Here is a 144179-nt window from a genome sequence, read left to right as displayed (position 1 = left end):
TCAATAAATCACAGGTAAGTGTGTCCGTGGCTGGGACCAATGCAGAAAGACTTCAAAGGCACTGGGAAAAAGAGGAACAAAAAGTATGTGAGAGCAGACAATTGAGGGAGGGCTGGACTTTCAGGACTGACTTTGTTGGGGGCCTGGTGGGGATACCTCAGAAGCAGAGCATCCACTCTGTCCATTCAAAGGAGGTGGGAGTCTGCAGAGGTTTGATGATGGTCAGCCCTGTTTCCCACAACATCTGGAGACCGAGTTTCACATCCCCGAGGAGAGGAAGTGTCTGAGAGAATGCACAAGAGAGGGAGGAAGGTCTCCATGCATGCAAGAAAAAGGGGCCTTGTGGATGAAACAAGAAGTGGGAAGAGGAGGGGGAGGAGGGAGGAAGAGAGAGAACAACAGAGGGGAGGACAGAAACAGGGAAGAGAGTGAGGGAGAAGAGTGTGGCCCAGCCCAGGTTGGCCTCTGCATCTACCCAGGTGCAGGTCCCAGGCCCTCCTGTTGATCCTCCCTCCACTGCCTATTGACTCAGCCCTCAGCTTCTTTCACTTGTCTCTTTGGGTCACCAAGTCCTGTCATTAGACCCAGGCTTTGGGATCTGCTTGTGTCTCCACTTTTAGAATCTCCTTTATGTCTTTTTTTCCTTCGTTTTCAGTGATTACCACCCCCTTCCCTCTCCCTTAGCCCCTACCTCCTCACTCATTTTTCTTTCTTCTTCAGACATCTCTGAAGCTTTAAGTTCCCTCCAATTGTATGACTCCAAGAAACCCCGTAAGTCAAGGCTTCTAATGCAGAGGGAATTTTTAAGGGAACTAGGTACAAGATTGAGTTGGTCGTAAATTCAATTCCATGACACCTGTAGTTCCCAACAGGGACAGAGGGCATTCTTATCTGAAGACTGTGATAATACAGGTGGAGAGCAAGCTCTAAAGAAGCAGGCAAGCAGTGTGCCAATAACCAAAGGTTTTGGTTCTGTGAGTTTAGGATGAGGCTTGTCTTGCTCTCTGCATCCTTAAATCCTTGGAGAAGAACAGTTTGAGCAAAGCTGAGAATATACAAGGCATGTAGGAGACAGCACCAGAAGAAATCTTGAGAAATACATCAGTAAGACTGGCTAGAGAAATTGGGACAAAATTTTAGTATTCCTCAAAGGAGAAATTCAGAAGTTGCAATTTGATTGGCCACTGAGAGGATAGAAAAAGAAAGCAGTGGAATTGTGATCCCTACTGTCAGGAAGGAGAAAGATTAGAGGATGATCTCCCTTATTCTTTGTTCTATCATTTCATTCATTTCTCCATTCATCCATCTTTCATTCAACAAATATTTATTGAGGAGCTACTATGTGCCAGGCAATGTAATGGGGGTATCATGGGGAAGGAGGGAGATAGTCCTTGCCTTCATGAAGCCTGTGCTCCTGGAGGGCAATAAACAAATGATGTAAGTACAGTTTGTAATAAGTGCTACAGAGAAACCAAACAGATTAAGGATAGGGAATCACTGGTGTGTGGAAAGCTACCAATATTCCGGCTGGAGTGGTCAGGGCTTCTCCTCTCTGAAGAGGTATAATATTTGAACTGAGACCCTAAGACTGAGAATAACAAATCTCCTGAATGAACATTTCTAAGAAGGAGTTTAAAGGATGGAGAGAGATGAAAGTTTCTAGCAATAATCCAGAGGAAGTTATGAGCTTTGGACTCAGGCCCAACAGTGTGACTCAAGTATCAACAGGCTATTTTGGAGGCAAAATTGAAAATTGAAGAAAATGGAATGAATCCTTTACCTCCTGGCCTGGATCTGCTTGCAGTACTTCCAGCTGGAGTGCCCACTTGGCCACTGCTTTTTACCCAGGAAAAAGACTCTCTTGGAAGTGGGTCGTTACCCATGTGGGTGCCAGCACAGGTATTTAACAGACAGGTTTCATCCTGACTCAGCAGTGACTGCTGTGTGTCTGGCTTCGTTGTGAACATGTTGCTCCTAGGTTCAGACTGTGTTGTAGATACTACCAATCAGGACGCTAGCTAAGCTGAGAACATTATTTTCCCAAATTAGCAAAAAAGAGGCACCAAGAAAGAAAAGCCACTCTCTTTCCTTTTGCCACAAATCTTTATCTTAACCCTCTGCTTCTACTTGTGAAAAGTTGCCAAGGTAAAATTTTACTTCCGTTAATGATTTCAGAGATTCTGGACATTGAATTAGGAACTACCCACATAGTAAAATTCAATATGGCTCAGACTTTCTGGGAACCCTTGAGGATTTCCATTTGATGGATGTTTATGAGAGAGACAAAGGAGGAAGAGAGAAGGATGGAGAAGGGAGATCAGGATCCTACAAAGAGTACAGGATGGAAAGAGAGACAAAGGGAAATGGCAACACAGTTCAAACATGGTATAAAAAGGTGGAGGGAGAAGATTGAGATAGAGCCAAGAATGGAGAGGGCGAGGGAGGCACTGGGCCTGCTGCCATGTGAAGGGGACATTGTGGAGATTAAGATCTCTATCGGTGCTGTGGCGGGAGCGATTACAGTGTATTAGGGTCCTGTCAGTGTTGACAAACACTGCCCCAATTAGGAATTAGTTCCACAAGGCATCAGATAGCAAGGCTGCTGTTGACCTGTAAATGGAGGGGTCTTCCCTTCCCTCTCTCTTATTCAAATAGGTGCAGCTGTTTCCTGGAAGAGCCCTGGAAGGCCAGCTCTCCCAGGCTCCGCCTACAGTAGTCACCAGGGAATGGAAATGAATACCTATCATCTGGTATCCCCCCCAAAATTTTTAACACTAATATTCTGGTAAATATAAGTACTTTCCCTAAGAATGCATGTTCGACAACCATAAGAATTTATTCTCCCCACACTTCATCCAGCATCAGTCTCAAGATCCATCTTTTACCATTATTTCAAGGACACTGTCTGGGGGAGGTGCCCATTTCAGAGCAAACAATCAGTAAGCCATTTATGATTAATCACCAGAGATGAGATCAAGAAGGCAGAGCACATGCTGCAGACTCGTCTCTCTCTCCCCAAATCTATAGAAATGATAGAAAATGGTATAGTTCTTGGGAGGAAAAACCTATACAACCAGAATGGAAAATAAGAGGTATCATTGATGCATCCCAAACTATGGGGAATCCCAGAGACATGAGGCAGATAAAATCAGAAGCAGGAAATGTCTGCAGAAGAGCATTGCTGCAAAGGAGGATGTGGCTGCTGGAGGGCATAACCTACAGGGGCCAGATCCTCAGAACAGGAGGGGCTGCTGGAGTTCTGAGTAAGAGCCTCACCTGGCAGGAGAAATGTCTTCAACTCCCCACCCCTCTCTCTGTCAAAGCAGGTGACAAGCCATAGATTGGGAAGTTGGGCTTTTGCTGGGAGAAGAAGGGCAGACTGTGCCTTAGGAGGTTGGTGCTCCCACAGAGACTATGATGATATTCAGGAATTGAGCTCTCTGGCTCACACAGCCCAGCATGTGTTCCATGCCTCTGCTACAACCTTTGGAGGCAAGCTTTCACTTACAGGCTAAAGGGAATCACAAATACAGACACGAGCACACAAGCAAGATTCATTAAACATTTGAGGAAAGCTGAAACTATGATAGTGAGCCACCAAACTCAACAAGTGGTTGTACTGATGGCAGGAAATTGGGCTAATTGGAAGCAAATATTAGAATAAGGATAATTAAAATCATTACAGAGTCCTATAAGGATTTTGCATCCTAATAATCAAGATTTGGAAATTAAATTTGGAAAGTTTGCTTAGAAAACAGAACAATAATCAGAGAAGACATTAAAAGAAGAATAAAAACAATTACCCATAAAAAGGGCACCAGGTCCAGACAATCTTAAGGATGAGCTTTACAAGCTTTCAAGGAATAGATAATTTTTATGTCATATAAATTGTTCCAAAACATAAGGAAGAAAAAAGAGTTTTGAGAGAAGCTAATTCAATCATTTTATGAAGGAGGCAAACTCAGGCACATAACCTACAAAACAGTGCAAGAAAGCTATTGGCCAATCTCATATATGAATTTAGACACAAAATTCTATTACAAATGCTTTTCCAGTAAGTACCTTGTTATATTACATGTACAATTATGTTCAGGTGTCCAAGATACTGTCAAAAAATTGCAGAAAAATGCGCGTATTTTCCAACTTTGTGTATCCTTGTAAATTTGTAAGTTGCATTCCATTTGCCAGAAGGCTACTCAAACTTTTTTTTTTTTTTAAGATTTTATTTATTCATGAGAGACACAGAGAGAGAGAGAGAGAGACAGAGAGAGAGAGAGAGAGAGACATGGGCAGAGGGAGAAGCCAGCTCCCTGCAGGGAGCCTGATGTGGGACTGGGTCCTAGGACCCTGGGATCAGGCCCTAAGCTGAAGGCAGATGCTCAACCACTGAACCACCCAGGTGCCCAAACTACTCAAACTCTTAATTGAAGTTACATTTGGGGTGTGGAATGGAATATTTGGTAAGGTGAGATAGATGGAAATATTTGTCACTTTATACTTTGTATTCTGTTTGAGCTTTTTCTCTTTTTGCCTGCAAATGTGTTTACTTCTAAATTTTAAAAAGAAAAAAAGGGAAGTACAGTGGTTTTGAATGGTCACTGATCCTAGTCTAATGTCCAGAACCCTCTCCAAGACTTAATGATTCTCTCATTTGTGGGGTCAAGTGTCCCCCTGCTTTGGAGAAAGAGATACGTTTTCTGGGAACCCAAGAAGCAGAGCTTCTTGGAAGAATGAGTGATAACTCCAAGGAGATGTCAGCTCCCTGTGAGGAAGGTTTTTTTGTTTTGTTTTGTTTTGTTTTGTTTTTTAAATAGAGACAACCAGAGATGAAATGGACTTCTGTGTTGGTTGTTGAAACAGTTTTTCCCCCGTTCAGGCAGAGGTTGGATGAGGCCAGCAGGGAGTAGATAGTTTAACCCTGAGGTTCCTGCTTCCTTCCTTAAACCTGATTATGAAGATCTAAAAAAGTAGGTTAATCCTTGTTTTGCCGATTTTGTAAGCTTGAAATTCATCTACATAAATTTTTATACATAGGACTACTCTTAGTGCAATTTAAAGTGCTACGAACCAAAGGTATATTATTTTAGCAAATTAATCAGTAGGAGTTTTAATTTTTCACTTGATCTTAGAAAACGAAGAACTAATTATCAGAAAGTTCTGAAAACTTACAATTTTTAAAAATCATTCCTTTAAAACCCTTACAACAATCTTATGAGGCAAATAGGACGAGTAATATCTCCATTTCAGAGTCCCTTTTTTTTTTTTTTTTTTTTTTTTTTTACCATTTCAGAGTCCTATAGCTAAGCTGCTCGCTCAAGTTCACACAGCCCAGGCCTCGCTGGTTTAGGGAAGAGGATTTCACTCTGGACCCTACTACAGTCTACATTCACGTGCCTTGCATCTTTAAGTCTCAATACAAAAGCTCTGTCCGCAGAATCACTGTCCTTTACAAATGCAATCAGTGGGTGGGATACTCAGCCAAAGAAAATCTGTTTTTGTTTGTCCTTCTCCCTGGGTGAATAGGGAGGGTTGATGCCTACATTTTCTAGGCGTGGGTTTTTGAAACAACAGTTTACTTTGCACTGTAGGACCGGGCCCAGCACAGGAGTATCCACGTCTGCAGGAGGCCAGGCTCTTCTGATCTCCCGCACACCTGGCGGTTTCAGGCAGTTCCCGGGCTGGGCCTTGCCGCCGGCGGATGGATCGTTCATTGGAAGTTGCTAATAGCCTGCGAACTGGCAATAGGAGCCCCTAAACGGTCGAGTGGTCTTATTCGCGAGTTGTTTACGCTACTAGCCTGTGGAATAAACTCTAGGGCCAACTGGCCTCAAGTGAATGACTGACACTACCAGTGCCAGGCCTGAGGGAGCTGCAATTAATGCATTAATCACACGGAGGCCCTGGAGCCCTGCGTGTTAACACAGGGGATTTAGTAGCACTCCACTAAGTTGTTGATGAGGCCTGTGGCGGGATGAAAACCCTTCGAATACAAATGTGACATCCCATGCCCCTTTATTTGTTAGTCAATAATCTGAATAACCCCAGTTTCACAGCTTCTGTGTTGGATTTGCTGTTCCTTTCTCTCCTCCGCTAATCGCCGGCGAGGCGCGATAGGGTAGAGACTTTAACTTTGATTTGAACCCCCCTCCCCCTCCCCCTAAATAAAAGCACAGGTTTTTATCCACATGCGTATATTGCATAGACATCAAAGAAAAAAAAAAGCCTCATGCATTTCCATTAAAGCCGCGCGGACCAGGGGGAGGCACCAAGCTGGGTGCGGGCTTTTGAGGCGGTGGAAATTGATAAGGTTCATCTGCATACAAAAGGCTGAATGGAGAGGCAGCGGGGTGAGCGAGGTCGGACACCCAGATGGATTTTTTAATTCTGGGGAAAATAACACCACGCTCACAAGTGATAACTGAGCCTTTCTTCCCAACTCAGACCAAAATATGATTTCCATTTGTGCATTGGAGGAGAAGAAAATTATACAGAATTTCATTCTGCAGCATAATAAGGCTTCACACTGAATAATGCTACCATAAGGCAGTGTAATTACTGAAGGGCAGAAAATACACTTTCAGTTTATATCTAATCACAATACCACATTGTCTGCTTTGGAAAAAAAAATCGGGTGGGGGTGCAGCGTGTTGCTAGAAGGTGAGCGGGACCCTGGGGCGTATGTTGGTCCAGAGCTTATGAGAGTCCTGAGAAAAGGTGATGATGTGGGTGACTTGGTGGCCTCATCCAAGACCAGGTGCCATCGGGGAGGTATGGGCTTCTTCCTCTGAGGATGTCTAGATGTTTCCACTCTTCTAAAATGGTTTGTTCTGCTCTATACTGACCTATTAAGATCAAGGCTAGGACACAGTGATGAAATAAACAGCGGAGACAGCAGGCACTAAAAGAGAAAGAATCTGTCAAATTATCATCATTGATTGATTGGCCTATTGAAATGACTACAGAAGATTTTACTGTGTTTCTTGTTCGTACTTGATGCACTACAAATTGTTCCTTCCATTCTGCTATCTATTTCTCATCCACTCTCACATAATGTATGTTTATTATAAAATATTTGGAAACAGAGAAGTCTAGTGAGGAAAACCCTCAATTATTCTACTACCCAGAAAAAAAAAAAAAACAACTGTTAATATTTTGGGAAATCTTTCTTTGTGGTGTGTACTTTGTTTTGTTCCATATCTCCCTGGATAATAGAATAGAGTTTCCAAATACATAACCTTTTTGAGCAGTGGATATTAAAAATAATTCTCATGTGAAAGCAGTATATTTTAGGGTTATATTTTAGATACAGTGTAAGAAGCCTTTAGACTTAATAGTCCCTAGCCAAATGGTTCTCAAAAACACATGGGTACAGCGGAATCACCTGGAGAGCTTGTTAAAACACAGATTGCTGGGTCCCACACCCAGTTTCTGAATGTGTAGATATGGGATGGGGCTGAGATTTTACATTGATAACAAGTTCCTAGGTGACCCTCATGCTGGTTTGGATACTACACTGCCTTTGAGTTGTGGAGTGCAGTTGAGATAACCACAAGAAATGCAAGCTCCCAGGACACCTGGAGAAATGCACAGATTTTTTTGGGAGGTCTTGAAGATAGTATTATGTAACAATAAAGCAAATGCATTGAAATAATCTCATTAATAGGGTGGTAGCCAGAATAATCCTCAAATATGTTCATACTCTATCCCCCAGAACTTGTGATTGGCAAGAGAGAATTCGGTTGTAAGTGTAATTAAAATTGTTGGGAGCATCTGGGTGGCTCAATCAGTTGGGCAACCAACTCTTAATTTCAGCTCTGGTCATGATCTTGGAGCCCTGTGTAGGGCTCCCTGCTGGTTGGGGAGTCTTCTGGAGGTTTCTCTCTCTATATTCCTCTGCCCTTCCACACTTGCATGCATTCTCTCTGTCTCTGTCTCTGTCTCTCTCTCTCAAATAAATCTTTAAAAAATAAAGGTGCTAATCAACTGACCTTAGATGGGGAAGTTGTTTTTGATTTTCTGGATGGACCCTGTATAATCACAAGAGTTCATACAAGTGAAAGAGCATAGTCAGTGTCAGAGTCAGAGATATGAGGATATTATGATGGTTTGAAGATGGAGGAAGGAAGCACAAGCCTAGGAATGTAGGTGGTGTCTTGAGATTGGAAAAGACAAGGATATAGATTCTCTTCTAGAATCTCTAGAAGGAATGCAGCCCTCTTGACATAAAGCCTTTTTTTTTCTAAGTAGACTCTAAGCCCAACATGGGGCTTGAACTCACAACCCCAGAATCAAGAGTTGTGTGCTCTACCAACTGAGCCAGCCAGGCACCACCCCTACTACACTTCAGTTTTACCCTAGTAAGACTAATTTAAGACTTAGGACCTCCAAACTATAAGATAATACATTTGTGTTGTTATAACCTACGAAGTTTATGATAATTTGCTATAGCAGTAATGGGAAACTCACAAATAGCTAACCACTTAAACACATAGACACAATGCTATCACACATACACACAATGCTATCACTCATAGTTCCTGTCATTATTTCCTGAGCAACTTTCTTCATTAGTGTGTATTGTTTAGATTCACCTACCACCTGGATCCACCAGACCTGGGGAATCACCATTATCTCATGCCACTTATAAGGGAGGCTCAGAAGGAGTAGGCCAAGCCAGAGACCCAAGATCTGGTGTTCTTGGCCTGGTCCATAGGTGGGTCTGGTTGATGGACACAAAGGCTGGAGCCTCCTCTGTTACCACCAGGAATAAGCAAGTTGTTCATAAGTATTTTCTAAGTGACACAAAGGTTAGTGGCAGAAAATTTCTGCCTGAAGCCTGGTAATTGTAGTGCACATAGTACGTTGAGAAACTTGGGTCAGAGTCTGCAGAGTTTGCCAAGGATTTGGGAAAGGATAAAGTATCATTTATTTTGGTCTTAGAGTCCCCAAGAGACCTTCTCCAGCTTTGGTTATAGCAAATAGACTTAGCAGATGCCATTGATCTATGTGTCTCCTTCTGCCAATACCAATCTTGATTACTGTAACTCTGTAGTAAGTCTTGAAATTGGATAAGGTGATTCTTTTTCACTTTATTTTTCTTTTTCAGAACTATTTTAGCTTTTCTAGTTCCTTTTTTTTTTCCATATGCATTTTAGAATAATCTTGTCTATATCTACAAAAAATCTGGCTGGTATTTTAAAGGGAATTGCATTGAAACTGTATACCATTTGGGGAGAATTGACATCCTTACTATGTTGAATCTTCCAATCTGTGAAGTGAACAGGGTTTGTCTCTCCATTTATTTAAGTCTTTCATCAACATACAAGCCATGTACATATTTTGTTAGATTTGGACTTAAGGATTTCCTTTTATTTTGAGGAAAATAGCTATACCATAATACCCAGTGGGATGTATGAGGAAAAAGCCCAAGACACTTACCAACTCAGGTCCCAAAATACCTACGTTTTTTTCTTTCTCTCCACCTTTCAGAGTCTACTTATATATATATTTATATATATTGTCCTGGGTATTTGTGCTTAGTGAGGGGATCAGGGAAAAGTACATTTACTCCATCTTCCCAGAAATGGAAGTCTTGGTGTATTTTTAATAGTCATGACCAGATAATTAATTCCAATCTCTATGTCATTTCAGCTTTGGTGTCTTGATTTTCTTATTCCATGTAAGTTAAGACTATCCTGGTTCTTTTCTCCATCCTGGAAATTTTAATATTATGTTTTGAGATTCTGCATCCTGTTTAAATCATATGGAGAATGTTGATTTTTTAAAAATATTTTATTCACTTATTCATGAGCAACATAGAGAGGCAGAAACACAGGCAGAGAGGAGAAGAAGGCTACTTATGGGGAGCTTGATGTGGGACTCAATCCCAGGACCCCACGATCACAACCTGAGCCAAAGGCAGATGCTCAACCACTGAGCCACCCAGGTGCCCCAAGTATGTTGATATTTTTGTCTTAATAGACAGTTGACCCTGTTAAGGCTGCAGCTTCAGATCTGCCTTCTATGGGTATGGTTCCAGTGTCAGTCCAAATTACAAAGGCTTTGTTGCACTCCTAATATCTGTTCTCTGTGTGCTATGCAGTGGCCAGTCTGGTATCTGGGTTGGTGATCTATTCTGTAATTCAGTTGTCAAAGTCTAGGTATGCTATTCAGGGTCAAATCAATGTATGCACCACTCATGGGTAAACCCAGGATTTTGTAAATGACTGTAAGGAGTCAATTTTCTGAACTCTTTATGATCTTCCTGATACTTTCTGGCCCTCCAAGCCTCTCCCTTTTTGATCTTGTGGACAAAAAGTTGTGGCTTAATTATTTTTCAGTGATGGTGCCACATCTCAGGTGAAATGTACTGTGTGGAAGAGGAAAAAGTATTAGGATTTTTCCAACTCTTTTAGGAATCTTCCAGTTGGAGAGGAAGGTTACCCTTGGAATTTTTGCTACTCAGTGTTGCCCTTGATGCCACTGCTGCTATTGCTATGAGATAGGTTGATAGTGGGGGCACAAAAGAACATAGAGAAAAAGGAAAAAATGGAGTTTCTCTTGTTCTCTCTGAATTTTAGGGATTCTTTATTTTGTTCTTTGAGCCAGCCATAGATAGATTTTCCTGGAGCTTTCTCTATGTATACCCTGGTGCCCATATCTAGGTTTTGGGCTATGTGGAATTCAGGCTGAAAATAAAAACAAAAATGAAAGCCACTATTGTATGTTTACTTCTAAAAACATTTCATTGTGCTAATGTGAATTATATATCTCCCAGAGAAAAAATTGCAGTTTGCAGCATTGTCCTAAGATGGCTATTTCCCTGGGCCCCCTCTTAGAGGGATAAGAAGTCCCAAGAATCAAGGATGTGTGCCCATCCTTAGCCCACCTCTCTTTCTAGACTATGCTCCAGATATCAGGACCCTGGAATACATCACTCAGTTTGCCCAAGTCTGCTTCCAGAACCTGAAGAAAGGCAACTTTAGCAGATCTTCCACCAGAAAGCAGTTTTCTTACCAGTGTGCCTGAGGCAAAGAGCAGCTGTTTGGAGAGGAGAAGGGAAATAGGATATGGAGGCATAGGTTGGGGTGTATAGGCTTCTTGGCCTGGTGGGATGAGAATGGATATAGACTGGGGACTGTTTCTTTTCACCAGACATGCTCTGGTGTAAACACTGGGTACTCTAGAATTTCTAAATGTGAACCTGGTCTTCCATATAATATGGGGGGTATCTTTGTCAGTGTGGAAGGATAAAAGGATAGAGCATACTTTATTTAACAGTTTATTAGCTTGATTATCATCTTTATATTTAGATATACAATGTCTTTATATACATCTTTATATTTAGATATCTTTATATATATCTATATATATCTTTATATACATCTTTATATTTAGATATCACCTAATTAGAGTGGCCAATTGTCTGGGTTTGCTGAAGACTTTCTCACTTTAGCACTGAATGTCCCATGTCCCAGGAAATAGTTGATCACCTACCCCAGTTCTTGAAAATGTTAGAAGTGCATCTGGTTCTATAAAGCATTTCCTAGATGTAATTTATCTTGAAATCCTTCCCTTTGAACTCCCACGCCAGCCTCAGTAGCATTTGAAATAAACTAGCGTAGAGACAAGTGAAATGTGTCATAGAGAAGCACATCTTAGGGAGAAACATCCTTTCAGTCCATATTTTCCACTGATTGAACATTGGCAAAACTTTCCTACTCAGAGTGTTTAGGGCTATTGTAATTACGTTTTCAGTTAGGAAGTTCATTTTATAACTACATTATAACTAGGAATAGCAAAAATAATCTCACATTTTTATTGAATCCTACAAAGTGCTAAATCCTGTGCTAGGTGTTTTGCATGCATAGCTTCTAATCCTAATAACTCTATGGCGGAGACTTGATCCCAGGATCCTGGGATCACAACCAGAGCCAAAGGCAGATACTCAACCACTGAGCTACCCAGGTGCCCCCAAAAGTGAGATTCTTAAATTGAATCTTGATCTCTAAAGATTCCACACTATGATAGTATACTTAGAAAAATATCAGATCTGACTTTCCAGGGACTAAACCAAGATGAGAAGGAGTGAGTATTTATTATATACTCCAGTTACTCAGAATTACTCCTGCAATTGTGTCAATGAAGGTAGCATACCCTTTATTTTTAAAAATTTCATAGTTAGGGCTTTAGAAAAGTGCCAACGCTTTGAATTTAAGAAAATTTGTTCTCCAAAATCCCAGTTTCTTTTAAACAAATGGTGTCAAAATATAAAAGGCTTGTTATTCAGGCCTTCCTTTATATCTTTCAGTAAAATTATTCAGTTTTATTATATGGGTTCTTATGCAGGTATTATTTTTTGTTGTCACTATAAAAAAGATTTCTGTTATATTTTAAAAAGCAGGGGATTTTAAGCCATATTCCATGGGCCCCTATCATTCTTAGGAGTCTCTTGGAAGAAGGGACAGGAACAAGTAGGCTGGACTCTGGGATCTTCACCCCTGCTTCAGCCAAGCAGTACCATGTTTGTTTACATTTTGAGATTCCAGATAAACTTTTGTTTAAAGTTCTTTGTTGAAAGAACTGTAAGTAAAATGTAACTTTAATTAGTTCTTATTACATATTATACCAGAAAGCTATTGCATTTGAGATATTTATTTTTTAACAGCTTAATTTAGATATAGTTAACATATCATACAATTCTCTCATTTAAAGTGTACAATTCAATGGCTTTTAGTATATTCATAGAGCTATACATTCATCACCACAATGAATTTTAGAATATTTTCGTTATCCAAAAAGAAACCCCACATCTTTTAGCCATTACTCTCCAGTCCTCACATTGTCCTCAGTCCTGGGCAATCACCAATCTACCATTTGCCTTTTTAGATTTGCCTGGTTGCCATTTCATGTAAATAGAATAAAATATATGGTCTTTTGTCTCTGCCTTCTTTTACTTAGCATAATGTTTTAAAAATTCATCCATGCTTAACATGCATCAGTACTGTACTTCATTCCTTTTTCTTACTCAATAATCTATTTATGGATATACCACATTTTATTTGTCAGTTTATCAGTTAATAGACATTTGGGTTATTTCTATTTTTTGGTTATTATGAACAGTGCTGCTATGAACAATTCACGTATAAGTTATTGTGCGGATGTGTGTTTTTATTTCTTTTTGGGTATATGTCTGTAAATGGAATTATTGGATCATATGGAAACTCTATATTTAACCATTTAAGGAACTACCAGATTGTTTTTTGCAAAGCCAGCTGTACCATTTATATTCCTCTTAATAGTATATAAGTTCCAATTTCTCTGATTCTTGTATCTGACTGCTTAGGTAAGCCATCATACTAATTTTAATAGTTTATCACTTTGCTTTTATAGTTGACAGTGATATCAGTTCTAAATAATTTCAAATATTCATGTCTTATTGCATTGGACACAAATTTTATATTAATTTAAAATAATGTTTCTAGAACACCTCATTCTTGTTACTGATTTTGCTAAGATTGCCACTAGGGCACTGGCCCTCAAATTTAGGTACATATTGGAGTCATCTAAGGAGTTAAGAAAAAGAAAAAATGCTAATGACTGGATCTCAGCCTTAGGAAGTCTCATTAGTATGGCTTGGGCATTGGAACTTTTAAAAACCCTCTAGGTGATTCAAATGGGAGGCAAAATTTTAGAACCACTGCTGTAGTGCTCACAGACCTCCGTCATATCATTTGTCTCATTAAACTATAATTATTGATTTCTTTTGTCTATTTAGGATCTTTAGGAGCAGGATTTATGTTTTATTTCACTTTCAGATTTATTTCCCATTGATTTTTTCCTCTAGCACTGATCTTTACATTATTACTCATATCTTTTTTGACACCATATCCTCAATGTCAGTATGGTGCCTGAGAAGTGGTAAGAACTTAATAAAAGGTTCTAAATGAAGATAAGGGTCAAATGAGATCCTTAGTCTAAAGTAGTAGTGATTGCAACAATTTATTTTTAGGGCAAGTCTTGTGGACAGAGTAGAGAGTACTTCTGGGGAAAATCAGACATGAAGAAGTTTGACTTTAATTGTCCTTGGTCTGGTGTGTCTGGTTAGAAAATCATAGGTTTTCTACTGTGTTTCTACCAAAAGTTCATGCCTCTAGTCAGGCATATGTGGTTTATGCCATCTTTAAGTTAAGTAAGACTTGATGTTCTTTTCTCTCCATTTCTTCCACTTTTCAGAAAACAAAGAAAACTCTCTTTTGGTCCAGCATCTATGGGCAATATACATTTAGTTAAAAGAGACTAAGGTTTGGACATTTGGCAGCAAAACAAACAAAACAAAACAAAAAACAACAATGAAAAGCAACTGGTTTTCCTTTTCACGATCAAGGAAAATCAGATGAAAACAGAAGGATTGTTTTTGTCTTGCTCTCTGCTATTCTTTCATTCTTTATAATGAACTGGGCAATACATAGAAAAAGTATTTCAGAATTACATAGACTTTATTTTTTTCTACTTTTCCAAAGTTAGTACAATTATAGTGAAGAAACTACTTTATGTTTAAGATAGAAATTTCGTTAATTAGAAATGCATTCAAGTATAGAAAAGTTCAATTGCAAATATAAAACAAAAATAACTTCTATCTTCTCATCTAATAATAAAGTTGGAGGTGAATGGTTGTTAGCATTTGTTATGCTACTAAATAACCCCACTGGGAACATATCCAAACCTTCCTAGTTTTAGCAAGTTGACTTATTTCCATGCATATTACCTACCTCATAGTAGCAAGGTAGTTGCTGAAGATCAGAGAGTTAGTCTATCTTCAAAGCAGAGAAGGACAAAGAATAGCACCACCAGTATCTGAAGCCCCTTTCCCTCTTTCAAAAATCAGAATACAAAGCTTTTCAAGGGGCATCTGGGTAGCTCAGTCGTTAAGCATCTGCCTTTAGCTCAGGTCATGATGACAGGGTCCTGGATAGGAGACCCATCTTGGGCTTTCTTCTCAGCAGGGAGCCTGTTTCTCCTCCTCCCTCTGTGTGCTGCTCCACCTACTTTTGTGTTCTCTCTCTCTCTTTCTCTGTCAAATCAATCAATCTTTCTTTTCTTTCTTTCTTTCTTTCTTTCTTTCTTTCTTTCTTTCTTTCTTTCTTTCTTTCTTTCTTGGTTCTATTTATTTATTCATGAGAGACACAGAGAGGCAGAGTGAAAGAGGCAGAGACACAGGCAGCGGGAGAGGCAGGCTCCATGCAGGGAGCCTGACACAGGACTGGATCCTGAGACCCTGGGATCACCGCCTGGGCTACGGTGGCGCTAAACCGCTGAGCCACCTGGGCTGCCCTCTTCCCTTCCCTTCCCTTCCCCTTCCCTTCCCTTTCCCTTCCCTTCCCTTCCCTTCCCTTTCCCTTTCCCTTCCCTTCCCTTTCCTTTTTCCTTTCCTTTCCTTTTCCCTTTCCTTTCCTTTCCCTTTCCTTTTTCCTTTCCCTTTCCCTTTTCCTTTCCCTTTCCCTTTCCTTTCCTTTCCTTTCCTTTCCTTTCCTTTCCTTTCCTTTCCTTTCCTTTCCTTCCTTTCCTTTCCTTTCCTTTTCTTTTGGAAAAAAAGCTTTTCAAAAAACTTACAGGAAATTTCATTGTTATTGGTCAGAAATGTGGTACATGGCTAGTCCCATGAACAAGGGAGATTGAAAAATTGAGTATCTCACTTGGGACTGGGAACATAGTTGTCTCAAACCAAGATGAGCTTTATTAGCAAGGAATAATTAGGGAATAAGTATTGAGAAAGCAAATAACAATGCCTAACTCAGGCATTTTTTAGTTAAATATATTTTTTAAAGTTTTCTCTTATTGGTTCTTCTTAGTTTCCAATTTGCTCTTCTCTATCATACTTTTAAAGGTTAATATTCCTTAAATCTTGGTTCTAGCTCCCTTATTTTTCATTTGGTACTCTCCACTTAGGTAATAGCATCCACTCCCATAAACTTGATTACTCTATGACTCATAAATTTATGTCCTCATCCAAGAACTCTCCTATAAGCTCCAGAATTAAATATATGTATTTGTACATTTAAATATATGTATTTAATTAAAAAAATGGGTTGAATAATTATTTGTGTCTGTCTCTACTGATAGGGCTGGTACCATGTCTCTTAATCTCTGCTCTATCTCATTGTCTAGCCCAGTAACTTCTATATTGTGGGTGCTCATAAAATATTTCATAGATGAATGAGGATATTTTCTAAGCTACTGACAATGGGACGCATCCCTAGCCACCTGCTGGTATGGGTGGCATGGCAAATAGTGCAAGTTGATTTCTGCAGGGACCAGTAAGAGTCCTGAGAACTTCAATCATGACACTGGAGATAACTTTTATGGGTCTTTGGATGACCACTCTGTACCATATGGCAAAGAAACCCCTGGAGAAGCAGCTTTCACCATGCTTTTTATGGCCAACTATTCCTTCAATGTTATAATGAAAGTCTAAAAAATAAAAATGTTCACAATGTCTGAGACTAAAATATAGAAACAAGTTATTCTGGAGCTGTGACAGAGCCCATTTTAACTCACAATACTGGATCAAACATAAACTTTCCTTCCCCATGAGAATGGACAAACACAGTCACTAAAGTTATGAAAAGACTTAGAATCACAGAAAAAGGCAATAAGGGCAGAAGTACATTTTGATACTGATTAGAACCAAGATATAGGAGCAAATATAAGAAAATCTTAAATTGTAATGAGGTTAGAGAGAGCATTATGTTTATAAAAAAAAACAATTTGAAATCTTTTTTATATGGGATGCCTAGGTGGCTCAGCAGTTGAGAGTCTGCCTTCAGCTCAGGGCATGATCCGGGTCCAGGGATTGAGTCCTGCATTGGACTCCCTGCAGGGATCCGCCTTCTCCCTCTGTCTGTGTCTCTGCCTCTGTGTTTCTCATGAATAAATACATAAAATCTTTTTTTTTAAAGAAGTATTTTTTATAATTGAAAGTTCTGGTGAAATTTTTAAATTTCAGGAATGAAAATCCCCCCTCAAATATATAGTCAGAAGAAAATACATAAAAAGGAAAATAAAATCATTGGGCTTTTCATTTGAAATCCTAAATACCAGAATAAATCATGAAGAATAGAAAAAAGAAAAAATGGTGTTGGGGAAACTAGATAACCACATGGAAATGAATGAAATTGAGCCACTTTCTGACACCATGCATAAAAACAAACTCAACATAGATTAAAGATATAAATGTAACACCTGAAACCATATCCATTCATCTGTTGAGGGACATAGTGGCTATATGATGGCAAACTGAATTTAAATTAAAAAAAAAAACCACCATAAAACTTCCAAAAGAAAACATAGGCAGTAATCTCTCAGACATTGGTCTTGGCAATGTATTTATGAATGTGTCTCCTCAGGCAAGAGAAACAAAAATAAACTATCGGGACTACACCAAAATAAAAAGCTTGGGCACAGAAAAGCAAACCATCAACCAAACAAAAAGGCAATCTAACTGAATGGGAGAAGATAGTTTTTTTTATATAAATTTATTTTTTATTGGTGTTCAATTTGCCAACATATAGAATAACACCCAGTGCTCATCCCATCAAGTGCCCCCCTCAGTGCCCGTCACCCAGTCACCCCCACCTCCCGCCCACCTCCCCTTCCACCACCCTTAGTTTGTTTCCCAGAGTTAGGAGTCGGGAGAAGATAGTTGTAAATGACATATGTGATAAGGGATTAATATCCAAAATATATAAAGATCTCAACATCAAAAAACCCCACAAACAATCCAATTAAAATATGGGCAGAGGACTTGAATAGACAATTTTCCAAGGAAGACATCCAGATGACTAACAGACATGAAAAGATGCTCAACATCACAGATCATCAGGGAGATGCAAATCAAAACCACAGTGAGATAGCACTTCACATCTGTTGGTATGGCTAGTATCAAAAAAGACAAGAAATAGCAAGTGTTGATAAGCAAATATAGAGAAAAGGGAACTTGTTGTGCACTGTTGATGGGAACAAAAATTGGTGCAACCACTGTGGAAAACAGTAAGGAGGTTCCTCAAAAATTAAAAATAGAGGGGTGCCTGGGTGGCTCAGTCAGTTAAGTGTCTGCCTTTGGCTCAGATCATGATTCCGGGGTCCTGGGATAGAGCCCAATGTCAGGCTCCTTGCTCAGTGGGGAGCTTGCTCCTCCCTCTCCAGCTGTCTACCACTCCCCCTGCTTGTGCTATTTGTCAAACAAACAAATAAATAAATCTTAAATAGAAAATTTAAAAAGAATTAAAAATAGAAATATCATATGATACAGTAATTCCACTACTTGTTCTTTACCCAAATGAAAATGCAAAGATATATACAATACTGTATTTACTGCAGCATTATTTACAATAGCCAAGATGTGAGAGCAACCCAAATGTACATCCATAGATGAATGGATAAAGAAGATGTAGCATATACATGTATATAATGGAATATTACTCAGCCATAAAAAGCATGAGATTTTGCCATTTGCAACAACATGGATGGACTTAAAAGGTATTATTCTAAGTGAAATAAATCAGAAAAAACAAATATGTGATCTCACATATATGTGGAATCTAAAAAACATAAGAACAAACAAGCAAAAAGCAAACAGACTCTTAAATACAGAGAGCAAACTGGTGGTTGCCAGAGGGTAGGTGGGTAGGGATATAGGCAAATGAGTGAAGGGGGTTAAGAGGTACAAACTCACAGAGGTGGAAAGTACAGCATAGGGAATACAGCAAATAATATTGTTATAATGTTGTATGGTAATGGATGGTGATTTCACTTATAGTAAGCATAGAGTAATGTATAGAATTATCAATTCACTATGTTATACATTTGAAACTAATACAACATTGTATGTCAACTGTACTTCAAACTGCACCCCCCAAAATTAGAAAAAAAGGCAAAAATTAATTTTATTCAAAATATGAATTTATATAAACTCCACCAGTTATACGAATTTAACCAGATACACAAACCTGTGATAAGGTTAGTAGAAAAGATAGTTCACATAAATACATGATATTAGGAAATATCACCATCTAAAAAGAGGAGATTAAAAACTTTTAAAGAAAACACCATGTAAAACATGATCCCAATAAAACTTCTGGATAAAATGGATGATTTTCTGGGGAAATAAATAAAAATTGATTCAAAGAAGATGAAAATCTGAGTGGAAGAAATAATAATTTTAAAAACTGTCACAGAATTTTCCAAAATAAGCATGCTAAGTTCAGATGATTTCTTTTTTAAAGATTTATTTATTTATTTGAGAGAGAGAGAGAGAGAGAGAAAGAGAGAACAAGAGGGAGGGGTAGAGGGTGAGAGAATCTGAAACAGACTCTCCTCTGAGTACAGAGCCTGACACAGGGCTCAATCTCATGACCTGAGCCAAAACCAAGAGTTGGATGCTTAACTACTGTGCCACCCAGATGATTTTTTAAAAAAGATTGATTGATTTTAGAAGGAGAGGGAGGGAGAGGGGGTAGGGGCAGAGGGAGAGAATCTTTAAGCACAAGTTTGAGGCTCAAGAACCAATATTTTAGTTAGAGTCTGATGGTGAGAAAAGACTGATGTCCCAGTTCGAGGTAGTCAGCTGAAGTTCTTAGCCAGGGCTGTCTCAACAAAATACCAGAGACTAGGTGAATTAAATAACAAAAAAATTTTCTCACATTTTTAGAAGCTTAAAGTTCAAGATCAAGGTGCCACCATGATCTGTTGCTGGTGAGAGCTCTCTTCCCATCTTATAGACGACCACCTTCTTGCTATGTCTTCAGATGGCAAGGAAGGTAAGAGAGCAAGCTCCATGGTGTTCCTTCTTATAAGGGCACTGATCCCTTTATGAAGGCCCCACCCTAAGAATCTCATCTAAACCTAGTTAACTCCCAAAGGGATCATCTTCCAATACCATCACAATGGAGGTTAGAGCTTCAATTTAGGAATTTGGGGAGGACATAAATGAGTCCATAGCACATCTTAGCTAAGTAGGATTTGCACCAGAAGCATAAAGATGATTCAGGAGTTGGAATATTTTGATTAAATTAATTAAATTAAAAGGTTAAACAGACCATTTCAATTAATGCCAAAGATATGTTAAGATTTATCTGTTTCTTCTATAGGATTATAGGGACTCTTTCTGAAACTAAAAGCATTTTAAGAGTGCAATACTACAGGTAAAAAACAGAAACAAGTGTACTCACTACCATTGCTATTACATTTTTTGGGAATGTTCCAGCCAGAGTAATAAGAAAAGAAAAAGCAAGTGAGCTAGAAAGACAAAAATTGTCATTGTTTGCAGATTATGTAATTATCTAATAGGAAAACCTTACAGGTTATCTAGGATTTATTGAAATACTAAAATTTAGTAAGTGACCATATATAGATAAATGAAAACAAAAATCAATAGCTTTCCTATGCCAATGGTAATCAGAAAATATGAAAAAAATTTCAGTTTGTAATGTAAATAACAATAAAAGTATAAATCACCTAGGAATAAACTTGTAGGAAATATGCAAGACATACGTGAGAACACTTCAGAACTACTGAAGGCATAAAAGGAGATTGTGTTTTTAGAAGGATAAACTCAACTCAGAGATTCTGAGTTACACGTAGTAGCTGTTCTCCAGGATAACACATTTTAAAGTAAACAACCTTACGCAGCTTTTAAGATCTTCTTTTTTCCTTGGTGTTCTGAAATTTCACAAGGAAAGGCCTAGGTGAAATTCTACTTTTCATTCATTTTGCTCAGGGCTGAGTGTGCTCTTTCAGTTTAAAGGTTGTTGCCTCTCCAGTGTTTAGAAATTTTATTCTTTGATAATTTCTTCCCTTATGTTTTCATTTTTGGAGATTCTTATTATTTAGTTGCTGAACCTTGTGGATTATGTTTCACCATGTATAACAGCAACATAATATATGTTACTCATGAATAAATCTAACAAAAGATATATGTAAAATGATAACCTTAGGAGAAGCCATGTGAATGGTAGACCTAGATCTTTTGTATTATTTTTGCTACTTTTCTGTGAATCTAAAATCATTCATTTGGGGAATATAAATAATAGTGAAAGGGAATATAAGGGAAGGGAGAAGAAATGTGTGGGAAATATCAGAAAGGGAGACAGAACATAAAGACTCCTAACTCTGGGAAACGAACTAGGGGTGATGGAAGGGGAGGAGGGCAGGGGGGTGAGGGTGGATGGGTGACGGGCACTGAGGGGGGCACTTGATGGGATGAGTGTTTTTCTGTATGTTGGTAAATTGAACACCAATAAAAAATAAATTTATTATTAAAAAAATAAAATAAATTAAATAAATTAAAAAATAAAAAAATAAAATTATTCCAAAATGGAAAGTTCATTGAAAAAAGATAGCAAGAAAGTATAACACATTGTCGAAAAATACTAAAGGAAGCTGAAACAAAGGGAAAGATAACATCGTATTTATGAACTGGAGGACCCAATAATGTAAACATGTCAGTTTCTCCCCAATTTTCCATAGATTCAGCATAGTTTCAATAAAAATATGAACAGGATTTTTGAAGGAATTTGACAAGCTGATGCATAAATTTATATAGATGAGCAAAGCCCCAAGAGTAGCCATGAGTAGCCAAAACACTCTAAAAGTAGGAGGAGGTAGGACTTGTTTTTCAGATATCAATAATTATTATAAAAGTATTAAGGCAGCCCCGGTGGCTTAGTGGTTTAGTGCCGCCTTCAGCCCAGGGCGTGATCCTGGAGACCTCGGATGGAGTCCCACCTCAGGCTGCCTGCATGGAGCCTGCTTCTCCCTCTGCCCATGTCTATGCCTCTCTCTCTCTCTCTCTCTCTCTCTCTCTCTCTCTCTCTCTCTCTGTCTCTAATAAATAAATAAAGTCTTTAAAAAAAGTATTAAAGTATCTACAATTAAGATAGTGTGGTAATGGTTCAAGGATTGAAAAACAGATTAATGGAACAGAAGATAGGGCCCAGAACTAGACATTTAATTATGTGGAATCTTGATATTGACACATGATAGTAGGTTGACTGGTATACCCTCCAAAATTCATGTTCTACCTAAAACCCTAGAATATGACCTGATTTGGAAATAAGGTCTTTGCAGATACAATTAAAGATCTAGAGAGCTAGGCCCTAACTCTAATACTGGTGCCCTTTCAAGGAGAGGAGACGACAGTGTGAAGTGTGAGATGGAGACAGAGATTGGAGTGATGCATCTACAAGCTAAGGAACACCAAGGATTGTGGGCAACCACCACAAGCTAGGAGAGAGGCAAAGAATGATCTCTTCCACAGAGCCTCTGGGAGGAACCAACCCTGTTGACATCTTGATTTCTGACTTCTGTTTTCCAAAACTGTGAAACAATAGATTTCTGTCATTTTAAGCCACCGAGCGATTAATTTATTAAAGCAGCCCTATTACAAATCAATGGAGAGAGGAGACAGAAATATAACATAAATGGTAAGATATATCTTCACAAAGAATTTGGAGAAAATGGAATTAGATCTCTAAATTACACTATATATATATATATATATATATAGTGTATATATATAATATATTGAAGTCTCTGATGGATTATACTTAACTGTGGTAGCAGAACTTTTAAACATATTTATCAGAAATACAGGAGATGTGTTTTTATCTCAAGATAGAGAAAATGCTAACTAAAAAATTGATAAAGTTGATCATTTTAACTTTGAGAGCCTCTTTTTTATCAAAACACATTATCAATAAAATGAAAAGATTAGCCCCAAACTTGGAAAAGATAGTCACATAGCAAACTATTGACTAAGTGTCATCTTCTAGAATATATAAAGAACTCTTACAAGTTAATAAGATTAGTAAGCTAAAACCTAATAGAAAAATAAGCAAATCATATAAGCCGGATATTATATAGGAAAACATAAATGTTGAATATATTGAAAGATACTCAACTTCATTCAAAGGTATAGAAATGTAAATTAAGATAGTGAAGTATCATTTTACTCCTATTGAAGAGGAAAATATTAGGAATTCTGACCATACTAAGGATCTATATAACTCAGTGGAAAGTTTTATATCCTGCAGAATGTTTATCATTTAAGAAAACAATGTAATGATTTGGTTTTATCATATAAAGTTGCACATTCTTACATGCTATGGCCTAGCAGTTCCACACCTGGGCATAAGAATGTATATTCTAGAGAGATTTTTGCATTCATGCACCAGGAAACAGGCATAAGAATGCTTATAGCATTAGAGATTTTAGTAGCAAAAAAGTGAAACAACCCAAATGTAGACCGACAGGAGAATGAAAGGTAAAATACAGTATATTTTAATGATAATAATGTTATGCAGTAGAAGGAAACAATGAACTATAGTTACATGCAACAAAATTGATAAATCTTCAGACCTAAAACTGAGTGGAAAAAAGTCACAGAAAACAAAGTACAGTACAATAATGATGGTAAATATCCGCATAGCAGTTACTCTGCGTCAGACTCATTCTAAGCATTGTATATGTATTGCTTCATTCAATCGTCATGACAACCCTCTGAAGGTGATATTATTATCTCCATTTTGCAGATGAGGAAGCTGAGTCTCTAAGAAGTAAGCAACTTGTGTGGCTTTACCAGTTTGGAAGTGATAGGGCATGAAATAAATGAGAGTCCTGCCTTTCATCACTGTGCTGCCTCTCAATCTAGCCTTATGTTTATCTATCCCTCCCTACCAACCTGTCAGTATAATGTCATTTTATTAGGTTTAAAGACAAGTAAAACTATTGTTTAAGGATGCATTCATATGTACAAAAAATAAAATTTCAAAAACAAGGTCATAACACAAAATTCACAATTGCATTTAGCTCTGATTGGGAGGTAGGTAGTGGGAGCAGAGCAGGAATAAGCAGACTGGTGATGCTCTGCTGGAGTTGGGCTCACTGGTGTTAATGCGATTATTGTAACTTACATCTTATGTTACACATATTCTTTCATATATGTCAGATGTTATGCAATATAAATTATAAAAATAGTTTCTGTAGACTCTTTCCTCATGCTCTCCATTTCTGTCTTTTGCTTAACTTTACGGATTTCTTTTTCTTTCAGCTATTTTACAGCACTTTTAATTTACACAATCATATTTTTAATTCCCAAGATTTCTTTCTTGTTTCCTAGTTGCTCCTTCATTCTAGCAGCCTAAACTTACTTTGCAGCTGCAGCATCTTCTCGAATCTTTCTAAGGAAATTCACTGGGGGTTTTTAAAAGCCTTCTACTGTTCTCTGAGTTGTTTCTGTTTTCCCTGGACCAGTGATTTGTTATCTTGGTCCTTTCTCATGCAGGCAATTGTTTTCCTCATTGGTCTGCTAGATTTTGGTTATGAATGAAAAATTAGGTGATGAATGAGAGCTATTATGAGTCATCCTTCTTAGGGGCTCTTGCTTAGGGCAGGATCTTGGGATCCTGGGAAGAGGGTCTCTTTTCAAGGACAGGAAAGCTCTTTTCTGAGGCCCTGGGTCTAAACTCTCTTCTCCAGGCAAGCCCAAATCCCAGACCCCAAAAAGAGCATGGACTCCAATTTTCATCTTATTTGTGATTTGTAGAAATTTCCTCTTCTTTCTTTCAAACTTGGCTATGTAATTCAAAGTTATTTTTAACAAAAAAATTTTATATGTCTATCTGTACTTGTGGTGGGGGTTCTTTTATATAAGCTTAATAGACAATCTTGGCAGGAAATCTGCACTGTGATTCCTGTAATCCTTTTCGCAAACACCTCTGCTTGTATGGTATTTAGTCTGTCTCATGCACAAAGAATTTTGGCACACAGTTTTTGAGAACACATCAGAAAAAAGCATGATACCTACCAGATCCTCTAGTTATAAGACACAGAGTTATCTACTTAACCAGAGCTAGTTTTCTCTTCTTATAACAGCAGCCCCTTACTATCTAGAGGTGGCTTGTCTCCCTTTTACTGGCTCCTGGGTCACATCTATATGTTAGTATGTGATTTTATACAAATATCTTTTAAAGTTTAACCAATAAGATTTCCCGACAGGTTGTGTGTGGATTGTGAAAAAAAAAAAAAAAGAGTCGCAATCAAGGAGAACTCCAGTCAGGGAATAATATTATTTCCTGAGATTGGGAATGTTGCTGGGAGAGGTTGGTAAGAAGTCAAGGGCTTGATTTCTGCATTTTAGATAAGAATTTACTATTAGATATCCTAGCAAAGATGTCAAGTAGGCTGGTAGTTATGTAAGTCTGGAGTTTAGAGGAGCAGTTCAGCTGGAGATATATACTCAGGAGTCACTGGCATAGAACTGGTTCTTAAAGTCAGGAGACAGGCTGAAATTACCTTCAAAGGATGTAAGAATAGATAGTGATGAGGACTGAGCTCACACATCCATAATTTTGAGTAAAAAGGGAAGGATCTAGCAAAAGAAAATAAGGAGGGGACGGTGAGAAGAGAGAAGAAACAAGAGATGTGGTATCTCTGAAGCCAAGTGGCAGAAAGTGTCAAATGCCACTGAGAGGTTGAGACCTAAGATTCATTTTGGCCAGGTAGAGATTACTGGTGATATTGACAGCAGCAATTTCAGTGGAGTGGTAAGATAAAAGCATGATTGAAATGAATTCAAGAAAATCTATGTAAAGAACCAATAGAAATAGTGATATAGACAACTTTTTGCGGAATTTACTGTCAAGAGAATTGAGAAATGGGGCAGAAGAGGAGCAGAATGTGGGGTTAAGGAACATAATATAGCATGTATGTCCATTGATAGGGATTTTGAGGTCACTTACAATAAAAACAAGTAAAGTCTTCAAACATCAAAGCAAGAATTTCAAAGAAATTCAAAGCATAGACACATTCTTCATAGTGAAGAGTTAGACAAATTTCCTTTAAATATACAAAGATGCTTTTATCCCACAGTATAATGGAAGTCTTTGCAGGCAGGATGATTATCTACATTCAAAATCCATAGACTTGCAAACTTTTTGACTTGAAAGTTTAGTAAAGTTGTTGGATATAAGATCAATACACACAAATTATTTGTGGTTCTTATTTGTCAGTAACAAAAATACAAAATGGATTTTAAATATTGTAACATCTAAAAATAAAATATAACCTAGAAAATAATTCTGAATTTATGCAACAAAATATGCATAGGGCCTCTGTATAGCATTATCAAATTTACCCAAACGGGTCTAAACAAAAAGACAAATCATGTTCAGTCTATTAATGGAAAGATTTAGTTCTAAAGATGGCATTTGTCCTGAAATTAACGTATTAATTCAATCCAATCAGATAAATACTTCATCAGATGTCTATGTGTGTGTTTGGGTGAAATTCTACAAAACGTCAATAGTTGCCAAGATAATTTTGAAGTGAAGAAAGAACAGAGCAGCTTATCTTGCCCTATTGCAAAGCTATAATAATTAAGATAAGGCAATATTGGCACATGGATGAGCAAATAAATCAATGGAACAGGATAGAAATCCTAGAAATAGTACTGTGTACATATGAAAAATTGATATATGGCAGAAATTGTATTATTATTACAAATATTTTGGGAAATAATCCACTATTTGATTAATAATTATAGTTATCCATGTGGAAAAATAATACATCTCTACCTCATACCATATATAAAAAATAGATGTTGGTTATAAAGCTAAAAGAGAAAAGCAAAAAAAAAAAAATATATATATATATATCTGATAATAGCCTGAACTATTGCTGATAGCCTGAACCTAAAGATAGATAGATAGATGATAGATAGATAGATTTATTTATTTATTTGAGAGGGAGAGAGAGCATTCATGAGTGGGGGAAGGGCAGAGGAAGAGGGAGAGAGAGAGAATCTCAAGCAGACTCCATACTGAGTGCAGAGCCTGATACAGGGCTTGATCTCAAGACCCTAAGATCATGACCTGACCTGAAATCACAATGAGCCACTTGACTAACTGAGCCACCCAAGCACCCCTGCCATACTCAGAATCTAATCATGAGAAAATATCAGATAGTTAAGAGACATTCTATAAAACAGATGACTTATGTACCTAAAAAAAAAAAAGTCAATGTCAGTAAAGATGAATAAAGGGTGCTGAAGTGTTTAAATGAAACTAAATAGACCTAAAATTAAATGTAATATATGATCCTTAACTAGATCATATACCAGAACATTTTTCAAAACTTACAATATTATAAAAACAGATAAAATTTGAATATGACCTATAGATTTTACATCAATGTTAAAATTCCTGATTTTAATAATTATACTGTGGTGATATAAGTGAATGTCTTTGTTCTTGGGAAATATACAGTGAAGTGTTAAAGAAGCATGATATCTGCAATTTTCTTTCAAATGATTTAGAAAAAATATATTAACACATACTAATTAAAGTAATATATAGTGATTAATGTAATTATATGATGTAAATTGTACTTACATAATTAACACAGATAATTATATTACTTTCTACTTAGGGTAATATGTAATATAAAACAATTTGATTATATTAACATACAATAGAGTAATTATATAGAGATAGGAAGAGAATAAGAGAGCACAGGCAACAAAATGTTGATAATTGGTGAATCCAGATGAAAAGCAGCTTTAACTTTTTGAATTATTTGAAAATGTTAAAGTAAATATAGAAAAATGTACTTATAAATCAGCATATCAAATACACAAAACATAAAGAGATTCATCAGTTTGACCATACTAAAATTTTCAAAAGGTGTTAGTATAAGGAAAAAAGACAAGTCACACATTGAGGGAGAGTTGTAAAACTTACAACCAGCTAGGATCAAAAGTATATTAAAAGTTCCAGTAAACTAGCAAGAGAAAACAAACGAGCTTAAGTATATAAAGCAATTCACAGAAAAGGAAAAGCTTAATGGCTATTAGACATGCGTCATTATTCAACCAATTAGGAATCAGGAAAATGAAAATTAAAGTAATTAACGATTTCATACCAGCCAAACAATTAAACCAGACAAAAAATTAAAAAATAGGACCATACCAAATATTAGCAAGGACAGGGAATGTGAATTTTAGAATAGAGCTGGTGGGTATTTGTTATTACTGGTTTTGGACAGCAGTTTGGCAGTACTTTCTAAAGACTGAAGATGCACAAATCCTAAAAATCTAGTCCCCACATTCCCATATTTATATATTAGACAAACATTGAACTCTGTGCTGGGTGTGGATTTTGCTTAAGATTCTCTATCTCTCCCTCTGTATTTATACCTTAGACAAATAGGCACACAGATGCACAAACAACATGTATAAAGAAGTTTATACCTTTTGTAATCATGATATAACAGAAGCAACAAAAATGCCCACAAAAGGAGAATGAATACATAATTGTGGTACGTTCATGTGATGGAATACTATGCTATACTTTTGTTAAAATAATCATAAAAATTACATGAAAAATGCTAACAAAACAATTTATAAATAGTGGCTGCTTATGTAATAGAATTTTTTTATTATATGCTTATCTTTATTACCTAAAGCTTCTAAAATAAACATTTTATAATAAAAAATCAAGTTTTAAAAATAAAATAAAATAAAATGAACAAATCACAGTTGCAACTACAGAGACAAATTAATCTCAGAATTGTAAGTAAAAGGAAAAAAGTCAGTTGCAGAATGATGTCATTTATGTAAGTTTTGAAACAACCAATCAATTCCAGGTATTGTTCATAGATATTGTTATGGGTTGAATTGTGTCTCCCAAAAAGATTTGTTGAAGTGCCAACCTCTGATTCTCAGCCTATGGCCTTATTTGGAAATAGGATTTTGGCAGATATAATTAGTTAAGTTAGGATAAGGTCATTAGGGTGAGCCCTAATCTGATAAGACTGATGTCTTCATAAGAAAAGGCAGAGACAGCAGAAAGAATGCCAAGAAGGCAGAAACTGAATTTAAGCTACTGCAAATCAAGGAACACCTGGGATTACCAGAAGCTGGAAGAGTTGAGGAAAGAGCCTTTGTAAAAGGGATTGGAGGGAGTGTAGCTCTGCCAACACCTTGATTTGGACCTTAAGCCTCCAGAACTGTGAGAATAAAAGTTCTGTTATTTTAAGCCACCAAGTTTATGACACAGGTTTCCTCAACTATGAGAAATTAGAGCATTCCCATGGAACTTTTTGGGAACCAAAAGGGCATAAAGCAAAGGCTACCATTAATTTAAATGGAAAATACTTTGAGCATTTGTGGACACTCAAAATAACCGTTTTTAGGCTTTTCTTATACTTAGGACATATCTTGCTAACAGAGACGCAAAATAAGTGGAGATAAAGCACAGATGCTCACAGATACAGTTTAGAGCCACAGCAGCTTGATGCTGAGATGCTGAGTGTAGTTCCCAGGGAGGGAGGTTGATGGTGTCACTCTGCCTGCTTGGGGTTCACCTTGCCTCTATAATGGCTCATTGCAAAACAAACACTGAGCACTACTTTCTGCTGTAAAAGCTAAGTGCCATAAAAAAGCAGGGGATATCTGTAAAATACGGTGCTATTACAGCAGCACTCAGAAGCTAATACAGATATTTAATGTCTATGAATATAAAGTGAAAAGTGTATATATAGTTACACATGCAAGGGGATAGTGAATACCAAATGCACGATGGTGGTTAGTCCTGGGAAGAGAGGAAAACAAGGAGAGGTTTACAGAAGGCTTTAGCTGTATCTGTAACTTGTGTTCTTTTGAAATATAGCATAATAAGGGATGCCTGAGTAGCTGAGTCATTTAAGCCTCTGACTCTTGATTTCAATTCAGGTCATGATCTCAGGGTTGTGAGACTGAGCTCTGCATCAAGCTCTGTGCTGTGTGTGGAGCTTGCTTAAGATTCTCTCTCCCTCTCCCTCAGCCTCTCCTCCCCCCTCATGCACATGGTCTCTCTCACATAAATAATAAAAATATAGCACAATAAGATTTGATAAATGCTGGTAGAGGGTCTAAGAGGGTTTGTTATAATTTTCTGCATGCATAAAATGATTGGTGATACAGAAAGAAAAGTGTAAATCGTAAGTTATATCAGGTATGTGGGAGAACAGAGTTGGAACACAGTTTGTCCTTGGGTCTATGTATTAGGGATGATGCCCATTTGGGTGGTAACAAGTCTTGGGAGCATGTAGGATAAAGTAGTTATTGGTTGTAGTGGCTTGACACCTAACAGTAGAGTCTGGGCAGTCACAGAAATTAAATGATGTTTGTTACTCTCCAAGACTGACATTGGTTTAAGACATGTGCAGTGCAAGTGTGTGAAGGTAAATCTTTCTCAAAAGAATTATCAGAAATTAATTTTTATTTATTATCTTGAGAGAGCCTGCTTCATTGTTGAGGAGCTCTTCTTAACAATACTTTTAATTGCACAATTCTTTAAAATGTAATCAGAAGCCAGTTAAAATATATTGAGCTGAATTTTTCTTGCCTGCAACTCTACCTATCAGTCCAGATTCTGTTGTGAGCAGCATGGAACAAATCCTCATTTGCCATCACTTGGTTACCCTAGTTCTCCTCTCCTCAACCAGGGTGCTCCTACTCACCCTTTACTTACTATGTATCTCTTATTGCCCTGAAAGTTTTTTTTCTTTCTTTAAAAAAGGACAGTCTATCACCAAGAAGACAAGAGACTATAGAAACTGGTGAGGATGTGGTGAAAAGGGAACACTTACACATTGTTGGTATGAATGTAGATTGGCCCAACCACTATGGAAAACAATACAAAGATTCCTCAAAAAAACTCAAAATACATGGGGCACCAGGGTGGTATAATTGGTTAAGCATCTGACTCTTGGTTTCAGCTCAGGTTGTGATCTCATAAGTTGTGGGATCAAGCCCTGCATCAGGCTCCATGCTTAGCCAAATCTGCTTGGGGTTCTCTCTCCTTGCCCTCTGCCCCTCCACCACTCATACTCATGCTCTTTCTCTCTCAAATAAATAAATAAATCTTAAAAAAATCAAAATACATCTACCATATGATCCAGGAATTCCACTACTGGGATATATCCGAAGGAAATGAAAACAGTATTTCATAGAGATATATACATCCCTGTGTGAGATATATACATCCCTGTGTTTATTGCAGTGTCATTCACAATAGCCAAGATACGGAAGCAACCTAAAATGTCCATAAATGGGCAAATGGATAAAGATGTGGAATATATATATTGATGGAATATTATTCAGCTGGGAGAAAGGAGGACTTCCTGCCATTTATGACAGCGTGGATGGACTTTACGTACATTACACTAAGTGAAATAAGTCAGACAAAGAACCATATGATTCACTTACATGTGAAATCTAAAAAAGCCAAACTTATAGAGTAAAATGGTGGTTATCAGGAGATGGGAGGTGGGGAGATTAGAAAGATGTTGTTTAAAGGTACAAACTTGCAATGAGTGGTAAACAAGGCATAGAGATCTAATGCTCAGTATAATGAATATAGACAACGATATGGTACTGTAATCAAATTTCCTAAGAGACTAGAACCTAATTATTCCAACTACTGAAAAGATAATGGGATAATTATGTACTATGATGGAGGTGCTAAGTAAATGTTACTATAATGATAATCATGTTATATAAGTGTATCAAATTAACATATTGTACACCTTAGATCTATACTATGTTGTGTCAAATATATTCAATAAAATATAAAAACATCCTGGTGATGGATAATGGTGATGATAAAAAAAAAAAAGCCTCTAACTTGGAGATCCATTTTCAAACTGATAAGGCTGTGGATGTGTTTGTACTTTTTCAGCATATAGCTCAGAAGCACAAAGGCTATTCAGCTTATTTCCTGACTTACGGTTGTTTGCCAAGGTGGGGACCTAGGACTCTGAGCTGACAGTGCCATTGTGAAGAGCACTGGCCCTCAAATCACATAGGCTCTGTGGTCTTGGGCAAGTTAGCTGCTGAGATTGTCAATGTCCTCATTTGTAAAGTTGGAATAATTGTTAGCTAATAGAGTTGCTCTGTGGGTACTAAAGTGTCTGGTGTCTAGGAAGACTTCAGTAAATGTTAGCCATTGTTATTTATTTTATTGGCCCCTACTTCCACAAAAGGACATGTTCCTATAACCTTGGCAAGGCCAAGTCCCAAATCTTGGCCATTAACCCAAGTGGAAAGTTCTAGGAAAATTTTCACAAAGAATCTTGGTTTTGACAAATGTATTACTTAATTTCACAATTCAAAACGCCTGTACAGCCCCCAAATTTCTTCCTCATTCCAGCTTTATTGAGAGATAATTGACATTGAACATTACACTAATTTAAGGTGCAACACAATATGTTGATTTGATATACTTATATATTAATATATATAATATATATAAATATATTGCAAATGATGACCACCATAGTGTTAGCTAATACCTCCACCAGCACAGCATTTTCTTATATTGAGTAAAACACTGAAGTAACATGATTTAGTTCTTGTTTCTGTTTCCTTCCTCTAAATTATCTCACCAGCTATCTGTTCTATACACAGATAACAGAAAGGGTATGAACAGTGGGAGAAATGGCTTGCATCTTTTCCTTTCTATGAGACTTTCCTTAGAGGCTTATCTTCCTGTCACCGATTTTGAAAATTTGAAAAAGTCCGAGATCTCGGGGAAAACTGCTCCATTTTACTTTAGGTTTAGTTTTAAATTATTTTTTATAATGAGAAAAATCCAATGTCAGCAGGGTGGCATTGAAATGAGATAGTCTCATATATTGCTGGTGGGAATAAGAATTGGAAGAAACCTTTTGGAGAGCAATTTAATAACATGTGCCAAAAGCCTCAAAAATTTTTTTTATTATTTTTTTTTTTTTTTTTTACCATTCAGCCTGCCAATTTATTTCCAGGAATTCTTCCTAGGGAAAGATAATAAAGCCCTGGGAAAGATCATAAACAAATATATTTACAATAGCTTCATTAATAACCAGGAATTCTAAAAAGAATGTGTGAAAATATGGTAATAGTTCAATTGTTTTATCATCGGATGGACTATTATGCAGCTAATAAAAATGTTTCTGAAGAATATTTAAACATATGAAAACTTCTGATTATAAAATGTCAGGCTAAAAAAGATATAAATTGTATTCAGATAATAGTTTCTGTTGTGTAAAATAATACACAGAGGAATAAAGAGAGGTTAGCAATATAGATTCAAAATTCTCTATAAAGAATGGATAGTTTTAAATTTTCTTCTCTATTATGTATCTTCCAAGTCTTCTTCAATGAGCTTGCATATATTTTGTAATATGAAAATGTCAATATTAAAGAGCATAAAAGAAAACTTTCTTACCCAAACTTAACTTTTTCTGTTTATCAGTATTTTCAATTAGTCAAATAGTGCTAGAAGTCTTTTTTTTTTTTTTTTGGAATATGAATAGATTTCTTTATTAGAATGCTCAGAAGAATGACACACTAACACTGTACTTCTGATGTGATAAATAATACATATATCTGACCCACATTGTGGCAGGAAACAGGAGTAAGGGCTTCTAGGGTTGGTACTAAGTACCCATTGAAGCCATCTCCAATCATCAGAGACGATGTTACCTTAGATTCCAGTATCTCTGCTTTAGCTTCCAGTCAGTCTCCATGACCTGCCCAGACTTCTTCATTCCAGCATCAGTTGACCCTCTTTTTTCTTGCCACTCTGGACTCCTTCAAGACCTAGTTCAAATGGCTCATGTCTAACTCACCCAGGCAGTGCATCTCTTTGGTATGGGGCTGCCCAGCCACCCTCAGGAGCATGGTTGGGGGTTAGAGAAGAAGGGCAATAACATCATCTTACCAAAGCAAATAGCAGGGATATATTAGCAATGACATTTGGACATACACCTAACCACCACACAGGGTGCATGCTTGCTCCTCAAATGATACATAATCTCCTGGGGAGGGAATGATTTTTTTTTTTTGTTTGTTTGTTTGTTTGTTTGTTTGTTTGTTTGTTTTTGAGGGAATGATTTTGTAAGTCAGGCACAAGGGATGCAAAATGCATGATATTGAATTTTGTCATGCCCTACACACAACAGGAAGTTAGCACCTGAGAGCTGGAGCCACATCTCTATCCTGGCTCTCCCTTGCCTCTGAATGGGGTCAACACTCTGCTTCTGCTGTTCTCAGCATTAGTTCAGTTTTCAAAAGGGAGGATAAGATGGCAGAGAGAGAGTAGAATGGGAGATTGGGGGTGGGGCAGGGGAGTAACATATGGATAACAACCTGTAAAACAAAACAAAAGCAATACAAAAATGCAAAAACCAGATTTAGTACTATAACATAACAAGAGAAGGTAGACAGAGACACTGCATGGTAACACAGACAATATGATGCACAACCCCATGGGGGTAGACTCAGTGACAAGTGGAGGAGAGGCCACAGATTGGACTAAGAACCTTTCAGTGACTGCTGAATGGACTGAATCTGCTGCTTCACTACGAGCCTTCTTTGATGGTGACAAAACAGGCAATGACAGGCCTGGAAACCCACAGGCCCACTCCAGAGCCTACATGGAGTGCACAAACACGTAGGACACATTCTTATCCCCAGGAGCTCAGCGTCTGCAGCCATTGCAATGAATTCAGAGATGTCTCTATTAAGGGTTTTGGTGGTTTCCTCGGCTCCTCTCCGAAGCTGCTTACAGTTAAGTGACTGCTAAACAAAGTTCAAAAGTTTCTTGGTGAGGTGGGCGTGTGTGAGGAGGTAGGCCTTAGTCACTGGGTCTGCATTGGCCATCTCCTGCCCCATACTGCAGGGACACAGAAATTACCCTCCCACAGGGAAGCAGGCAGTGGCTAGTGCTAAAAGTCTTTTAACCAGAAATAGCAGTCACCTACCCTTCTTTTCATGCTTCCTTTTCCATTCTGAAAAAAAGCAACCGTTTAAAATTTTTTACATTCTGGTGCACCTGGGTGGATCAGTTGGTTAAGTGTCTGCCTTCTGCTGAGGTCATGTTCCTAGGGTCTTAGGATACAGCCCCACATCAGACTCCCTGTTCAGTGGGAAGCCTGCTTCTCCCTCTCCCTCTGCCCCCTGTTCAAGCTCTCACACTCTGTATATAACTCAGATAAATTAATAAAGAAAATCTTTAAAAATCTTTAAATTTCTAGATTCTTTTTATGGTATTTAGCCCATATATCTACAGATGTTCCTTGCTTCATCACATTTACACATTGAATTTTTATTACAGTAGGTGAAGATTTTAGCATTCTCCTCTATCAATCCCATCACCCTCTCTTTTTCTTCTCTCTACCTGCAGTGTTGTTATAACTGTGAAATTCTCTTCCTTGCTTTGCAAATCAGAGTATTATAATGTATCATATATTGTGGTGTTACAGTGTACTATAGTTTATAGTGTATATGTTTCCTTTCTTATATGACTTCTGGCTTTTCCGGGAATTAACTATTGTCTTTTTTTTTACATTTTGGTTAATTTTCTTTGACTATGGCTATGTTTTCCAACACCCTCCAACTCTCAGTAAGCCACCTCTCAATACAACTTGCCACATGGTAAAAATTCTCAGTTCATCTCTTTGCTCTGAGATATTCCACCTGAAACCCTCTGTTTTCCAGCTTACTATAGATTGAGTTCTAGAATCTCTAGTCCTGTGATATAGCCTGGCAATTTCTATGCTGTTATCATGAATATTCATGATCCTATGTTAGTTATTGTATTTCTAGGATTCCATATATCTATATCTTTTCTTTTCTTCATTTTGTCAGAATATATCCACCAGAGAAAAGGGTCCATGAAAGATAAAAATTTGACACCTTGCATGTGTGTATATTGACTTATTTATTCTAGCTTCACTTTTGATTGATACATAGAATTCAATGTTGAAAACTATATTCATTCAGTTGCTGTTGAAAAGGTTCATGGCTTCTTTTGCTTGATTCTTTGTAAGTAAACTGCTTTTTTGAAAATTCTTTGGGTCTTCTCTATACTTTTATGATAATGTGCCTTGGTAGGGTCTTATTTTATTCACTGGATAAGTGCTGAGCAGGTTCATTCAATTTGAAAATTCACATCCTTCTTAGATACTTTCTGGTATTTAAAAAAATAATTTCCTCTTCAAAATCTTATCTGTTCTATCCTCCTAAAATTCTTTCTATTAGTATGTTGGGACTCTAGGAGAGATTTTCCAATTTTATTTTATTTTCAAATCCATTTTCCCCTCTTATTTTTTGTTATATGTTTTTACCATTTTATTAACTTTTCAATTTTGGCTAATCATATATATAACTTTTAAGAGTTCTTTTATTATGACTATTTTCTAAAATATGTTATTTTTATCTCAGGGGTAGAGTACTTTTTTTAAATTGTGGCCCTTCACTAATGATGTTTCTTCTGTTCCTAGCATTGTCTTCGTTTCCTTCAAGTTCCACATTGTTTTTGTTCCATGCTGTCATGGTAAAATGTTATTATCCATTTATATTTAAGAGTGAGGTTCTAAAATTTTTTTTGAAATTCTGTGTATATGGATAAGGCCTTGCCTTTGGGTAGTTTACTTTCTACAGAGAACAGTCTTTCAGTTTTTGCCTCCATGTATGAGCCTGGCTGATAGCATTCTGGAATTTGGGTGGGAAAAATGTCAGGAGGGTTTCTCTCTTCAGTAGTTTTCAAGTAATCCTCCCTTCTCATTTTCAGTTTGGCATCTCACTCTCTACTTCCTCTGTTCTAACTGAATCAAATCCAGAGTCCTCTTGTTTAATTTTTCTAGAAAAAAAAATACTTTCAGTATATTTTAGGGACTTATAGGGGACTGATCACTTGACTATACTGTGAAGTCATATGAACCTGGAGAGTCAAATTGCTTCTTTTTTTTTTTTAATATTTTTTTCTTTATTTATGATAGTCACACACACACACAGAGAGAGAGGCAGAGACACAGGCAGAGGGAGAAGTAGGCTCCATGCACCGGGAGCCCGACGTGGGATTCGATCCCGGGTTTCCAGGATCGCACCCTGGGCCAAAGGCAGGCACCAAACCACTGTGCCACCCAGGGATCCCCTCAAATTGCTTCTTATATAGACTAAACAATCATTCTATTTTCAGTTGTCTTTCACTCTGTTTCTGAAGTATTTGTTGCTCAACTGAATCTTTCTGGGGTTCTGTGGTTGAACTGGTTTCCTTCTCACTAGTTAATTTCTGCAAGTTAATACATTTACCTTTCTGTTTTTTCTTAGTAATTTATTTTACTTACCTATCTGCTTTCACACTGTCTGTATATTCTACCTCAATCAATGAACAGGAAATTTGCTTGCTTCTTTATTTTTTCTTCTTGGTATTTGGAAGGGATTTTTCAAGCAGGGAGATGTGAAAACACCTTACTGCCACTTTTAAAGATAAGAAAATGGTATCAAAAGGGACATCATGGTGTCTTAAAACAGCTGTGATTAGCTTCTTTTTCTCATGTTTCCTACATTTCAATGGGAGCAATAAAGAACGAGCTAGTTCAGGGCAGAAAGGAAAGAACAGAGCTAAGCTCTGTGTTCCTAAACACAGTGACAATGTGTATCCAGCATCAGACAAAATCCATCTCATGTTTTCCTTCTCATTTTCTAAATCCTCAAATAGAGGAACTTGTATCCTAGGTTTACATGCTCTCTGCAATATGTAACTGATTCTGTTTCAGATGATCCTTGTAAATAAAGAGAATAGGATAAGCAAAGTGATTTTTTGTACCTGAGCTACATTTCTAGATGCCCAAGGGAGCTTGCTTTAAGAGTAGTAAATCCTTGTACAATGTATGGGTGGAATTTTTAGAAAGATTTTTCCTTAAAATATGCCACATTCATGCAGGCATAGAAGAAACACCCAGCAGACATTCTTTTCCATAACAAAATTCCAAACTGGGATTTCTTGTTGGTTCTAAAGCAAAATGTGTTCATTAATAGAATGTGCATTTGTGCCACCTGAGAGAAGAGCTCCCTCAGGCAGATACTTCCCAGTTACTGTCCTGTGTGGATGCCGCAGTCCAGGGTGTCCCATATGAATTTCTCATATGAATATTGAATAGCAGTCTCATATCTGTGTTGGGGGTAGAGATTCTTTTTTCTGAATAATCTTGAAACCATTTATAATATGAGAACAGCAGAACATATTACAGTTACTAAGTACTTTGACATTTATCTGGTACTCAAAACAGACCTAACTGTCTTAATTTACTTCTTATGTTTGTACATGGGATTCTTAGCTCATGTCTCATATTTCTTTCTTTCTACCTTATAAGGTCATCTAGGTATTTTGAAAACTCTGAGTTAAGAGAAAGGGTTACAGATCTTAAATATCTCTAAATGAAACATTTTCACTAATGTCAGTAAACAAAACCCCACATTTCAGCAGCAAAAAGTAAAAAGGAATGAGGCTGGAAAAATTGGGGAAAGGGAAGAGAAATTCCTTTCTTGGGGAAGGAGTTGTTTTGTGCATGGAGTTGGAGAATGACAAAGGAGCGAATGTTTGGCTGATTCACATCCTGGGGCAAGCATTCCTTTCTTCACTCTACTGCATTATATTAAATCATTAAATGCATATGACAGTTCCACAAAGTAGGTATTGGTAATCCCCAAATTGTAGATGAGAAAACTGAGGCTAGCTATTTTAAGTTAACTGCCTATAGTAATTCTAGTAGTAAATAAACCTTCTGTGTAAATAGTAAAAGTAAACAAATAATAATAGCAACAACTGCAGTAAAACTAGTCAAGTTTCTTTAAGACTAATTATCAGGGTTTAGGGGAGCAAAACAGGTAAATTAATGAATACTTGAACTGCTTAGTGCAAGTACTATATTTATACACTACCAAGTACATAGGAATATGGAGATATTGATGTCATTGAGGTCAACAACAAATGTTTTCTTGACTAAATGTCCACTGAATCACAACTTTTAAAAGAAATTTCAAACCCATGTGGTGTTTTTTAAAAATACGTTTATAATTTTATAGCATTAGGATTTTGCTGTCATGGAACAAACTTGAAACCTGACTTGACCTAAGTATCTATAAGTTCCTGTTGCAAAAAGGTGAGAAAAAATATTGGGCCATAATCAGGATATTTGTGTTTAACCCTGGCTCTTGTCTCTAATAACCACACGATTATTATAAAATTGTTTGACCTCCTTGAGTCTTGGCTTTCTTATCTGTATGATGGAGACACTGAAATATGACATCTGTTTCAACTCCTAAACTATTAGAGGGCATCCTTCCTCCTGGAGAACTTTACGTTAGAAAGAGTCTGTGGATGGTAAATTCTTTCTGAAGATGTATTTATTTTGCCCTCACAGTTGAATAATAGTTTGGATAGGTATAGTATTTTGTATTAAAAAATATTTTTCTTCAGAACTTGGATGATACCCATTTATTGTTTCCCTTTATGCAGTATTACTGATGAGAAGTCTGCTTTCAATTTTATTTAACAATTATATAGAATATGCTGTGTGTCAGATGTCGTTCTATGTGCTTTCCGAATATTAGCTCATTTATTCCTTCAGTCACCCTGTCAGGTAGGTATTATTATTATCCAATTTTACAAATGAGGAAAATGAAGAACCAAGAGGATAAATAGCTTATCTGTCATCACACAGTTTGCAAATGGTAGAAGCAAGATTCAAATCTCTGCACTCTAGCTCTCAACTAGTGTGCTCTGTTGGCTCTTTAATTCTTGTTGCTTTGTATATAATGCATTTTATTTTTCCATAAAAGCATTTGGGCTCTTCTCTTTTATTGTGGCATTCTGAAATTTCTCCATGATATTAATAGGCATGTATATGTGCGTGTGTGTGTGTGTGTGTGTGTGTGTTTAATCTTTATTCTACTCAACATTTACTAAGCCCTTTCAATCAGGTAGGCTTATGTTATTTTTTTCAAAAAAATTTTTTTTTGGAAACTTTATATATACATTCATATATTTACTCCCCTACATTCTCTTTATTTTCTGTTCCTGAATTCTTTTAGTCAGATGATGAAACTTTTGGATCTTTTGGCCTTGTCTCATCATTTTGTTTTCATACTCTTACATCTTTATTCATTTCTGTTGCATTCTGGTAACATTCCTCCATTTAAGCTTCTAGTTCATTAATCATCCTCTGCCAAGTACATTTTTCTCTGTAGACCAATTTTTGAACTTCTTCAACAATTTCATTTTTAATATCTATGACCTCTAATTGATTCTTTCACATACATACACAAATGCATATATATGCATATATATATATAGACATACACTAGCACTATACTTTTTCATATATTTTTGAGGAAAGTAATTGAAGTTAGTTTATTGTCTTGCTCTACTAAATTCTATGAATTACGCTTTCTTAGATAACATTTCCTCTATTTGTTGAGGTTACTTCCTCTCATGATGTTGGGTTTCACCAAATGTTCAGTAATTCTTGTTTGAGAACATATTTTTGTATTGAAATAACATGTTAGTAAGATATTTTCTAATAACCATGCTGGAAAAAGTAAGATCACATTAGAAACTGTGAGAGATTTCCTAAAAGATGCAGGGCCCATAAGATTATATTGAAAATGAAACCACAATTCCCAAAATATGTACAGAAGAAAATAGCTACAAAGGCAGGAAAGGTAGGGACTAGGAAGACTCCTCTTGCAGTGGAAGCAAGAGAGATTACAGGAAAAAATAGAAAGATAGCTTTCTTCTCAGGGCTTCTCATGCTTTCTGGAATCTTAGAATGACATTTAATGATGACATCAGCTCTCTGTGATATCTTGCCCTTCAACCTTAGTTCTTGATAATATTTATTGGTTCTTCTCTTCAGAGTTTGTTTCACATCCCTCTTGCTCTTCTTGTTGCTTAGCCTACACCCCTCAGCTCACACCCTCAACGATGTGCATTTCAATATGTGGTAATTCTTAGAGTAGCTGCTGTATAATCAGAGTAAAGATGTAGAAGTGTGTGACAGGGAGAAAAGAGAATGGAGCTGAAACCACAAGACCCAGTTCTTAGTCTCAGGACTGAATTGAATTTTTGTTAGATTTCAAGTTTCTGATTTTTTTTTCTGGCATTGAATGTAATTAATATACTCAGAAGATTAGAGTTTACATAAATTTTATGTTCAGAAATTTTGAAAAAAATGTAATTTTATGTTGTCAAAATTCCCTACGTTATTCTAGCCATATGAGACTTAAAATATATGTTTTACTCAAGTGAAACTTTAATGTCTTTAATCCAACATATATAATGAGATAAATGTAAGTGTGAAATTAGGGAAAAAATGAGCTGTGCATTAAAATTAATTACAGCTTCTTTAGAACTATGTCAGTTAAACTGTCAAATTATCACTGAAGATTAATCACATGAGCTAAAAATTGCTAGAGAAAATTTAGGCATTACAAGTTATGAAGATAATCAAATAATATTCTTTAATGGAAAAAGTCACTCCAACTCCAGATTTTGAATTTAGACTGAACAGATTCAGGTCAAGTCCTCTGAAGGGAATCATGAAAAGAATGAGCTTGGGAAGAATCTGGTAGAGGGGAGAATGCAGAAAGCTGAAGCCTCTTACAAGAGAATCTTCCATTGACTCAATGGAATTTATTTCTGCTTATCTTTCCAGCCTCACACCCATAAGTGAAAGAAGCTTCCCTGGAATGTTATGCCAGGAAACTGTTCTGAAGAGCCCTGGACATAGACTTAGGAGTTGGGATTCTAGTTCTTACTCTCACATGATTGCAGGGGGAGGCTGAAGGCACCCTTATGTCTTGGGACTTATATCACCTTACCTATAGAATGAGAAGACAAAGTCCTATGACTTTTCTTCTGGGCTTGAGGTTCTAGAATTGATTAGCCCAGGATTACCAAACAAAGGCAGACCTAGACATTTTAGAGAATTTAGATAGCTGATTTTCCTGGGCAGCCCTGGTGGCTCAGCAGTTTAGCACCGCCTTTAGCCCAGGGCACGATCCTGGAGACTGGGGATTGAGTCCCACATCAGGCTCCCTGCATGGAGCTTGCTTCTCCCTCTGCCTGTGTCTCTATGTGTGTGGGTGTGTATGTGTGTCTCTCGTGAATAAATAAATCTTTTTTTAAAAAGATATCTGATTTTCCCTTTTAGTTTAAGTGGAGTTAAAAATGAAAGAAGTCAGTATCCCAGATTTCAGAGAAATAAAAATTATTTCAATTCTCCTTCCACAGCTCTGGCAATGTGCTGTCAGATTTCAAATCCCAGATCACTTTTGGCAACCCCTATGAGAGAGGATTAAAAACTTTCCTCTAATCCAACACTGAGGAAGAAGGTAGATTTTAAGCCTTCAACTTTATAAGAAACCCCATCCAAAGTTGATTATATGTAGTGTGGTGTGCTATGTAAAGGGTGAAGGTGATGGTTTGGGTTATAATGATGACTATTCTATCTTTCCAGTGTTTTCAGGCCTCCCTCATGTCTCCACACTGATCATTCTTCTCTGTCTTCTCTAAGACATATCTTTACACATCACCTCACTTCACCTTCATTCAAATCTACCTCCCTTTCTAACAGATCCCAAATTTCTAACAAACATGTTTTGTCAGGATCAAAGGCAAAGACATTTCCATACTAGCCAATCCCCACACAGTGAACTTCATAGTGTATCCAAGTTGTTTAGTTAGAGTGTAGTTCTATAATGAGCATACTGCTGGAGATCTCACTCTTGTGCAAAAGCTCAAGGAGACGGTGAGCTGACAGCTGTATAACTCTTATTGAAATGGCACATTTTATTTTTTTTTTTTTTTTTTTTTTTTTTTTTTTTTTTTTTTTTTTATTGGTGTTCAATTTACTAACATACAGAATAACACCCAGTGCCCGTCACCCATTCACTCCCACCCCCCGCCCTCCTCCCCTTCTACCACCCCTAGTTCGTTTCCCAGAGTTAGCAGTCTTTATGTTCTGTCTCCCTTTCTGATATTTCCCACACATTTCTTCTCCCTTCCCTTGTTTTCCCTTTCACTATTATTTATATTCCCCAAATGTATGAGAACATATAATGTTTGTCCTTCTCCGACTGACTTACTTCACTCAGCATAATACCCTCCAGTTCCATCCACGTTGAAGCAAATGGTGGGTATTTGTCATTTCTAATAGCTGAGTAATATTCCATTGTATACATAAACCACATCTTCTTTATCCATTCATCTTTCGTTGGACACCGAGGCTCCTTCCACAGTTTCGCTATCGTGGCCATTGCTGCTAGAAACATCGGGGTGCAGGTGTCCCAGCGTTTCATTGCATTTGTATCTTTGGGGTAAATCCCCAACAGTGCAATTGCTGGGTCGTAGGGCAGGTATATTTTTAACTGTTTGAGGAACCTCCACACAGTTTTCCACAGTGGCTGCACCAGTTCACATTCCCACCAACAGTGTAAGAGGGTTCCCTTTTCTCCACATCCTCTCCAACATTTGTTGTTTCCTGCCTTGTTAATTTTTCCCATTCTCACTGGTGTGAGGTGGTATCTCATTGTGGTTTTGATTTGTATTTCCCTGATGGCAAGTGATGCAGAGCATTTTCTCATGTGCATGTTGGCCATGTCTATGTCTTCTTCTGTGAGATTTCTGTTCATGTCTTTTGCCCATTTCATGATTGGATTGTTTGTTTCTTTGGTGTTGAGTTTAATAAGTTCTTTATAGATCTTGGAAACTAGCCCTTTATCTGATATGTCATTTGCAAATATCTTCTCCCATTCTGTAGGTTGTCTTTGAGTTTTGTTGACTGTATCCTTTGCTGTGCAAAAGCTTCTTATCTTGATGAAGTCCCAATAGTTCATTTTTGCTTTTGTTTCTTTTGCCTTCGTGGATGTATCTTGCAAGAAGTTACTATGGCCGAGTTCAAAAAGGGTGTTGCCTGTGTTCTTCTCTAGGATTTTGATGGAATCTTGTCTCACATTTAGATCTTTCATCCATTTTGAGTTTATCTTTGTGTATGGTGAAAGAGAGTGGTCTAGTTTCATTCTTCTGCATGTGGATGTCCAATTTTCCCAGCACCATTTATTGAAGAGACTGTCTTTCTTCCAATGGATAGTCTTTCCTCCTTTATCGAATATTAGTTGCCCATAAAGTTCAGGGTCCACTTCTGGATTCTCTATTCTGTTCCACTGATCTATGTGTCTGTTTTTGTGCCAGTACCACACTGTCTTGATGACCACAGCTTTGTAGTACAACCTGAAATCTGGCATTGTGATGCCCCCAGATATGGTTTTCTTTTTTAAAATTCCCCTGGCTATTCGGGGTCTTTTCTGATTCCACACAAATCTTAAAATAATTTGTTCTAACTCTCTGAAGAAAGTCCATGGTATTTTGATAGGGATTGCATTAAACGTGTATATTGCCCTGGGTAACATTGACATTTTCACAATATTAATTCTGCCAATCCATGAGCATGGAATATTTTTCCATCTCTTTGTGTCTTCCTCAATTTCTTTCAGAAGTGTTCTATAGTTTTGAGGGTATAGATCCTTTACATCTTTGGTGAGGTTTATTCCTAGGTATCTTATGCTTTTGGGTGCAATTGTAAATGGGATTGACTCCTTAATTTCTCTTTCTTCAGTCTCATTGTTAGTGTATAGAAATGCCACTGACTTCTGGGCATTGATTTTGTATCCTGCCACGCTACCAAATTGCTGTATGAGTTCTAGCAATCTTGGGGTGGAGACTTTTGGGTTTTCTATGTAGAGTATCATGTCATCGGCGAAGAGGGAGAGTTTGACTTCTTCTTTGCCAATTTGAATGCCTTTAATGTCTTTTTGTTGTCTGATTGCTGAGGCTAGGACTTCCAGTACTATGTTGAATAGCAGTGGTGAGAGTGGACATCCCTGTCTTGTTCCTGATCTTAGGGGAAAGGCTCCCAGTGCTTCCCCATTGAGAATGATATTTGCTGTGGGCTTTTCATAGATGGCTTTTAAGATGTCGAGGAATGTTCCCTCTATCCCTACACTCTGAAGAGTTTTGATCAGGAATGGATGCTGTATTTTGTCAAATGCTTTCTCTGCATCCAATGAGAGGATCATATGGTTCTTGGTTTTTCTCTTGCTGATATGATGAATCACATTGATTGTTTTACGGGTGTTGAACCAGCCTTGTGTCCCAGGGATAAATCCTACTTGGTCAGGGTGAATAATTTTCTTAATGTACTGTTGGATCCTATTGGCCAGTATCTTGTTGAGAATTTTTGCATCCATGTTCATCAGGGATATTGGTCTGTAATTCTCCTTTTTGGCGGGGTCTTTGTCTGGCTTTGGAATTAAGGTGATGCTGGCTTCATAGAACGAATTTGGAAGTACTCCATCTCTTTCTATCTTTCCAAACAGCTTTAGGAGAATAGGTATGGTTTCTTCTTTAAACGTTTGATAAAATTCTCCTGGGAAGCCATCTGGCCCTGGACTCTTGTGTCTTGGGAGGTTTTTGATGACTGCTTCAATTTCCTCCCTGGTTATTGGCCTGTTCAGGTTTTCTATTTCTTCCTGTTCCAGTTTTGGTAGTTTGTGGCTTTCCAGGAATGCGTCCATTTCTTCTAGATTGCCTAATTTATTGGCGTATAGCTGTTCATAATAGGTTTTTAAAATCGTTTGTATTTCCTTGGTGTTGGTAGTGATCTCTCCTTTCTCATTCATGATTTTATTAATTTGAGTCTTCTCTCTCTTCTTTTTAATAAGGCTGGCTAATGGTTTATCTATCTTATTAATTCTTTCAAAGAACCAACTCCTGGTTCTGTTGATCTGTTCCACAGTTCTTCTGGTCTCAATTTCGTTGAGTTCTGCTCGAATCTTTATTAGCTCCCTTCTTCTCTTGGGTGTAGGATCTATTTGCTGTTTTTTCTCTAGCTCCTTTATGTGTAAGGTTAGCTTTTGTATTTGAGTTCTTTCCAGTTTTTGAATGGATGCTTGTATTGCGATGTATTTCCCCCTTAGGACTGCTTTTGCTGCATCCCAAAGATTTTGAACGGTTGTATCTTCATTCTCATTAGTTTCCATGAATCTTTTTAATTCTTCCTTAATTTCCTGGTTGACCCTTTTATCTTTTAGCAGGATGGTCCTTAACCTCCATGTGTTTGAGGTCCTTCCAAACTTCTTGTTGTGATTTAGTTCTAATTTCAAGGCATTATGGTCCGAGAATATGCAGGGGACAATCCCAATCTTTTGGTATCGGTTCAGACCCGATTTGTGACCCAATATGTGGTCTATTCTGGAGAAAGTTCCATGTGCGCTTGAGAAGAATGTGTATTCAGTTGAGTTTGGATGTAAAGTTCTGTAGATATCTGTGAAATCCATCTGGTCCAGTGTATCATTTAAAGCTCTCGTTTCTTTGGAGATGTTTTGCTTAGAAGACCTATCGAGTATAGAAAGAGCTAGATTGAAGTCACCAAGTATAAGTGTATTATTATCTAAGTATTTCTTCACTTTGGTTAATAATTGATTTATATATTTGGCAGCTCCCACATTTGGAGCATATATATTGAGGATTGTTAAGTCCTCTTGTTGAATAGATCCTTTAAGTATGATATAGTGTCCCTCTTCATCTCTCACTACAGTCTTTGGGGTAAATTTTAGTTTATCTGATATAAGGATGGCTACCCCTGCTTTCTTTTGAGGACCATTCGAATGGTAAATGGTTCTCCAACCTTTTATTTTCAGGCTGTAGGTGTCCTTCTGTCTAAAATGAGTCTCTTGTAGACAGCAAATAGATGGGTCCTGCTTTTTTATCCAGTCTGAAACCCTGCGCCTTTTGATGGGGTCATTAAGCCCGTTCACATTCAGAGTTACTATTGAGAGATATGAGTTTAGTGTCATCATGATATCTATTCAGTCTTTGTTTTTGTGGACTGTTCCACTGAACTTCTTCTTAAAGGGGAATTTTAAGAGGCCCCCTTAAAATTTCTTGCAGAGCTGGTTTGGAGGTCACATATTCTTTTAGTTGCTGCCTGTCTTGGAAGCTCTTTATCTCTCCTTCCATTTTGAATGAGAGCCTTGCTGGATAAAGTATTCTTGGTTGCATGTTCTTTTCATTTAGGACCCTGAATATATCCTGCCAGCCCTTTCTGGCCTGCCAGGTCTCTGTGGAGAGGTCTGCTGTTACCCTAATACTCCTCCCCATAAAAGTCAGGGATTTCTTGTCTCTTGCTGCTTTAAGGATCTTCTCCTTATCTTTGGAATTTGCAAGCTTCACAATTAAATGTCGAGGTGTTGAACGGTTTTTATTGATTTTAGGGGGGGATCTCTCTATTTCCTGGATCTGAATGCCTGTTTCCCTTCCCAGATTAGGAAAGTTTTCAGCTAGAATTTGTTCAAATACATATTCTGGCCCTCTGGCCCTTTCGGCGCCCTCGGGAACCCCAATTAAACGTAGGTTTTTCTTCCTCAGGCTGTCGTTTATTTCCCTTAATCTATCTTCATGGTCTTTTAATTGTTTGTCTCTTTTTTCCTCAGTTTCCCTCTTTGCTATCAACTTGTCTTCTAGGTCACTCACTCGTTCTTCCACCTCGTTAACCCTCGTCGTTAGGACTTCTAGTTTGGATTGCATCTCATTCAATTGGTTTTTAATTTCTGCCTGATTAGCTCTAAATTCTGCAGTCATGAAGTCTCTTGAGTCCTTTATACTTTTTTCTAGAGCCACCAGTAGCTGTATAATAGTGCTTCTGAATTGGCTTTCTGACATTGAATTGTAATCCAGATTTTGTAACTCTGTGGGAGAGAGGACTGTTTCTGATTCTTTCTTTTGAGGTGAGGTTTTCCTTCTAGTCATTTTGCTCAGTGCAGAGTGGCCAAAAGCAAGTTGTATTGGGAAAAAGAGAAAAAGAGAGGAGAGAAAGAAGGAAAGAAAAGAGAAAGAGAAAAAAAAAAGGGGGAGGAAAAAGAAAAAAAAACGAAAAAAAAAGAAAAAAAAAAAAAAGAAGAAAAAGAGAAAGAAAAAGAAAGGAGAAAAAAAGGGGGTGGGGGAAGGAAACAAATCAAAAAGCAAAACAAAACAAAAACAAAAACAAAAACAAAAACAAACAAACAAAAAAAGAACCACCGGGGAGTATCTTCTGATTCTGTGTTCTTTAAGTCCCTTGGCTTCTCCTGGAAGTTGTCAGTCTAGCTGGTGTTCTGGGGGAGGGGCCTGTTTTGCTGATTTTCAGGTGTGAGCAGTTGGGGGAGCTGCTGTGCCCCTGCCTGGTGCAGGGCTCGGTGGGGGTTGTTTACCCCGTGAGGCCGCAGGAGGAACAGCCCCAGTGGCGGGGCAGCTCTGGAAACCTGGAGTCAGCTCCGGCAGGAACTCCTTCTGCAGGGCCTGGAGGCTCCGGGGCGGGGCCGCTGATGTGCTCAGCTGGGGCAGGAGCGTCCTTGCTGTCCTGGGCCCTCCCGGCCTCTGCCTGTCCCGGGGGAGGCCGGATCCTGGGCTGTGTCCCGGCGCCCTGTGCTCCGAAGCCTGCGCTGGTGGATTCGCGCTCCCGGGCCGCGCAACCCCGACCGCGGAGCTGCCGCCCGAGCCCCTCCGAGCTGCTCCTGGAACCGCGCAGCCCCCTCCGCACGGAGCCTCTTCCTCTGCCCGAGCCCCTCCGAGCTGCTCCCGGGGCCGCGCAGCCCCCTCCGCGGAGCCGCCCCCGAGCCCCTTCAGCTGCTCCGGGTCCCGCCGGGTCCCGCCGTGCGCGCTGCAGCCCTTAGGGAGCTCGGCGCACTCTCCTGGGCGCGCAGTTGCTCTGTTACTGTCCCCGGGAGCCCGAGGGCCTCCTCGCCCTCCTGGTCCTGCTCCACCTCCCCACGAGCCCCTTTCCGCCCGGGAAGGTCGGTGCAGCTCCTGCTCCTCCGGGACGGGGCTCTCCTGTCCTGGGGACACTCGCCCCGGCCTCAGCCCGGCTCCTCGCGGGGCCCCTCCCCCTTGGAGGCCTTTGTTCCTTTATTTCTTTTTCCCCGTCTTCCTACCTTGATAGAAGCGCGAACTCTTCTCACTGTAGCGTTCCAGCTGGTCTCTCTTTAAATCTCAGGCCGAATTCATAGATTTTCAGGATAATTTGAAGGTTTTCTAGGTAGTTTGGTGGAGACAGGTGATTTGGAGACCCTACTCCTCCGCCATCTTGCTCCTCCTATGAAATGGCACATTTTAAAGGGTGCTTTGAAGCTAGTAGAAGGAATGGAGAAACAGTACACACGTGCTGTCTCTCCACATTTCACCTCAAAACATTAGATATTATTATTTTGTTGGGTGAGCAAGGAGAGAGAGATGGGGGAGAGAGAGGGAAGGGGGGGGTGGAATCTAATGGAAGGGATTTAAATATTCTCTGAGTTAAGAGATGAGGGGGATTAGAGGGTCCTGATATTCTCTGCCATGAGGACTGTAGCTCTAACTTAGCTTCCAAGCTTTCTATTTTCCTTTTCTTTTTTGCATGGGAAATGCAATAAGCACACAGAGGCTCTTTTTTTTTTCCCCAGGAGGTTTGACTGCAAATGGCTAACAAACATATGAAAAGAGATTTAACTTCAATTTACCATTTCACTAACCAGATTGGCACAGATTTTTAAAAATGTTACCCGGTGCGCATAAGGTACAAGAAAGTAGGCATTTTTCATAAAGTGCTAGTGGAATTCCAAATTGTTATGACCTTTTTGAAGGGCAATTTTACTAGCTATGTCAAAAGCCTTAAAAATACTGGTACCCTTTTACTCAGCAATTGTATTTAAATAAAAGTGTAAATGTGCATAACAATTTAACTTTAAGGATGCTTATCACGGTATTGTGATTAAATTATAAAATTTAAACTCTTGAAAACAAATTGTTCAGCAGAAGGGGAATAATTAAGTAAATATATCCCATTCACACGAGGAAATGGTTTTTTTTTTTTTTTGCTATTAAAATTATGTGATCATGAAGAAAGGTTCTTGTTGACATTGAAAATATTCATGATACATATTTAAGTTTTAAATGCAGCATATGCCATTTTGTAGAAAATTAAAAAGATATGTATTAAAAACATTAGAAGGACAGTACATCAAAATATTAATAGCAGTTGTATTTGATGATAAACTTATAAATAGTATTTACTGTTTTTTGTATCCTTATTTTTTAAATTTATAAAATAAAATGAATTATTTCAGCAATAAAAATAAACTGCTTTATAAAGGAAAGATTGAACTGGGCAGGAGTATAGCATAAATCAGACAGGACAGAGGCAAGGGAATACAGTTAAAATTGTAACATGCTGGGAATAGGAAGGAGAGGCTGATGTCAGAGACAGTTTTTAAAGGTAGAGTTAGTGATACTTGTTGGCAACAGGAAGTGGTGATGAGTAATGGTGACTATATGATATGGGTGAATAATTATATGTGTGTACTCTGTGGGAGCAATACTTTGGTGTATAGATTTAAATTGGTAGAGAACATCTAAAGAGATGTCCCACAGATAGTTGAAGAAATGGGAGTAGACTCAGGTGCACTACCAACGCAAGAGGAGGATTTATTTTATCAGCAGAGATGAAATGGTAAGAGCTTATTACCAAAAGACAAGACTGTAGTCACTAACGATGGGTATATAGGGGAATTAGTGAGTATGAGTATGAAGAAGAAAAAGTACAGCAAAGGAAGTAAAGAACCACCTAAAGAAATAGAACAAACTAAATAACGCAACATAATGGAAAGCTAGAAGAGGAGAGTGTAAGAAAAATGAGGTAGAAAATAATAGATTCTTTCAGAAAGATCAAGGAAAATGATCACAGAGGAAAGTCCCCTGAATTTGAGAAAGGACTCTTACTAGAGTCATTAGAAGAGAAATATTCTATTTCTGGAGATTGATGGGAATAGGAATCAAATTGTAGAGAATCGTTCATTCCAAAAACTGTGCCAGTGAAAAAACAGAGAGGAGGAGGGAGGTCTTTAGAAGTGAGCAGAGCCAGATAAGGCAGTTTCTTCAACACAGAGGAGACATGCATGTCTCGGAAGGAAAGGAGCCTGCAAAGAGGGACTGGAAATAATGAATGGAGATAATTTGAGAACAAGTTTCCTGAGGGAATATTTGGGCTGTGGAGCACAGATTTCACAGTTCAAATGATAGTAAAGAGACTATCTCTTTCTCTTAGAGATCAAGGAAAGATAATAGAATGAATATAGACAACTACAAATACTGAGGGATGAAAAAAATGGGTGAACCGGTGCAACTTGGATATCCTCAAAGTTGGGATTTGGGGTCCTTTATACATTCAGAGTCCTGAAATGTGGGCTCATGAAAGCAAAAGGGGCTTACACTTAATTCTATGAGGTAGGGGAAAAAAGAGATGAATAAATTTTTGCCAAGCATCACATATTAGGAGAAAATGGCTAGTGTTGTTTGACTTCATTTCACTCTTATGCAAATCTAAATGGACTTTGGTCTGTATCCAGCAGCATTGTGAGGAGAGGAGCGCTGGAGGAGAGGACAGTGTTTTCACACAAGGGGTGAACCTCTGAATCTGAGGTGGCTGGTGGCCATATTAAAATAGCAGACCCCAGAGTGAGGCTAAGTATTGCTAGAAAGTGGCTCATGAAGTTGGTGAAGTCAGATGAGCTGATTTTGAGTCAACTGGGTAGAAATCTGAGAAGGCCATAGGAGGGAGGAGATGAAGAGAGGTTTGATGGAATGGGGAAATAGGAAAGGTGAAAAGGCTGTGGTCAAAGATGGTGCTAATTTAGTGACTGAAGGATGGAGTAGTGGAAAGAAATGTGCCCATGTTGATGGGGTGCATAGGCGCATAGAGATGCAGAAGGGCTGATTTGAGCCAAACCTGGATGTGAAAGTGGGACTTTGGGGATTTGAAGGGTCTTGGAGGTGAATGTGGAAATGGATGTGAGTGCTGGTGTCAGAGATCTACCTAGAGGGCAAAACTCTGTCTAGAGGTCTACAGGACTAGGAGTAGTGTAGCTGAATGATAATGAGCTTGGGCTTTCCCACCTCCCAGTCATATGACCTGCTGGATGTTACAAAACCCTTCTAAAACCCAGTTCCCTCATCTGTAAAACACTACTACTGATCTCCTGTTAATGTTGTGAGGACTGAATGAAATAATTTAAGTATCTAGAAGAAATGTCAACCATGATGATAGTGATGATGACAGTGGTGGTAAGAGTCTTTTGACAAATCCAAGATATTGATACCATTGAAGACACTTGGTAGAGGGTCCATGTCATTTAGGAGTTCCTAGTATAAGGGGCTGATTATCTCATTTCTCAGTCATTTATGAAAAAGATGGCCTTAGCACAGGTATAGGTGGTTATTGTTATAAAAGGTCGAGAAAGACTTGTCCATTGTTCTGAGATAATCTTGGTTTGAACACAACTAGACTTAACCTGGCTTAAGACTTCTAGTTCCTACCCTCATAATGTCTTCAAATGTGGCTTGCTTGTATGACTTGCTGTATGAATTTATCTGCAAACTATTGTCTTTGTTCTGGCTTTAGTACATGACAAATTTTGAATGTACCCATCTTTTCATTTCTTTTTAGTTTTTTAAGAAATAAATACTACAATAATTAATAATATTAATAGTGATCTTGAATGTTCTAGAAGTTGTTACATTCACTGCTCTCTACTTTAGAAAAGAAAGGAGGTATATGATATATAGGCCTTTTTTTCATTAAGGTAGTTGAAATAAATGATTTGATACTAAAATTATTAGGATCCAATAATTTTGAAAGATTCTTAATAGAAAAGTCATACTCATACTGTAGGCTCTTATTTTTAGTGTTCTTTTAAAATTTGTTAATTTCCACAAGCTCATCCATATTTTGTCAGATTTTGTGAAAATTACCTAGAGTAGTAATCCAAGTAAGAAATACAAATTCTATGCCATTCACATGTAAATGTAAATTTAAGCACCTTATTTTCAATGATCATTTCTTCCTGGCAGCAATAGATAATGAAGGTCACATCTCAAAATACATGAATATTTTCAGGAGCTAAGTATAAAGATGATAAATAAAATTGCTTTATGCTTTTCTCATAGACATGAATCTGATTTCTATATCCATATAATTTATCATTAGACATGAGTATGTATGCATGTGTTGAGGGATCTTCATCATAGATGAAGCTTGGCATTAGGTGTGAGTCTATAAGAATCATCTAAGTGTTGGCAAGGGTGGATAGGAAATAAAGATAAGAACCAGGCGGAAAAGCCACTTAGCATTAAGATCAGACTGATCTATGAGATGTGAGGAAACAACAGACCAGACTCTCTCCCCTTCTCTTTTTCACTCCCCCAACGTATTAGGTAAATTAGTTGTACATCTTAGGTAGCTAAGATCCACTATTTCCACAGTAATGAATAAAAATATAAACATTAGTGGTGTATGGATTTATGTTCACTTTGATCCACAGAGCTCCTTATCAGTTTCCTTAATTAATGCCTTCTTTTGATTGGAGACAGCATCACGGAAAAGTATCTGAGGAGTCTTGTTTCCCAGTGTGAGATAGGATACTTTATTTATTTATTTATTTATTGAGATCGGATACTTTAAAGCATATAAAACATAAATATAATTTGTGAATTTAGTACCTGACTCTATACTCTCTAGAGCATTATTGATAAATGAGGACTTACGTGTGTCCAGGACTCTAAAAGTCCATGATTCAAACACAAAGGAAAGTTACTACAACAAAGCATATTTGAAAAATGGCAACTTATTTATTCTATAAATTTAAAATACTTTTAGATTCAAATAAAAGTTTAGGAGGTACCATTAAAACAAGAGAGTCGTAGATAAGTGGATATACAACTATTTAAAAATCCTTTTGGTTTAAAGACAACAAAAGTTTGCTATCTCCCTCCAAATGTGCACAAGAGTATTGGAATTGAAGAAAAATTTATTAAAGAAATGGAAACATAACTTATTCCCCGATGTTTCCATTCTGTCAGCCCATTTGGAGTGTGTGTTGATTCTCTCTGGAACCTATACAAATGGAAATATACGTATGTACTAATGTGCTTTTGGGTGATTTGAAGTCTTTCATTTTTTGAATTCCCATTACCGCACTACCCAAACATCCGTACTTACCTTTATCATGTCTGCTGCCTGTATTTGGCTAACCCCTAACCGCTAACCATTTTCAACTGAAGTGCATCTGCTTGGTACTAAGCAGCTAGCTGAGAAGATTCTTCTCTCCCAATCAACACAACCATAGCATGAAATGAAGACACGGAATGAGGTAGAAGGAGGGAGGAAGGGAAGGGGAGGGGGCCCTATTTCTATTAAAAAAAAATCCTCTGACTTCTTATGTGTTCTGGAAGGACTATTAATATTTCTTCTTAACTCCTCCTGCACTGCTAGGCTTCCCTTTCTCTCCCACCCTCACACCTCCCCATGCCAGCAAAGTCTTGAATCAGCAGATTCTGAGCTCAGAGCCGTAAAGAGCTATTGAGGGACAGACTCTGATAGCATTACGGCCAAACATGGAACCATTTTCTGTGGCGAATCGCTGAGTTCTACCTGGTTATCTCTTGCCTTGCACATCACTTCCAAATGACATGCTCTCAGTCTGGGCAAAAATGAGAGTTTTTTAAAGAACTGGGATTTCAATAATATGTGACGAAAGGATGAGATTACTTTCTGAGGTAGGGGAAGGCAGGGAAGAAGGAGGGAGGGAGAGGAAGAGGGAGAGAGCGAGAGAGGTGGGGAGGAGGGAGAAAGAGGTAGAATTGTGTATCCCTTAGAGCTCTTGATGACATGATTTCTCTAGTTCTTGCAAGTGGTCTTTCTCTAACTTTGTAAAGTCAAAAAGAGAAAGTCATTTTAATTCCCTTTGTCTTCTTTCTTCTCTTACTGGTGGCAACTGAATGTTGTAGATACTCCAAATGTTCTTGAGTTATTTATAGGATTTACTGTAATTTGATTGATACACACCTAAGTAAGGTGAAGACTAATATTCTTATGCATTCTCCAAAACATAGAGAGTGAAATAGACAATGGAGCCCGTCAGGGAAATATATCGATTTGTATCGGGCAATTGGGAAATTTGGAAACCAGCAGTTTTTGAAGTAAAATTAGTAGTCAGCTCTGCTGTCTGCTTATATGAAGAGAAGGCAGTCCTGCAGTTCCTAGTACCCTCCACTGTCCTGAATGCCTGTGCCTCATTCCAAGGGTTTCTAGAAGAATAATGGAGACACATTTGAATGCTTCCTATCTGTAATTAATCAGCGTTGTTATGATGTGAATTCATCTCCGGAAACATGAAGAGATGATGAATAAAAGAAACACATTTTTGTGCACTCTTGTGAGGTTAGATTTAAAAGGTCTAACATGAAAAAGGCAGTCTTTGACCATAAAATGTGTGTAGTTGCTTCTACATATTTCCTGCAAAGGACGATACATTTTCATTTGAATTTGACAGTGACATTTCTTTCTCTCAGGAGCATAGCCTTATGGACTGAGATGGAACCTATAGGATCTAAACTGAGGCACTCCCAAACATTCTTCACAGATGCAGTAAGGAAAATTGGGACAAGTAGAAAAAAAAGGTTCCTGAGGCTTTTCCTAGAGCCTTTGATGGACTTATATCCTGAGAGATATGTACAACAATAGTAAAAGGATCCATTTTAGAGATGAATTAAAAATAGATGCAAAACCCTATCAAAGAGCATCAGAGAACAAAGCTCAGAATGGACCTTACTCTTTAGTTCCCGGCAAATTTTGAGTAACATGCATCACTTAAGGTTGTGAGTGTATATGTATATGATAAAGAGAAGGAAAAGTCAATTTTTCTAAGTATATATGTGCACACTAATTGAAAAATAATTCAAAGTACAGTACATATAAAAGTTATTCTTTGCTAAATGCCTTATCTCCACCCCCAACATAATATCCTTTTCTTAGGAAAAACCACTATGAAGATTTCTGTGTATATCTTTTCAAATAATTTTCTAGAAATTTATTATACACATTTAGAATATTTTTCTTTGTTTTTCCACATATGTGGATCATACTTAGCATGTTATTACATAGCTTGCTTTTTTCACCAAACTGTCTTGAAGAGCTTTCCATGTCAGGAAAGAATGAAATACATGGTATGCTTTTCAAAGGCTGTAAGGTATTTCTTAATACTGGATGTACATAATTTATTTAAGATCTTCCTTATAGATGCCCACTTAGGTCATATGAACTTTTGTTCATAAAAATAAGTGTTGCAACAGCCTTTTAATAAATGCTTGTGCTAACACATCATTTTTCACCTTTTTATTTTGAAATAATTTCAAACATATAGAAAAAGTATAATACAAAGAGTTCCTACAGACCTATCAAACCTGAACATTTTGTTAAAGTCTCTTTCAATATATATTATGTACAATACTATTATGCTATTAATTTTTCTGAACTATTTGAAAATAAGATTCAATCATTACACCTTTTCCTTCCTAAATTGTCCAGTGTGTCTTTTCTAAGGTCATGTATATTCTCTCAGATAGCTGTACAATTGCCAAATTAAGAAAATTTAACATTGACACAGTACTATTATCAAAATCATACTACTGTGATCTAATTTATAGTTTTTACTAGTTCTAATACAGTTCTTTATACTAATTTTGTTTTTCTGGTGTGGGATCCAATTTAGGATCGTGCATTACAATTAGGTGAAACTTTCTCTTTTTAAATTTTTTACCTTTTTCAGTTTTATTGAGGTAAAATTGACATATAGTAAATGGCACATATCTAAGCTGTACAATTTGATGAAATCTGACATGTGCATACACCTAGGAAACTATCACCTCGCTTAAGATAATGAGCATGTTCATCACTCTCCAAAGTTTCTTTGTACTGTTTTGTAATCTCTTCTCACTTCCTTCCCTTCCTTCAGCTCCAACCACAGGTAAAAACTGCTCTGCTTCCTATTACTGTAGATTAGTTTGCATTTTCTAGAATTTTACATAGATATTCTTCTTTTTGGGAGGGGTCTGGCTTTTTCAGACTATTGAGAGGTTATTCTTGTTGTTGCATGTATCAAGAGTTCATTCCTTTTAAATGCTGAGTAGTATTTCATTGTATGGACATACCACAATTTGCCCATTCACCTTTGAAGGACATTGGATATTTTCCAGTTTGGGGACATTACAAGTAAAGCCACTATATATGTTCATGTAAAAGTCTTTCTGTGGATATGTGCTTTAATTTCTCTTGAGTAAATTATCTGATGGTAAAATGATGGGTCATGTAGTCAGTACATGTTTAACCTTTTAAGGCACTGCCAAACTCTTGTCCGAAATGGTTGTACCATTTTCTATTTCCACCAGTGGTGTATGAGAATTCCAGTAATTCCACATCATTGCCAGCACTTGATGTGATCAGTCTTTTTAATTTTAGGTATTTTAATAGATATGAAGTTTTCGTTCTGGTTTGAATCTTCCCCAATGACTAATGATCCCAAGCATCTTTTCATGTGCTTATTTGCCATCTGTGCATCTTAGGTTAAGTGCCTCTTCAAATCTATAGCCAATAATTTCACTGGACATGTATGTTTCTTTTGTGTGGGTTGGATGATCATTTTTAGTAAATTATTATTGACTTCATAGAAATTTTAAAATGTGTTATCAAAAGCAATCTTTGGTTTGTCATATGCATTTCACATATTGTTTTATCCTCTGCTACTTTTATTTTATCTTTTTATATAAGAAAACTTCATTTTTATGTGGCCAAATATGTTTATTTTTCCTTTGGGCTTCTGGAATTTTCTTCATATATAAAAGTCTTCTCAATTTCCTTCTACATTTTTTTCTTGTACTTTTCTAATTAAGAAAATTTAGATTAATTCATTGCTAGTATGTGGGTTTTTTTGTTTTCTTGTTTTTTTTTTTTTTTTTTTTTTTTTTTTGCTAGTGTGTTTTCTGTAAATTTAAAGTCTTATTATTTCCTCAAGGCAACATATTTCTTATATTTGCAGTTATGGATGTTCCAGAACTTTATAAAATTTAAATATGGGGTCTTAGAACCAACCCTGAGTTTTAGGAAATTATAAAAAAAGGCAGATGAATAGAAAGTTGGAATCATCCCTTAAAAATGATAATATCAAAGTAACCTACATCCTTGGGACACCTGGTGGCTCAGTCTGTTAAGCGTCCAACTCTTGATTTTGGCTCAGGTCATGATCTCAGGGATGTGAGATCAAGCCCTGCATTGGGCTCAGCACAGGGTATGGAACTTGCTTGGGATTCTCTCTCTCTTTTTCTCTCCCTTTGCCCCTCTCCACCTCCTTCTTAAAAAAAGTTACTTATATCCAAGGGAATTTAAGCAGGAAGATAAGAACTTTACCAAATGAAATTGTAAGATATATTAATTAGGATGTTTTTGGACTAAATTGGCTTAAACAAAAATGAGGTTATTTTTCTCACACATCAAGAAGCCGAGAGGTGGACAATTACCAGTACATATTCAGCAACTTAACCCTGCCATCAAGGCCCAGGCTCTTTTTTTTTTTTTTATGTCTGGTCCTCCATCTTTAGCATTCCTAGGCCTAGAGCTTCATGGTTGTGAGAGGATCATTATGGCTTCAGGCATCACACCTGTGTTAGTTAGGAAGAAGAGGGAAAAAGGACAGCATAGGTTGGTATACCTCTCTTTTCAAGAAATAAAGTGTCAAAATAAATTTTCTTGATGTTTCCCTGGCCAGAACTTGGCCATTTGTCTATTTCTAGATGCAAAGGGGGCTGGGAAAGTGAATATTTGTTGTTTTGACACTGTAGTGAGAGGCAGCAAGGAAGAAACTATGGAAGAGTTTGGATTTGCCTGCTGGGTTAGTGAACATATTGAATTTACCACGTATGATAAATCTGAAGAAATGCATATGGCCAGTGTGCAGAAATATGTGTGTGTATGTATGTGTATGTATGTATGTATGCATATGTATATCATTGAAGTATAATTGACAGAAGTGTTTTAAGAAAGAAATACTATGTGTCTTTTAATATTTAAAGGACTGTCATGTGGAAAGGGGTATTTTATATTGCCAAGCCAGATCAATATGTGGACTTTTATAAGGAGATGAATTTCAGCTGAATGTAAGACAGGCAAAGGGGTCTAGTTGTCTCAAGAGCTAGTAAGTTCCTGCATATATTTATTCTACATGCTTTCAAAATTAGTCAGCTATGTAAGGTTGGAACTGTTAACCCCTTCATTTCGATGAGAAAACGAAGGCCAGAGATATTAGTATCTTTTCCATGGTCATATAACTAGTTAATCTCAGACTTGGACTTGAATCAAGGCCTCCTGGCTCCAAAGTTCATGTTCTCACACACTTTACTGTCCTAGGAGAGATTTGATCAGATTACAGCAACATTCCTTCACAACATTCTTAAAATTAGATTCCTCTTATATAGGCAATTAGGTATGTGTCCTGCTAAGTCATATCTATTATTTATTATCATTTAATAAATTACTCATTGAACTAAGGAGAAAAAGCCTTTACTTTCAGCTCTTCTTTCAGCTATGCTTACTATATGTGATTATTTTAGGATCTCATATATGTTTAATGCTAAAACTCCCTCAATTACCTTCTCATAATTCAGTGGTATAAAAATGCTAATTTATTTCCATTACTATTTCTTAAAAGCTCCTTTTTGAACAATGATTGTTTCTTGTATAGGGATCTGAACAAAACCATTTCAGAACCAACATATTCAGTAGTTTCTTCACAGATGATAGGAAAAGGCAGATCCAGAATAAAGGTGTATGCCATATGTACTTCAGCATGAGGTCAGAGTACTTGAGTCCTTCACAGGACCCGTATGCTTCTTCATACTGGAACTCTACAATTGGCCCCAGGTATGTGCATCATAGGGACCACCTGCAAACCACTTCACATTTAAACTTCTCTTAAAGAGATGCAATCAGGGATCCCTGGGTGGCGCAGCGGTTTGGCGCCTGCCTTTGGCCCAGGGCGCGATCCTGGAGACCCGGGATCGAATCCCACGTCGGGCTCCCGGTGCATGGAGCCTGCTTCTCCCTCTGCCTGTGTCTCTGCCTGTCTCTCTCTCTCTCTCTCTCTCTCTCTGTGACTATCATAAATAAATAAAAATTAAAAATAAAAAAGAGATGCAATCAGGGAGATTATAGACTCTGGATTGATTTGGAGCTTCTACTTCAGGTTAGTGAAAAGTTGTAAATCCCAAATTTCCTATAGTCTATTGAAATGAGGTTCTTCTGTGGCCACTGCTTCTCTGCCTGTAAGAGAACAAGGCAGCACAAAAGTCAGACACAGTGCCCAGAGTGGGGATCTGGGTGGCAGTCAAGAAGACATGCAGAATAGATTAAGAGTGGCTGCAAGCCAGGGCTCTGTAGGCCAGTGCTGCATGCTGTCTGGAGGGAGGGTTGGGAATTCTCTAGAATCAGCAGGGCCAGAGCAGCTCTGTCATAGGAGAGGAGACTGGGGAGAGGAGTGCTGGGTGGCAGGAGTCAGTCACAGAAGAGCAGTCTAGACCTCAAGGGCTAAAATAGGCTTCTGAAAGAAATGAGGCATTCAAGGCCAGAGAACCAACTTCAGTTTGGGACCAATTTAGCAAGAGCTGGTTCACGTAACATTTCCAGCATGGAAAGATGGGTTTCCTGGAGGCCAACCGGCTCTATCCCCTCCTCTCCCAGTTTGCCAAACACCTTTGCCTTCATTTCCATTTCCCCTCAGCGCTACTTCTTGGGGGGAACATCTTCTAGGTTTTTTTATCTGTAGTGTGATCTGCATTCCTTTTTATTTGTTCCAAATTCCCCTTTTTCAAGTTTCAAAAGTACTTCTTGATCCTTACGTATGGGAGAAGGGTATCTGGCAGGGGCATGGACCTAGAGGTAAACCAGATAGCCTAGATTGTGTTCACTACCCTGAGCTTCCTAATCTGTAAAGAAAGTGAACAACTGCCCACAGGCTGGGTTTCAGGAAGCAGTGGAGTCCTGGATGTGAATGTAATTAATGTAATTTGTAAATGCCGAACATTGCACAGCTACCCATGGTGCTGCTTTTCTTGAGGCCCACTGCCCTAAACGGGGTCATCCTTTCAACTCCAGTAGCCGCAAGACAACCTCCTGGGAAAGGCAGGCTCCATTCCTGTCTCAGTGGACAGGCAAATTTGAAGGAAGGAGATAGGGTACAAAATTAGGAAGAGTGTTATTTTGTTTGGAGTATTTTTTAAGTTGGAGCTCTTTCTTTGTTATGAAAATTTGGCTTACTTATGTGTACAGGTATTCATCTACCATTTTTCCTCTATTCACATACCTTATTTAAAATATTTGTAGGAAAAAAATATTTGCAGGATCTTTCTTCATTAGTATGTATTTTTAATAATCTCAATTATTAGAGATTTTGTTGTTTGCTCTTTCAAGTCACTTAGAAAAATGTTAAATTAAACCACTAGGCCTGGAACCTACCCCTGACATACTGTGCTTTTACACTTCTTCTGTCTAAAATAGTATCCCTATAGTCTATTTCCACCAATCTTAGCTCAATTAAAGATATTTTTGGGTTAATCATTTTTAATATATCTATTGCTAACATACATATCTGATACCCAAAATGGCAGTATGTTAATTTGTCCATTCATAAGTCATATTTTCTTTCTTTTTGGTAGATTTCCTTTAAAAGATATCCAACAAGTCTCTGATTAATCATAATTCCTTGCCTGTCAGAAGAGTAAATGGGTCTTAATATGTCTAGGACAGAGGGCATCTAGAGTAACAATATAGGTATACACTAGCTAAAAATAGTGTGATTTCTTTTTTGAATATTTTACCTCCAAGTGATCTATGTTTTATTTTGGTACTTCAGCTGATTATTCTGCTTCATGATCACTATCTGCAGCAGTCTGCACTTTTACCTGGATTTCAATGGCTATTTTAGAAGAAGGGAGCTCTCTGGAAATCAAGACAGATTTTATCCAGCCTTTGGCTCTCTCTTCTTCCTTTTGGTCAACTTTGGTGCCATTATTTTAAAAAGATTCCATTGTTTTTCAAACTTCCTTGCTTTGATACATTTTTTTTTTTTAATCTCTTCCCAATCCTTTTGGAAGGCTCAAGAAGATGAATTGCTTTTTCAAAAAAATTTATCTAATTTTAAAGTAATTCCTGGGCAGCCTGGGTGACTCAGCGGTTTAGCGCCGCCTTCAGCCGAGGGCGTGATCCTGGACACCTGGGATCGAGTCCCATGTCGGGCTCCATGCATGGAGCCTGCTTCTCCCTCTGCCTGTGTCTCTGCCTCTCTCTCTCTCTGTCTCTCATGAATAAATAAATAAAATTTTTTAAAAAATAAAGTAATTCCTAACCTAGTATTGTGTGGGTTTATATGTTTCCTTTCTTCAGTTCTTTTCCTGCTTTGAGACAAAAATCTCTCCTGCTCCCAGCAGTTACATTTTTGACTCTGTCAACTAGCCATGGAGGGTTATCATAACCTCTTGGATATTTTTTCGGATTGCTGATAAGTCACTTTGAACATATTCTCTTGGTTTCTTTCTTGTTTGTTACTGAATTTTAGAATTCTTTCATTTTTTTTCATGGGATGCTTTCAAATAATAAGTAGACATGTAGTGGATTTAAATTTGCCTACAAGGCTGTGGAATTAAATTGTATGGTGGAAAAAAAAAATAAATTGTATGGTGGTCACTGTCAGTGATTTTGCATCACCTTGCAGGCCAGTGTCCATTCATTGTTAGAGCCTAGCCTGGTATATTTCTCTGCTGCACAAGCTCCTTCTCTTCCTTTGCTGGGAAGCAGTAATTTTTCTTATCTAAAAATCTCACTTCCAACCCTTGTCCCAGTGAGGCATTTTTCCAATCTATGATTGAGTAATTAAAGTCTTCCATTATTACTACCTGGCCTAATTTCGCAGCTTCCACAATCTCAATTAACATTTCTATCTCAGTTTCCTGGTCAGGTGGCCTGTAACATATCCCTATTATGACTTTTTAATTATGTGAGAATGGAATTTCTACCCACAGAGATTCTACAGAAGTCCCTTTTTCTGATAAGATTTTTATCCTACTGCTTTGTAGGACTATCCTTCACAGAGCACTATTACAGAAATGTATTTATTTATATCCGTCCCCTTTGCAAGATGTATTTGAAGCAGCTTAAAAAATACACACCAACATGAAAAACAAATACTAGTTAGAACATAGGGGCAAGGAAAAATAAAGGTAAAACAATAAGATGTAGCAAGAATGAACTCATGCATTGTAAGTATTGGGTACCAGAGTGTGCCAAAAACTTGCCTCATAGTTTCCTTATGGGCAATATGAAGAAGGAAATAAGATGAATTGCATTGTTTAGAGTGTCTTTGAGGTAAAATTAAACCAGTTACTTAAGAAAGACACGAAAATTTCTTTAGAGATTCAAACATTCTCCTCTTGGTCCAGATAACATCCTCAATAATATTCTTATAGTAAATGTAGCTGTAAGAATAACATTTAACTTCCATTTAACTTCCCAGTATGTTTCCAATGTAGGATTACTGCAAAAACAGCTGTGAATCATTTGGTGAGAATAGTTCTATGCATGATTCAAGTGAGCTACTAGTAAGTAGTGGGCAGTAGTGGGTTTAGGAGCAATAGTGGGTTCCCTGACAAATAATTGGCCTGCAGGTTTTCTATGTGGCCAGTTAAATGCAGGATTCCATGCCTTAAAGTTCAACTGAACAAAAATAGATATTCAGTTACGACTGTGAGGGAAACTCTACTGGAACCTCAGTTAAAAAGAAAGCCAACTTTCCTCTACATGAAATACCCACAAGTGGACATAAAGGCTTTGCAAAGAAAATAATTTGGGATCAGAGCCAATATTTGGTTGGGCAAGTGACATGGCCACACTTGTTTGGCTTATGAATGTCTATAAGTGCGTGTTGATAAATGCAGCCCTCAGACAGTAAAGCACTTCTAACTTTAAACAATTTACCTAGAGGTCAACTATCCAAGATAAGCTAGTAACAAAATATTTGCTCTCCCAGTTAAGGAGATCATTCACAAAAATGGTGAATTAAACCATGAGGCTTGGAGCCAATCCCTGGTACTTTTTTTCCCTTATGCATTTTAGTTATAACCAGATAAAAGATGAAAAGTATTGACCAAAATTAGTAACTTAAATTTTGAAATAATTGATCTTCTATTTTTCCTGGTAGTGGTTAGAAAGCAAGGGCAGCAATCTACAGAGGACATTTCTGTTCATAGTAATACAATAGTATCATCTGCACATAGGCTTTTGCCAATTTGTCTGCTTTCTATAACGGAGTGTTTGATGGAGATAGATAAGGGAGGTTTGCTTGTAGCTGAAGCAGCAATGGTCTTAGTCATAAAGATAAAAATTAAAAATAAGGTGGTAATTGGGTGCAGGATACAAGCCTCTTTTAGTCCATTGGAAATGGTCTGCATCATCAGGCAACTGTCTTGACCATCTCAGAGTCTCATGGGAATATTATGTACAGAATCAATGCAAAAGTCTATAATTAGGATCAATACAGGCATATCAGCCTATAACTAATTTTTCCTACAAAGCCTGAGGAAAGATCAACAGAACTGTGCACTTAACAATGTCATAAAGATGCTTTCAAATCTATAAGTGGCCAGTAATGGAGCAGGCACTCCAAAGGCCCACCTACTTCTTATGGTGAACACTAGCTGGCAATGAGCCAGGGAATTATGTACAAAAGAGGTCTACAGTTCATCTTAAAAGCAAAGTCCTTTATACTCTTAAGGTCTAGATATCTTTAGTACATTTATATTTAGTTCTAACAATTGTTAGGTTCCATGTTTTTTGTTTTACTAACCTAGTAAGTATGCAGTGATATCTTACTATGATTTTTATTTCCATTTTCTTAATGATTAATGATGCTAAATATTTTTGTACGTGCTTATTGACTATTAGTATATCTTCTTTGGAGAAATTCTTTTTCAAATTCTTTCCTATTTTTAAAATTTTAATTCCAGTATAGTAACATTATAAAGTATAATGTTATATTCATCATGGTAAGTGTACTCTTGATCTCTTTCACCTATTTCATCCCTTCTCTGAGAACCATCAGTTTGTTCTCTATAGGTGAGTCTGCTTGTTGATTTGTCTCTTTTTTGTTTTTCTTAAATTCCACATATGAGTAAAATCATGTGTCATTTGTCTTTTTCTAACTGACTTCTTATATTTAATGTTATACTCTCTAGATCCTTTGCTTATTTTAGAAATTGGATTATTTGTCTTTTTACTGTTGAGTTGCAAAAACTTTGTATATTCTAGATACAAGTATTTTATCTGATAAATGATTTGCAAAACTTTTTTTCTCATTCTGCAGGGTGCCTTTTCATTTTCTTAATGATATCCTTTGAAGCACAAACATTTTTAATTTTAATGAGGTCCACTTTATTTATATTTTTCTTTGGTTGCTTTTGCTTTGGTTATTATATCTAAGAAACAATTGCTAAATCCAAGGTCAAGGCAGTTTATTTCTATGTTCTAAGAGTTTTGTAGTTTTAGCTCTTATTTTTAGGCCTTTGGCCCATTTTGAATTAATTTTTGAAATGATGTGAGGTAGGGGCCCAAATTTATTCTTTTACATTAGAGATCCAGTTGTTATGGTAACTTTTTTTGAAAGACTATTTTCCCCATTGAATTATCTTGGCAGCCTTATTGAAATCAACTGACTGTAAACATAGTGTTTATTTTTAGACGCTCAGTTTCATTTCATTGATCTATATTTCTGTGTTTATGCCAGTATTATCACATTGTCTTGATTATTATAGCTATGTAAGTTTGGCTTTTTTTACACCTCAAAGTTTAATGCTTATTTTCTGTCTTTGTTCTAATTTTTATATGAAGACTTTATTTTTTAGAACAATTTTAGGTTCATAACAAAACTGAGGGGACAGATATTTCCCATATACTCCCTACCTCCATACATGTACAGTCTCCTCCATTATTAACATTCCTCACCAGAGTGGTACATTTGTTGCAAGTGATGAACTTATGTTGATGTGTCATTATCACCCAAAGTCCATAGTCCATAGTTTACATTATGGTTCACTGTTGGTGTTTTACATGGGTTTAGACAAATGCATAATGACATGTATCTACCATTATGGTATTATATTGAGTGTTTTCACACCCTAAAAGTCCTCTGTGCTTTGCCTATACATTCCTCCCCAGCCTCCAACCTTTGGCAACTGCTGATCTTTTACTTTCTCCATAGTATTGCCTTTTCCAGAATATCATATAGTTTAATCATACAGTATATAGCCTTTTCAGAATGGCTTCTTTCACTCAGTAATATGCATTGAAATTTCTTCCACATCTTTTCATAGCTTGATAGCTCCTTTCTTTTTAGTCCCAAATAGTATTCTATTGTCTGTATGTACCAGTTTATTTAACGATTCATCTACTAAAAGACATCTTGGTTACCTCCCAATTTTGATACTTATAAATAATATAACTATAATGTTGCAGGGTTTTGTGTGTACATAACTTTTTAACATTTTTGGTGAATAACAAGGAGTGTGATTACTGGAGTGTATGACAAGAGTATGTTTAGTTTCACAAGAAAAGCCACCAAACTGTCTTCCAAAGTGGCTGTACTATTTTGCATTCTCACTAGCAATGAATGAGAGATACCTTTTCTTCACATCCTCAGCAGCCTTTAATATTGCCTGTGTTTTGGATTTTGGCCATTCTAACAGGTGAATCCACTGTAGTAATGAGTGATCTTATTTATCTAAATACCTACCTACCTACCTACCTATCTAGTTGAAATATGAGTCCTCCAACTTTGTTCTACTTTTACAAGATTGTTTTAGCTATTCTAGATTTATAACTTTTCTTTATGAATTCTAGAATTTGTCAGTTTCTACTAGGGATAGATTTTCTCCATTTTTATTCATCTAGTGATGTCTTAATTTCTCCCTAATTTTTAAGAATAGTTTTGTTGGATGTAGAATTTTGGTTGACAACTGTTTTCTTTCAGTACTTTGGATGTACTATGCCATTGCCATTTGGTCTCAATGTTTCTGATGAGTATTGGTTATTAATCTTGTTAAGAATCCCTTATATGTGAGGAGTCACTTTCCTCTCACTACTTTCAAGATTCTCTATGTCTTTAGCTTTTGAAGTTTTACTATGATGTATCTAGATGTAGATATCTCTGAGTTTATCCTACTTAGAATATATTGACCTATTTGGAGGTGCAGATAAATATTTTCCATCAAATTTAGGAAGTTATAGGCAACAATTTCTTCAAATAATCTTTTGTGCTTTTCTCTTCTTTTGGGACTCCCATTGTGTCTATGTTGGTATACTTAATGGTGACCTAGAGGTGTCTGAGTCTCTGTTCATTTTGCTTCATTCTTTTTTCTTTTTGTTCCCCAGACTGGATATTTTCAGTTGACCTGCTTCAAGTTTGCTAATTCTTTCTTCTGTTTTCTCAAATCTGATTTGAGCTCCTCTAGTCAATTATTAAATTTCAATTGTGCTTTTCAACTCTGGAATTTTTAATTGGTTATTTTTCTCTACTTTCTTTTACTCCTTCCCCTTTCTTCTTTGTCTTCAAAAACATAATTCCCTTCTTCTTAGTGGTATTCTTTGTTTGGTGAAACATCATTCTTACACTTTATTTAATTGTTTAGGCATATATTCCTGTTAGGGTTTTGAATGTATTTATGAAAGCTGATTTAAAATCTATGGCTAGTGAATCCAACTTTTGGCCTTCCTTAGAGACTTTCTCTATCAATCTCTTCCTTTTCCCTCAGTGTATAGTTTCTGGTTTCTTTGCATGTCCTGTCTATCATTTGTGGAAAACTAGACATTTTATTTTATTTTTTAAGTGTATTTTCATTTATTTATTCATGAGAGACACAGAGAAAGAGAGGCAGAGACACAAGCAAAGGGAGAAGCAGGCTCCATGCAGGAAGCCGGATGTGGGACTCGATCCTGGGTCTCCAGGATCACACCCTGGGCTAAAGGCAGCACTAAACCGCTGAGCCACCCAGGCTGCCTGAAAACTAGACATTTTAAATAATGTATGTGAACTCTGAAAATCAGACTCTCCTCCCGTCCAGGATTTGTTGTTGCTACTATTAATGTTGTTATTGTTCTTTGTTTGGCGACATTCCTGGACTAATTCTGGACTAATTCTGTGTTCTTTGGTATTTATGGCCATCACTTTGCTCTGTTGTCAGGTAATACTTGGTCAGAGATTTCCTTAAATACCTTGAATTAATAAATCTTTAGCCATTGCTAAGTGGTTCTGTGTATGTGTTGGGGCAAGCTTTCCATTCTCGAATGGAGCTAGAATTTGTGCAGAGCCTCAAGATCAGTCAGAAGTGAGAATTTAGGACCTCAGATTTTTTCTGTGCTTGCACATAGACCTATCCATGCAGACAGCCTTGTGCATATATGTCACAGTCTTGAACAGCCATGATATTAGACAATTGCTGCTGTTTGTTTTGACAAATACTCTATGGGTAATGCTGTTCACATAGAGTGAGCTCTGACTAGAAAAAAAATAAAGACAAATTCTGAAAATGGAAGTTTTCAACAAGTTACTGGACAGGTCAAACAGTGACAGTTCTCTGGGCAGGGGACTTCCGAATAGCTCCAACTCAATTTGTGTCCCATTTCCCCAGGGGCTGTTAGGTTACTGGTTTTTACAGCTACTGCATTTGTGAGGCTATTGATTTCAGTAGCTACTACAGAGCTGGAGAGAAGGGCATGAGAGTAGCTAAAATATAAAATACCACAAGAACTCAGTCATTTTTTTTTTAAATCAATACTCCTCAGATTGTTACAAGCCTTTGTTCTGGAAAAGTTGATTTTGACAGTTTTGTCAGTGTTCTCATTGCTTTTATGGAGTAATCCCTACCCCATTTTTCCTGAGGTTGAACCTTATATTATTTCCTTTTCATGTAGCCTATCAACACCATAATTAGGCAAGTACATTGTTGACTGGAGTAATTTCATGAACGGTCCCCTATTTTTTTCTTTTTCTTGGAGTAAATAAAAAATTTAAAGCTACCTCTCTTCTCTTAGGCCTAGAAAGAAGTCAGGGACTATCAAGGGAAACATTGATACCTTCAGAGATATATTTGGAGAAACTTGTGCTTCCATGGTGATAGTAAATAGTAATATTTGAATGCATCAGGAAGATAGTCACTCTGGCCAAAAGAAAAATAGGTTTATAAGCCCTTCATGGTTTTAGATACTTTTGTCAAGTAGTCACAGCATTATTAAGTGACATGAATTTTAAGACAAATTATTGAATGTCTAAACATAAAATATCAGCTAAAGAGAAGCTTCTGGATTCTACTCTCAAAAATATTTGCAAACTAAAATAATTTTTTAAATATATAAGCACACAACAAAGTGAAAAGGCCACCCATGGATAGGAGAAAATATTTGGAAATCATATATCTGATAAAGGGTTAGTATCCAGAATATATAAAGAATTCCTATAATTTAACAAGAACAAGAACAACAAACCAGATTAAAATATAGGCAAAGGACTTGAATATACATTTGTTCCAAGAAGATGACAAATGTCTAATAAGCACATAAAAAGATGTTTGGCATTACTAATCATTAGGGAAATGAAAATAAAAACCACAATTTGATACCTTTTCACACTTATATGACCCCTTTCATGGACTGAATTATGCCCCTCCGTTCCCCCCTCCCCCAAGTTCACATTGAAATACTAACCCATAGTACTTTAGAATGTGATTGTATTTGGAGATAGGACTGTTAATTAGATAATTAAGGTTAAATGAGTCATAGGGTGGGACCCTAAAACAAGAGAACTGATGTCCTGAGAAGAGAAGGAAAAAAACAGTAGAGATGTGTATGCACAGAGGAAAAGCCACATGAGAAGGCAGCCATATGTAAGCCAAAGAAACCAAACCAGCTAATACTTTGATTTTGGACTTCCAGCTTCTAGAATTGTGAGAAAATAAATTTCTATTGTTTAAACCACTCAGTCTATGGTATTTCTTTATAGCAATCCTAGGAAACTAGTTACTGTCAAAAACAAAACAAAATCTAACATAGGAAATAAATGTTGGCAAGGATGTGGAGAAATTGGAATGCTTAGGCACTGATGGTGGGAATGTAAAGCAGGGCAGTCACTGTGGAAAATAGTATAGTGGTTCCTCAAAAAATAGAATTTCCATGTAATCCAGCAATTCTACTTTTGGAATTATACCCAAAAGAATTGTGAGCAGAGTCTCGGAGATAGATTTGTGTACTTGTGTTTAGCATTCTTCATAGTAGCTAAAAAGGTGGAAGCAACTGAGTATTCATCAAAAGATGATTAAGTAAACATAATGTAAACATAATACTATTCATATTCAAAAAGAAGGAAATTTTGACACACGCTACAACGTGGATGAACCTTAAGGACATAATAAGGCCAGTCACTAAAAGACAAATAATATGGGTGCCTATGTGGCTCAGTTGGTTAAGCATCTGCCTTCAGCTCAGGTCATGATCCTGGGATCCTGGAATGGAGTCCCATGTCAGGTTCCCTGCTCAGTAGAGGTCTGCTTCTCCCTCTCCCTCTGCCCTTATCCCTCCCCACCATGTTCTCTCTCTCTCATTCTGTTTCTCTCTCTCTAAATAAAAATGTTTTTAAAAATAAAAGACAAATAATTTATCATTCCATTTACATGAGGTACCTAGAGTAGTCAAATTTATAGAAACAGAAAGTAGAATAGTGGCTGCCAGTGCTAGGGACTTGTTGTTTTAATGGATATAGAGTTTCGGTTTTGCAAGATGGAAAGAATTTTGGAGATTTGTTGTGTAGAAGTATAAAGTACTTAATGTTACTGAAAAGTACACTTAAAAATGGTTAAGATGGAAAATTTTATGTTATATGTATTTTACCACTCTGTATGGGCATGTGTGCATATGTTTGTGTGTGTGTGTGTGATTATGAAAGTGTGTAAGCATGAAAGTGTCATGGATGGGGGTATACGTTTACTATTTATTCAGGGGCTGATGGCTAGGTTGAATGGGAGGGCTTACATAGAGATGGCTTTTAAGGGGGTGTGCAACTTTGACGTGTGGTCTAAAGAGGGGCCTGTGCACATGGAGTATAGGGATTAAGGGAGGAACTCCTGAATTGTGGATGTATGGGTTCCTGTGCAGTGAATAGCTGTGCCTTTTAGTAGCAGGGAGATGAGATAAGATAAAAGCAGACAGTGTACTGAGAAAGGTGTTGGATTTGAATTTCCCCAGTGAGCTCTCCCAGTTGGCTCTGTGAATCAAGGAACTAAAAACCTCATTCTGGACAAGGTGGACAGCCCTTAAAAATTTGTCATTTGTGTTGTCACTTTACTCTTGTCACTTGGGAAAAATATACAAGAAGGTGAGACAATGTGAGCCCTTGTCTAGTTAGGGAGATCAAACCTTAATGGAGGTTCTTTTCATGGAGAGATTACTCCTTTCAGCAAGATTCTAATTACGTGGGTTTATTGATCACACACATTCTGCTATCCACATCTACTCATTTGCACGCTTCAAATGAAGAGAGTAGCCAGGGAACTCTGTCCAGGGCAATGAGAAAACCACTGCCATGACACTCAGATAGCATCTCACACTTGTCATCGGGAGTCTTCTGCCATCTGTCCAAGGGAACAATCTGACAGAGCACACAGGATGAAATTTTGCTAGCTTCTGTCTTTAGATAAGGATGCTATCACTGGCTGAACATATTTTATGTATAACCTACCAGCTGCAAAGACCACTCAAGCATCATGTTTAAATATATTTGATAATATCTTGAATTCCTGTTAACTCTTGCCAGGATGTGTGGGCTATAAAAGCATACAATAATACTCAATAGATGCTTAGATTAAAAACAAAAACATATATGAAAAATGACCGTGGTCCATTCCCAAATGTAAGGGGTGTCAGTTGGGAAAAAGGAACCCGTGTATTGAGCAGAGGATGCGGGTAGAGCTGGATGGTGGTTATGGAGAGTGTGTAGAGGCTATTAAAGGGATATATTTTAATTCATCTCTTTTCTCTGTCTCCTGATTTCAAATGGGACCTGATATGGGGAAGCCTCAGTTTTGCAAAGCTTTTCTTTCCTCTGTAGTTCAACTAGTCTCTCGCTGTTGACTGATTTCAAGACTAATTTTCATCATTTAGATAATTTTGAATTAGTCTAGGATCAATGTTTAGAGAAATTAGAATGTAAACTCAGGCTTACCCCAACATGTTATTATCTCAAGAATTTGTACAAATTAATGCCAAATTTGATGCCCCACATTTATCAACCTGTGGGGTGTGAAATGTCACTCCCCTCTAAAGGCCATAGTGTGGTGTAACTTTGTTCTGAAATCACACTGGGTATTTTATCAATTATAATAATAAAATAATGGTACTTCACCATTGTTATGGTATGTCCCCCCCCCTTTTATATCTAAGTACTTGGGTGTGTATTTATTTGGAACAAGAGAATTCTTTTCTACAACTATAGTATAGTTAGTAAAATCAGGAAATCTAACACTGACACAGTACTGTTCTACAATCCATTGTCCATATTCAAATTTAATCAGTTGTCCCAATGTCCTTTTGTCTGAAAATATCCCTTAAAAGATTTTTTTTTCTGGTCTAGGTATTTGTCATACCTTCTTAGATTCCTTTTATATGGAACAGTTCCTTAAATTTCCTTTGTTTTCTTGACAGGGATTTTTTTTTTTTCTCAAAGGGGTAGTCAGTTATTTTTGTGGAGCATCCCTCAGCTTGGGTCTGTCTGATTTTCCTCATGATCACATTCAGGTTGTGGATTTTTGGCATGAATACTGAAAAAAAAAAAAGAATACTGCAAAAATAGAGAAATGCAAATAAAAACACAATGAGATATCTCCTCACACCTGTCAATGGCTAAAATCAACAATTTAAGTACCTACAGGTCCTGACAAGGATGTGGAGAAAAAAACTATTTGCACTGTTGGTGGAAATGCAAAATGGAACAGCTTCTATGGGAGAGAGTATGGAAGTTCCTCAAAAAATAAAAAATAGAACTACTATATGAACCAGTAATCACACTCCTGAGTATTTACTCAAAGAATACTAAAATACTTATTTTAAAGGATATATGCACTGCTATATTTATTGCAGCATTATTTATAATAGCCAAGATATGGAAGCAGCCCAAATGTCCATCAGTAGATGAAAAGATAAAGAAGATGTAGTATATACAATGGAATATTACTCAGCCATAAAAGTAATTAAATCATGCTGTTTGCAATGACATGGTTGTATCTAGACAGCATAATGCTAAGTGAAATAAATCAGTAAGAGAAAGATAAATACTATATGACTTCACTCATATGTGGTATAAAAAAACAAAACAAATGAACAAAGGAAAAATAGAGACAAACCAAAAATAGACACTTAACTATAGTGAGCAAAAAATGGTTACCAGAGGGGAGATGGAGTTGGGATGGGTGAAATAGATGAAGGGGATAAAGAGTACATTTACTCTGACAAGTACCGAGTAATGTATAAAATTGTTGAATCGTTATATCGTACGCCTGAAAGTAATATAACACCATATGTAAATTATACTAGAGTTAAAATTTAAAAATAAATAATAAATAAATAATAAACTCATAGAGTTGGCAATTTTGAAAGACAAATTTAAAAAAATGGGTTTGCACATGCAATTGGATATCTATGTGAAAAAAATTAACTTCAAATTTACCTTACTCCATAGACACAATTAACTTGAAGTGGATCATACTTAAATGTAAAATTATAAACATAAAACTTATGGAAGAATACGTAGGAGAGAATATTCATTGCCTTGGGATGGAAAAGTTTTCTTACATAGGGCTGAAAATGCTGTAACTATAAAAGAACATTAAAAAATTGGACTTCATCAAAATTTCACTCATATGGAATTTAAGAAACAAAACAGATGAACGTATGAGAAGGAAAAAAAAAGTGAAGCAAACCATAAGAGGCTCTATCATGGAGAACAAACTGAGGGTTGATGGAGGAAGGTGGGGGTGGGGATGGACTAAATTGGTGATGGGTATTAAGGAGGGCTCTTGTGATGAGCCTTCAGTGTTGTATGTAAGTGATAAATCACTAAAATCTATACCTGAAGCCAATTTTACCATATATGTTAACTAAGAATTAATTTATTTTCAAAGATTTATTTATTTATTCATGAGAGACACACAGAGAAAGGCAGAGACATAGGTAGAGGGAGAAGCAAGCTCCCTGCAGGGAGCCGGATGAGGGGACTCCATCCCAGGACCCCAGGATCATGACCTGAGCCAAAAGCATATGCTCAGCCACTGAGCCACCCAAGTGGCCCCCAAGTTTCATTATATGATTTAGGCCTCTGAGCATGACTGTATAGAATCTTCCCTAGGTAGATAGGAATTGCAAACCTTGTGGTTTTTATTAACTTATAAGAAACAGCCAGACTTTTTCACAAAATGGTTGGGCCATTTTAAATTGCCACCATCAATGTATGAAAGTTTTAGTTGTTTTCTATCTTTATCAACATTCGGTACTATTGATTCTTTAAAGTTTTGCTATCCTAGTGAGTGTGTGTTGATACTCCATTGTGGTTTTACTTTGTCTTTCCCTGCTGACTAATGAGGTTGAATCTTTTTATATGCTTCATGATCATTGTATATCTTCCTTGGTAAAGAGTCTTTTAAAGACTTTTTGCCCATTTTTATTGGGCTATTTGTTTCTTTATTCTTGAACTGTGAGAGTTCTCTATATATTCTGGATACAGATGCTTTATTACATATAATGTGCAAATACTTTGTCAGTTTTTGGTATTAAGTGATGCTGGCCACTAGCCAATCTATGGCTTATCGTTTTCATTACTTTAATGTTGTCTTTCAAATTTTTTGTTTTGTGATCAATCTAGCTAAAGATGTTTTTATCAGTCTTTTCAGAGTTCAGGTTTTTTATTTAATTGATTTTTTCTTTGTTGTTTCCTGTTGCATAATATAGAATTTAATTGGATCTTGTCCCTGTTTCCTGGAGAGAGACTCTAAATCCTTGGTTCTTCCCAAATAATAGGAGTATTTTTGTTATTCATGAGCCTCCTGACCATACCATAGGTTATACTAATGAGATGATTCCTGGTAGACCCCTAAGGCCTTCAGGGTGGGGGATAGCCATTTCAGAAAGACCAGCAACGTAATTAGAGGGTTGAGGGTTTGAGCTAGCCCAACATTCAAGGAGAGAAGGGAGGCTAAATATTGACCGTGTGGTCAATATTCAATCAATTATGCCTGCATAATAAAACCCCAATAGAAATTCTGTATGCCAAAGCTCAGTGGAATCTTCTGATTGGTAAAAACACTAATGTGCTGCGATGATGATTTACCCTGATCCCACCTGGAGAGATTGTGGAAGTTCTGTATTCAGGACCCTCCCAAACCTTGCTTTATGTGTCTCATTTGGCTGGTCCTGATTTGTAGCCTTTAAAATTATAATTATATATAGCATTTTCCAGAGTATAAGTCATTCTAATAAATTATCAAACCTGAGGTAGATTGTGGGAATCTGTAGAATTGATAGGAAGTGTGGGTGGCCTGAAGACTCCTGAAATGTGGTTGGAATCTGAGGTAAGAGCAGTCTTGTGAAACATGCTTTTAACCTGTGGAGTCTGACACCAATTCCAAGTGGTTAGTGTTATAATTGTATTACAGTATCCCAGCTGGTGCTGGAATATCTGTCATTTCATATATTATTAAAAGAATAATGTTTCTTCTAAGCATCATTTGGATTTATTATATTTTTATTATCATCCAATATTAAATACTTTCAAATTCCCCTTGTGATTTATTTTTTGACCTATGGACTATTTTAGAAGTTAGTTATTTATTTTCCAAAATAATACTTGGGGATATTCAAGTATTAATTTTGTTAACAATTTCCAATTTAATTACTTTTTTTTAATCAGAAAACTTATTATGTTTGTTTTCAATGCTGTAAAATTTTTGAGGCTTATTTTATGTCCCAACATGTCTGTCATGGTGAATTTTCCATGTGTTCGTTCTTTTTTGTTCTTCCTTTTTTTCCTCTTGACTTAAATTTTAAATCAAATTTTAAATTTTAGGTAGTTAACATATAGTGTGATATTGGTTTTTGGAATAGAATTCAGTGATTCATCACTTACATACAACTGTGTGCTACTCATAAAAAGTGCCCTCAATACCTCAATATCTAGCCTATCTCCCACCTACATCCCTCTACCAATCCCCAGTTTGTTCTCTATCTTTAAGAGTCTCTCATAGCTTGTTTTCCTCTCTCCTTTTTTAACTTTTCCCCTTTCCCATATATTCATCTGTTTTTCTTTCTTAAACTCCACATATGAGTGAGATCATATGGTATTTGTTTTTTTCTGATTTATTTCACTTAACATAATACACTCTCTAACTCTATCCATGTCATTGCAAATGGCAAGATTTCATTTTTTGATGGTTAAGTAATATTCCATTGTGTATATATATACCACATCTTTATCCATTCATCAGTTCATGGACATCTGGGCTCTCTCTCTCCATAGTTTGGCTATAGTTGAAATGCTCAAGGTGCATGTATCCGTTTGAATCTGTTTTTTTTTTTTCTTTTTTTAATCCTTGGGTAAATACCTAGAGCAATTGCTGGATCATAGGATAGCTCTATTTTTAACTTTCCAAGCCCCTTCAGAGTGGCTGCACCAGTTTGTATCCCACCAACAGTGCAAGAGGGTTCCCTTTTTCCCCACATCCTTGCCAACACCTGTTGTTTCTGTGTTGTTAATTTATTAACTTCTTATTCTTAATTTTAGCAATTCTGACAGGTGTGAGGTGGTATCGCATTATGGTTTTGATTTGTATTCCCCTGATGATGAGTGATGTTGTAGCCATCTGGATGGTGTTTTTGGAAAAGCATCTATTCATGTCTTCTGCCCATTTCTTGACTGGGTTATTTGGTTTTGGGTGTTGAGTTTGATAAGGTGTTAGTACCTAAAATCTGTAAAGAACTTATCAGATATGTTATTTGCAAATATCTTCTCCCATGCTGTAGGCTACCTTTTAGTTTTTTTGATTGTTTCCTTAACTGTGCAGAAGCTTTTTATCTTGATGAAGTACCAATAGTTCATTTTTGGTTTTATTTCCCTTGCCTGTGGTGACATGTCTAGTAGGATATTGCTACAGCCAAGGTCAAAAAGGTTTCTGTCTGTGTTCTCTAGGATTTTGATGGTTTCCTGTCTCACATTTTGGTCTTTCATCCATTTTTATTTATTTTATTTATTTTATTTTTATTTTTTAAATTTTTTGATCATTAAAGTTCTTTTTATTTTTTATTTTTTGGATATTTTTTTATTGGAGCTCGATTTGCCAACATATAGCATAACACCCAGTGCTTATCCCGCTAAGTGCCTTCCTCAGTGCCCATCACCCAGTCACCCCAACCCCTCACCTACTTCCCTTTCCACTACCCCTTGTTCATTTCCCAGAGTTAGGAGTCTCTCATGTTCTGTCACCCTCGCTGATATTTCCCACTCATTTTCTCTACTTTCCCCTTTATTCCCTTTCACTATTTTTTATATTCCCCAAATGAATGAGAACATATAATGATTGTCCTTTTCCGATTGACTTACTTCACTCAGCATAATTCCCTCCAGGTCTATCCACGTTGAAGCAAATGGTGGGTATTTGTCGTTTCTAATGGCTGAGTAATATTCCATTGTATACATACACCACATCTTCTTTATCCATTCATTTTTCGATGGACACCGAGGCTCCTTCCACAGTTTGGCTATTGTGGACATCGCTGTTACAAACATCGGGGTGCAGGTGTCCCAGCATTTCACTGTACCTGTATCATTGGGGTAAATCCCCAGCAGTGCAATTGCTGGGTCATAGGGTAGTTCTATTTTTAACTCTTTGAGGAACCTCCACACAGTTTTCCAGAGTGGCTGTACCAGTTCACATTCCCACCAACAGTGCAAGAGTGTTCCCCTTTTAAATTTATTTTTATGTATAGTATAAGAAAGTGGTCCAGTTTCATTCTTCATCATGTTGCTGTCCAGTTTTCCCAAAACCATTTGTTGAAGAGACTGTTTAGTTTCTGTTGGATATCCTTTCCTGCTTTGTCAAAGATTAGTTGGCAAAAAAAAAAAAAAAGATTAGTTGGCCATTAAGGTTAGTTGTGGGTCCATTTCTGGGTTCTCTGTTCTGTTCCATTGATCTGTGTGTCTGTTTTACTGCCAGTACCATACTATTTTGATGACTACAGCTTTGTAATATAGCTTGAAATCTGATATTGTGATGCCTCTGGTTTTTTCTTTTTTAGAATTGCTTTGGCTATTTGGGGTCTTTTGTCCACGTGCTCCTTAAAATAATGTATATTCTGATGTTGGTGCATAGAATGTTCTACAAATGTCAATTAGGTCAATTTATTGATAGTGCTATTCAACTCTTCTATATTCTTACAGATCAGAGTCTTGATTTACTTTTTTTTTTTTAGTCTTATTTCTTCCTACTTCAATTTGGGTAGTTTCTATTTCTGTGTCTTCAGGTTCACTGACCTTTTCTTCTATATTTTCTAATCAGCTATTAATTGTATTTAATTTTAAATTCAGATACTGTTTTTCAGCTCCAGAAGTTCCATTTGACACTTTTTAAACATCTTCCATTTCTCATTATGCTTTCCCCCTTTAAGTCTTTGATTGTATTTATAATATTTATATTTATAATAACTGTAGTAAAGTATTTTTCCCTATTATTTCAAGGTCTGCTTATTGATTGTTTTCTCCCTCTTTTGGATGATGTTTTCTTGCTTCTTCACACATCTGGTATCTCTTAGATGCTGGACATTAGGGATATTAATTTTGTTGGTCTGGATTTTGTTATCTTTTTTTAAAGAGGGTTGATTTTTATTTAAGCAGGCAATTGATTTATTTGTGATTCATTTTGATCTTTTGAAGTCTATTAAAGCATTTTGGAGTAGTTATAAAATATCCTTCACTCTGAGACTAAATTTCTCCCCTAGTAACAAAGTGTGATCTGTCTGGAGTCTTTATGCACTGGGAATTCAACAAAGTCTCTTCACTTTAGCTGGTCAGAACTTGAACAGATATTAGCCCTACATGAGTTCTGGGAGTTCTTACAACTCCCTGGTAGTTTTTTGTCCAACATTGTAAAATTTCATTCTATCTATGACAGGTTAGTATTAAGCAACATTCAAGGGGACCCACAATGGTGATTTCTGGAGTTCTTTCTTTCTGTATTCCTTTCCAGTATTCTTCATACATTCCAACTGCCTCAGGCATTCTCAACTTCAGTCTTCTCAACTCACAGTCATTATTAGGCTCTGCTGTGTTCCCCCTCCCTGCATCACAGTCCAGAAAATGCCTCTAGGTTGATCAGAAGGATCACTTTGTGTCTTTTCTTTCGGGAATCAAAGTCCTGTATTACCTGTTGTCCAAATTCTGAAACAAATTTTTTTTTTGTCTATTTTTTCACTGAATGAGAGCATGTCCTGTATAAGTCTATCATGTTCAGAAGCAGAAGAATATATGAAAGTTTTAATTATACAATTAATTTTTAATAGAAATAGGTCTATTCAGAATTTCTATTTTCATGCCAATTTTGACAATATTGGCTTCCTGTGTAATATTTTTATCTTTGATTTTTCCCTAAATAGTTCTTCTGAAAGCTTGGTTTTCATTTGTTGTTGCCAAAACCTTTAATGCCTTCCCTTTGTTCTCAGTGTAATCTTCTATACCTTCAGCTGCTATTCAATATCTTCAATCATCTGGTACTAAACATTGGATTAATCACTACTCTTTGTAGATGGTTTAAAAAACTTTTAGGGCAGCCCCGGTGGCTCAGCGGTTTAGTGCCACCTTCAGTCCAGGCCATGATCCCAGAGAACTGGGGATCGAGTTCCATGTTGGACGCCCTGCATGGAGCCTGCTTCTCCCTCTGCCTGTGTCTCTGCCTCTCTCTCTCTTTCTCTCTGAGTCTTTATGAATGAATGAATGAATGAATGAATAAATAAATAAATAAATCTTTAAAAAATTTTAATAAAAATGAACTTGTCATAATCATATCAATAACTTCTCTGCATTTCAATAGCTTTTATTTTCCTTTTTTTCTTTTTTTTAAGGCAATGTATTGTTTTTTGTTATTTTTTATAATAAATTTATTTTTTATTGGTGTCCAATTTACCAACATACAGAGTAACACCCAGTGCTCATCCCGTCAAGTGCCCCCCTCAGTGCCCGTCACCCATTCACCCCTACTCCCCCTCCCTCCTCACCTTCCACCACCCCTAGTTCATTTCCCAGAGTTAGGAGTCTTTATGTTCTGTCTCCCTTTCTGATATTTCCCAGGCATTTCTTCTGCCTTCCCTTATATTCCCTTTCACTATTATTTATATTCCCCAAATGAATGAGAACATATAATGTTTGTCCTTCTCCGATTGACTTACTTCACTCAGCATAATATCCTCCAGTTCCATCCACATTGAAGCAAATGGTGGGTATTTGTCATTTCTAATGGCTGAGGAATATTCCATTGTATACATAAACCACATCTCCATTTATCCATTCATCTTTCGATGGACACCGAGGCTTCTTCCACAGTTTGGCTATTGTGGACGTTGCTGCTAGAAACATCAGGGGTGCAGGTGTCCCGGCGTTTCATTGCATCTGTATCTTTGGGGTAAATCCCCAACAGTGCAATTGCTGGGTCATAGGGCAGGTCTATTTTTAGCTCTTTGAGGAACCTCCACACAGTTTTCCAGAGTGGCTGCACCAGTTCACATTACCACCAACAGTGTAAGAGGGTTCCCTTTTCTCTGCATCCTCTCCAACATTTGTGGTTTCCTGCCTTGTTAATTTTCCCCCATTCTCACTGGTGTGAGGTGGTGTCTCATTGTAGTTTTGATTTGTATTTCCCTGATGGCAAGTGATGCAGAGCATTTTCTCATGTGCATGTTGGCCATGTCTATGTCTTCCTCTGTGAGATTTCTGTTCATGTCTTTTGCCCATTTCATGATTGGATTGTTTGTTTCTTTTAAAACACACATCTATATCCTATATATGATACATCTTATATAGTGTACCTTTACTAGCAAGATCAATCTTCCTTGTTCTTAGGAAAACCTAGTGCCTTATACTGTACCTGGATATAGCAGGTATTCCATGACCATTTTCTTTTTCTGAGAGATGAGATCCTGGACCTTTGAAAAAAAGGGGCTTATAAGTATGAAGGCGTAGTGGAAAGGTTAGAATGGAAGAAACAACTGTAGGCAACGGCCGAAGATATACCATTGCCTCTTCACAGTTTTTCCAAAGGTCAGTATTTCTGTTCCAGGTTGTGCCTTTGCAGTAGTTCATTGTTTAATGCCATCACTCTGGAAACTGAGTCATGCAGCGTGAAAAGAATGCAAAAAAGCCACAATCATTTTGTGATCATTTACATTCTGGCTGGGAGTCGAAACATATACATATAAACATGAATGTTCCATTTATTTTGTTCAGCCACCTTTCCTCTATCTCTTTCTTCCTCTTCTCATAGGCTGCTTTTAATTTTGGTAGAGTGCTGAGTTAAATATCATCTGGCTGACAACCCAAGACCATTTATCTTAGACATTGAAAGAATGATGAAAAAGTCATTTAACCTTTCATAAGAAGGTTTTGCATAGAAAAAGAGTCATCTTACTTAATATGGAAACTTTTTCACTAAATTTAATAAATTGGTTTATAGTCTCAATAATTTAGGAAACTTCAGCCACATCATCCAAATCATTATAAAAAAGAGACATTTTAGTGTTTTGTTGACTAAGTGCCATGAGCTGTATGATTTAAAACTCATACATCAAGTTCAATAACATGCAAGTGAAATGTTAATCAATTTTGTGTAAATTCACCTGGATGGTGAGCACATATCATGTCTTGATGACTGTGATAAGGGGCGGTCCTAGTCACAGGATGGGAGAAAACCAAAAAAGTCCTGATGTTGGCTCAAGTGAGTCTTCATGAAGTGCTATTTAAATTAAGCTATCTGCACAAATGAGACACTCTTTTCTAGCACCTCTATTGTCCTAAAGCAGATTAGGAGAGAAGCAGGACATTGTTGTTTGTACTTAATCCTTTTCAAGTCAGAGACTTCATTCAGCCTGGAGCCAGACACCCAAGTCAGACTGGAGACAGACATTAAGGCTGTGATGGAAGGAGGATAATGCATTTTGTTTGTTACCTAATCTCATACACCAGTTTAGGCACACACCTTCTCCCCACTAAATCATTTGTTTGGAGAGTTCAGGAAATGAAGCTTGGGCCATGCACAGAAAGATGTCTAGTAAATGCTTGTTAGACAATGTAGAGTTATCTAACGTATCATTTTTGTTCACTTGGTATAGCTGAAACTCCATTGTCCTTGTTCACTCATAGACATAAAATTCTTAAGGCTTGTGCTCACTGACTTTCTACACTAACACCTATACATAAGCACCCTCATAATAACTTCTTTGAAAGTAATGATGAATTTGGTCAAGAAATTAATTCTTTGTTGATTGGCTCTCTGGAAGTTGACATAATTAGATCATCATGTTTTTACAATAATCAATGAGTGCTTGAACTAGGATGTTGAGTTTCTTTTTAATTTATTTGGTAACATAGCATATGTATGTACAGTGCTAGAATAACCATCATTGTGGATGTTTTATGGTAAAACAAGCAGGCAGAGTCAAAGGGATTTTTTTTGGACCCAGAGTCAAAGATGATCTTTAATTTTCAGTCCTTAAATATTAAACTTGACATCACCTTTGATAATAAAATTTGTTGTCACAACATATATCAATGTGTGTTTGAATTTGGAAATAACATGTCTCATAGACTCAGAGAGAGGGGAGAGGGATAGAATGTATATAAATCACTGAGCAGGTCATCTAGTGTATACCCATTCCTCCAACAAAAAAAATATATCGAATGTCTGTAACATAATAAATAAAGTAAAACAAGTTCCTGCCATTGGGGGTAGGGTGGGAAGAGAAATTAGAAAGAAATAAGTAAGTATGTAGCATATCATGTGGTCATACAAACAAAAGAGAAATCAAAGTAGGGAAATAGAGGTGAGGAGTATCAGGTGGTTTCAGGCAAAGATTCACTATATGGGATGGTCAGGGAGGGCTTCACTGACAGTGTGATGTCTGAACAGACATAAAGAAAGTAAAGGAGAGAGGCATGTGGATATATGGAGGAAAAGCATTCTGGAAAAAGGAAACAGCAAGTATAAAACCCCACACTGGCAGCATGCCTGGTACGTTGGGGAATAGCAAGGAACCTGTAGCATAGTAAATTAGGAGCTGGGGAGATGTGAGAGATGAATTAGAAAATCACTGGGGGCCAAATTATAGGCATTTTAGCTTTCACTTTGAATGAAATAGGTAGCCATTGTTGTATTAGGGGCAAAGGAATGACATGACGGGATTTACATATTAAAAAGGTAGAGAATCATCAATATATATGGGTTTCTGTAGTAGTACTGTCATCTGTGATATAATGGCTGGAGTTCTAGACTCACAGTTGGAACACCAAGATTGCAATTGTAGTCTCTCCTTAACCCTCAGGAAACTCTTCACATTTTCAGAATATCCATTTCTTAAGGGAAACAAAGGTGAAAATACCACTCACTCAGAGACTCTGAAAATTACCTGAGAGTGTATGATATACAAGATGCTTTAAGTGAAAAGCAGCCTATGAAGTCGGGTATAAAACATAATCTTAATTTTACAAAATAAATATCCTAGCATGTTGTAACAAAAGTAACCAATCTAATAAGCTAAGAATAACAATGGAAAATGACTTATATCTGATTCATGATATTTACCAATTATTATCATTTCTTTCTTCACACATTTTTTGTGTCTTCCAGATTTTCTCATTGAACATGTATTAAAAAAAACCCAACTAGATAAAATGTTTTAAATAAGCATAAAGGTAGTTGATAAATACCAAAGTTCTTATTTCAATAAAAAATAGTGAATGCAAAACTGTTAGGAATTCTCAAGAAATATGCAAAAGTGAGGTATAATCAGAAGAATGGTGCTAATAATTCTTCCCTTCTCCAGCTTCTCTTGAAAGTCGGTTTCAAGGATAAGATACTGTAGGCAGATGACCAAAGGGAGAATTTGAACAAAGGGTCCAGGATTCCTGAAATGAAAGGAGCAGAATTCCAGCTTTTGAAGACTTTTTTTAGACAGAACAATAAGCTATGTTGGGAACAGTCTGGGGTTTCCCAAGAAACTGTGCTTACAAAGGATATAGAAGCAAAGGCTACTGGAAAAGTCAAGCATCCATACAATCTTTCGCCTCTCCCTTACTTTCCATCTTCAAGATGACTCAAAATTAGTGCCTTTTATCCTGGCACATAAGGCTTTATATAAGCTGTCGCCTGCCACCTCCTCTGTCTCATTTTCTATGCTTTCTCTACTTCTCTCATCATGTTCCAGACACTCAAGTCTTCTGTTCTCTGACTGAAAGTTTGTTCCTGACTCAAGGTTTGTGCAGCAACACTTCAGGCTGTCTCAAGTAGCTTGCCCATTGCATTATCACACTCTATCTTATCACCCTGATTATCTCTTTATATGTCATCACTTACTATTTTTAATATAGAATTTAATTTTTAGAGCTATTTTAGGTTTGCAGCAAAACTGAACAGAATGTAGAAGTTTCCCATATATCATTAGACACACACATATTGCCTCCTCCACCATCAACATCCCACACCAAAGCAATACATTTGTTATAATCAATGAACCAATATTGATACATCATTATCAAATAAAGTTCGTAGTTTACAGTTCACTTTATGAGTTTTTTCAAATGTATAATATCATATATCCACCATTATTATAGTATCATAAAGAGCAGTTTAACTGCCCTAAAAATCCTCTATGCCCCACCTATTCATCCCACTCTCTCCAAACTTCTGGCAACCACTGATAGCTTTTTTATTGTCTCCACGGTTTTGCCTTTTCTAGAATGTCATATAGTTGGAATCATACAGTATATAGCCTTTTTAGATTGGCTTCTTTCACTTAATAAAATGCATTTAAACTTCCTATATATCTTTTTGTGGCTTGTTTCTTTTTAGTACTGAATAATTTTCAGTGTCTGGATGTACCACAACTTATTTATGCATTCACTTGCTAAAGGATATTTTGGTTTCGTCCAGATTCTGGCAATTATCAATAAAGCTGCTGTAAACATTCATGTGCAGGTTTTTAGAGGGGCACACATTTTCAATTCATCTGGGTAAATAGCAAAGAGCATGATTTCTGGATTGTATGGTAAGCATATTTCAGATTTGTAAGAACCTACCCAGCTGTCTTACAAAGTGGAAGACCATTTCGCATTCCTACTAGCAATGAATGAGAGCTCCTGTTGCTCCACATCCTCACCATCATTTGGTATTGTCAGTGTTTTGGATTTTTGCTTTTCTAAAATCTGTATAGTAGTATCTTATTGTTTTAATTTGCAATTCTCTAATAACACATAGTGTTGGACATCTCTTCATATGTTTATTTGCCATCTGTATTTGCCAAATACAGATGGTCTTCTTTGATGAGGTCTCTGATCAAATCTTTTCCCAATTTTTTTATTAGGCTTTCATTTTATTGTTAATCTGTAAGGGTTCTTTGTGTATTTTAGTTAATAGTCCTTTATCAGATATATCTTTTGCAAATATTTTCTCCCAGTGTGTGGCTTATCTTCTTATTCTCTTGACAGTGTCTTTCATCATCTAATATTTTTGTGTCTAATTATTTATGAACACACTTCATGCTTCTCCCAGCAAGAATATAATCTCCACAACAACAGAGACTTTATTCGTGCCTGGCAAATAGGTAGTCAATAAATAGGTCTGAGGGAAAACAGAAGGTATTAGTCAAGGTTACTAAGTTTCAGTTATACAAAATGAGTAAGTCTTTGGTCATCAAGAAGATATGATCTCCAGTTGATCCATAAACTGGACTCTGTAATTGGAGGCTCCCTACCCCCTACCCTGTCCATAGAATATGTGTTCCCCTTATCTTCCCTGTCCCTAGAAGCTGCTATAAGGATATAGTCTTCAGTTAGAAATGTGATGTTGAGGCAATCTGGACTGAATTTGTGACTGAATCCTGTTAAAACCTCCTGTGTATTGAACAAACCCATAAAAGACCTCTGTATGTAAACTTTTAAGATTCTGGTGCAGAAATCTACTCATCTTGCAGGTACCCAAGACAAGCCTTGTAAGTAAATTCCCTTGCTTATTAACCTGAAACCTAACAATCTGGAGTGGCCTGCCTCTTTCTTTGGTCTCTCCTTGCCCTTCACAAATGAGGGCTGGTTTCAGATTATACCTAGGAAGCTCCCAAGGAGTTTGTGAACCAATAGAACAAGAGATCTGTTGTACAACAGAAGAGACTATAGTTAATAACACTTCATTGAATACTTAAGAATGTGCTAAGAAGTTGCTCTCATGTTAAGTATTCCTATCACCCATGCATACATATGCACACTCACACACAAATAATAAAAAAGAGGTATAAAGAGGGCAAGTGAAAACTTTTAGAGGTGATAGATATGTTTATGGCATAGATTGTGGTGATACTTTCATGGATATATACTTATCTCTAAACTTATCAAGTTGAATAAATATACACAGCTTTTTGTATGTCAGTCATACCCCAATAAAGTGGTTTAGATAAATAAATAATGGATTTGAGTTGCTTTTTTTCCTTTTTTAATGTCTAGCTTATAAAGAGCTTTTTGGTTTCTCTTATGGAGATAATAGCAATAAAAACAAATCTACACACATATACATAGAAAGTCATGTAAACCATATTTATGCAAATTAATGTTTTACTGAGCAATTCATTTTTCAGGATAGTTCTCATGCATGTAATTACATGATTGTCATTTTTCAGAGCATTTCAATTCATTGAAAGATAACTGTCTATAAAAAGATACTAATCAAAAGAGTAAAAAAGCAGGCTGTTGCATTGGAGAAGATATTTGCACTACACATATTTCAGAAAGGTCTCATACGCAGACTATAAAACTTCTGCAAATGAAAAAAAAAAAAAAAACTCAGACAACCCAATAGAAGAATGGGCAAAAACCCTGAACAAGCACTTCACTGAGCAAGTACTCCACTTCATTAGCCCTCAAAGCAATGCAAATTAAAACTACAATGTGATAATTTTAGTTGCCCATCTGGATGGCTAAACAATGGGAGATCGATCACACACAATGAGAGTGAGGATATGATACAGCCATTCCGGAAAACTGTTTAGCAATATCTACTAAAATTCTCACCTATCCTAGGACCCAGCAACTTTCACTTCTAGGTATAACCCCAGCAGAAATGTGCATGTGTGTTCAACCAGAGATGTACAAGAACATTTCAGAGCAGTACTATTTATTATTACAGTCAAAAGCTAGAGACAATCTCAATGTACATCAACATGGGTGAATGGTACAGTCACACAATGGACCACTGCATAAGAATGATAGTACAATATGAGCAAAAGAAACTAGATACTAATAAAACAAAAACAAAAATAAAAACAAAACCCCTCCACACTATAAGATTTTATTTATATGTAGTTCAAAACAATCAAAATTACTTCATAATGTTAGACACCAGGTTGATGGCTAGTAATTGTAAGGGAATATGAGGAGGTTTTTAGGGTGTTGGTAATATTCTCTTCTTTGATCTGGGTGCTAATGACTCAGGCATATTCACTTTGTAAAAACTCATTAAGCTTACACTTGGGCTTTTTGTACTATATATGTATATTACATGTTGGTAAAAAATTTATTTAAAAATATATTTAATGAACCTTCCACTCATGACCATCTTTCTTAGATAATTAAGCAGTCACCGTGGGATATCCTAGGATATTCTGTTGTAATTATCAGCATTGGTTACTAAAAATATCCTTGTGTGTGTGCATGCGCATACCTTGGTGGGGGATACATCACATTGTGTTCTTTTTTTCCCAATGTATTTTTAAAATTGTTATACTCGATATTTTGTAATAGATACAGAATGCATATAAATACAAATTCTATGGCTTTAAGAGGGTGTTCTAGGAAGATTAAATCTCCTTCTTAATCCTGACCCTGAGACACCCAACTTCCTACCTTAGAAGCAACCTCTACCACTAGTTTATTGTGTGTCATTGCAGTTGGGGATACTACACATGCATATATACATATATAGAGAGCTGCCATACTTCTTTTTAGTGGCTACATAATATTCCATTGTATATGGTATACTTTATTTAGCTAGATCCTTATTGATGAATATCTGGATTATTGCCAAATTTTTGCTATTTACAAAAAATGCATTTCAATAATTACCTAGTGCATGTCATATTTGGTGAATGCATATTTGCAGAATATTTGGAAAATAAATCTCCTGAATTAGAATTGCTGGGTCACTTCATTTGTATTATTAATCATAATTTATTGTTAATCAGTTTTATCAAATCATACTCCATATGGGTTGAATCAGTTTTTACTTTCACAAGAAACATAATTTTTCATAGGGGTTCCCTAATGCTCTAACACCATTTATTGAGTAATTTTTCTCTCACTAGTTGGGAATGTTATGTTTATCAAATACTATGTTTCTATGTATATTTGAGTCTCTTTCTAGATGCAGCATTATGTTTTAATTGTTTTAATTATATATTTGAATATTTGGTGATGGTAACATTTCTTCAGATCTTGGGGGGGGGGGTCTGTTATTTACTCATATGAACTTTAGAGACAGTATATATATTCCCAGAAAAAACTTATTGGCATTTTAATTTTCTCTTTAATGTATTTTACTGCATTCAAGGTTAACTTTGGAAGAAGTGATATTATAATTTTTGAATCTTTCTAACCAAGGCCTGTTTAGATCCATTTGTGTTCTCAATAGCATTTAATATTTTTGTTTTGATCTGCACATTTTTCTATTTTATTCCTATGTATGTTTATTCCTAGGTATTTTTTCTTTTTAAATGTAGTTATATAATGGGTCACTTTAATGTCAGGATTTCCTAAATGGGAGTAGCTTTTGATTTCTGGATGCTAACTTTCTGCCCAACTACCTCACTCAATTTTCTTATTATTTGTAATAGTTTTGCTACAGATCCTTTTTTATTTTTTATATTTAATTTTTTCACTTACTATATTGCCTAATACTTTCAGAACACTATTAAATAATAGTGGTGATAAAGGACATTCTTGTCTTGTTCCTTTAACTAGAGACATATTTAAGTGTTTCTTCATTAAGAATAAGATTTGCTGGGGTGCCTGAGTGGCTCAGCCAGCTAAGCATCTGCCTTTAGCTCAGGTCATGATCTCAGGGTCCTGGGGTTGAGCCCCACATTGGGCTCTCTGCTCAGCAGGAAGTATGCTTCTCCCTCTCCACTCTTTATGCTCTCTCATGTGCTCTCTCAAATAAATGAATAAAATCTTTAAAAAATAGAATAAGGTTTGTTTTTAGGTTGACTATGTATGTAAGTATATAAATGCATTTTTCTAATAATGTTGATGAAGAATTCATCACTTCTATTATGTCAAAGTTTGTTTTAAACAAATTATGAATAATGAGTTTTATCAAATTATTTCTCAGCTATCAATCCTCATATGGTTTTTAACTTTTTATAGTGCATGGTTAAATTTTTAAATTATTTCTAATACATACAAAAATAGAATAGTTCATTTTTTTAAAAGATTTTATTTATTCATGAGAGACACAGAGAGACAGAGACATAGGCAGAGGGAGAAGCAGGCTCCTTGAGGGGAGCCTGATGTGGGACTCCATCCCAGTACTCCAGGATCACACTCTGGGCTGAAAGCAGACGCTCAACCACTGAGCCACCCAGGCGTCCCAAAAAAAGAATAGTTTAATTAAGGCCAACATATCCATCACCTAGCTTCAGTAATGATAACTCATGGACAATGTCACTTCACCTATACGCTTCCTAATTCTCTTCATCCTCCTAAATTATTTTCATGCAAATCCAAGGTATCTTATCATTTCATCTATAAAAGTGTCCATATAAATTATAGGGTTTCTTTTTTATAAGCATACCATAACAGCATTATCCTACCTAAAATATTTATGATAATTATGATATTAAACAATAAAATGGATTATTTTGTGAGATTACTTCATAGTTTGTGTTGGATACTCTAACAGGAGGTATATATTGTCTGGTTTTCTCCCTTTTGGAGATATTGTCACTCACTGATGATTATTTTCTAGAACCATTCATTCATAAGGCATTCCAAAGGGCAATATTGTTTTTACTTCTTACCTAATTAGCTAGAATACATCCAGTTACAGAGAAGCTTTCTCTCAACAATTACCAGGGTTCTTAAGGTACGGTTCATGAAGGAAGGATAGCAAAGGTGCTTGATTCTTTCCCTTTATTGATTGGTTTAAAAATATTCAGTGATTTCTAAGCATGCAGCAATGATGACCAGTGCTTCTTTCTTAGTTATAGATTTATTCATTTATTTTAGAACGTGGGAGCAGGGGGAGGGGCAGAGGAAGAGAGAGGATCTCAAGCCGACTATGCACTGAGCACAGAGCCCTATGTGGGGCTCAATTTCAAGACTCTGAGATTATCACCTGAGCTGAAAACAAGAGTCAGATGCTTAACCAACTGACCCACCCAGGTGCCCCACCAATGTTTCTTTTATTGTTGTTATGAACTAATCATTATTATGAACACAAAATATGTATTCCAAATTTATTGCTGTTGTATCCTTACTGATTCATATATTTTCTCATATTTGTTTAGTAGGAGCTTATTCAAGTTGGCTCCTGAATCCTTTAGATAAAACTTTTTTAGTATTTGATAACTTCATTATTTTCAGTATGAAAGTAGTTTTACATCTTTTACATTTTCTGCCCAGTATATGAATCTGTCATTTCTCCAAGAAGCCCTGAAGTATTTAGAGACATGATTTGATGTGATGGATGCTATTGCTTCTGGCTTGGTTATTATTTCTAGGTCTTTTTGGTGCACAGGAATGTGAAATTTTTTTAAAGAGAAAATATGAGGGATGCCTGGATGGCACAGTTAAGTGACCCACTCTTAGTTTCAGCTCAGGTCGTAATCTCAGGATCATGAGATTGAGCCCAACATCAGGCTCCATCTCAGGATAGAGTCTGCTTAAGATTCTTTCTCCCTCTCTGCCCCTCCCCCTGTCAAATAAATAAATACATCTTTAAAAAAAAGAGAGAAAATATGAGTTTGTACTGATATTTCTAATTCAAAGTCAGGACTATCATTAAAAAGGATAAATTGGACTTTGTCAAAATTTCAAAACCTCTGTTCTTCAAAAAACCCTGGTAAGGGAATGAAATTTTGATGAAGTCCAAATCCTGCCCGTCTCCTGCCCTGTTCCTCATGGTTTCTTGTCAGACCCAGTGGAGGTCTGTGGAGTAAGTGTGTTCCACTCATATTTATAGTTCCTAGGGTTTCTGTACTTGTATGCTCCTTCATACTTCTTACCCTTGCATTCTTTTTACCCTCTTGGCTGGTTCCTGGGGTCTCTCTCTTCCATGCTCAGCCACAGCTGAGCCAGTTCTCCTGTTTCTCTTGGCTGGGGCCATTTTCATTTGGATTTCTGGCTTTTTTTTCCCCCCTAAAACCTCAGCTCTCTGCTGGGTTAAAGAAAAGCTATGATTTTATGGTTTACCTGGCTTATTTGACCTGGTAGGGTGGAAGTGACACACACGCTAACTTTCTATATTCCAGACAGTAGTGAAACTCTGGCTGCAGTTGTTTTTAATCAATCAAAAAGCTACAGTTGTTTTTTTTTTTTTTCAAGAAAGCTTTTATGGTTTGTCTTTTTGTTGTTTTTATTTCACACAGAGAAAATTCCGTGATTAGAGTTACTTGAATCAATTTCAATAGTCTCGCATTTATATCTCATTTGTTTTGAAAATCTTTGAACTAGGATAAGAATTTTCTTAAAGCTTTTCCTGTTGACTGTCATATTATTTTACCTTTTTGGGGAATATGAAAGTATAGAAGAACACTTTTTAAATGGATATTCCCTTGTTTGATTTGAAATTCAAATACAGTGCAGTCTTTCAGTAGAGAAGAGTTTTGCTTGGCAAACGATTTTTGAAATAAACACATAATTATGTATTAATGTTAGTCTCAAGAGTAGATGATTCTAATTTCAGATATATATATTTTTTAATACCAGAATAATGACCTCTTCCTCTGGCTCTCCTGGCTCAGATGCTTCTCTCCATTCTATGCTGTTTGCTCTATGACCCTCAAATTGCCACTTCTGATGAGGTAGGTCCAGTAGGGGTTCCTTCCCTTTCTGCTATCTATACCATGTCTGGATAGATGGCTATATAACAATAAGAACAACCACAAGGAAACGAGTTTTAAATGCAGATGACATGACTAAGGATATAATAATGATTCTGTTTGTTATGTTTTGAGTGGATACATAAATGAGGGAATGGATGAGTTTATAAGAAGATTGGCATTGCAGTTGATTGCCATCAGAGCCAAACTAATCAGTTAGCGGTGCATTTGATCAGTAGCCAGGAAATGATCAAAGTATTTGACCATTAGCCAGTTAACCCGTAATTGATCCCACAAAAGTCTTTTCTACAATAATAGAAGAGCCTGGTACAGTGCATATGAAGGAGATGAGGGTGCTGCTGCTGAGGTAAAGAATGTGGCCTATTTCCCACTCTATCCTATAAGTGATCACTGCACCTATCCTTAAGCTCCCCTAGAAGCTCCCTAGAAGTTCCCCTCAGTCATTGCCTGGGCAGCTTTACCTCCTGCCATCTCCTTCTGGTCTCTGGGCTCCAGCAGCACCTGTCTGCTCTCAGTTCCTCAAACTAGCCACACTCTTATCCAGCTCAGAAGCATTATACATGTTGTCCCCTCTGCCTGGTATACTCTTCTGTTCTTTCTTATCAATGTCCATTCTTAAATATTCCCTCTTCGATGAAGCCTTCCCTCAGTATACCATGCAACTTTATTTGCCTCATCAGTCTGCCTTGAATATGCCTAAATCTTTCAATCCAGTACAAGTTCCCTAAGGCATGGACCATGTCTTGATTCTCTTTGTATACGTTTGTTATATGTTTATTTGGTTTTAATTGATTTGTTTACCTGAAATTTTTTTCAAGAAAGCATTAGATTCAAAAAAGGATCCCCATAAATAATGCATTGTGGTTAAAATAAAGATAATAGGTCAGAAATCAGACAGAATAGGTGGGAATAATTGTACCTGTTATGAAATAATTCCTGAAAATGAATGATTTACCTTTGTCTCCCATATAACATCAACAGAGGGTCTTACATCAGCCGAATATTAATTAAGGAGGCTATAACTGGGTTATCCATCTCCAAAAGCCAAAGAAGAACTAAATCAGCAGCATAGATGGCTAGATGTTGTAAAATTCCCAGCTGTTTTAGTTCCCTGATTTTTTTTAATCTTTTGACTTCGCATCTAAAAGCTACTTCTTTTTTTTTTTTTAATTTTATTTATGATAGGCACACAGTGAGAGAGAGAGAGAGAGGCAGAGACACAGGCAGAGGGAGAAGCAGGCTCCATGCACCGGGAGCCCGACGTGGGATTCGATCCCGGGTCTCCAGGATCGCGCCCTGGGCCAAAGGCAGGCGCCAAACCACTGCGCCACCCAGGGATCCCTAAAAGCTACTTCTGAGACAAATGTGGGAAAGCTGTGGTAAAAGAGTGACCTGAGGGGTACCTGGGTAGGTTGGTTAAGCAACTGACAATTGATCTCAGTTCAGGTCTTGATCTTAAGGTCATGAGTTCAAATCTCAGATTGGGCTCCACTCTGGGCATGAAGCCTACTCAAAAAAAAAAAAAAAAGAGTGACCTGAAGAGAGGCTCTTGGAGCTTACCTATGTCCAGAGTTCCCCATACCAGGCACCCAAGTGAAGTATGGGTGGGCTGCAGGGCTTCCTTTCATGCCTCTCTGGGGACTATCAGCCAGCCTAGGGTCCTGCTAGTCTCAATGAGGGACAACCTGTGCTCTCCAAGTCATGTCACCTTGCTTTTCACCTCTAATATCATGGCTTTTCTACATTTCTTATCAGAACTATCATGGGACGAGGTCCTTTTCCTTTTATCTGCCACTTTTAAGTATTTTAAAAGACTGAATGTAGTCCTTTTTCTCAGTCTGCCATTTACTTCACTCCTTTACCCTTAACACAGTCATTTTTACCTAACACAGCAAACCACTGTTTGCTGCTCTCTGCCCAGCATGTAATCCAGGTAAAAAAGGCAACCATGATGCCACCTGCACAGGTATGGCCACCTGTGGAAAGGTGAAACCATTTAAGCTGACCCTTTGTCCACTTGCAGCATATGACAGATATTATAAAGGAAGATTTATAAGGAGAAAAACAATATTTAAAATTATTTCTAATCTCCCTGCCTCATGGTTAGGGTGTTTCCTGGTAATAGCTGAGCCCTTTGTAAGTTAAATGCCCTTAACAGTAGAGGATGCAGGTTCAGCAGCAGAGGAGCTAGGGCAGGGTTATGTGGTTCTGCATAAGGTGAGTGCATTAATGAGATGGGAATAGAGAAATCCTGGAGGAAGGAGACAAGGGCAACCAGCACCAGACCCTGAGATGTTGGGGGACAAGAGAGAAGAGAGGTTAAGGTTTCTTCCTCAGCCAAGCTCTCCCCAAGCAGAAACATAAGTGAAGAGGATTTTTCCAGGGAAATGCCTTATACTGTGCAACCATGTTCTGGGAATTTTCATCAAAATTATTGAAAGCACAGTATGTTTGTAGAGTTAATTTCTGTTGAAGATAGTGAAGAGCAAGCATGGTTTTTGTGTCATATTGGGAGGGTAGGGGGAAGAGCAAAATCAGCTTGCTTAAACCTTGATTCTGACTTTGACTAATGGTATTTATGCATAATATGTATTCCAACCACTACCTTGTGTCTCCAGTGATGATTGTTCTACACAGTGAAGAGCTAAAGTCTCTAACCCAAGATATCTTTTCTTTGGAGAGAAACATTTTCCAGAACTTCTATAGCCAAAAGCCAAAAGATTGAAAATTATTTGTTTCAATTGGAAACATAAGATAATTAACAACTATTACTATACTATTTTTTTTCTTTTTAAAAAGATTTTATTTATTTATTCACGAGAGACACAGAGAGAGAGAGAGGCAGAAAAACAGGCAGAGGAGAAGCAGACTCCATGCAGGGAGCCTGATGTGGGACTCTATCCCAGGACTCCAGGATCATACCCTGGGCCGAAGGCAGGTGCCAAACTGCTGAGCCACCCAGGGATCCCCTATTTTTTTTAATAAATTAATTTTTTATTGGTGTTCAATTTACCAACATACAGAATAACACCCAGTGCTCATCCCATCAAGTGTCCCCCTCAGTGCCCGTCACCCATTCACCCCCACCCCCCGCCCTCCTCCCCTTCCACCACCCCTAGTTTGTTTCCCAGAGTTAGGAGTCTTTATGTTCTGTCTCCCTTTCTGATATTTCCCACACATACCATACTATTTTATAGCACTGACGTCAAATTGCTAATTTATGAATGGTTTTATATTACAAGTTTTGTATGCCCAAAACTTGTGGTTTTTATAAAATTTCCATTCTTATAAACTTAAATTTGTTTATCAAGCCAGTTATTCCAAATATATATATTAGGGTTTTTGTCTGAAATGAAATTATAAGCTGCTGAGTTCAATAACTATAACATGTCTTTATTTTTTCCAGTTTGTATAAAACACTAACAAAAAATGGAAAGCTATTTCAATTTTTAAGACTATATTCTCCATAACTCTCAGCAGATGACATAAAAAATTAGCCTCCTTTGAGCTTAGGCTTCTTCTAATTAGCTTAGGTCTCTCAACAGAGAATATTATTGAAATTCTAGGACTGCACAGCAGAGACTTTTGGCACAGGTCCAGGAACCCATGAAGTTTCTCCAAAGCAGAATTTATTTCCTATCTATGGTAGAGGATGTTCATGCAAGTTGTCCATCAGAGGGATTTAAGTTAGAAGTAAGGGGATATCTTTCAGGAAAATAAGTTATTTTATCTCTGGGGTGACTCAGAATATATCACATCATCATGTCACAAAGCAGGTATTATGTCAAGGTCCCGTAAAAGCAGAAGACAATGCTCCAAATTCATGAGGAGAGAAAATGTGGGGAGACTAAAAAACACTTGAAGTGGCAGGACCCCTTCCTCTGAAAATTATAGGTCTGTGATTTTCTTCCAGAGCCTAGAAGATGGAAGCCAGTCTTTGTCTGACCTTTTATTCTAGGGCCTATGAAAAATTGCAATCATTATACATTGTAAAATAGGATCATTGTGTTATGTCTGGCACCAGTGTAGTAACAGAGAGGAAGTTTGCAATAGACATAATTGGATCATCTTTAAAGGAAGATAGAACTCAGTTAAAATAAATATGACTCTACCTAGCCTCTGAAGGAGGGATGATTCTTTTATAATATTTAGATATACTGGTTTGGGCCTGGAGCAGGATTGGAGAAGGGGAGTATCTGGATTAGATCATCCTGTCAATTAATTAATTGTTATATTCCAAAATACATTATACTTATTTTTAACTAAATTTATGGAGGCCTGAGGTGGTACAAGTTTAGCTAGGCCACTGGCGGTGGGAATAGAGAGTAAGGATACATCCGAGGAGCATTTCGGGTAGGGAATGTTGTGATTTCATGACATATTGGTCATAGGGGCTGAGTGAAGAGACTGAAGTGAAAGATATTTTCAAATTTTCTCAACTGGGAGATCAGATGAGTTCATGAGCAAAATGGTAGAGTTAGAAGGAAATTGTTTGAAAGAAAATGAAGGGAAAGGGTAAGGCTGTGTTTTGGTCCCACTGAATTTTGTGTGGCAGTTGAGTATCCAAGGGGGAAGTATTAAGAGGATCTTAAAATTGGGTGTTCTGTGAAGGGGAGAGGTTATGTTAGAAGCTATAGATCTAGAAGTCATCAGTGTACAATCCATACAGATAAAAGTAGATGAGATCTCAGAGTGAAAATAAAGGCCTAAGTTCTGACTCTGAGAATCGGGAATTGGTGTTACATGAGTTTTTTATGTAGTTACTTTTGGCAGCCAATACTACATTTCATTCAATTGATGATAACAGTAAGATTGGGGAAACATATTTCCTGTTTTTCTATAGGTTTTCCATTTTTTCTGTAGTCAAATTTATCCATTACCATCAAGAAGCTATATTTGTTTTAGTGATGAACTTTCCTCTAGCAAGCATTAAAAAGAAGTCCTGTCTGGCTGCAGATTTTTTTTTAAAATGACACAAACATAAACCTATTTTCCCCCTTAATTTTCAATTCTGAGCTTTTTAACGATGAACTGCACTGTGGTAGAAGAGAGAGGAGGAAGGCAGTGGGTAGAGACAGATCTTTTTATAAAGATCAGCAATTCTCCATGCTTTTATCCCAGGCAAAGATTACATTTAACACCCAGGGGTCTTAGCTGCCTCAGATCCTTTTTAGAACGAGTAGCTGTGGCACTGCAGATAGTTTGGGGTGTCCTTTCATTTTTTGACAGTATTAAATATATACCCCAGTGAGCCATAAATCAGTGATTTATCTAAGAATAAATCATATCTCTAATAAGGGACCACTTCCTTTAAATTGGACAGTGTATTAAACAGATGAACTTTCTCAAAAATACAAACTGTCAGCTGGCTATTTTTAATGAATATAACTTAAAATTTCTCTTTCTTTAGGAGAAAGTGATTTTTCTTCAAAAGGGCAAAACTAGGGGATTTGCTGAGTTTTGTTGGTTATTGTATATACACTATTTAATCTTTCAGCTACAGGGGGAGTGAAGGTTTTCTCCCAAAGTTTTCACTATCAAGGTTGCTTCTTAGGGAAGGGACAGAAGAGGCATATAGAGATGAACCTACAGGAACTAAACTTGGTGGAAATGCAGTAGGACAGGGCTCCATGTGGACTGACTTTGTATATATGTGTGTTAGTATTTCACACTGGAAATATTCAATGTCATCACAGGTTGGGTGGGCCTCATTTGCTGTTATTCTTGGTACTTAGTATAGTATCTGAACTGCCCAGTAGGTGCTTAGAAACTATCTACTGAATAGATATATGTTGTGTGCTGAAATGATAATGATGATTTCTTAAGTGTCTGGATCCCATTTTTGGCTATTCTAATTTACCAAAGAAGTGATCTGTTCCTTTACCACTATTAGCCTAGAAGAAGAGCTGTAAAAGAGAAAAGATTATGAAGATGTAATCACTTTTTCCATCCATAGCATAAGGTATTTTATAAGCATTTGTATATCTATGTCCTGCTTAGATTCATTTTAATTAATAAGTTTCAGTGGTGGGCAGTAAAAAGAAGGGTGTGGACATGAGTGAAAAGGAAGAAAATTCCTTTAAAGGGCTGTCATCCAAGAGACCTGGTTACCTAAAACTGAATAAGTGGATCAGTTGTATACAGATGCGAAATCTGAACAGCTGAAGATAGATATAGACATGATGGACACATCTATTTCTAGCAATATAGTGAACTAAAATATTCAGACACCCTCTTGTGCAAAATACCTGAAAACACTGAATAAAATGTTTAAATACATATAGGTTTAATCTGTAGCTAAGCTGGCAAAATGGAAGGAAAATACTTAAGGCTAAAAATAATAATTAGGCAGTAATCCAGAAAGGTAATTAGGTAATGAGCCAGGGGTTCATTTTTTTTTGCATCTCCCAAAGAATGGCACTCAGGGAAAAAAACAAATTGTGGGGTGGAAGGAACTTGCCCTACCAAGGGAGATGGAAAGGAAACTTTCCTTAGTTCTAAATGAAGAAAAATGATGTCTTACTTGGGAATTTGGAACCATACACTGGCCCTTTCATAGGCCAAAATGTAGATTACATGGGTGAGCCAAAAATCCAAACTAAGCATTGAATTGAAAGTGCTCTTTGGTTGGTAGTGCTTTAAGATACTGTGTTGAAGAACATGGAAGACTCCTAACTCTGGGAAAGGAACTAGGGGTGGTGGAAGGGGAGGAGGGCAGGGGGTGGGGGTGACTGGGTAGTGGGCACTGAGGTGGGCACTTGACAGGATGAGCACTGGGTGTTATTCTGTATGTTGGCAAATTGAACACCAATAAAAAATAAATTTATTATTTAAAAAAAAGATACTGTGTTGAAGAACTCACCTTAAACCCAAACCTCAAATAATTTTTGTGTATAAAATTCAATAAATGCAAAAGATAATTAAAAACAAAACTCCTAGGAGAAAACAATGCAGCATGAGTGAGAGGTTCCTCACTCAATCTAAAAATTACAAAATCAAGACCACAAAGACCAGATTTCCTAAGTATTGAACACAAAATATATAAAATAAGCATGCCTAAATATTTAAAGAAGTGAAAGAGAAATTTTAACTTGTGACTATCAGAGGAAAGACGAAGAAGAAAAGGCAGATTTTAAAGAGAACCAAATAGAACCTCCAGAAATAGTAATATAATAATTGAGGTTAAAAAGTAAAGAATGATTTACAAACCCAATTAGACATAGTAGGATAAAGAATTAATGAGTTGGAAGTTGAATCTGACAAATTATTCAGAATGCAGTGCAGAGAGGAAAAGAAGTGAATGTTTTTCTTTTATATATAATATCTCTATATTTATATGTATATTATTGAAATTCTATCTGCCAACATATAGTATAACACCCGGTGTTCATCCGTCAAGTGCCGCCCTCAGTGCCCATCACCCAGTCACCCTATCCACCACCCACCTCCCCTTCCACTATCCCTTGTTAATTTCCCAGAGTTAGGAGTTTCTCATGTTCTGTCACCCTCTCTAATTTTTCCCACTCATTTTCTCTCCTTCCCCCTATGATCTCTTTCACTATTTTTTATATTCCCGTATTAGTGAAACCATCTAATGATTGTCCTTCTCCGATTGACTTACTTCACTCAGCATAATACCCTCCAGTTCCATCCACGTTGAAGCAAAGTGAATTCTTTTAATCAGAGTCCTTCTAGGAGAACTGAGCTAATGGAGAAAGCAGCAATATTTAAAGAAATAATAGATGAGAACTTTCCTGCATTGATGAGAGACAAGAATTATGATATTCAGAATAAATAAAAATCTATGTTTAGACACATTCTGACAAAAAATACAGAATCTTTAATATAGCCAGAGAGGAAAGAACAGTTACGGACAAAGGAATGGCAATTAGACTGGGCTTGGACTTAGGTGAAACAAGTGAAGTGCCTAGAGTATAAGATTTCAAGAGACACTCATTGTCCAGTCCAACAGCATAATGATTCAAAATACTTAATGGGAGAGGAGTGGCTTTCTCCTTTAGGAACAGGAAATCCTTTTTAACTTAAAAATGACATTTACGGCAACTGGTATTGCCAAAGAGCTTTAATATTATTGTCCCTTATAGCTTTTGCCAAGCTTGTACTTAAGGAAAAGGGGCTAACCTCTTCTAGAAAGTACTTTTGTAGTTGTAAGAATGGAAAGATGAGACACATAGCAAGCAATATGGAGGAGGCTAGAAGGTTTGTAGATCCAAATTTTGTACTAAATTTGTTAAATATCCCTAACTCAGAAAAATTTCAGCAAGTCACAGAAAAGAAAGTCTCAAAGTAAGATAGAACGATTTATTCTACTCCAACTGAGAAGTAAAATGAGGGTTATTCCAAGGCAGGGGTAGCAAATACTTGACACCTATGCTGCCTTGTTCAAGTCCTCTGTTAATGCCAGATGCCATTAATTAACTGTAACACCCTATTTCTCAGCTCAGCTCTCCTCTCAAAAGCTGAGAGGACTTACCAAAGGACTCAGGATTCATTGATGTATCTCTAACTAACTAGAACAGTACCTGGGACCTTTTTTGTGCTCAGTAAATATTTGTTGGCAGATGAATGAATTGGAGTTGACAAATAAGATTAATCCTATTTGCCATCACTATCAGGGCAGTGATTAATAATAATGAATAATGATATCTAGAAAGATAACTTCTTTGTCCAATTCACCTCCTCAGAAAAGGTGAGTTCTGAGAAGTTAAGGCCTCCTTGTCTGGGATGTGATGTCCCACTGGGACAAGCAGAGCATAGAGGAATGGCCTGGTGTGTTTGTGGTTTTTGCATGAAATTGAGAGATAATTCTGGAAAGTGATATCTATAGATAGTTTTGACTAGGCCCTCTTCCTAACTTCAGTTTGTCCACTAGTATCCTCCTTTGGGAATCATACTATCAGAGGAGACTAGTGGGTGTCAATCAGGTTTAAATTCTATCTACCAGGCTAACTGCAATGTGTGAGTAGGACTTTTTCTATCCTAGGTTTAATAAGGGCCTAAGAACTGGTGATGAAGGAGTCAAGAGTTGAGAATTAGAAAAGAGCTCTGACCCTTCAAAATTTGTATATCCTCTCAAGGAAGGACAGTACTCACTTATATGAGTATTTCTGGAAGGACCTACTCATGTCTCTAGCAAAGATGGATAAGGGTTTCCTGAAGCTGAGGAGCTCTAGCCTTTGAGCTAAGTTGATCAGAGAGAAGGAAGATCCCATTTTGATACTTCAACCAGAGACTGAATACTCACTTTGTGATCTTCCACTAGTCCATCAGGCTTGAGATTGCTATGACTGAATCTGGAGATCCAATTTCAGGCTAATTGATGAGGAAGGATAGATACACTCAGGCAGATTCTGGGGAAAGTTGTGAACTTCAAGGATAATGAGAAAACCTTACAAACTTCTAAACAGAGCAAATTTCTTACAATGGAGAAAGAATCAGAATCGGACTAGAAGACAGAGGTATTTATATGATATCTGTAAATCATAAGAGGAAAGAAATAGCTACAATCCAGGGATTCTATCCCCAGCCATGAAGTAATTTACCTATCAAAGAGAAAGGAAAATATTTGCACAAATTTGAGAATTCTGAGTATACACTACGTGCATACCAATCTGAAGAAAATGAAGAATTCCAGCCACATGAACAGAGCAGAGACTTAAAATAACAGGTGATGAAGAGGGAAGGCGAGTGGTGAGCAGTGAATCATGCCATGGGTATGGTGTAATTTTGATGGGGAATAATAGATTGACTGGTAATGTTTCTAATATAACTACCAAATAAGGATTTCCAAATGAAAAAGACATACTTTGAGAGAACATATTATTAAAATCTGGAACTAAAAGTACTAAATTATCTCAGCCAAACCTAAAATTTGAAATGTGGCAGTAAAAGCACTCAAATTCAACCTTCCATTCTGGAAGGAGGAGGTAAAGAAGTAAAATTTATTTTGAGTCTCTTCATACTGAGGAGGACAATGAGAGAGATGAGCACATTGTCAGTAGAAGGAGCTGGTTATCTATAGAATGGTGCAGAGAAATATATTTGATCATGAGCATTGGCAAAGTACAATAAAAGTGTCTGATAGAATATACAAATTACAGAAAAAAAAATAAATGATAATCTGACCAAATTAATAATGAAAAGTAAAAGGAGAAAATGACAAATATACAAATAGTATATTTGAGTACTAGAAACTAGAAAGGAATAGAAACTCATCAGTTTTTACCCCAACCGTGAATAAGCAAAATTTTCCTAGTAGGAGATAGATAATACTGGGTTGAGTTTAAAAAACAAAACCCTATATGTTTTTTGTTTTGTTTTATAATATTTTTATAATTTTAAAATTATTACCTTATTACATTTAAAGTGATAAAAAATACTTAAGAGGGAAAGAAAGATAAAAACAACTGAAGGCAAATGAAAACAAACATTAAAACCAGATAAGGTGGAATGTAAGAGTAATTAGGATGAAAAAGGATGAAAGGATGAACACGGATGTTTTATGATGAAATTTTTGAAAACCATGAAGATTTCTAATATACCAAACAATACATCAGCTAGATAAACATAGAGATGTAATTTTAAGTTTATTTTTAAATTTTAGTTCAAAAAATTGTAGACTTACAGAGGAGTTACATAGTTCAGAAGGGTGGAGCAAGACGGTGGAGGGGTAGGGTGCCCAAGTCACCTGTCCCCACTAACCTACTTAGATAACTTCCAAACCATTCCTGCACACCTACGAATTCGACCTGAGATTTAAAGAGAGAACAGCCGGAATGCTACAGAGAGAAGGGTTTTCGCTTCTAACATGGTAGGAAGGCGGAAAAAAATAAAAAAGAATCCAGTTGGGGAGGGGCCCCGCGGGGAGCCGGGCTGAGCGGGGCGGGGAGAGCCTCCAGGACAGGAGAGCCCCACCCTGGAGACGCGGGGACTTTAAAAATCCGCACTGGATTCTTTGCGGCGGGAAAGGCACTTGCAAGGACCTCGGGCAGGATCGCAGGAGGGGCAGTGGATCCCCCAGGTTCCCGGGGTCACTAGCAGAGGAGGGGCGCCCGGCCGAGCACCGGTAAAGGACTGGAGTGCGCTGCGGGGCCTCGGGAGTGGGATTCCAGCGCGATTCCAGCACCGGGGGACACAGCCCAGGATCCGGTGATCCTCCGGGGCCAGGCGGAGGCGGGGAGGGCCCAGGACAGCGAGGATGCTCCAGTGGGGCGCCCCAGCTGTGCAGGTCAGCGCCCCCCGCCCCAGGAGCATCCAGGTCCCTGCACACTGGGAGCTGCGGAGTTACGGGGGGAGCGGACTCCAGGGCTGGGGAGCTGGCCGCCGCCAGTGTGGTCGTTCCTCCTGGTGTCACCCTGTGCCTGGGAGGGGCGGGGCCGCCAGGGGACGGGGCTTCAGGGTAAACAGCTTCCACTGGGCCCGGCACACTGCGGGGGGCGAGGCAGCTCCCCAGGTGCACCCACCTGAGAGTCAGCACAGCGGACCCTCCCCCAGAAGACCAGCTGGAAGCACAGGGGAAGAGCAAGTTCTTGACCGAGCAGCGCTGGGAAGCTCCAGGGGAAGTCGAGGGATTTATAGCATATAGAGCTAGAGGGCACCCCTCCTTTTTTTTTTTCCTTTTTCCAGTACTACTCGTTTTTATATCAGACTATAAATATCTATTTCTTTCTCTTTCCCTCCTTAACTACAATATTTTACCACCTCTTCATTTTTAAGTTTCTTCCTTTTTGACTTTCCTATTTCTACCATTACAGATCCCAGATATATTTTCCACCTCTAGATTCCCTTCAACATCCTCAACTTAATTTTGGGAGATATATAAGATACTTTTTTTTGTTTTGTGTTTTTTGTTTTCCCTACCTCGTTTTGTTCTACTATGGCGAAAGTTAATACCTTCTAAAACATGACCAGCATGCACCCAGAACCAAGTGGTATACTGTGCTGGTTCATTCTGTGACATTCCTCATTCCCATTCTGCCCCCCTCTTTTATCTCGTTTATGTTTTGGTGGTCAGTGGTGAGGCTCTCTACAAGTATTTCTGGTTTATATAAATTTGGGACTGAGCATCTTCTAACATACACAACTTAATACACTCAGAACCAAGAGGATCACCTTCTAGGATCCCTCTGGTAGACTACATTCTCCCTCCACACCACCACCATCTCCCAGTAACCCCCCCCTTTTTTCTTCTCCTTTTTTTTCTTTTTTCTTTTTTTTCTCTTTACTTTTGTGTTTTTCTCTTTTATTCTTCTTTGGGATTCTTGGCCTTTTTTACTACTTTGTTTTAAAATTTGTTTTTCAGGGGATCCCTGGGTGGCGCAGCGGTTTGGTGCCTGCCTTTGGCCCAGGGCACGATCCTGGAGACCCGGGATCGAATCCCACATCGGGCTCCCTGCATGGAGCCTGCTTCTCCCTCTGCCTCTCTCTCTCTCTCTCTCTCTGACTATAATAAATAAATTTAAAAAATTAAAAAAAAATAAAATTTGTTTTTCACTTTAGTGGTCCTTTTGCTTTATTTTTTTCTGATCTTTGTTTTCATTTTCTGGTCTCTGATCTCATCAGAATTATCTAGGGTAAAATTTACTTAGGTCGTGGTTGATATTCTTGACTCAGCCCACTCATACAGCTACTCTTGCACTAAGAAAAATGACTAGAAGGAAGAACTCCTTACAAAAGAAAGAAGCAGAAACAGCACTCTCTGCCACAGATATATAGAATATGGATTACAATTTGAGTCAAGAAGCCAATTCAGAAGCACAGTTATAAAGCTACTGGTGGCTCTGGAAAGAAAAGCATAAATGACTCAAGAGACTTCATGACTGCAGAATTTAGATCTAACCAGCCAAAATTAAAAATCAATTAAATGAGATGCAATCCAAACTAGAAGTCATAATGATGAGGGTTAATGAGGTGGAATAAAGAGTGAGCAACACAGAAGACAAGTTGATGGCAAGGAAGGAAGCTGAGGAAAAAAGAGAAAAACAATTAAAAGACCATGAGGAAAGGTTAAGGGAAATAAATGATAGCCTCAGAAGGAAGAATCTATGTATTATTGGGGTTCCAGAAGGCACCAGGAGGGACAGAGGGACAGAAAGCGTATTTGAACAAATCATAGTTGAGAACTTCCCTAATTTGGGGAGATAAACAGGCATTTAGATCCAGGAGATAAAGAGGTCCTCCCCAAAATCAATTAAAAAACCATTCAACGCCTCGACATTTAATAGTGAAACTTGCAAATTCCAAAGATAAAGAGAAAATCCTTAAAGCAGCGAGAGACAAGAGATTCCTAACTTATATAGGGGGAAATATTAGATTAACAGCAGACCTCTCCACAAAGACCTGGCAGGCCAGAAAGAAATGGCAGAATATATTCAAGGTACTAAATGAGAATAACATGCAGCCAAGAATACTACATCCAGCAAGGCTCTCATTCAGAATAGAGAGATAAAGAGCTTCCAAGATAGGCAGAAACTGAAAGAATATGTGACCACCAAACCAGCTCTGCAAGAAATATTAAGGGGAATCCTGTAAAAGGAAGAGGAAGCCCAAAGAAATAATCCACAAAAACAGGGACTGAATAGGTATTACGATGACACTAAATTCATAGGAAATGCAAACGATTTTTAAAATGTTTTATGAGCAACTATACGCCAATAAATTAGGCAATCTAGAAGAAATGAATGCATTTCTGGAAAACCACAAATTACCAAAACTGGAACAGGAAGAAATAGAAAACCTTAACAGGCCAATAACCAGGGAGGAAATTGAAGCAGTCATCAAAAATCTCCCAAGATACAAAAGTCCAGGGACAGATGGCTTCCCTGGGGAATTCTATCAAATTTAAAGAAGAAATAATACCTATTCTACTAAAGCTGTTCTGAAGGATAGAAAAGGACAGAATATTCCAGACTCGTTTTATGAGGCCAGCATCACCTTAATTCCAAAACCAAAGACGCCACCAAAAAGCAGAAGTATAAACCAATATCCCTGATGAGCACAGATGCAAAAATTCTCAACAAGATACTAACCAATAGGATCCAAAAGTACATTAAGAAGATTATTCATCATGACCAAGTGGGATTTATCCCTGGGATGCAAGGGTGGTTCAACATTCGTAAAACAATCAACGTGATAGATCGCATCAATAAAAGAAACAACAAGAACGATATGATCCCCTCAATAGATGCAGAGAAAGCATTTGACAAAATATAGCATCCCTTCCTGATCAAAACTCTTCAGAGTGTAGGGATAGAGGCAACATTCCTCAGCATCTTAAAAGACATCTATGAAAAGCCCCCAGCAAATATCATTCTCAATGGGGAAACACTAAGAGCCTTTCCACTAAGATGAGGAATACAACAGGGATGTTCACTCTCACCACTGCTATTCAACATAGTACTAGAAGTCCTAGCCTCAGCAATCAGGCAACAAAAAGAAATAAAAGGCATTCAAATTGGCAAAGAAGAAGTCAAACTCTCCCTCTTTGCAGACTCCACCCCAAGATTGCTAGAACTCATACAGCAATTCGGCAATGTGGCAGGATACAAAATCAATGCCCAGAAATCAGTGGCGTTTCTCTACACTAACAATGAGACTGAAGAAAGAAATTAAGGTGTCAATCCCATTTACAAAAGTTGCACCCAAAAGCTAAGATACCTAGGAATAAACCTAACCAAAGAGGTAAAGAATCTATATCCTAAAAACTACAGAACACTTCTGAAAGACATTGAGTAAGACACAAAGAGATGGAAAAATATTCCATGCTTATGGATTGGAAGAATTAATATTGTGAAAATGTCAATGTTACCGAGGGCAATATACACATTCAATGCAGTCCCCATCAAAATACCATGGACTTTGGAGTTGGAACAAATAATCTTAAAATTTGTGTGGAATCAGAAAAAAGACCCCAAATAGCCAGGGGAATACTGAAAAAGAAAACCAGAGCCAGGAGCATCACAGTTTCAGATTTCAAGTTCTACTACAAAGCTGTGATCATCAAGACAGTGTGGTACTGGCACAAAAACAGACACATAGATCAATGGAAAAGAATAGAGAACTAAGAAATGGGCCCTCAATTCTATGGTCAACTAATATTTGACAAAGCAGGAAAGATTATCCACTGGAAAAAGGACAGTCTCTTCAATAAATGGTGCTGGGAAAATTGGACAGCCACGTGCAGAATGAAACTAGACCATTCTCTTACACCATACACAAAGATAAACTCAAAATGGATGAAAGATTTAAATGTGAGACAAGAATCCATCAAACCCTAGAGGGGAACACAGGCAACGCCCTTTTTGAACGTGGCCACAGCAACTTCGTGTAAGATACATCTATGAAGGCAAGGGAAACAAAAGCAAAAATGAACTCTTGGGACTTCATCAAGATAAAAACCTTCTGCACAGCAAAGGAAACAGTCAACAAAACTAAAAGACAACCTACAGAATGGGAGAAGATATTTGCAAATGACATCTCAGATAAAGGGCTAGTATCCAAGATCTACAAAGAACTTATTAAACTCAATAGCAAAGAAACAAACAATCCAATCATGAAATGGGCAAAAGACATGAACAGAAATTTCTCCAAAGAAAACATACGCATGGCCAACAAGCACATGAGAAAATGCTCTGCATCACTTGCCATCAGGGAAATACAAATCAAAACCACAATGAGATACCACCTCACACCAGTGAGAATGGGGAAAATTAACAAGACAGGAAACAAATGTTGGAGAGGATGTGGAGAAAGGGGAACCCTCCTGCACTGTTGTTGGGAATGTGAACTGGTGCAGCCACTCTGGAAAACTGTGTGGAGGTTCCTCAAAGAGTTAAAATAGATCTGCCCTATGACCCAGCAATTGCCCTGCTGGGGATTTACCCCAAAGATACAGATTCAGTGAAAAGCTGAGACACCTGCAGCCATGTTTATAGTAGCAATGTCCACAATAGCCAAATTGTGGAAGGAGCCTCGGTGCCCCTCAAAAGATGAACGGATAAAGAAGATGTGGTCTATATATACAATGGACTATTACTCAGCTATTAGAAACGACGAATACCCACCATTTGCTTCGACGTGGATAGGAACTGGAGGGTATTATGCTGATTGAAGTAAGTCAATCATCATATAAGATGAGACAGGACAAATAATGAGATTGAGAAGGACAATCATCATATGGTTTCACTTATATGGGAAATATAAAGAATAGTGAAAGGGATCATAGAGAAAAGGAGAGGAAATGAGTGGGAAAAATCAGAGAGGGTGACAAAACATGAGAGACTCCTAACTCTGGGAAAAGAACAAGGGGTAGTGGAAGGGGAGGTGGGCGGGGTGATGGGGTGACTGGGTGATGGGCACTGATGGGGGGAACTTGGGTGTTATACTATATGTTGGCAAATCGAACTCTAATAATAAAATATACAAAAAAAATAGTACAGAGAGTTCCTGTCTAACCTCCATCAAGTTTTCTCTATATGACCATGGTATCACTGTCAAATCCAAGAAATTAATATTGACACATTACTATTAATTAAACTATAGACTTTATTTAGATTCCCCTTGTTTATTCACTAAAGTCCCTTTTTTCTTGTTTGAGCATCTAATCCAGGATACCATATTCTATTTAGTTGTTGAATTTCCTTTGTTCTCTCCAATTGTTGACAGTTTTCAGTCATTCCTCCTTCCCTTCCTCCTCCCCATCTTCCTCCTCCTTCCTTCAACCCTTCTTCTTCTTCTCTTCCTTCTCCCCCTCCCCTCCCTCTGTCCCTCCCTTTCTTCACCACTCCTCCTCCTCCTTCTTTTTCTTCTTCTCTTTACTTTGACACATTTTTTAGGACTATTCAGATATTTTGTAGAATGTCTCCTTATTTGGGTTTGTCTGATGTTTTTTCTCATGGTTAGGCTGAAGTTATGGATGTTAGAGAAGGCTACCAGAGAGATATGTTCCCTTATATTCCCTTTCCAGTACATCATATCAGTGGCTAAATGGTGTTAATTTGTCTTATGACTGGTGATATCATGTTAATTATGGTCACATAGTTAAGGTGGTGTCTGACAGGATTCTTCAATATAATGTTATTTTTCCCCTTTAAAACTCATAAATATGTGGGAAGGGAGATACTTTGAGGCTACGCAAAAAATCTTGTTTCACTTTAAGTCTTGCTTCACCTACTGATTTTAGCATTCCCTGGAGGATCTTACCTACAGCAGTAACTATGGTATTCTTGTGGTGATCTTATTCTTTTTATAGATTGACTGAAATTCTTTCCCCTTTTATTTATTTAATCATTTATTTGTATCAGTATGGACTCCTGGATATTTATTTTATTTTCTTGAGTTACAAAATCTATACTATCACTTTGCTAAAATGGTTCCAATCTCAGCCACTGAGAGCTCTTCCAGGTTGGGTTGCTGTGACCTTTTGACATGACTCCATTTTTTAAAAAATTTTAATGCTTCTTTAATTTCTGGTATAACAAGATATTCTTATATTTTCTCTATTGCCTGGATTTTTCTGAGGAGTCTGTTTTTTTATTATTATTTTTTTATTGGAGAATGTCATTTAAAACCAATGTCTGGGCACTAGGTATACTAATTGCTACTGGTGTGTCTCTGCTTCTAGACAGAGCTAGAAAATATATAGACAAATACTAATCTATGCATGCAGACACACAATCCGTTAGATGATAGATAGATGATAGATAGATAGATAGATAGATAGATAGATAGATAGATAGATAGACAGATAGATTGATTCACTTGTTGAAGGACCCTTGGGTCTCCAGTTTTTAGTGATTATGAATAAAACTTCTATAAACATTTATATGCAGGTTCTTGTATGAACATAAATTTTAATTTTACTGGGTACACACACACACACTTTTTAAAATACGAGTTTTGGGGGCATCTGGGTGGCATAGTTGGTTTAGTGTCTGACTCTTTGTTTCAGCTTAAGTTGTGATCTCAGAGTCATAAACTCAAGCCCCGCATTGGGGTCTACACTCAGCACGGTAGTCTGCCTGAGATTCTCTCTCCCTTTGCTCCTCCTGCTCATGATCTCTCTAAAATTAATAAATCTTAAAATAAAATGAAATAATATAAAATAAAATAAAAATATGAGTTTATTCTAATACTTTCAACTCCAATCTAACACTGGTGGGTTTATTCTAGCATTCCCAGGTTGCTTATAACTTTTCTCCACCGATGAGAAACCTCCCTTTCATTATCTATAATATATTTACTTATTTGTCTTACATGTAAAATACTTTCAGAGTTGTTTGTGCATACTCCTGAGAAAACCATTCAATGCATAGTCATTTGGGTCTCCTTTTACTTAACAAAATGCCTTTAAGATTCATTTATATTGTCAGATGGATTAGTCAGTTCGTGTTTTTTTATTGCTGAATGATATTTTACTGTATGAATGTACCACAATTAGACACAATATTGATGTACAGTTCTTTTTGTCTTTAGCCTTACTAGTATCCAGTGAAAGTATCCTTTTGCAAAGTTACTTAGATCAATTTCTGTTTTGTCTTACCCAATTAAATGTAGCTAAGTCATTTATTTGTAACATGGTTAGATTCACTTGTGATAGTCTACATTTTATCTTGGATTTCCTTGACATCTTGGGTTCATTTTTTAAATTTGCGTGTAGTAGACTTTTGCGGTACACAGTTCTATGGGATCTGACAAACGCATACAACCATATGTCTATGGCCACAATATCATACAAAACAATTCTACCTATCCAAAAATTCTTTGTGCTACTCATTTGTAGTCAACCACCCTCATCACTCACAACCCCTAGAATGACAGACCTTTTTAAGGTATCTATCTATAATTTTCCTATTGAGAACATAATATGAATGGAATAATTCAATGTGTAGTGTTGGGTGTCACTTCTTTCACTTAATAAAATACACTTAAGATTCTTTCATGTTGGATGAATCATTAGTTCCTGTCTTTTTATTGCTGAATGATATTCTACTGCATGGATGTACCAGATTTTTTTTTTCCCTATCGAAGGACACCTGGATTGTTTTTAGTTTTTGGCAATTATGAATAAAGCTAGCATAAACATTTGCATACAGGTTTTATGTGAACATATGTTTTTATTTCACTGGGTAGATACATAGGAGTGCAGTTGCTAGGACAAATGATAAGTGTATATTTAGTGTTATGTGAAACAATCAAACTCTTTTCCATAGTGACTATGCCATTTTCCATGTCTATCAGTAATGTGTGTTTCAATTGTTTTGAATCTTTGCAAGCAGTATGTATTGTTAGTTTATCTTTTGTTTTTGTTCTTATCTATTCCATGAGATGTATAATAACATCTCATTGTGGCTTTAATTTATGTTTTCCAGATCTCTGGTGATGTAGAACATCTTTTTATGTGCTTATTTGCTATCCATGTATCTTCTTTGGTGAGGTGTTCAGTTCTGCTCATTTTTTTGTTGGGTTGTTTGTTTACTTATTGTTGAATTTGAGAGTTCTTTATATATTTTAGATAGCAGTCCTTTGTGAGGTATGTAACTTGAAACTATTTTCTCCATTGTATAGTTTGTCCTTTAAGTTCCTTAATAATGCCTTTTACAGAGAAAATTTTTAAATTTTGATATTAAATTTTTTCTTTTATGGATCCTGCTTTTAGAGTTGTATTTAAAAACTCTCCACTAGGTTCTCTTACATCAATCGCCTAAGAGTCATGCTGTAAAAAGCAACAAACTTTCCTCTTCTCCTCCATCTGCCCAGCAGTCATAAAGCAACAACCATATGTGAATGCATCTCCATCTGTACTGGCCAGGCTGGTGTCCTGATGAGAGCTCTATTGCCCAGAACATGGCATCCAGACCAATGGTCGGATGCCAAGTAACAAGACCATTGCAGGAGGAGATGACTCCTTCAACATCTTCAGTGAGACAGATGCTGGCAAGCATGTACCCAGGGCAGTGTCTGTAGACCTGAAACCCAGAGTCATTGATGAAGTTCACAATGGCACCTACCACCAGCTTTTCCACCCTCAGCAGCTCATCGCAGGCAAGAAAGATGCTGCCAATAACTATGCCTAAGGACACTATACCATTGACAAAGAGATCATTGACCTTGTCTTGGAATGAATTTGTTAAGTGGCCAGTGAGTACACAGGTCTTCAGGGCTTCTTGGTTTTCCACAGTTTTGGAGGGGGAACTGGTTCCAGGTTCACCTCTCTGCTGATGGAACATCTTTGTCAGTTATGGCAAGAAGTCCAAGTTGGAGTTCTTCATTTACTCTGTCCCCCAGATTTCCACAGCTGTAGCTAAGCCCTACAACTCCATCCTCACCACCCACAGCACCCTGGAACACTGAGATTGTGCCTTAATGACAGACAATGAGGCCATCTATGACATATATCATAGAAACCTTGATATTGAATGCCCAACCTACACTAACCTAAGTAGGTTGATAGGTTAAATTGTGTCCTCCATCACTACTTCCCTAAGATTTGATGGAGCCCTGAATGTTGATCTAACAGACCTCCAGACCAACCTAGTGCTCTATCCCCACTTCTAGTTTCCTCTGGTCATATATATTCCTGTCATTTCTGCTGAGAAAGCCTACCATGAACAGCTTTCTGTAGGAGAAATCACTGATGCATGCTTTGAGCCAGTCAACCAAATGGTGAAATGTGCCCCTTGCCATGGTAAATACATGGCTTGCTGCCTGTGGCACCATAGTGACATGGTCCTAAAGATGTCAGCACTGCCATTGCCACCATCAGGACCAAACATACCATCCACTTTGTAGACTGGTGCTCCACTGTGCTTCAAAGTTGGCATTAATTACTAGCCTCCGACTGTGGTACCTGGTAGAGACCTGGCCAAAGTATGCAAGCTGTGTGTATACTGAGCAACAGCACAGCCATTGCTGAGGCATAGGCTAACCTGGACCATAAGTTTGACCTGATATATGCCAAGCATGCCTTTGTTCAGTGGTATGTAAGAAGGGCATGAATGAAGAGAGTTTTCTGAGGCCCATGAGGACATGGCTGCCCTTGAGAAGGATTATAAGGAGGTTGGAGTGGTATCTGTTGAAGAAGAGGGTGAAGAAGAAGGAGAGGAATACTAAAGTTAAAAATGTTACAAAGGTGCTGATTTTAAGGGAAGTTTATTCTGTTTTAAACATTGAAAAGTTGTGCTCTGATCAGTTAATTTGTATGTAGCAGTGTATACTCTTATACACAGTTACTGACCTGTGCTTTATAATAATACTTTATTATCCGAGCTCTCCATTTATCTGTGGGCTTGAATAAAGTATTCCCTGTCTTAAATTAAAAAAAAAATAGATAAAAAATTAAAACTCTGTTAAACCAAGATCATGTGGATTTTAGGTTATGATGTCCCTGGAAGTCATAAAGTTTTACTATTACTGTTTACATTTAGGCCTAAATCAATTTTGCATTTATTTTTATATAAGGTTTGTAAAATTTAGGTCAAAGTTTGTGTATGTATATCCAATTGTTTGGCACCATTTATTGAGACTATTATTCTTTCTCCATTAAATTGACTTTGTACCTTTGTCAAAAACCCCTTAACTATATTTATATAGGCCTATTTTGGGGGTTCTTTCTTTAGTTCCATTGATCTATGTATCTGTCCTTTTGCCAACACCACGATAGTTTGGTTATCATAGTTCTACAGTTAAGTCTTAAAGTTATATAGTGTGAGTTCCTCAACTTGTTCTTTTTTAAAGTTATTTTGGTTAATCAGTTCCATTGTTTTTATACTTACATTTTTAAATCATCTTTGGAATATCTATATAAAAGCCTCCAGAGTTTTGATTGGAATTACATTGGAACTATTAACCAAATGGGAGAAATGGACATTTTAAAAATATCACATCTTTCACATAAACATGGTATATCTCTTTATTTAGATCTTCTTTTATGAATGTCTTGTATTTTTTAGCATAAAGATCCTGCATATAACTGTTACATTTGTACATAAGTTTTGGGTTTTTTGTTTGTTTGTTTGTTTTTGGTGCTATCATGAGTAGTAATTTTTTATTTTAAATTCCAATTATTCACTGTTAATATATAGAAATATAATTGAGTTTTGCTTACTTACCTGCTTCCTGAAAAAATCTATTACAGTTTTAAGAAGTTGGGGTTTTTGGGGGGAGGAGGTAGGTATTTTGATATTTTTTACATAAGAAATCTTGGGATTCATGACTATGACACTTTTCTTTCTTTCTGGTTTGTATACTTTCTTTTTTCCTTATTAACTTACTGGCTGAGACTTCTAGTACAGTGTTAAATACGAGTGGTGGGATAGGACATTTTTGATTTGTTCCTGATCTGAGAATGAAAATATTAAGTTTTTCACCATTAAATATGATTTTAGCTTAGGGTTTATGTAAGTGTCCAGTATCAAGTTATGTAAGTTTTCTTCATATCCAAGATTAGAGTCTTTATCATAAGTGATGTTTAATTTTGTTCAGTGCCTTTTCTGCATCTATTGAGATAATCACAATTTTTTTCTTTAGTTTGTTAATGTGGTAAATCAAATTTGCATTCCAGACATAAGCCCCACTTGGTTGTGATGTGTTTTCACTTTTATGAATTGCAATATTTTATTTATTAATATGTTGCATCTATTTTTCATGAGAGACCTTGGTCTCTAGTTTTCCTTTCTTGTAATATCTTTGTCTAGTGTTGGAATTAGGGTAATGTTGAACTCATAAAATGGATTAGGAAGTATTTCCTTCTCGTCTGTTTTCTGTATGACATTGTGTAAAAATGATATTATTTCATCCTCAACTATTTCATTGAATTTACTAGTGACACTATCTGGGCCAGGAATTTTTGTTAATTGTTTGTTGTAAGGCTCTTAACCAGCACTTTAATTTCTTTAATAAACAGGACTCTTTCATTGATCTATTTTTTTTTTTTGATAACTTGTGTCTTTCAAGAATTTGACAATTTCACCTTCGATGTCAAATGTATGAGCATAGGATTTTTCATAGTATTCCCTAGTGTCTTGGGGTTTTTGTTTTTTATTTTTTAATGCCTGTGGGGTCTATAGTAATGTCCCCTCTTTCATTCCTGAAATCAATAATTTTTACCTTCTTTTTATTGGTCACATTAGCTAAAGATTTATCAATTTCATTGATATTTAATAAAGCAGCTTTGGTTTTGTTGATTTTTCCCTGTTCTTCTGTTTTCAAATTCATTGATTTATGCTCTTTATTAGTTCCTTCCTTCTGTTTGCTCTGAGTTGGTATTTAATCTTCCTTCTCTAGTTTAAGGTGGAAACTTAGATTAGTAGTTTGAGATTTTTATTCTTTTCTAATAAAAGCTTTTAATGACATAAAATTTCCTTTGAGTACTACTTTAGCTGCATTCCCTAAATTTTGTTAGGTTGTATTTTCATTTTCATTCAGTTCAAAATCAATGATTTATAGCAAAACCTAAACTACCAATTCTAATCCAAGAAGTAGGACACTTAAATTGCAAAAAAGGGGATCATAAATTTGATAAGAAGCCTGCCAGAAGGACACCTAGGTGGCTCAGTAGTTAAGCGTCTGCCTTTGGCTCAGGGCGTGATCCTGGAGTGCCAGGATCGAGTCCCATATCGGGCTCCTCACAGGGAGCCTGCTTCTCCCTCTGCTATGTCTCTACCTCTCTCTATGTCTCTCATGAATAAATAAATAAAATCTTAAAAAAAAAAAAAAGAAATCTGCCAGATAGTTTCAAAGCTGAGCTCTATCAAATTTTAATAATCGGATAATTTTAATATTATGAAAATTATTCTGGACCATTTCAGAGGGGGGATATGCTTAAAATTCTTTTTGTAAGACGAGTATAACCTCAGCAAAAACTTTATGAAACTTTATAAAATGATAGAGGGAAAAAATAAACGTACTAAAGACCATCTCCTTTATCTCAAGACAATTATAAAAATATTATATAAAATATTACCTATTGGAGTCCAGCAGTATATGAAAAGAATAATGTATTATGACCAAGTAGGATTTATTCTAGGAATACAAAGGTGGTTTTGTATCTGATATTTATGAATTTAATTGATTAATAAAAGAAAAATAGTATAATTTTAGTAAGTTTCAAACTTTTAATTAGCTATTTTTTAAATTTTTTTCTTTTTTTTTTTTAAAGATCTTATTTATTTATTCATGAGAGACAGAGAGAGGCAGAGACATGGGCAGAGGGAGAAGCAGGCTCCATGCAGGGAGCCCAACGTGGGAATCGATCCTGGGTCTCCAGGATCACGCCCTGGGCTGAAGGCGGCGCTAAACCTCTGAGCCGCCTGGGCTGCCCAATTAGCAGCTATTTCTAATAAAAATTATGGCTAAAGCTAGGAATATAAGGAGCTCTTTAAGGAATAAAATTATTTAAGAGAAATTAACACCAACATCACTCTTAAAGTGTTAACACTAAACCTTTTCCCATTAAAATGAATTCTGTCTTGGAAGTTATAGTAAATTCAAAATGATGGATAAAGAAGATGTGGTATATATGTACAATGGAATATTACTCAGCCATTAGAAATGATGAATACGGGCAGCCCCGGTGGCTCAGTGGTTTAGCGCTGCCTTCAGCCCAGGGCGGGATCCTGGAGAACCGGGTTGAGTCCCACATCGGGCTCCCTGCATGGAGCCTGTTTCTCCCTCTGCCTGTGTCTCTGCCTCTCTCTGTGTCTCTCATGAATGAATAAATAAAATTAAAAAAAAAAAAAAAAACGATGACTACCCACCATTTGCTTCGATGTGGGTGGAACTGGAGGGTATTATGCTGAGTGAAGTAAGTCAATCGGAGAAGGACAAACATTATATGGTTTCACTCATATGGGGAATATAAAAAATAGTGAAAGGGATTATAGGGAAAAGGAGGGAAAATGAGTGGGAAAAATCAGAGAGGGTGACAAAACATAAGAGACTCCCAACTTTGGGAGATGAACAAGGGGTAGTGGAAGGGGAGGTGGGTGGGGGATAGGGTGACTGGGTGATGAGCACTGAGGGCGGCACTTGATGGGATAAGCACTGGGTGTTATATTTTGGTAAATCGAACTCCAATAAAAATATACATATAACAAATAAGTAAATATTACAAAAATAAAAGCTACATTTGTTGATAATATTGCACATATAAAAAAAGAGGTTAGTAAAAACTATTTTAGTAAATAATTTTTTACTGAAAAAGTATAGTCTTTTTTAATAAATAGTGCTGGCACAACTGGCAATCCATTTAGAAAAAATAGGTCGACTTCTTTATAAAATATAAAACTATTAAATGGGTGAAAGACAAAAATGAAAAATAAAATTTAAAAATCTTGAAATAGGGATCCCTGGGTGGCGCAGCGGTTTAGCGCCTGCCTTTGGCCCAGGGCGCGATCCTGGAGACCCAGGATCAAATCCCACGTCAGGCTCCCGGTGCATGGAGCCTGCTTCTCCCTCTGCCTGTGTCTCTGCCTCTCTCTCTCTCACTGTGTGCCTATCATAAATAAATAAAAATTAAAAAAATAAAAATAAAAATAAATAAAAATCTTGAAATATAAGAGATTCTATGTGTAACCTTGGTTTGGGCTACCATTTTAACCAAGACAGTAAACCCAGATAGATATGCTTAAATATTTACATTTATTTACATAAATACAAACTATATTAGTAGATAAACAGTGGATAGGAAAGTGCAAAAGGGGAAGAATTCTGTTTAAAAATGATCTAAGGGGATCCCTGGGTGGCGCAGCAGTTTAGCGCCTGCCTTTGGCCCAGGGCGCTATCCTGGAGACCTGGGACCGAATCCCACGTCGGGCTCCCGGTGCATGGAGCCTGCTTCTCCCTCTGCCTATGTCTCTGCCTCTCTCTCTCTCTCTCTCTCTCTCTCTCTCTGTGACTATCATAAATAAAAAATTTTAAAAAATGATCTAAGAAGGCAGCCCCTGGTGGTTCAGAGGTTTAGTGCCGCCTTCATCCCAGGGCCTGATCCTGGAGACCTTGGATTGGGTCCCGAGTCGTGCTCCCTGTATGGAGCCTGCTTCTCTCCCTGCCTGTGTCTCTGCCTCTCTCTCTCTCTGTCTCTCATGAATGAATAAATAAAATATTTTTAAAAAATGATCTAAGAAACTCTAATATGTTTGTGTCTGAATATAATTATATATGCATACAGAAAGTTCTGAAAAATATATATGCAGTTGTTCCATTGGTTATGTGGGGGATAGAGAGAAAGAACTTGGGAGTTGCAGATAATACAAAAGTAAAATATCACATAAAATGTGGTCATGATAAAAAATAGTACATAGGATTTGTTAAAGTTACATATTTGTATGTAAACACATAAATATATGTATTAAGAGGTCAAGAAACTTTTGTTAATGTATACCTCAGAAATTCGGATTTCATGTGATTTTTTCATCATCTTCTTTATACTTTTGTATGTTGCTCCATCTTTTCATCATGAACATGTATTATTAAATCAGAAACATAAAGCAGTTTCACTGTGAGAAATAAAAACAAAGCAAAATGTACTCACCAATTCAAATGAATTTATCCTTAACTTTGAAATCCAAGTGAGAAGACAGTTGTGTTTCTGAATGTAGGGAAGACACACAGGACAGAGTGGGAGAAGGATTCAGAACAGTTCTGAGCTAAGAAAAAGACACACCTGGAAATGGACCTAGAAGCAGTGAAAAGCAGTTTTTGGTTTAGTCTTAGTCTTGGCATTGGGGTCCAAGCAAATGCTACAAGAAAACTGTTAGACTCTAAGTCCCAAATGAGACTTAAGTCGGTATTTCATTTCTCTATCTTCAACAGAAGAAAAGCAAAGCCCAAACATCCCACTTCTGGGCTGAAGAACAAATTTTTTTCAATTTACTCTTTAGTTTTTAGACAAAATGTGACTCAGGAGGAGAAACCAGAAGACAAAATATTTTCTCCGCACTGGAGGAGGAAAGAAGGATTTAAACTAGTTTTCAACCTGTCACAGAATGAAATAACTGATTTCAGACTCTGTTTTTCCAGTAGAACCAGCGCCATCAGTGAGAAAGACTCTCTCTGTTCCCTAGAGAATGTGTTAAAGAAAAGTTCTGCAACCATTGTTGCATTGAGATGATTTTCAAAGAAATTCACAAGAAAGGAAAATTACAGCATTCTGTTCTCTAGGTGATAAAGACCGCATCCCTAGCCTGAACCCTGGCTTTGGAATCAGGTGCTCAGAAAGCATGATTTTTATCTGAAACCTATTTTCACGTATCAAGTTAACTTATGCAAGCCTTTCATTCTCTTTCTTAGTTTTTTCATCTATAAAGTGGGAGTGCCTATGATAATATAATGAAGAAAAGAATACTTGATTTATATCAGACCATAATTCAAATGCAAGCATAATCATGAAAATGCTGATTTGAATAGGTGAAGTATACAAATGCCACAAACAAAGGAGGTTCAATAAATTTGGGTTTGTTTGTTGGTTTTTTGTTTTTGTTTTTTTTTTTTTTTTGGTCCTCCACAGCCATAATTATAAGCTACTTGTGATCACTGAGGAGGCCTGTCAGAGTAAATAGCAGAGATTTTAAAAGCAGAGTCTTTAGTCTTGAAAAAACAAAACAACAACAAAAAAAAGAAAAACAGAACAATGTCAGAGGTCAGCTACTCCAGTGTGCTCATTGTAGTTGAGACAACTAAAAAGGTCTGAGTGGTGAAGTGAGTAGATCGAGGTAGCATAGCTTCTCAGTGATAGTTTTGGGACAAATATCCCCTTGACTCTCTACCTAGTGTCCTCACAATGAAAGAGGACTCACTCTTCAGTAAGAAGCATTCTTTTGCAAGATGCCAATTTATAAAAGCTTTCTTGACCACTCCCAACTACTTCCCTATCCATGGAAATGACGTCTTTCATAATCCTGCTGTTCCCTGTATATTCCTTTAATAGTGTACCTTAAAGATTGTTGCTTTGATCTGTCTTTTCTACTAGTCTGATAGTTCTTTAAAGGCAGGAGCCATGATGTTTATTTTCTTCCTTTCTTTGTCCCTTCTTCTCTCCTTCTCCCTCTCCTCTCCCCTCCCCTCCCTTCCCCTCCCCTCCCTTCTCTTTATCTTTCTTTCATCTTTCCTTCTTCCAGATTACCTCATTCTTTGCTTAAGACCTTTCACGGATTGAATGAGACCCACCCACATTATGGCAGGTAATCTGCTTTACTCATTGTCTACTTATTTAAATGTTAATGACATCTAAGATATACTTTCACAGCAACATCTACAGCTGGTGTTTGACCAAAAGCATGGGCACCATAGACTTGCCAAACTGATAATAGAATTAACCATCACAAATGATAATGAAAGAGAAGGAGATTGTAGTCAGAAAGTCAGATACTTGCATTAGTGTGTTTGGAGCTAGAATAGCATGACAGAGTGGAGTGATCATGGATGTGGATAACTAGGATGAAGGGGAGGTCATCAGAGATGTGAAGGCAAAAAAATTGAGAGTTCAGCATAATGACTGGATTCATCTACTGAAACAATGAAGTCATCTAAGATCTTATCAGATGAGATAGAGAGGAAGAATTTGAGCCCAGCCTAAGTATTTTGTAATGATAGATAATAATCAGGAAGAAGAAAGATGACCAAGAGAGAAGAGAGAGGGCAATATAGTCAAAAGGCCTGAGCCTCAGTGAAGAGGATTTGAGCTGTCATCTCTACCACTGGGTGGCCTTAAGCAAATTACTTTATCCCTGTGTGCCTATGCTTTTTTTTTTTTTAATCTAGCAAATATTCTAATCTTTTTTTTAATATTCTAATCTTTTTACATTCAAGGAGTGTTGTAGGAATCAAGTATGGTGGTAAATGGAAGAGCAGTTTGAAAAACTAAAAGGCTGCCTAAATGATTAGAGAGAAGATAGGATCTCTTGAGAATAATTATGAAGCACTAAAATATATCTCCAAACAAAGTTAAGGAATGCCTGGTTTTGATTCAAAAGAATTGTAGGAGCCTTCAGGATGACTCCTTGAATAATACTCACCTCCTGGCATTCATACTCCTATGTAGGACCCTACCACATTTGGTAGGACTGACTTATAGGACACATATAAGTGATGGCATGTGACTTCCACTAGGCATAGCCAGTGGAAGCACTGTGGCTTTCACTTCTTGGATCACTTGTTCTGGCAGAAGCCAAATTCCATGTCATGAATCATGACAGCCCTAGGTAGGGACCTATGTGCAAGAAACCAAGGCCTCCTGCCAATAGTCATGTGAGTGAGTCATACTGGAAGGAAATCTTTTCATACCAGTTAAGCTTTAAAAAGTGCAGCCTTAGCCAGTATCTTGACTGCAAGATAGGAAATCCGAGCCAGAAACACCCATCTAAGCTGCTCTTGAATTCCTGACCAACAGTAATTGTGAGTGAAAATGTTTATTGTTTTAAGCTACTAAAGCTTTAAAGTAATTTGTTATGTAGTGATAAATAAATAATATAAAAGGTATTTGTTTCAACTAATCTTAAGTTTCTTCTTTATTCATGCTTTCTACCTGTGTGTAGAAATGAAAGTAGATTTTTTTAAATGCATACTCATGGAAGTCAGGAGGCATTTCTTTGTTCTGAGGCAATGGGTGAGTCTCTTTTGCTCCTTAGGATTTTGGTTTGCCCAGTTGTAAAATGAAAGGTGGTCCTAACATCCTCTTGGCCCTGATTAGCAGCCAGTTCTGTGAGCAACTTCTTGAATGAGATAGTTGGCTTACAAAATACATGATTTTACTATGATGATGATGCCAAATTAAAATTCAACAGACCAATTTCATTGACCGAATTTTTACAAAACTATTTTTTAGAAGGAAAGCAGACTAGAGCAAGGCCAAGGAAATTTAGCTAGTGTGTAGGCATCATGTCCAGAAGCAGGAAAATTGCAAAATCAAAACAAACAAACAAGAAAACACCAAATCCCCTCTCCCTAAAAAACTCCAACCACCCCCCTAACAAACAAACAAACAAAAAACAAATAAAAAACCCGGAGACAATGTAGGCAATTCTAAATTCAATCTTTATAAGGAGGTTTTTCATGACATTCACCAAAAATGTGTTGCATACAGTTCTGCCTTAGTAATGTGTCTGGTTATATATTTATATGTTTCTGTTTCTTCTAGATTTGTTTTGCTTTATAAAAAAATATTACATTTTGCTAAATTAAATTTTTGGAGTTTCTTCTATGACTGTCTCTCCAATAACTAAATGATTTGAAAATTGAAAAATATATATATAGTCGAGTAGGCTTCTCCAGTATTTTAGATACCTATAATCTTCACACAGTGATTTTTTTCAGCCATGATTAAAATCTCTCAACTTATTCCATTTTTTCCATTTTAAAAAGTAGGAGATTCAGTCATATTAAGAATAGTTAAATTGGCTTGATTATTTTTTTAAAGATTTTATTTATTCATTAGAATACACAGAGAGGAGAAAGAGAGGCAGAGACACAGGCGGAGGGAGAAGCAGGCTCCATGCAGGGAGCCTGACATAGGACTCGATCCTGGGTCTCCAGGATCAGACCCTGGGCTGAAGGCAGCGCTAAACCGCTGAGCCACCAGGGCTGCCCTGGCTTGATTATTTTTATCCTCTGACCTAGGCTTCCAAACTTTTTCCCATTGGCTTTAACCTTCTAGGACATGCTTGTAGGCAAAACTGACCTGGTTAGGGTGACATCATTTAGCTAGTTGGTGTTCCTGAGAGTAGCAAGTCTATATCATGCTCTATTAACTTTCTTAGTTACAGCTTAGGTAGTTCTTCTTCTCCCAATGTATCTTTCCCTATTGTCCTTGTCACAGAATATGTGTATTCATCATTAATCTATACAATTTATCCCAAGCTTTGTCTCATTTGTTTTGAGAGTTGTGTAAGCATGTGCTCTTGATAGTCATTTACTGATTATATCAGATGTATCTTATATGCCTCCTCTCTTTCCTTAGCACTGCCACCTCCAGACCTTCTACCTCCTGCTTACCAACCCACCACAGAACACACATTTCCTTACTGCCTGTAGCCAACCAGGTTTCCTGAGGTTGCTGGGCCCTCCCCCTTGGCAGCTGCTGTGCAACCAGGCTAACCAACGGCATGTCTGGTCTCTTGTCTCCTTCTACCACATCTAGACTTTAATGAGTTGTCATACAACAGGCATGGGAACTGGGCAAGTGAGCCAGGTTTCACAATCTAGAAGTCCCAGGTAGAGGGATGGGTGATGCGTAGTAGTGGTTATCTACCTATTGGATGAAATTTGACCAATAAGAAACATGTGATGGCAGGGAGCCCACCAATAAAATTTCTTCTCATCTCACCCACCCTTCGACTGGGTCAGCCACAGCTACTGCCCTGGAGATGCCCTTGCAAGGTTACTTACTTATCTCTTCCAGGCCCCTTATGAGGCAGTGACCAGAAAACTCATGCATCAACTTGTCCTGTTTTTTTCTTCTCCCTCCCTCACTTCTCTTTGTGTTCTCTTTGTCCTGGGATTTTACCTCCAAGATAAAGATTTAGCTCTTAATATTGGCCTCAGACTCTGCTTTCTAGGGAACCTGGGCTAAAACACTGACTAGCTACCAGTATTGTCTTTTGTAATAACACATGTTTACTCCTTTCCTATATTTCTGCTCAAAACACACATATAGACTTTGGGGAATATGCCTGCCTATATAGATCTATATTAAACTTTTACCAGTGTGTGTGTGTGTGTGTGTGTGTGTGTGTATACACACACACAGAAGATTTAATTTCCCTTCTATAATTAGAGATAAATGAGCTGCTACACTGAACTTCTTGCTGGTTCTTGAATATTTCAGGCACATTCCCACCTTTATACTTGCTTTTCCTTCTGCCTGAACTATTGACCCAGATATATACATCCCTTTACCTCCTTCCAGTCTATGCTCAGTGAGTTTTCCCTGATCCTTATATTTAAAATTATAGCACCATCCCCTCTTCTACCAACTTCCTTTCTCCACTCTTGCTTTATTTTTCTGTATAGCTCATTGCCATCTAACATATGTTTTACGCATTTACTTCATTTATCTGTGTCCCCCAACTAGAGTATGGGCAACGCAATAGGGACACAGTTTGTTTTGTTTTGTTTTTTTTTTTTTAGTGTATTTTCTTTGCTGCTCTATTTCCCAGTTCTTAGAACAGTGTCTGGCACATAAAAGTGCTTGATAAGTGTTTGTTAAATGGATGAATGAATTAATTGATATATTGATTGATAGTACATATTAAATAGCAAATGTATCAGCATTGACTCATTTAGTTCAATTTTAAGGAAGAACAAGATAATGTGTATCTCTAAAAGATGTAAACTTGAGTTTACATGGTGATTGAGTGCATACAGTGAAAACAATCAAATTCATAGGGAAAACCCAGACCTTTATCATTAAGCAGGCACTAAGAATCTACTGTGCACCTATTCCAGATGAGATCCTGGGGAGATACAAATGAATATAAGACACGGTTCTTCTCTTCACAAAGCTTATCATTTTGCTTAAGAAAATAAATGTCATGAAATAATTAAAGAACTTTAAATTATTAAATTATGTGAGTTTGACTTTAAGTGCATTTGCAGTTAAGGAATGAGAGAGTAAAAAGACGTTAGAACTCTTACCTCTGGCTTTTCCACTCGAGTGCCCAACCTTTGACAACTGAGTTAGCTTTTTCCTAATCTCAGACTTCACCTATAAGGTTGGGATAGTCTTCTAGAGATAACCAAAAGGACTAAATGATACAATGCAAGTAAATTGCTTAGCACGCTGGAATTGTTCAATAAATATTTAATTATAATCTTTCATGATTATCACACTTTTTAAGAAGCTACATATAGATACCTCTATAGAGAAGGTAAGGCTTGAAGAATAAATAGGACTGGAGCCAAAAAGAGAAAGTAGAGGTGGAGGAGATGAGGAGAAAAACAAATGTAGAAACATGAGGCAGGAATGCATATTGTATGTTGAAGGGAGCAATGTCCCCAGGTGAAGGAGTGGGGAAGAAAGTAGGGCAGGGGGAGATGTGTAGCCAGATTATATCCAAAAAACTTGGACTCTAAATATAGCTCTAATCACTGGGTTTTGAAGATCTCGGGAACGAAGAAAAGAGGGGAGAGAATACAGGTAGAATAAAGGGAAAGAAAAAGGAAAGATGGAAAAAAGTTGAGAAGCAAAACTAAAGCCTGGCCATTGGCCAGAAATAGCCTTCTCATGTGTAATATTCTCTTAGAATTTATTTAAAGCATTAAGATGAGAGGACAGTTCAGAGCACTGGATTAATTCCCTTTTCTCTCTCTCCCTCTCTTTCTCTCGCCCTTTTATTAAGAAAATAAAAGAGACTTTGAAATATTAAGCGATAGTGGGATTAGAACCTTCTCCTGCCGGCCCCAGTCTTTCCTCCCCTATTAATTTCCACTTGATTAGAATTCTTTTTGAAGTATTTAAATATGGACAATAGGAAATAGAAGGGTGAGTTATTGAATATCAGTTAGACAGTATTAATATAATCACAGCTCCCATTTTTTATATAGACACTTCATCTATATGTATAGTTTCCATTAGGAATAAAGTAGACACCCCTCTCCCCTACCTCAAGTAATTATGAGTTTTTTTAAACTATAATGAAACTCTTAAAAGTTAATAGCTGATTTGTAAATCCTCAGCTTAAAAATTTTTAATTTAAAAAATAAGTTTTAGAACTCTAGAAAACTGAGAATTATTTTTTCTTGCTTTCTTTTTTTTTAAAAACATGAGAGATTTGCCTAACACTAAACTCTTTTTAAAATTTTTATTGAGGTGTAATCAACATACAATATTATATTAGTTTCAAGTGTACACTATAATGATTTGACATTTGCATGCATTGTGAAATGGTCACCACAGTAAGTCTACTTACCATTTGTTACCTTACAAATTTGATACAATTTTATTGATTATATTTCCGATGTTGTACATTATATCCCCATGACTTCTATATTTCACAACTGGAAGTTTGTACTTCTTAGTCCCATTTACCCATTTTGCCATTTTGTCCCTCTTCCCCAAACTCTGTCTGTGGCAACCACCAATTTGTTCTCTGTGTCAATGAGTCTGGGTTTTGTTTTACTGTTTATTTGGGGTTTTGGGGTAGATTCCACATATAAATGAAATCCTATGGTATTTGTCTTTCTCTCTCTGACTTATTTTACTTAGTATAATACCCTCAAGGTCCATCCATGTTGTCACAAATGGCGAGATACTCTTTTTATGGCTGAGTGATATTCTACTGCATATATATATGTACTACATCTTTATCCATTTGTCTGTTGATGAACAGTTAGGTTGTTTTCATATCTTGGCTATTGTAGATAATGCTGCAATGAACATAGGGGTGCATATACTTTTTCAAATCAGTGTTTTTGTTTTCTTTGGATGAATACCTAGTAGTAGAGTCCTGGATCATACAGAAGTTTATTTTTTGTGGAACCTTCATACTGTTTTCTATAGTGGCTACTCCAATTTACATTTCCATCAACGTGTACAAGGGTTCCATTTTGTCCACATCCTCACCAACACTTGTTATTTCTTGTCTTTTTGATACTAGCCATTTGGAGTAGTGGGAGGTGCTATCTCATTGTGGTTTTGATTGTATTCTCTGACGATTAGTGATGTTGAGCATCTTTTCATGTGCCTGATGGCCATCTATGTCTTCTTTGGAAAAAATGTCTATTCAGATCCACTGCCTATTTTTAATTGGATTATTTTGTTTTATTGAATTGTATGAGTTCTTTATAGATTAAGCTGTGTGAATTCTTTATATATTTTATATGTTAACCCATTATAGGATATATGACATGAAAATGCCTTCTACCATTCAGTAGGTTGCCTTTTCGTTTTGTTGATAGTTTCTTCCACTGTACAGAAGCTTTTTAAGAAGAAAATTACAGGCAAATATCTCTGATGAACACAGATGCAAAAATTTAACAAACTATTAGCATACCAAATTTAACAATACATTAAAAGGATCACATACCATGAACAATGGGATTTATTCCAGGGATGCAAGATAAGTTTAATACCTGTGAATCAATCAATGTGATATGCCACAGTAACAGAATGAGCTATAAAAATCATATGATCGTATCAATAAGCACAGAAAAGCATTTGACAAAATTCAACATCCATTTATGATAAAAACTATCAACAAAGTGGGGATAGAGGGAACATAAGTCAGCATAGTAAAGGCCATATGTGACAACCCCATGGTATAGATCATATGCAACAGTGAAATGCCGAAAGCTTTTCCTCTAAAATCAGGAACAAGGCAAGGATGCCTATTCTCATTACTTTTATTCTATATAGCATTGAACTCCTGGCCATAACAATTAGGCAGGAAAAACAAATGAAAGGTATACAAATTGGAAAGGAGGAAGTAACACTGTCACTATTTGTAAATGACATGACACTATATAAAGAAAACCAAAAAGACTACAGGATCTAAGACTTCTATACAAAAAGCTGCTGTGCTTCTATATGTTAATAATGAACTATCAGAAAGAAAAATCAAGGAAATGATCCCACTTAAAATTTCATTGAAAAAAAAATACCCAGAAATAAATTTAACCAAGGAGATAAAAGACCTATACAGTGAAAACTGTAAGACATAGATAAAAGAAATTAAAGAAAATACAAATAAATGGAAATATATCCTGTATAATACAGAATAGTAATCTAATATATATCTTTTGTATTGAAATAAAGGGACCAAATATTAGTGAACATATTTTATATGTTTGATGCCTGTGCTTTTTGAGCAACAAACAACAAAAAAGAGAGTAAAATATAGGCAGTGTGCAATAATACTAGAGAATGCTTTAAATTAGAATCACCTGGAAAATTTCAGTCTTACACTCACCCTGTATGTGTGGAACTCAGTCAGTTGGATACTGTGCTAAGCTCATTGCATAAAGTAAGCAAAATGACTTTTGAACTTTCCTCCTTCTCCAAAACCAGTAATCAGCATTCTGACCATATTTGTGAAGGTCACATGCTTGATTTAATGCTCTGTTGTTGCCAATTGATACTCTTCATTTTTTAACAAGTGACTCCACATCTTCATTTTGCACAAGGCCCCACAAATTATGGGGTCCATGCAGGTCTACCTGGGGTCTACCCAGGTCTACCACTTGAGGGGCTAATTTTTCTGGAATGAGTTAAAGCTATAGATTTTTCTTTTCCTAATTCACCTGGGATTTCTTACATGCTGCCCTAGACTCCTGAATTTAAAATATATGGATCCTATTTTCAGACTCTATCCCCATGTTTTTTTTTCCCTTCAAGTGAGGCTATACATGACAGAACAGCACTCACTGTGATAATGCCAAAAACTCTCCCTTAGAATTCTGTTGTTCTTTTCTGTGAGTAGAAATCTCTAATTCTAGATGCCTGCTTGACTATTACCTACTGGCCACACCAGAAAAGAGGGTTTGAAAATCCTGCTGGATCTTTGTATAACTCAGGAGGGAGTGTTTGCAATTGCCAACAGTCAACACCATAAACTGTTGTAAGACAAGTAAGCATGGATGGCCTCCTGGATGTGTCCATCAGCATCCTGAGAGCTGTGGCAAAAGGCCCTGGGATCCATCTCATCAAATCTTCAGAATAGATGAGGAAGTAGAAGTTTGGGAATAGGAAAGGAGTCACCCTAGGTTGATGTTGTTGATTTACAGACAAGGAGAACTGGAATTGGCTTCTAGGTCCCATCGAATTTCCTGTGCTTCCTTATCACCCATTTTGGAGCCTTAGATATATAGAGCAAATCTGATACTCCTGTAATGGGGAGTGGGTTGGAAACCAACAGTACTGAAGTAATGCTAGATCCAATGCTTTCTGTCCTGAACAAGTATTCATGGAGATTCAAATGGGACCTGGATGCTGGAATCATAGAAACATGTATGTTCACCTTCCTATGTAGCAGGCTCTAGGCATTACCTAGTCATGGAGATAGCCCATAATGGAATATTACAGTTAAATGGCTTCTCTCTGGAAGTCAATGGTCAAAAAGAGATCTTTTAATCCTGTAAGGCCCACATAAATCACACTTTGGCTTTAATGATGGCCCTGATTACCCAAGCCCTCACCACGGTAGGTTCCACCAGCATGTGGTATATGTAGCACATGGCCCAGAAGTTGACTATAACACTATTGAGTTGTTAATCCATTGTTGACCTGTCTGTGCTAATTTTTGCCCAAGCTTATATTGGGGTAAGCAACCAGTTCTTCCATGTCTTCTGAGTCTGAGCAAGTATTCTTGTTAACCAATTCATCCATAGAAATTCCATGAAACAGTGGGTAAGAGAAGGGCATGAGTGAAAAACAGCCTGGGTCTACTGATGTTGCTCCCCATCTCACCCCCATCACACACCTGTACACATGCACACTTGGAAGCAATTAGGTACTGATATACAGAATCTTAGGTCTTACCTATGCTACATTCTCCTGGAGTCCAAAAGTGAGAGAGAAAAGGATAGAAGAATTACAAGTGTGTTGTAACAACCCCCAGACCATTCCATTGCACCTGTTCTGGTTCTGCCTTAAGCAGGCAGGAAATCTCAGCTTCTGGCCATGCTGAGTAAAGCAAACTAATAAAATCCCTCCCATATCCCTGCTCCCTGTTGTCTCCAGGTTGCTTTAAGATAACCCGTCTTTGGACTGAATTCATATTTTTTGTCTTTTAAATTGTGATTGCTGAAAGGGCCTGAACTTCTACATTTAGTTAAAGCTGGAAATTCACTTTCATTGAATCCTAATTGAGAGAGAGGCCCCAAAGACAACAGACCACAGACAGGAAAATGAAAAGAGAAAAAGAAAATACATGAAAGAATGGCTGTAGATTTTTTTGTTTTGTTTTTGTAAAAGATTTTGAAAGCCAAAGAATAAGATAAGGTAGAAAATTCTATGCAACAACCACACAGCTGGAGAAAAGGAAGGCACAAAATGGAATTGTTCCTTCTTTGGTTTTCTCAATACAAAATAGAAAAAAAAAAACTTGAATGAGAAAAGCAGAATTTCCTCAAAACCTCTCATGATATAAAATCAGTTGGTGAGGAATATGACTAGCTTGGAGCTAGGGGAAAAAATGATTTCTGAAATGCATGTTTAGAGAGGGTTTTTTTTAATGCAATAAAAATGGAAAAGAATTTGGGGGTGGGCAGGGGGAGGCCTTCCCACAAGAGCAGTGCTTCTGTCTTCAGGGTCTGGGCAAAGATGCCTTGCCCCATCCTTACAGTAGCCCATTACCAGGCCTCTCTCCTTCACATTATTCTCGAGCAACCTTATCAGACACAAGCATCGCCTCAGATGCTGTGACTGGAGTTAGAGCTCAATAGCACCTTGAACCATCAGAGCAATCTCAGCTTTTAAGAAAAGGTCTCCACAAGGAGATTCGTGAGAGAATTTGCCTGTGGCTATGCGCGTTCTTTAATAGTGAGCTTTCCTCTGCCAGCCCTTGCTGCAGAGCCTGTGGAGAGATGAGAAGTCGCTTTATTTATCACAGGGCTCTTCCGAGTGCCTGTTAGGCAATGATCATATTATTTATTACCAGGTGTGCAGTGCTGGTGGGGGCAGGGTGGGAAATGATTTCTTTAATGGGCCTTTGGCAGATGCAGGGCTTGGGAGATTGGGGGCGGGGGAGAAGGGGAGGAAGAGAGTGGGAGCTCTCTTGAAGGGGTTTACTGTGCTTTTTAAAGGGGATGCATCATAGCCTGAACGGAAAAACATTATAGTAAATATATGTTATACAAGATTAATTATGTTAATTTAGGAGTAAAGTGGAAAAGAAATGTGTTCTTCAAGTATCTGCAGTCACCTCACCTAGATCTTGTGGAAAGTTTGAGACAGGCTTTTAACTTTTAGCATCTCTACTCTATCCTGCCATCCCTCAATCCTACAAAAGCAGGACTCTTCTTGTTGGAGAACTGTCAGGGCCAGAGACTAATTTTCCAAAAGTCAAGAAGACCCAGATCTAGGGACATGATCAAGAATATCAGGCTCTCAAAGGCTCACTCTCTGGACAAGTTCTTAATTTAAAGCAATCAGCCAGTATGTTTCCCTCCAATATATAAATAATACCAAGACTGACTAAACAATAGAAACTTTGGAGTTTTGTAGAAAAAGGCTTTGTCAAAATCCCTTGAAAGTTGATCAGGCTCACTGAAGAACTCAGGTTGGGGGCTCTGGATCAGCAGACTTCCCTGGGCAGGGCAAGAGGAGGGTGGCAGGGTGGTGTTGAGTTCTGGGTGGAGCTGCCAGGGCAGTGTCTACTTCTGCTTATTCTATACTAGTTGTGTGGCCCTCTAGACACTGTTTTCTCCCAAAGGTCCACCTACTCCCAGTCCCTCAGCTGGAGAGAGGATAACTGAGTCAAGAAAGTTGTTACTGAAAATCCTATTACCCACCTTTAGCAGCTAAAGGCAATGGATTTCCTAAAGTGAGAGCCTTCCTCCCTCCATCTAGCCTCCCACCCCTACTGTGAGTGGTGCAGCTGGAATAGATATGCACTGATCAGGATCAGGATCAGCTGCAAAATACCGATGGATGCCCAACTACAGTGACTTGGAAAAGGAGCAAGTCTGTCATATGAAGTTTGAAGGTTGGCATCTAGGACTGTTGTTGCTAGTGCTCTGCAATCCTTAGAGCACTAAGGATAGAGGTTTCTACCCTTCGGGATTGTCTCATGATTGCAGAATTATCATTGTACCTCTGTCTGGCAAACACATCAGAGTAACAGGGAGGAAGCAAGAAGAAGGAAGAAGGAGAAGTAATAAAGGGAAAAGGAGAAGAGGGAAGAAAAAGGTTAATGGGTGAAGAGGCTCATATAGAAAGGTATATGCCCAGCAAGTCCGTCCCCCTTTTGAGGCTCTTACCAGAAGCACACTACTTAGAAATTCCAGTCCTAAGGGAGTCTTCCCTCATTAACTTCAGCTTATATATGGCACTTACCAGAACATCATATGGCTACACCTATTCATTAAGGGACTTGGAAATCTTTTTGGCTTGGTTTGGTTTTTAAGCCAGGCACAGACTCAGTCCCAACAAAATCATGCTGCTGTTCAGTTAGAAGGCAAGCATGGATATTAGGTAACAATGAACCACTGGCCATAAAACAGAGATCCTAGACCTGAGGGACAAACCTAGGCCCATGTAATCTGGAAAGTAAAGGCTCCTGGATAGATGAGGATCATCTCTTCTGGGAGATCTAGAACATCTTTGGCTACCCCAGGACTAAGATCCCAGAGGCAGGTCCCCCATGGGTGAGGCTAGAGCTCCATGACAGATAAAAAAACCTCAGTCCTTCTTGACACCAAGTCAGGCCATTAGGACCCTACCTTGCCCTCTCTGTGATAAGTCTAATGGAACTTGCCCAGCCTTTTCCCCACATTGTTATCCTGGCATAGACCATCTGGCCACTGTAGGGCTTGCTCTTGCTATACCAGCCCAGGCTCATGCTATGTGACCCTATTTCCAGAAACAAGTTATCTTGAAAGCCTACCTTTAGGAAAATTATCCTCCTGGCTGTCTTTCAGCTATTTCCACCTAAGTCTCAGGTCTATCTTTGCTCTATACCTATCTAGCTCCAGTAGTTTCCTAGATTTCATGGTCTTGTGGGACTTGCTACTGTTTACATTCTGTCCTGAAATCCAGGTTCCAGAGTTATATCGCTAACCTTGTTTTCTGTGTCTGAATCCTCACCTTGTACCTGAGGGCCCTAATCTTGTTCCATGATGCCTGGTCTATTCATTCGTTCGTTCGTTCATTCATTCATTCATTCATTCATTCATTCATGAGAGACACACACAGAAAGAGGCAGAGACATAGGCAGAGAGAGAAGCAGGCTCCCTGCAAGGAGCCCGATGTGGGACTTGATCCCGGGTCCCTGAGATCACACCCAGAGCCAATGGCAGATGCTTAACCACTGACCCACCCAGGCATCCTGGTGCCATCCTGGTGCCTGGTCTTTGAGCCTTTTTTCCCCAGCGCCTAACCCCTGCCCTAATCCAGTCCTAGTCAGTCCCTGGGGTGGGGGCTATCCAACATCAAAACATGAATATCTGTGCTCTTTCTTACTGCTTCTCCAGACTCTAAATACCACACCTTCCCAATGGCACCACTTGGAATTCCCTGATGTCTGTCCTAGCCTTGGGTAGTTACTGCTACCTGCCTTTAGACTCCCTTAATGCCACACTCTAGTCAAATGCTTTTTTTTTTTTTCTTTTTTTTAAGCAGGCTCCATGCAGGGAGCCCGATGTGGGACTCGATCCCGGGACCCCACGATCACACCCTGGACCAAAGGCAGACGCTTAACCGCTGAGCCACCCAGGTATCCCTCAAATGCTTTTTATATTACTAAGGGACTCTTTCTGTTTGGCTCATCATGATATGTCTAAGAGCTCTCTAGGACCTGGCTCATTCTAGCCTGGTGACTGACTTCTGATAAAGAATCAGATTCTGCTGGTAAGGGTTTGATGATCCCCTGAGATAGGGCAGTGGCTGCTCATACGAGCCATTTTTGGCTATACCCACTTCCAACCAGCTGTGCATATCCTGGCACCACCAAGTGCCTGTAAAGTCCTGTTAATTATGGGCCCTTTCTACCAACAGATCCTCCAGTATTTAGTTTGTAGTGTTCTGGACCATCCTCATCAGGAAAGGGGCTGTTGGCTTTGAGCTCCTCAGAAGGGTTCAGTTCTGATCTGATGAGCACCTTCTCAGAAGAATATTAGGTAAGAACCAAAAACTGATAAATGGCCAAAAACTGATATATATAAACGTGTATATGAAAAATGCTAAAAAATCAGCATTGTGTATAAAACCTTTGCATTTCTATCGATAATAATAGAAGTTATTTTCCCTCAGGCCCATCATCCCTATATTATAAACTGAAAAAAAAGTCTCCACCACATCTGAGATCTTATATGATTATACCTGACTTAAGCTCTCTATAAGAAGTTAATACTTTAGACAAGTCTTTGAACTTGAAATATCCAAATTGTGCCGTTATATCTGTTTCATTGTTCACTAAATTTCCTGAGGAGACCAAGATTCTCTATTGGCTGACAAAGCAGATAACATAGACTTGAGGATTAACTTGTCAAACACAGAAATCTGGAAAATGCTGAGAAAACTTAAGTATCAAATAACATTGTTATCTTCATGTAAAATTAGTTATTAAGCACTTACTTAAATATAATACCTTGCACATGTGTGGTACTTTACATGACTCCTTTCTGGCCATTGTATTATTTGATCCTTAGCATAACCCTAAAACACAGATCAGTCATATTAGTTCTATCTCCCTCACAGTGGAGGAAGCTGAGACTTCAGGAGGTTATGAGTTACATGCTCAAAGTTGGGAATCAGCAGAAGTTAGGGACCAAACTGTGGGGAGGTACAGAGGGAGTGTGTTCAGGAAACTCCAGGCCTCCCCTTAACTCTGGCCTGTCTCTTTAGGCTCCTATGGAATCTGGGGAAACATGAGAAAGCTCACCAATGTGGTCAAGATTTAGAACTCTCATCTTTAAAAAAAAAAAATTAAATTTGCCAACATATAGTATAACACCCAGTGCTCATTTCATCATGTGCTCTCCTTAGTGCCCATCACCCAGTTACCCCTCCCCCCCACCCACCTCCCCTTCTGCAACCCTTTGTTTCCCAGAGTTAGGAGTCTCTCATAGTTTGTCTTCCTCTCTAATTTTTCCCCACTCAGTTTCCCCCCTTATAGTCCCTTTCACTATTTCTTATATTCCACATATGAGTGAAACTATATGATAATTGTCTTTCCCTGATTGACTATTATCTTAACTCACTTCCTCACTTGTGCTTTCAGATCATGAGGTGTACAAATTCCAAAGGTGACCATTCTGTTTCCATTGGTGACCACAGTTTTCAGATTTATGTGGTAACTGCTAAGATCTAACTGGTGTGACCCCAATGTTCTCTTTCTACTCTGAAAACATTCAATAAGGATTCAGCAATGTGGGCCCCACAATTATTCTTCCCCTGTGACTTAAGAATGATATATATGTTTTTAAAGATTGTATTTATTTATTTGAGAGAAAGAGAGATAGCACAAGCCGAAAGAGAGGCAGAGGGAGAGAAAGAAGCAGACTTCTCACTGAATGGGGAGCCCAATGTGGGGCTTGATCCCAGGACCCTTAAAATCATGACCTGAGCTAAAGGCAGATGCTTAACCAACTGAGCCACCCAGGGACCCCAGAATGATATATTCTAATTCACAGTTGAGGATACAGAATTTCAGTGATTTGGGAAAACCTCTAGCACCTCCTTAAGTTGCCTTCATTTTTTCCAGCTTTTGTTTATTTTTTTGTTGAAGGCTAATTAACATATGTTAGTTTCAGGTGTACAACATAGTGATTTGATAGTTATATACATTAGAAAATGATCACTAGTATACGTTGTTTCCGTCTTTCACCATAGAAACATATTGCAATATTATTGACTACATTCCTTGTGCTGTATATTACCTCCCTATGACTATTTATTTCCAATTGGAATATTGTACTTTTTAATATCCTTCACCTGTTTCATTCATCCCCTCATACTCCTCCCTGGGCAACCAGAAGTTTGCTCTCTGTATCTATGAGTCTGTTTTTGTTTTGTTTTTTTCTTCCTTATCTATAATTATTTATTTTTTATTAAAGTATAATTAACACCCATGTGAGTTTCAGGTGCATAACATTGATTCAACAATTCCATACATTACTCAGTACTCACCACGAATAAGTAGTCACCCATCTGTTACCAAAGGATGTTATTATAATATTCTTGACTATCTCTTCAATTGCTTTCTGATGAAAGTGATCCCTACATAGCTTGAGCATTGTGATATAAAGGTAGAAAACTATGAACAGAAAGACAGCTCCTTGTATTTTGATACATATTTGTCTCTTCTTTGACAAATGTTCAAGATGTTCAGGTGTTGAAATGTGCAGTTTCATACAGTGGGCCTTGAAAATGGAACCCCATGATTCCAGTGAACAAGGAGAGTCTCAGTGGTTGCTGCCCAAGAATGTGAGCCCTCAAAATACCCACTCATCGTAGGTAAGAGGGTAGAAATCTTGAGAGAGGGCTGTTTGCATTCATAGCATCAGCTCAGTCAGGGGCCAAGCTATAGCTATAAGAAAAGTATTAGAAAAGTAAGAAAAGTATTGTAAGAAAAGTATTGTAATCCCAGGACCAGTCCCAAGAATTCATGTTACCACAGCTTAGTTGAGGACCCTAAAGTGGAATGGTGATTCAGTCGTGTTAGAATCCATCCTGGCACCTGATTTAGCCCTTCCCTACCTTGGAGAGAGGCAACTTCCATCTTTGCTGGATTCATGGTAGGCCTACATCCTGAAGCACAGCTTTATGAAAAATCAAGCAAAGATTGAGCATAAAATCAAGTTCTTGGGAGTACTACCAGAATTACCTCAATTGCCCACATCATAGCCCACTTCAATTTCTATTTTCTGAATAAACTTGAGTTTCTGAACACTTGAAGATAATCGTATATAGTTCAGATAAAATAAGCAATTTATACGAATAATACTGGAAGTTATTTGAAAGAGTAAACATTTATTGGACTTCCAGAAAGTTCTAGGGACTGTGATGGACAACTGGTTAGAGTTTATCATTTAATCCTTATAACTACCATGTGTCCTTGGGTACTCTTCCATCTGACAGATGAGGGGGCTGAGGTTCAGAGAGATTAAATAATTTGCATCACAAAGCTAGAAAGTAGCTAGAATCCAAATGAAATTCAGCCTAAAAACCTATGGCTGTTCCATGATTCTCTGTATTCTCTGTGATGAGTACATATCAATTCCTCATTAATGCTATGCCAATGATACCCACCCATGTTTGTCTGCCTGCCTGTCTCAAGTGTTAGCTTGTAAACCCATTGGAGGGCAGGAGTCTTTCTCATTTGCCTCTAGGCAGTCCACATCTAGGATGTAGATAATGGTCTGGGACCAGTGGAGCTTAGTAAGCTTTGATTGATGCATGACTATCCATCCACTGGGGACCATATCTGTGTCCAGGAGATGATGCATTTTGTTCATACTCTCAAGAAACCCAAAATCAGATCAAGAGCAGGTCCAGAAGGAGCTTAACAATTGCAGTTTCATCCCCCAAATCTGCAAAAGTCACCATGGAAAACATCTTTGGAAAGAGTTGATACTTTTTGTGTAAATGGTTTACTTTTTGAAAGATAATGACTCTTGTGTGCTGATGGTGTTTACCAAACTACTTCTTTCCCTTTTGCTAAATTCATGAAAGATAAAAATCTGAGATTCTGATGCAACTCTTCTAAGAATTTTTCAGATTAAAGCAGAGTAAACATAGTCAGTATTTAAGAACTTTCTGCTTGCCTCAAGCATAGGAACATAGATATCTTGAATCTTCTCACTTTTCAAAGGAGAACAATTCTTATGTTCTATTCTAGAAACTAGATGTGGAACTTTCGTCTTGGCTTCCTGGACAAACAGTCTTCTTTTCTATAATAATGTCACCCTCTACTGAAAGTATAGGATGTTGCTGTTTCTATTTCTTAAAGGCAAAGTGCTAGGAGCTGAGAAAATGTAATTAGTAGAATTCATGCCCAAGAATACTTTTCTCTGTTTTTCTTAATCTCTTTCTATTGAATTTAAAATGGAGCTGTGTTAATGGTGTATGTTTCCTAAATGTAGTTAGCTGGTTAATTCAGGCAATTCTGTGTCCACAGGAAAACTGCTGCCTGGCCCATAAATGTGCATATCACAGCCTTTGAATTCTGTGCAGACCCAGCACCCACTGTTCTGTCCATAAAATTCAGAGTGGAAGCATATCCGGCTTTTCTTCCACTCTATATGCCTAATGCCTAGAACAGCGCCTGGCATCCGGGAGACCTCTCTTGAATGTTTGTGAAGCAGATTTATAAGTAAATGAAAAACCAGGTTTATGAGTATAGAAGAATTTTCCTAAAATGAAATTATTTCCATCTATATTAGTCAGTGCGGATTGCCATAACAAAATACTGTGATAGGCAAGCATCCCAGGGGGAGTTTCAGGCAAAATGAGTTCTTAATATTTTATTTTCTCTCCAGCCACTGGCCGCCTCTCTATTTGGTTTGGGGCTGAAATAAGACAGCTTGTAAGTAACTGGAGAGGGTGTTTACCCAGTGAATTAGTTCGGCTTTCATTGTGCAAGGGATTAGCGTTGAGCAGTGGATGAGGCTCCGTTTCAGGTTAGAGGGGCTCGCTATTCGCTAGCTCCAGGCCAGGACTAATTATCATAGGACTGAGGCCATTAAAGGGCTTAACTACCAGTGCCCCCTTCCAGGACTGGATTAGCTGTTCGCCTGCAGCTCTTGGCCGATAACCATTCCCAGGTCCGTCTGCTCTCCACCGTGATGTGAGCCGGAAAATGCGGCCGACTCGCAGCTCAGAACTGCCAGGCACATGGGCGCCCAGGCTGAAGGCTCTGTGACTTTGAGGGGCCAAGAGTATATTCGCCTTTGGAAAGGACTAGAGACTACTCGAGGTCTCTCTATAACGGGATGTTTCTGGGAAGATGGACGGAAGAGCCTGGGTGAGAGAGGGCTGGAGATGTGGCACCCGCCCTGCTCCAGGAAAGCCCAGGCGCTGTCCTGGGTCCTGAGAACCAGGCGGGGCCGGGAGAGGGTGGGGGATTGAGCAAGTTTGGGTGGGCCAGGTGCGGGCTGACCCTGCTGCTGCAGATTCTCAGGACACCTGACGCGTGGATCTGGATGTTCACGTGCACAACCCAGCACCACTGCAGTCTTTTTGCTTTCAGAGCCACAGGTGGACCTACAGAATTGTGGGAGGGACAGGGTATTTTTGTTTTGCTTTCCCTCTGTGGATGAGGCAAATAAATTACTTCATTTCCCTAAATCTTGGTTCTTCATCTATAAAATCAAAATAAAGTAGTACCTAGTCAAAGGGCTGTTGTGTGGGTTACAACATAGGAAGGACTGATTCATTTCAAGGCTCACTATGGGAGAGCTCTTACACTGATGAGTACTGTGAAAGGAAGAAAAACATCTAGTTCTCTCCTTAAACCTGGAGGGAGGAAGGGATCTTAAAGATTTTCTAGTTTTCTACTTCCTAGAATTTTCTAGGATAAGGGCCACTTTTTAATTTAGTTAATTGATGCAGGGGGGGGGGGGAGTGGAGGGCAAGGGAGAGAATCTCAAGTGGATTCTACACTGAGCATGAAACCCGTAGTGGAACTCTCATGGCCCTAAGAACATGACCTGAGCTGAAATAAAAGTTTGACGCTTCACCAACTGAGCCACTCTCAGGCTCCCCAAGTGCCACTTTTAATGTTAGCAATGTGAATTCTTAGCATTAATTGAAAGAGTGAATAAAAATAAATATGGATCTCACCAAAAAAAAAAAAAAAGTATATCTGTGAGGTATTGAGTGTGTTAATTAGATGAGAGGAATCCTTTCACAATGTATATGGATAGCAAATAACCTCCATGTATGCTTTAAATAGCAATATAGCTTTATTTGCCGGTTTTACCTTAATCAAGCTAAGAAAAACTCTGTAAAAGTAGAAACCATCCATATAAAAGTAGTAATAAAACTGGTGAATAAGAAAAATGTATACATATGAATGAGAAGACCCTCGCAGTCATAGCATGAGCCCCCAAAGGTCCAAAGTCTGTAGTTCTAGAAGGCCTCATGTGTCCAACTCTCTACTGAAAGCCTTGACAGAGAGGTCAGCTGCTGTTTGCACACCTCCAAAGCTGGGCTACCCCAACTTCCTTTAACTCAATCCATTATTCTGAGGAGAGAAAATTCTTTTCTTAAAATAGTGTTTATAGGATAGTCACTAATATAACAGTGATTCTTTCCAGTTGATAGGACTGTGCATGACTTTTTAAACAAGTTTCCATCTTCATGCTCAAAGTTCTATATTTACTATCAGAAAAAAGTCAGTATAGATAAATTTTTGGTAATTATGTAATTTATAATATTATTTTGTAAAATATTAAACAAAAACCTGTACCTCTATAACTTCCACTGATTTGGTTCTTGTTTTAGCCCTGGGTCTACACAGACAAGTCTAATATTGCCCATGACAACTCTTGAAGTACGTGAAGTTAACAGCCAGGTAAGAGTTTCACAGAGAATGTTAGTGAAAAAAATTGAATCAGAGGTAGGTAACTGCATTCTTCAGGTGTACATTGCTGCTTCATTTTTCAATGGGGGCATCTAGATTGCTTGCAAGAACATATTAGTAGGTGACAATCAAATCTACCTAAGCCATTTGGCCATAATCATTCCCAAATATATTGGTTGAGGTTTTTTGAAAAGTCCCTTTCAGTAATTATTTAGATATCAAACACATACGAAGGATATTTTCAGTTGCTTAATTATTACTTTTTTAAATTCTTTTTTGTGGTGTTTTTAAAATACTTAAAATGTTTGAATTTCATGTAGATTTAGAAGGAATTTTACAATATGTGGAAAATGTGGATTTAAGTTATAGTAGAACAGAACCATGATAATATGGTTTAAATTGCAGTTTTAAAGACTTCTCAGACCCTAGAGTTGGTATGGGATTGGTCACAAATTAGAAGCCTTCTCTGACTATTTGCTGAGTGATTAACCCATTATCATAGAGTTTTCTATGACACAGTAATTTGGATTCTGGCAAATGAATCTAGGAACTAAGAGTAATTCAACACAATTCATTAAATATTGAGTGTCTATTATAGAGCACACTATACCAAGGGCTAAATTTCCAAAAATCACAGTGAGCAAGAAAAAGTTCATCATGGGCAAATTGAAGGATATACAGGTCAATAATCTCCATAATGTAACCAAACTCTACTCACTTTTTACCACTGGATTTTGTGAAGATTTAGGTTGTTGAGTTCAGTGCAACCAAAAGAGGCAAAGCAAGTATTGGTGTAATGGAAAAATGCCAAGCTCTGGGATTTGTATTCATTGTGTGTGTATTGTTTTAAGAAAATAGAAACTGAAAGAATGGGATGTTCTCAGTCTATTATTTCAAAAAGCTAGCTATACTAGTCAGGTCATGATAAAAGAAAAATCAAAACTGGAATAAGAGTTGCTGTTCAATATTGAACATTTGGATCACTTCAACAAATATATGTTGAGCAAATTCCATATACAAAGAGTGGTGCCATAAGGGACCCAAAGAAAAGTAAATAAGAGGGACAAAAGGGACTCACGATTTAGGTGGGGGAGCACATAAATAATATTAATAGAAAGTAGACTATGAAAAGAAAAGAAATAGACTGTGTTAAGTACTGCACTATAAGTAAGTTGCTATGGGTGCTTGAAATGAGAGGAACAAGGGAATCCAAGTTTTCTTGGAGGGGGAATGATTTGACTGGGGCCTTAAAGATTTGTCACTACAACTTTATAAACCTAAGTTAATATATGTTTCTATAGCACAGTCACTTATATCCCGATTCTCCCTTTTCTGGGAGGTACTTACAGAGTAAAATGAATGACATCAGAATTCCTCACTAGTTACCTGACACAAAGTGTTATTTGACCCAGAAAAATTGGCAAGAGATAATTTCTGAAGCTACAATGAAGGCAGATTCAAAATGTATGTCATTTTATTAAGAGCTAATTCAATTACGGGTTAGGTTATGGTAGGCAGATTGAGTCAGAGGTTTAAAAAGAGAAATGGAAATTCTACCAAACCATCTGAATACATGAAAGGTACATGAACAGTGTAGTGGTGACTCAGCAAGAGTCATCCTCATTTGTCCCTAGAACATTCTCAGAGATTCCTGAGAACTCAGACTCTGACTTATATTCTAACCTAGAAAATGCAGGAGTCCCAGGTAATCTTAAATGTACCTCCAGGATATATAATTGTACAGGCTGTTTGAGACTATTAGAAGATGATGGACAAAATGTTTTTGACTGTGATGCAAATATAGTTCTCTCACTGATTGTATGAATTTGGACATGTCACTTAGCCTCTGTGAGGCTTAGTTTGCTCTTCTTTAAAATGCCTACCTTGCAAGCTATTTGCTAAAGATTAAGGGAGAGCATGTTCATTTAAAACACCTAGCACAGTGCCTTGTATATACCACATACTCAACAGATTATAGTAATTTGGGCTATTATTATATCTTGATGACATTCATTCAACCATTGATATTTATTGAGTCTCATCAAAGTGCAAGGTCCTTTTCTAGGAAAAAGAGTAAGATACTGAAACTGGCAAGTTGAATCTGTTTCTATTCACACATCTGGACCCCTACTCAGCTTAGTGAGAGGTTGTAATGCTACATCGGTTAAAGGTAAATGGATGGTATATTTTCATTGCATACTCAAGTGGTAGGGGGTTCAAATTTTGATTGCACAAGGTTAAGGGAAAGTTTAGATAAGATTATGTGTTAAGTAGGACTGTGTAAGGACTGAGCAAAATAATGTATGTAAAATGCTTAGCATGGTGTCTGGCAGGAGTAAGGACCAAACACACATCAGCTTTTACTATCATAGGTATATAACTTCACATTTTTTGTTTGTATACACATATGCATGTTTCCTTGAGGAGCCTTTTATTTTTTGAATTATTTTTTTAAAGATTTAATTTATTTATTCATGAGAGACACACAGAGAGAGAGATGCAGGGACACAGGCAGAGGGAGAAGCAGGCTCCATGCAGGAAACCCAATGTGGGACTCGATCCTGGGACTCCGGGATCATGCCCTGAGCCAAAGGCATACTCTCAGCTGCTGAGCCACCCAGGCATCCCTGAATTATTTTTGTTTCATTAAAAAGTGGTATTTACTTCTGGTTATAGCAAAATATATATTACCATATTTTATTGATTCTAAGAAGCATATTTTTGACAGTTTCCCTTAACATCTGTAAATGATGGTGTTCTCACTGCCTGTACATCTACAAACTTCATGGATATTCCTAAGGATAGGACTAGATAACTATATCCCCTTAACATTTTAATCAGCAAATGATTTAAGAACCGTTCGAGGAAGGAAAATGAGTCCTTATTGTCATCAGAAAACATTCCTTTAACACATTATGGTAAGATCAAGAAGAGATCAGCATCAAACTTTGCACAATGGACAGCAGCAACTTTGAGTACAAAACACAAATAATAATGAAATGCTTTCTAAAAATTGTTGCATCACCAACTCTCTTAATAAAAGAAAATAATGTCATGGGGAAAAGCACAAATATCAATAATTCTCAGTCAAAAGGTAATTCAGAATCATCAAACTCTTGAGTGTGAAGCAGTTTTAAGACCACCTTGATTAATTTTATATTACTTATGTTTTCCTTTGTATATATGCTCATGAGTGATGATAAAATTATATATATATATAAAAGATATAAAAATTTCTAAGTGAAAGATAACTTTGTGTTATAGTTTAATTGACAGTGTTATTATTACTACTCTGTCCCCTTGGTGGCATGAAAAACAACAGTATGTCTTATAATCAGTGGCGATTTGAATTCAATGAATGCCTTCCAATGATAAACATGAAGAAATGGTGAATGCAATATTTACTTCATTGTGCAGATGAATTTGCAATAAAGAAAGAGAAATGCCTAAGTGCAAGAAACCATGAAGAAACTTGAAAGGGATTAGCAGGTGAGTTTATGTTGAGGTACTGATTTTATGAACTTTGACACTTGAGTTTGACCCAAAAAGGGAACATGAAATGAGACTCTGGTGCTATAGCAGGTAGAGTTAGACCTAGGAACCACTCATACATACAGGATCCATGAAGGGCAGTATCCTAAGGAAATTAAGAAAATAATCTACCTACTTGCACAGGAAAAC

The 144179-nt window shown here is 37.4% G+C and overlaps 1 long non-coding RNA gene across 2 annotated transcripts; it reads right to left on the bottom strand.

The window, feature by feature from the left end:
* Window positions 1-82539: 82539 nt before the first annotated feature.
* LOC119877435 lies at window positions 82540-135218 on the bottom strand. 2 transcript variants are annotated; one of them, XR_005377072.1, is made up of 4 exons: window positions 135183-135218; window positions 134549-134629; window positions 83790-84112; window positions 82540-83560 (listed from the first exon to the last, which is right to left on the bottom strand). It is a non-coding gene; the product is annotated as an uncharacterized LOC119877435 (long non-coding RNA). The 2 variants fall into 2 exon arrangements; XR_005377071.1 differs by having other exon boundaries at window positions 82540-84112.
* Between the last annotated feature and the right edge of the window lie 8961 nt (window positions 135219-144179).

The sequence above is a fragment of the Canis lupus genome, chromosome 23 (genome assembly GCF_011100685.1).
Source record: "Canis lupus familiaris isolate Mischka breed German Shepherd chromosome 23, alternate assembly UU_Cfam_GSD_1.0, whole genome shotgun sequence".
Lineage (NCBI taxonomy): Eukaryota > Metazoa > Chordata > Mammalia > Carnivora > Canidae > Canis > Canis lupus.
This window is presented reverse-complemented; position numbering and strand designations above follow the sequence as displayed.